The sequence below is a fragment of the Aspergillus undulatus genome (assembly GCF_047715775.1).
Source record: "Aspergillus undulatus strain CBS 261.88 unplaced genomic scaffold BDV17scaffold_65, whole genome shotgun sequence".
NCBI classification, from domain to species: domain Eukaryota; kingdom Fungi; phylum Ascomycota; class Eurotiomycetes; order Eurotiales; family Aspergillaceae; genus Aspergillus; species Aspergillus undulatus.
This window is the reverse complement of record NW_027396669.1, coordinates 1-125,189: the sequence shown is the minus strand read 5'-3', so window position 1 is coordinate 125,189 and position 125,189 is coordinate 1. Positions and strand designations below refer to the sequence as shown.

At 51.9% G+C, this 125,189-nt stretch overlaps 53 protein-coding genes across 53 annotated transcripts; 26 read left to right on the top strand and 27 right to left on the bottom strand.

The window, feature by feature from the left end:
* Positions 1-3,471: 3,471 nt before the first annotated feature.
* BDV17DRAFT_295267 (uncharacterized protein) lies at positions 3,472-3,838 on the top strand (the record flags this gene model as incomplete). Its single annotated transcript, XM_073763030.1, has 2 exons — positions 3,472-3,747; positions 3,797-3,838. The coding sequence occupies 2 exons, from the start codon at positions 3,472-3,474 to the stop codon at positions 3,836-3,838; spliced, it is 318 nt and encodes a 105-aa protein (XP_073611469.1).
* Positions 3,839-4,444: 606 nt separating this feature from the next.
* On the bottom strand, positions 4,445-8,466 carry BDV17DRAFT_208226 (uncharacterized protein). The gene is made up of 3 exons (XM_073755372.1): positions 8,354-8,466; positions 4,806-8,278; positions 4,445-4,735 (listed from the first exon to the last, which is right to left on the bottom strand). The coding sequence occupies exons 1-3, from the start codon at positions 8,431-8,433 to the stop codon at positions 4,476-4,478; spliced, it is 3,813 nt and encodes a 1,270-aa protein (XP_073611468.1). The 5' UTR covers positions 8,434-8,466; the 3' UTR covers positions 4,445-4,475.
* A 59-nt stretch (positions 8,467-8,525) lies between these two features.
* On the bottom strand, positions 8,526-9,110 carry BDV17DRAFT_274151 (uncharacterized protein). The gene has a single exon (XM_073759090.1). It carries the CDS (start codon positions 8,773-8,775, stop codon positions 8,563-8,565), a length of 213 nt encoding a protein of 70 aa, XP_073611467.1. The 5' UTR covers positions 8,776-9,110; the 3' UTR covers positions 8,526-8,562.
* On the bottom strand, positions 8,852-9,486 carry BDV17DRAFT_208220 (uncharacterized protein). Its single transcript, XM_073755371.1, has one exon. It carries the CDS (start codon positions 9,274-9,276, stop codon positions 8,959-8,961), a length of 318 nt encoding a protein of 105 aa, XP_073611466.1. The 5' UTR covers positions 9,277-9,486; the 3' UTR covers positions 8,852-8,958.
* BDV17DRAFT_274150 (uncharacterized protein) lies at positions 9,088-10,275 on the bottom strand. The gene has a single exon (XM_073759089.1). It carries the CDS (start codon positions 10,258-10,260, stop codon positions 9,697-9,699), a length of 564 nt encoding a protein of 187 aa, XP_073611465.1. The 5' UTR covers positions 10,261-10,275; the 3' UTR covers positions 9,088-9,696.
* A 186-nt stretch (positions 10,276-10,461) lies between these two features.
* Positions 10,462-11,697, bottom strand: BDV17DRAFT_300908 (arsenic resistance protein; the record flags this gene model as incomplete). Its single annotated transcript, XM_073764143.1, has 4 exons — positions 10,462-11,112; positions 11,172-11,258; positions 11,321-11,463; positions 11,520-11,697. The coding sequence occupies 4 exons, from the start codon at positions 11,695-11,697 to the stop codon at positions 10,462-10,464; spliced, it is 1,059 nt and encodes a 352-aa protein (XP_073611464.1).
* Positions 11,698-12,059: 362 nt separating this feature from the next.
* BDV17DRAFT_295264 (bZIP transcription factor) lies at positions 12,060-12,710 on the bottom strand (the record flags this gene model as incomplete). Its single annotated transcript, XM_073763029.1, has 1 exon — positions 12,060-12,710. The coding sequence occupies one exon, from the start codon at positions 12,708-12,710 to the stop codon at positions 12,060-12,062; it is 651 nt and encodes a 216-aa protein (XP_073611463.1).
* Positions 12,711-13,276: 566 nt separating this feature from the next.
* BDV17DRAFT_274147 (arsenate reductase ArsC) lies at positions 13,277-13,850 on the top strand. The gene has a single exon (XM_073759088.1). It carries the CDS (start codon positions 13,311-13,313, stop codon positions 13,716-13,718), a length of 408 nt encoding a protein of 135 aa, XP_073611462.1. The 5' UTR covers positions 13,277-13,310; the 3' UTR covers positions 13,719-13,850.
* Positions 13,851-14,959: 1,109 nt separating this feature from the next.
* BDV17DRAFT_295262 (uncharacterized protein) lies at positions 14,960-15,416 on the top strand (the record flags this gene model as incomplete). Its single annotated transcript, XM_073763028.1, has 2 exons — positions 14,960-14,981; positions 15,037-15,416. The coding sequence occupies 2 exons, from the start codon at positions 14,960-14,962 to the stop codon at positions 15,414-15,416; spliced, it is 402 nt and encodes a 133-aa protein (XP_073611461.1).
* Positions 15,417-15,546: 130 nt separating this feature from the next.
* BDV17DRAFT_295261 (Hydantoinase B/oxoprolinase-domain-containing protein) lies at positions 15,547-16,711 on the bottom strand (the record flags this gene model as incomplete). The annotated part of the gene is made up of 3 exons (XM_073763027.1): positions 15,547-15,709; positions 15,765-16,392; positions 16,543-16,711. 3 exons carry the CDS (start codon positions 16,709-16,711, stop codon positions 15,547-15,549), a joined length of 960 nt encoding a protein of 319 aa, XP_073611460.1.
* Positions 16,712-17,306: 595 nt separating this feature from the next.
* Positions 17,307-18,618, bottom strand: BDV17DRAFT_295260 (aquaporin-like protein; the record flags this gene model as incomplete). Its single annotated transcript, XM_073763026.1, has 2 exons — positions 17,307-18,116; positions 18,187-18,618. 2 exons carry the CDS (start codon positions 18,616-18,618, stop codon positions 17,307-17,309), a joined length of 1,242 nt encoding a protein of 413 aa, XP_073611459.1.
* A 1,155-nt stretch (positions 18,619-19,773) lies between these two features.
* BDV17DRAFT_300906 (Zn(II)2Cys6 transcription factor) lies at positions 19,774-21,380 on the bottom strand (the record flags this gene model as incomplete). The annotated part of the gene is made up of 3 exons (XM_073764142.1): positions 19,774-20,676; positions 20,727-20,773; positions 20,831-21,380. 3 exons carry the CDS (start codon positions 21,378-21,380, stop codon positions 19,834-19,836), a joined length of 1,440 nt encoding a protein of 479 aa, XP_073611458.1. The 3' UTR covers positions 19,774-19,833.
* Positions 21,381-21,893: 513 nt separating this feature from the next.
* Positions 21,894-23,573, top strand: BDV17DRAFT_274143 (MFS general substrate transporter). The gene is made up of 5 exons (XM_073759087.1): positions 21,894-22,081; positions 22,137-22,151; positions 22,207-22,608; positions 22,663-23,016; positions 23,079-23,573. Exons 1-5 carry the CDS (start codon positions 21,911-21,913, stop codon positions 23,409-23,411), a joined length of 1,275 nt encoding a protein of 424 aa, XP_073611457.1. The 5' UTR covers positions 21,894-21,910; the 3' UTR covers positions 23,412-23,573.
* Positions 23,574-24,246: 673 nt separating this feature from the next.
* BDV17DRAFT_274142 (uncharacterized protein) lies at positions 24,247-24,931 on the top strand. Its single transcript, XM_073759086.1, has 2 exons — positions 24,247-24,572; positions 24,629-24,931. Exons 1-2 carry the CDS (start codon positions 24,304-24,306, stop codon positions 24,801-24,803), a joined length of 444 nt encoding a protein of 147 aa, XP_073611456.1. The 5' UTR covers positions 24,247-24,303; the 3' UTR covers positions 24,804-24,931.
* A 63-nt stretch (positions 24,932-24,994) lies between these two features.
* BDV17DRAFT_300904 (dual specificity protein phosphatase family protein) lies at positions 24,995-26,069 on the bottom strand (the record flags this gene model as incomplete). The annotated part of the gene is made up of 1 exon (XM_073764141.1): positions 24,995-26,069. One exon carries the CDS (start codon positions 26,067-26,069, stop codon positions 25,416-25,418), a length of 654 nt encoding a protein of 217 aa, XP_073611455.1. The 3' UTR covers positions 24,995-25,415.
* Positions 26,070-26,760: 691 nt separating this feature from the next.
* BDV17DRAFT_295255 (FKBP-type peptidyl-prolyl cis-trans isomerase) lies at positions 26,761-27,475 on the top strand (the record flags this gene model as incomplete). The annotated part of the gene is made up of 6 exons (XM_073763025.1): positions 26,761-26,897; positions 27,002-27,069; positions 27,127-27,187; positions 27,247-27,267; positions 27,327-27,368; positions 27,418-27,475. The coding sequence occupies 6 exons, from the start codon at positions 26,761-26,763 to the stop codon at positions 27,473-27,475; spliced, it is 387 nt and encodes a 128-aa protein (XP_073611454.1).
* Positions 27,476-33,791: 6,316 nt separating this feature from the next.
* BDV17DRAFT_295252 (uncharacterized protein) lies at positions 33,792-34,832 on the top strand (the record flags this gene model as incomplete). The annotated part of the gene is made up of 4 exons (XM_073763024.1): positions 33,792-33,806; positions 33,900-34,013; positions 34,124-34,362; positions 34,424-34,832. The coding sequence occupies 4 exons, from the start codon at positions 33,792-33,794 to the stop codon at positions 34,830-34,832; spliced, it is 777 nt and encodes a 258-aa protein (XP_073611453.1).
* Positions 34,833-34,976: 144 nt separating this feature from the next.
* Positions 34,977-36,016, bottom strand: BDV17DRAFT_274133 (putative nucleoside-diphosphate-sugar epimerase). The gene is made up of 2 exons (XM_073759085.1): positions 35,499-36,016; positions 34,977-35,413 (listed from the first exon to the last, which is right to left on the bottom strand). The coding sequence occupies exons 1-2, from the start codon at positions 35,979-35,981 to the stop codon at positions 35,177-35,179; spliced, it is 720 nt and encodes a 239-aa protein (XP_073611452.1). The 5' UTR covers positions 35,982-36,016; the 3' UTR covers positions 34,977-35,176.
* Positions 36,017-36,471: 455 nt separating this feature from the next.
* BDV17DRAFT_208157 (FAD-binding oxidoreductase) lies at positions 36,472-38,616 on the top strand. The gene is made up of 5 exons (XM_073755370.1): positions 36,472-36,930; positions 37,010-37,217; positions 37,304-38,291; positions 38,348-38,412; positions 38,470-38,616. The coding sequence occupies exons 1-5, from the start codon at positions 36,569-36,571 to the stop codon at positions 38,551-38,553; spliced, it is 1,707 nt and encodes a 568-aa protein (XP_073611451.1). The 5' UTR covers positions 36,472-36,568; the 3' UTR covers positions 38,554-38,616.
* Positions 38,617-42,657: 4,041 nt separating this feature from the next.
* On the top strand, positions 42,658-44,036 carry BDV17DRAFT_284558 (Zn(II)2Cys6 transcription factor; the record flags this gene model as incomplete). Its single annotated transcript, XM_073760553.1, has 2 exons — positions 42,658-43,849; positions 43,948-44,036. 2 exons carry the CDS (start codon positions 42,658-42,660, stop codon positions 44,034-44,036), a joined length of 1,281 nt encoding a protein of 426 aa, XP_073611450.1.
* Positions 44,037-45,682: 1,646 nt separating this feature from the next.
* On the bottom strand, positions 45,683-47,055 carry BDV17DRAFT_274126 (bZIP transcription factor). The gene is made up of 2 exons (XM_073759084.1): positions 46,310-47,055; positions 45,683-46,255 (listed from the first exon to the last, which is right to left on the bottom strand). Exons 1-2 carry the CDS (start codon positions 47,018-47,020, stop codon positions 45,872-45,874), a joined length of 1,095 nt encoding a protein of 364 aa, XP_073611449.1. The 5' UTR covers positions 47,021-47,055; the 3' UTR covers positions 45,683-45,871.
* Positions 47,056-48,575: 1,520 nt separating this feature from the next.
* Positions 48,576-49,481, bottom strand: BDV17DRAFT_208076 (uncharacterized protein). The gene is made up of 2 exons (XM_073755368.1): positions 49,180-49,481; positions 48,576-49,107 (listed from the first exon to the last, which is right to left on the bottom strand). The coding sequence occupies exons 1-2, from the start codon at positions 49,240-49,242 to the stop codon at positions 48,652-48,654; spliced, it is 519 nt and encodes a 172-aa protein (XP_073611448.1). The 5' UTR covers positions 49,243-49,481; the 3' UTR covers positions 48,576-48,651.
* Positions 49,482-50,688: 1,207 nt separating this feature from the next.
* BDV17DRAFT_208073 (bZIP transcription factor) lies at positions 50,689-52,623 on the top strand. The gene has a single exon (XM_073755367.1). It carries the CDS (start codon positions 51,023-51,025, stop codon positions 52,082-52,084), a length of 1,062 nt encoding a protein of 353 aa, XP_073611447.1. The 5' UTR covers positions 50,689-51,022; the 3' UTR covers positions 52,085-52,623.
* Positions 52,221-53,891, bottom strand: BDV17DRAFT_208113 (Gfo/Idh/MocA family protein). Its single transcript, XM_073755369.1, has 4 exons — positions 53,698-53,891; positions 53,277-53,590; positions 53,052-53,199; positions 52,221-52,985 (listed from the first exon to the last, which is right to left on the bottom strand). The coding sequence occupies exons 1-4, from the start codon at positions 53,828-53,830 to the stop codon at positions 52,357-52,359; spliced, it is 1,224 nt and encodes a 407-aa protein (XP_073611446.1). The 5' UTR covers positions 53,831-53,891; the 3' UTR covers positions 52,221-52,356.
* Positions 53,892-54,027: 136 nt separating this feature from the next.
* BDV17DRAFT_274122 (uncharacterized protein) lies at positions 54,028-54,800 on the bottom strand. The gene is made up of 2 exons (XM_073759083.1): positions 54,645-54,800; positions 54,028-54,594 (listed from the first exon to the last, which is right to left on the bottom strand). Exons 1-2 carry the CDS (start codon positions 54,779-54,781, stop codon positions 54,324-54,326), a joined length of 408 nt encoding a protein of 135 aa, XP_073611445.1. The 5' UTR covers positions 54,782-54,800; the 3' UTR covers positions 54,028-54,323.
* On the bottom strand, positions 54,791-55,533 carry BDV17DRAFT_274121 (Con-6 family protein). Its single transcript, XM_073759082.1, has 3 exons — positions 55,377-55,533; positions 55,170-55,325; positions 54,791-55,117 (listed from the first exon to the last, which is right to left on the bottom strand). The coding sequence occupies exons 1-3, from the start codon at positions 55,415-55,417 to the stop codon at positions 55,036-55,038; spliced, it is 279 nt and encodes a 92-aa protein (XP_073611444.1). The 5' UTR covers positions 55,418-55,533; the 3' UTR covers positions 54,791-55,035.
* A 134-nt stretch (positions 55,534-55,667) lies between these two features.
* BDV17DRAFT_208040 (trehalose-6-phosphate synthase) lies at positions 55,668-57,899 on the top strand. Its single transcript, XM_073755366.1, has 4 exons — positions 55,668-56,390; positions 56,474-57,214; positions 57,274-57,616; positions 57,688-57,899. Exons 1-4 carry the CDS (start codon positions 56,105-56,107, stop codon positions 57,734-57,736), a joined length of 1,419 nt encoding a protein of 472 aa, XP_073611443.1. The 5' UTR covers positions 55,668-56,104; the 3' UTR covers positions 57,737-57,899.
* A 314-nt stretch (positions 57,900-58,213) lies between these two features.
* BDV17DRAFT_274119 (hemerythrin domain-containing protein) lies at positions 58,214-59,048 on the bottom strand. Its single transcript, XM_073759081.1, has 2 exons — positions 58,652-59,048; positions 58,214-58,573 (listed from the first exon to the last, which is right to left on the bottom strand). Exons 1-2 carry the CDS (start codon positions 59,003-59,005, stop codon positions 58,229-58,231), a joined length of 699 nt encoding a protein of 232 aa, XP_073611442.1. The 5' UTR covers positions 59,006-59,048; the 3' UTR covers positions 58,214-58,228.
* Positions 59,049-59,597: 549 nt separating this feature from the next.
* On the top strand, positions 59,598-61,882 carry catA (catalase catA; the record flags this gene model as incomplete). The annotated part of the gene is made up of 2 exons (XM_073763023.1): positions 59,598-60,144; positions 60,189-61,882. The coding sequence occupies 2 exons, from the start codon at positions 59,598-59,600 to the stop codon at positions 61,880-61,882; spliced, it is 2,241 nt and encodes a 746-aa protein (XP_073611441.1).
* A 370-nt stretch (positions 61,883-62,252) lies between these two features.
* Positions 62,253-64,921, top strand: BDV17DRAFT_295240 (uncharacterized protein; the record flags this gene model as incomplete). The annotated part of the gene is made up of 3 exons (XM_073763022.1): positions 62,253-62,812; positions 62,861-63,946; positions 64,027-64,921. 3 exons carry the CDS (start codon positions 62,253-62,255, stop codon positions 64,919-64,921), a joined length of 2,541 nt encoding a protein of 846 aa, XP_073611440.1.
* A 410-nt stretch (positions 64,922-65,331) lies between these two features.
* Positions 65,332-66,949, top strand: BDV17DRAFT_295239 (URC4/urg3 family protein; the record flags this gene model as incomplete). The annotated part of the gene is made up of 4 exons (XM_073763021.1): positions 65,332-65,496; positions 65,577-65,916; positions 66,062-66,269; positions 66,328-66,949. 4 exons carry the CDS (start codon positions 65,332-65,334, stop codon positions 66,947-66,949), a joined length of 1,335 nt encoding a protein of 444 aa, XP_073611439.1.
* Positions 66,950-68,588: 1,639 nt separating this feature from the next.
* BDV17DRAFT_207902 (Zn(II)2Cys6 transcription factor) lies at positions 68,589-71,160 on the top strand. The gene is made up of 6 exons (XM_073755365.1): positions 68,589-68,948; positions 68,995-69,600; positions 69,671-69,828; positions 69,876-70,046; positions 70,092-70,433; positions 70,480-71,160. The coding sequence occupies exons 1-6, from the start codon at positions 68,811-68,813 to the stop codon at positions 71,054-71,056; spliced, it is 1,992 nt and encodes a 663-aa protein (XP_073611438.1). The 5' UTR covers positions 68,589-68,810; the 3' UTR covers positions 71,057-71,160.
* A 718-nt stretch (positions 71,161-71,878) lies between these two features.
* On the top strand, positions 71,879-75,111 carry BDV17DRAFT_284548 (porphobilinogen deaminase, dipyromethane cofactor binding domain-containing protein; the record flags this gene model as incomplete). Its single annotated transcript, XM_073760552.1, has 9 exons — positions 71,879-71,939; positions 72,008-72,522; positions 72,586-72,703; positions 72,753-73,020; positions 73,079-73,181; positions 73,237-73,361; positions 73,421-73,634; positions 73,698-74,250; positions 74,780-75,111. 9 exons carry the CDS (start codon positions 71,879-71,881, stop codon positions 75,109-75,111), a joined length of 2,289 nt encoding a protein of 762 aa, XP_073611437.1.
* BDV17DRAFT_207884 (porphobilinogen deaminase, dipyromethane cofactor binding domain-containing protein) lies at positions 74,711-76,079 on the top strand. The gene has a single exon (XM_073755364.1). It carries the CDS (start codon positions 75,150-75,152, stop codon positions 75,888-75,890), a length of 741 nt encoding a protein of 246 aa, XP_073611436.1. The 5' UTR covers positions 74,711-75,149; the 3' UTR covers positions 75,891-76,079.
* Positions 76,080-76,945: 866 nt separating this feature from the next.
* BDV17DRAFT_284546 (pectin lyase fold/virulence factor) lies at positions 76,946-79,094 on the top strand (the record flags this gene model as incomplete). Its single annotated transcript, XM_073760551.1, has 6 exons — positions 76,946-77,030; positions 77,662-77,759; positions 77,971-78,093; positions 78,166-78,346; positions 78,439-78,638; positions 78,705-79,094. The coding sequence occupies 6 exons, from the start codon at positions 76,946-76,948 to the stop codon at positions 79,092-79,094; spliced, it is 1,077 nt and encodes a 358-aa protein (XP_073611435.1).
* A 93-nt stretch (positions 79,095-79,187) lies between these two features.
* BDV17DRAFT_274099 (formate/nitrite transporter family protein) lies at positions 79,188-80,340 on the bottom strand. Its single transcript, XM_073759080.1, has 3 exons — positions 80,032-80,340; positions 79,853-79,973; positions 79,188-79,786 (listed from the first exon to the last, which is right to left on the bottom strand). The coding sequence occupies exons 1-3, from the start codon at positions 80,314-80,316 to the stop codon at positions 79,248-79,250; spliced, it is 945 nt and encodes a 314-aa protein (XP_073611434.1). The 5' UTR covers positions 80,317-80,340; the 3' UTR covers positions 79,188-79,247.
* A 1,305-nt stretch (positions 80,341-81,645) lies between these two features.
* Positions 81,646-83,685, top strand: BDV17DRAFT_274097 (bZIP transcription factor). The gene is made up of 3 exons (XM_073759079.1): positions 81,646-81,826; positions 81,894-82,881; positions 82,934-83,685. The coding sequence occupies exons 1-3, from the start codon at positions 81,662-81,664 to the stop codon at positions 83,032-83,034; spliced, it is 1,254 nt and encodes a 417-aa protein (XP_073611433.1). The 5' UTR covers positions 81,646-81,661; the 3' UTR covers positions 83,035-83,685.
* Positions 83,686-84,174: 489 nt separating this feature from the next.
* On the top strand, positions 84,175-84,986 carry BDV17DRAFT_274096 (uncharacterized protein). Its single transcript, XM_073759078.1, has one exon. It carries the CDS (start codon positions 84,333-84,335, stop codon positions 84,951-84,953), a length of 621 nt encoding a protein of 206 aa, XP_073611432.1. The 5' UTR covers positions 84,175-84,332; the 3' UTR covers positions 84,954-84,986.
* A 1,067-nt stretch (positions 84,987-86,053) lies between these two features.
* On the top strand, positions 86,054-88,038 carry BDV17DRAFT_300894 (putative MFS lactose permease; the record flags this gene model as incomplete). The annotated part of the gene is made up of 6 exons (XM_073764140.1): positions 86,054-86,179; positions 86,242-86,455; positions 86,517-86,866; positions 86,953-87,175; positions 87,248-87,675; positions 87,775-88,038. The coding sequence occupies 6 exons, from the start codon at positions 86,054-86,056 to the stop codon at positions 88,036-88,038; spliced, it is 1,605 nt and encodes a 534-aa protein (XP_073611431.1).
* A 509-nt stretch (positions 88,039-88,547) lies between these two features.
* On the bottom strand, positions 88,548-90,529 carry BDV17DRAFT_284541 (cytochrome P450; the record flags this gene model as incomplete). The annotated part of the gene is made up of 8 exons (XM_073760550.1): positions 88,548-88,713; positions 88,800-89,045; positions 89,114-89,466; positions 89,507-89,591; positions 89,638-89,703; positions 89,757-90,027; positions 90,079-90,207; positions 90,262-90,529. The coding sequence occupies 8 exons, from the start codon at positions 90,527-90,529 to the stop codon at positions 88,548-88,550; spliced, it is 1,584 nt and encodes a 527-aa protein (XP_073611430.1).
* Positions 90,530-92,816: 2,287 nt separating this feature from the next.
* On the top strand, positions 92,817-93,785 carry BDV17DRAFT_295229 (uncharacterized protein; the record flags this gene model as incomplete). Its single annotated transcript, XM_073763020.1, has 1 exon — positions 92,817-93,785. The coding sequence occupies one exon, from the start codon at positions 92,817-92,819 to the stop codon at positions 93,783-93,785; it is 969 nt and encodes a 322-aa protein (XP_073611429.1).
* Positions 93,786-95,765: 1,980 nt separating this feature from the next.
* Positions 95,766-97,048, bottom strand: BDV17DRAFT_274095 (FMN-dependent dehydrogenase). Its single transcript, XM_073759077.1, has 3 exons — positions 96,959-97,048; positions 95,868-96,912; positions 95,766-95,808 (listed from the first exon to the last, which is right to left on the bottom strand). The coding sequence occupies exons 1-3, from the start codon at positions 97,036-97,038 to the stop codon at positions 95,776-95,778; spliced, it is 1,158 nt and encodes a 385-aa protein (XP_073611428.1). The 5' UTR covers positions 97,039-97,048; the 3' UTR covers positions 95,766-95,775.
* Positions 97,049-99,579: 2,531 nt separating this feature from the next.
* BDV17DRAFT_295227 (uncharacterized protein) lies at positions 99,580-100,578 on the top strand (the record flags this gene model as incomplete). The annotated part of the gene is made up of 2 exons (XM_073763019.1): positions 99,580-99,831; positions 99,973-100,578. The coding sequence occupies 2 exons, from the start codon at positions 99,580-99,582 to the stop codon at positions 100,576-100,578; spliced, it is 858 nt and encodes a 285-aa protein (XP_073611427.1).
* Positions 100,579-100,816: 238 nt separating this feature from the next.
* On the bottom strand, positions 100,817-102,324 carry BDV17DRAFT_274094 (uncharacterized protein). The gene has a single exon (XM_073759076.1). It carries the CDS (start codon positions 102,306-102,308, stop codon positions 100,878-100,880), a length of 1,431 nt encoding a protein of 476 aa, XP_073611426.1. The 5' UTR covers positions 102,309-102,324; the 3' UTR covers positions 100,817-100,877.
* Positions 102,325-102,984: 660 nt separating this feature from the next.
* Positions 102,985-103,482, bottom strand: BDV17DRAFT_295225 (uncharacterized protein; the record flags this gene model as incomplete). Its single annotated transcript, XM_073763018.1, has 1 exon — positions 102,985-103,482. One exon carries the CDS (start codon positions 103,480-103,482, stop codon positions 102,985-102,987), a length of 498 nt encoding a protein of 165 aa, XP_073611425.1.
* A 1,403-nt stretch (positions 103,483-104,885) lies between these two features.
* On the bottom strand, positions 104,886-106,276 carry BDV17DRAFT_274093 (pyridoxal phosphate-dependent transferase). Its single transcript, XM_073759075.1, has one exon. It carries the CDS (start codon positions 106,131-106,133, stop codon positions 104,985-104,987), a length of 1,149 nt encoding a protein of 382 aa, XP_073611424.1. The 5' UTR covers positions 106,134-106,276; the 3' UTR covers positions 104,886-104,984.
* A 704-nt stretch (positions 106,277-106,980) lies between these two features.
* BDV17DRAFT_300892 (Zn(II)2Cys6 transcription factor domain-containing protein) lies at positions 106,981-108,020 on the bottom strand (the record flags this gene model as incomplete). Its single annotated transcript, XM_073764139.1, has 2 exons — positions 106,981-107,825; positions 107,867-108,020. The coding sequence occupies 2 exons, from the start codon at positions 108,018-108,020 to the stop codon at positions 106,981-106,983; spliced, it is 999 nt and encodes a 332-aa protein (XP_073611423.1).
* Positions 108,021-108,330: 310 nt separating this feature from the next.
* BDV17DRAFT_300890 (uncharacterized protein) lies at positions 108,331-110,701 on the bottom strand (the record flags this gene model as incomplete). Its single annotated transcript, XM_073764138.1, has 3 exons — positions 108,331-108,969; positions 109,026-109,201; positions 109,690-110,701. The coding sequence occupies 3 exons, from the start codon at positions 110,699-110,701 to the stop codon at positions 108,361-108,363; spliced, it is 1,797 nt and encodes a 598-aa protein (XP_073611422.1). The 3' UTR covers positions 108,331-108,360.
* A 1,494-nt stretch (positions 110,702-112,195) lies between these two features.
* Positions 112,196-114,009, top strand: BDV17DRAFT_274088 (uncharacterized protein). Its single transcript, XM_073759074.1, has 7 exons — positions 112,196-112,502; positions 112,576-112,779; positions 112,838-112,880; positions 112,932-113,050; positions 113,105-113,170; positions 113,229-113,409; positions 113,483-114,009. The coding sequence occupies exons 1-7, from the start codon at positions 112,325-112,327 to the stop codon at positions 113,601-113,603; spliced, it is 912 nt and encodes a 303-aa protein (XP_073611421.1). The 5' UTR covers positions 112,196-112,324; the 3' UTR covers positions 113,604-114,009.
* Positions 114,010-116,404: 2,395 nt separating this feature from the next.
* On the top strand, positions 116,405-118,468 carry BDV17DRAFT_295219 (amidase signature domain-containing protein; the record flags this gene model as incomplete). The annotated part of the gene is made up of 3 exons (XM_073763017.1): positions 116,405-116,699; positions 116,754-118,134; positions 118,195-118,468. 3 exons carry the CDS (start codon positions 116,405-116,407, stop codon positions 118,466-118,468), a joined length of 1,950 nt encoding a protein of 649 aa, XP_073611420.1.
* A 669-nt stretch (positions 118,469-119,137) lies between these two features.
* Positions 119,138-119,557, bottom strand: BDV17DRAFT_295218 (uncharacterized protein; the record flags this gene model as incomplete). The annotated part of the gene is made up of 2 exons (XM_073763016.1): positions 119,138-119,263; positions 119,330-119,557. The coding sequence occupies 2 exons, from the start codon at positions 119,555-119,557 to the stop codon at positions 119,138-119,140; spliced, it is 354 nt and encodes a 117-aa protein (XP_073611419.1).
* A 218-nt stretch (positions 119,558-119,775) lies between these two features.
* Positions 119,776-121,082, bottom strand: BDV17DRAFT_295217 (major facilitator superfamily domain-containing protein; the record flags this gene model as incomplete). Its single annotated transcript, XM_073763015.1, has 4 exons — positions 119,776-120,135; positions 120,212-120,506; positions 120,572-120,802; positions 120,859-121,082. The coding sequence occupies 4 exons, from the start codon at positions 121,080-121,082 to the stop codon at positions 119,776-119,778; spliced, it is 1,110 nt and encodes a 369-aa protein (XP_073611418.1).
* Positions 121,083-122,101: 1,019 nt separating this feature from the next.
* On the top strand, positions 122,102-123,976 carry BDV17DRAFT_284533 (DUF3176 domain-containing protein; the record flags this gene model as incomplete). Its single annotated transcript, XM_073760549.1, has 2 exons — positions 122,102-122,129; positions 122,244-123,976. The coding sequence occupies 2 exons, from the start codon at positions 122,102-122,104 to the stop codon at positions 123,974-123,976; spliced, it is 1,761 nt and encodes a 586-aa protein (XP_073611417.1).
* Between the last annotated feature and the right edge of the window lie 1,213 nt (positions 123,977-125,189).

The window sequence follows — 125,189 nt, the reverse complement described above, 5'->3', positions numbered from 1 at the left end:
TCATTTCCTGCAATATATTCATCATAAGAGGTCTCCCACCAGTTCTTAATAAACTCCTGCTTCTTGGAACGGCGCTTCTTTGCTGCTTTATTGTACAAAACAGCTCGCTCCATTGCTAGTTGTTCATGTTCATGGGGCTGCCCAGCAACCTTTTGATTGAGGTCCTGGACTTTTTGATATATTTCAATCATCTCAGGGTCGTTTTCAACTTCGGCCACGGCAGCAGCATCCAGCTTGCATGGAGAATTGACGTCACGGCGATGGGCCATACTTTCCTCCACTGCCAGGGATTCATAGTCTGCTTCTTCATTCCAGAAGCAGGCACCGATATCAAGTCGTTTAACATTTGACTGGTATTTGAAGAAAGTGTTGGGGTTTTGGTGGTCTAAGGCTTGAGTGCGTGCGGCTTCAGAGGCCTTTGCTGTGTAACTCTTAGTATCTGTCTACCAGATAACATGTATGTAGAAACACTTACAATCAATAGCAGTTGCAGCAGCACCCCTAATCCCGTGGATTCTTAAATTATTTCGGAAATGGGCTCTTGTTGCTAGTGAAGTATAGTGATGCCGTAGGGATGAAAATGTTAAAGCTCGAGATAAATGTGGGCCAGAAACAGTCACCATACGGAGCACTGGCAAGTTTTTCGCATTCTCAGCCCACTTAAGTTCCCATGATTCTCGACCTTTAAGAGGAGTTATTGCCAGCAATTCATCAAGAGATGTAATCCCCTTGAAGGCTTTGTCAGCAATACCACAGACTACAAGCCAAAAGATAAAATTTCTTCCAAGGATTCTTTGCTCGCCAATCCAATTCTTAGGGCTATTTCTGGTTAGTAAACAATTTATAGTAGGGAAAATAATCAAAGAAGTACCATACCTTTCAGCTTCGTCATCATAACGATGACCCTTCAAGAATTCTGGACTAACAGTAGCCCAATATTTGATGTTCTGCCCATCCCACCTCAGATTCAAGGAGAGATGCTTCGAAGATGGTGTTAGTAAATTATATACTTCCTATTATAGGCACCGTAATTACCTTGTAATATAGAGCCTCGTTAGTATTGCGGTAGGCACTAGATTCCACAATAGCGCCTGCTCTGGCTGCAGAAGAGGAAAATAAGGACAGACCAAAGGCCTGTTGAAAGCGACAACGTTCGTGGACATAGTCATGCTGATCATCCTCATAAAGATGCTTGATGAGAATGTTGAGGTCCACTTTTGTTACAGGAAACTTTTCTCTGTGTTTTGTACTGAGCCTGTACTTAGGAGTAAGATCGTTTTTGATATGCTGCTAACCATTAATACGATATCAAATACATGAGGGGAAACAGTAAACAAACATTATAAGCATCATCCTTTAAGGTAGCTGGTAGTTTGGTTGATATTAACCTTTCCCATTCACTTATAAGACAAGAAAGGTTCTGCAAAACACTTTGCTGACTTGGTAAAGGGCCCTCACGAAGCGCAATATAGCTCTCAGCAAAGAGCTTGAGGATTTGAATAGGAGGATAAGGGTCACCCTGCTTGAAGTACAGATCTTTAGGCTCGTTTCTTGATTGCATCCATCTATTTTACCATAGTAATTAGTATCCTTTATCTTCAACTTTAGGGCGGACAAGACTCTTACATTCTCCATTTTTCAACAGCAAGCTCGTACCTCTCGTCCGTAGCCGGGGACCTTTTCTTGCAACTGACAACATTATCTTTGTCTATCTGGTTCTGTTGGTATGCTTCGGTAAATCCACGTGATTCTGCAAGCTTCTGAAGACGTTGAAGCTTCTGTCTTTCATCCTCTTTGAGCCGGGCCATCAGGTCACGTGAGTATTAGGAGATAGGGATAATATAAAGAAGATGAAGGTAAAAGTATCCAATGTACAATTAGAAAGTATCGGATGAAAGTTGAGAAAGCCCTCGCTATTTATCTCAAGCTTGGAGAAATCATAGTAGTGGCCCAAATTTTACTTCTCACCCTTCTCACCCTTCTCACCCCCCACTCACTCAGATGGGTGATATTCTCACCTTGTGCTCACCCATCTCACCTGCACTCACCCTAGACTTAGTGTCTATCACCCCTAAAAGCAGCGACACACTCAGGGCTCGTTTCACTTTTATCCGCGTTGATAAGTGTGGCTTAAGTACGGCTGAGCGGACGGGAAGCCCTGTTCTCCACACCCTGTGGTCGTATGTACCTAAATTGGGTGAAGTCCATCTCATATGGAGCGCAGTAATGCATAGAGGTTGGAATTCGGTGAATCTCATAAGAAAGTAACCTAGTGCACCAGAAACAAGATAAGTCATTTACTGGTGGCCAATGATAAACTCTAGCACCTGCTCCCTTACAGTAAGGAATCGTCACTGGCTAATCCCTGTCGACCGATTTGAAGACCTATACCGGGCAATTATTGTATAATCCTTTCGCGAGCATTTTAGCCATATGAATGAGCCTCATGGCAAAGTACTCCTTCTCTTACAGGTCGTCTAGTACTCCTGCCCTGCTAGGCTTGCACTAGCAATCTGACCACCTGGCAAGTAGGTATCCCATAATTAACGTTGAAAGCCATGCTCTGAAATGGGTACACTGCTTCACGGGCGCGTTAGTGTTTTTGTTCCACTATGCTTCGCTATACACGTCACTTGTACCCCAGCGATGGATTGAACGAAATACTACATACCTAGCCAAGCTCCTCGCATATCCGGTCGCGTGTTGAACCGTCCTCAATCATTGAGTTGCTGGTAGCGATGGTTTCGTAGTGGATGAAGAAGGTAGTGTCCCTAGTCGACCATCGCTTCCCTTTCCATCGACGCTTCTTGCATGACTTGTCATTCTCGTCTTGATAAAGGTAGTCTGCAGAGAAGAGCCTGTCATTCCCAGCGCCTTGAGAAGAGTACGCATCTCCCAATCTCAGCTTTTTTTCCTTGCATATTGGCAATATGTACTCGGGTATCTGACTGCTCTGAAGCTCGTCTGTTGCCCTGATGATGGAAAATGCAGTCTAAAGTGTAGTCGGAGGCTTGTTCAGTGACCCGGTCCGTATAAAAGCCCGGACATGTTGAGGCGGCAGGGGAAGGCTGTAAAAGCGTTGAGCGGGTGACGCGATCCCCGAAGTGGTAAGCGCTATACCGCAAGGGGCAATAGAATGCCCGGCAACGGCAGGCGGTGGCGGACAGCAGAGGCGCGGTTCAATGAGGGCCGTTTCCGGCGCCCCGCTAACTGTCACAACAGATATGTCGACCTTTGGTGACGGCTAAGAATGCGCTTCAACGCCGAACTTACTATTAGTCAGCGTCCGCTCGGTCATATATCGTATCATTCTACTTCCTATTTCTTCTGTATATAGTGTAGCTTCGCTGCTAGATTCAATGGATCAGACCTTCATACTTTGGGTGGTGAGATACCGATGATTACAGACGCCGCGGACTCTGACAAGATACTACGTTTTAACGAGAAAACCATAATTCTAGTCAATTTAGGATGGAAACTGCTAAGGTTCGCAATACGTCCGCATTTCCTCAAAATTCCCCGGCCGCAGACTGGCTTCATCATAGAACGCCGCCAACTACGTTTGCCGGGTCCGTCCAGGGCACCGGCGCCGAGGCGTCGAAGGAGACCAACAAGCAGGTAGCCAAGGATGACGATTCCAAGCTGAGCACCCGGGCCAGCGCTGCTAAGGATGCGGTCATCGATAAGAAGGATGAGGAGTCTCACAATACCAAGGCGGATGTTCACAAGGCTGAGTCAATTGCTCTGGTTGGGAATTCATCCTGTATAAGTTATAAGATGCTCATAATTCTTGTAGAAGCTGCTAGGTATTGATCGTGATACACCAGATCATGTTTGATCATCATAAGAGAATAAATTTGCTGATAGGATGAATAAACACCTAATATGAATGGAACTATCCGGAAAGAATCCCTGTGGCTCGCCAGTTCTATATAATGCTGGCAATAGGTATCCCACTATTAACACCTCATCTTATGTGCATGGTAGTCAGCAGATCGTAGGTTGGGAAAGCGAAGTTATAGGCACATTAGACAAGAATAACGACTACCTAGGGAGTCACGGATCCATTGATTGCCATTGGATATTATGAGTATCCAGGGGCTTTTATTCCCCTCGGTGCCTAGAGTCAGTGTTATTTCGCCGAAAGACTTGTTTTCATTCGATTGTTGCATAATGATCGATGGCCCGATTTGCTGTCATGGAAATATGTCGCTGGCCTCGTTGGCAGCCTGCAATGGGAGAACGAGCAACGTGACCGGAATGTATGGGAAAGGGACTGTAAAATCATTCAAATACCTATTCGTGTACCTAGGTAAGTATTCCATGTTTTGCCAAGGGGGGGTTAAAATCCTTCAGAGCCCCGTTGGCGTGATTTGGGACCGGGGGGGTGGGGGAGAAGGGCATGGTTGGTGAATACATCAAGTGGTCAATATCAATTCGCCAGCTACTCACTGTTTCTTTTTTCAATTTTCATATCAAGGCGCTTTGCTTCTGTCCTTCGGCAACGGCAGATCTATCCCTGCATGATTCGTGATGACATTTGAAAGGGTATTCAGTCGCACAGGTTTGGTCAAGAACAAATCCATGCCCGATCCAATAGCCTCGCGTTGCAGATCCGCTTGTGCGACTCCTGTCAAGGCAATGACTGTTGCGCGTTCGTGCTTCTCCAGGGTATTTTCGAAGGCCCGAATTTGCCGTGTGGATTCAAAGCCATCCATTACCGGCATAGAGATATCTAGGAAAAGACAAAGACGCCGTCAGTATCTTGCTCATGTGCATTTTCACCCTAAACATCCACGACTTACCCATCAGGACAACACGAATCTGTGAAGAATGTTTCTTGAAGGAGTCTAAAGCTTCCTGTCCATTCTGCGCTGCGATGTAGTCAAGGTTCAACTTTCTCATGAAAGCAACCAGGAGCGATATGTTGATGTTATTGTCATCCACAAGCAGGATAGTTGGGGCAGGGGTTGAGGCATCGGGGTTGGTCTCCTCTGCTCCCTTGGCTCCTTGGTTGGTGGCTGAAGTGGGTGTGAAGGCCGAGAAGTAATCCTCAGCAGCTGGAAAAGACTTGGGCTTCCCTTGCGGACTCTCTTGCGACTCCGGATGACCCCGGCTCATTACTGGTTTAGAGTCAACGACGAGCTCTGTGTCTAACTGTCTGTCTCTCTCCTGGCTTGGTGTGCAAAGGAATGGATTCCTCAGCCACCCAAGTGATGGAGGAATCGAAGCGCCTGGGGTGTCCACCCCGGAAATACGCCGTTTCTGACGACTCAAACAAATATCCAGTGATTTCGCCAGCTTTCTAGGCCCGCAGGGCTGAGTGATAAACTCGAGCACATCTGAATCGCCCCGGTGCCGAGCTGCCACAAATAGCGAGTGCGCAATCTTTGGGGACGCGCAAATGACAATAACAGGAGAGGGGAATTTCGCGCTTGAATCTGGGGCGATAGGCCGTATTTTCAGGCCGCCCATGTCTAGGTATTCATGAAGGGAGATGTAGAAATCACAATGGTGGAACTGTGTCTGTGATGGGGCGATCAAGTGTACTTCCATTTCAAGCCACTCCGCGCATATCTTTCGCAGAGATGATGACATGGCTTTTTCAAATTTTGAGGTCCCAAAGCCAAGTATACCGATGGTTCGCTGATGCACTAGCCGTCGAGTTGATGCAACAATGTCGCTGTCTGGGTTACTATCCACGCCGCGCTCAGAAGCAGCACTATCAGACAAATGGTCGAGAGTGAGATCCACCATGACCTGGGTCCCGATTCCTTTCTGGGAACGAACTTGGATATCTCCCGAAAGTGAGGAAACCGTTTTCCGAGTGATGCTTGCCCCTAATCCATTTCCGGGCAACATATCATCTTCCTGCGAGAAAGAAATGAAGTACCCGTCCCGGAGGAACTCTGGATCCATACCACACCCCGTATCTTCAACCAATAGAGTGACTCTAGAACGTAAAGGTTCTCCATTTACTTTGGGAAGGATAGGTTCTGCGTTGATCGAGACGTAGATGTAGCCTTGTTTTGTATATTTTAAGGCATTGCCTACAATATTGGTAAGGATGATGTGCCACGCCCCTGGGCGCATAGAAAACTTCCAATTTGGGGTTCTGCCGATATCAAGGATGATTTTCACTCGCCCTGGCAAGGTAAGAAACTTGTCTTGGTCGGGATCGGTGCCAGTGAACCCTCGGAGGGGAGACTGGGACTGATGGAAGAAGGAAAACCCTGCGAAAATTGATTCGATATTGTCTTCCACGACAGCGTCGAGCTGGACGCAAGGATTGCTACCGACCTTGCTAATTTGAGATATATTTCCGCCTTTGCGTAAGTAACTATAAGATGATGCCAAGTCTGGGTGTTGGGCTTTCTGTATATCATTAATACTGGAGAACTCTAGCAATTGGTCGATCGTGCCAAGTAATGTGCTTGCGCAAGATATGATTGTATGCACAAACCCCCGTTGGAGAGCATCCATCATCGTGTCACCCAAGAGCTCTGCCGTGCCGAAGATCCCATGAAGAGGAGATCTAAGTTCATGGCTAAGGCCAGCAAGTAGGTCGGACTTGGCCCGATCCGCAAACAAGGAGCCAAGCAGGTGGACTTCAGCTATCAGGCTACAGCCGATTGCTGTACAGAATGCCAATTCATCATTGACAGTAAAAACGCGCTGAGGAGACTTTGTCCATGCAAGTGTCCCCGCGAACCATCTTGACTTGTGTGAATCCCAGATCGGGGAGAAAAGGATACTTCGAGAGTTGGGAGCCAGTTTCAGAAGAGTCAAAGCATCCTGATGCAGCACCGACTTCCGCGTTTTCTTATACTTCTTGCCCGCGCGAGCACTGAAACTCTTGACACCATCGCCAGTATCATCAGATGAGATACCCCCTTCTGCGCCGTAATTAAAAATCTTGCCTCTAGGATAGCGGCGCAAGAGACCCGCAAGGAACGATTCCGATATGGCAATTTTCGCATCTCCTGTCAACTCATCGTTGACGCTGGCGGCAGTCGATGTGGCGAACCCTAGGATATTGCAAGGGATTACTGATTCTTTCGCAGAGCTTTCGGCAGCTGATTTGGTGGTTTTTAACTGAGTATTTCCAGCTCTCAACTCGGCCTCACTTGAAGAGCTTTCGAGGCTACTGTCCTGTTCGAATTTCGCGTTAGTCATAAAGGCCTCTTGACTGCCAAAATGAGCGTCGAAGAACACGACACCCTCAACCTCAACACTTTCTCGAATGATATTTGCCGCACGCGCAAATGTTTCTTGGATCTGAACAGTAGAATCCTGCCTGTCCGATGAAGGTCTAGCCTTCTCCCGTTCTCTATCAGCCGTCGCTTTTGATGGGCCAAAGTGCTTCGAAACCTTCCCCTTGATCCGCGGTCTATTTGCCTCTGCTATCGGTAAGGGGCTCCGTTGCCTCCAAGAATTGCCAGCGCTCGGGTCTAATGCGGCCTCGGAGTGCAAGCGGAAGGACAGCTCGCTTTCGCCAATTTTTTGTGCTGTGACCTGAGCCGTAGTATTCGAACGTTGCTTGTCCTGCTGTTTGGTATTCGCGCGACCCTCTATATTATCATCTTGGTTAGGACTTGCGACAGCCTCCGTCGCGTCCAGCCATTCGCTACGCAGACTGCCTTTTCCTTCCAGGAAGCTTCCCAGTCCAACCATCATGCGCTCGCCCCGATGGTGTTGGTCTCGAGATCGGTTGGTGGATAAATAGTCCATGACAGTTGCTGCCATATCTGTCAAGAATCCCAACTGATCCGGACTAAGTGAGCCACGAGCTTTATTGTCAAGGATCGTGTAGGCGCCGATCACAATCCCTTTTGGGCTGACAATCGGAGCGCAAGCTAGAAAGCGGATATTTGGGTAGCCCGTCACATCCGGGTGGTCCTTGAAGGCGTCCCTCTCAGTCAAATCTGGGACTGTGAAAACTGAGCTTGCAAGAGCTTGTGAGGATGTAGCCACAGGGTTGGCCACCGCCGCGCAGAAACTACGGTTGTAGGACATGGTGCAAGTCCCAACCCAGAGCCCATCCCTAGCCTTGTGATTGCTACCATCCCTCAAGCTGAGCGTTTGAGTCGCTTCAGTAAGGATGTGTTGTTCATTTCGACCGAAAAGCGAGATTATGGTTCGTTGCGCATCAAGTCGCAATGCGCCTAATTGGGCGAACGCAGCGAGGGACGAATCTTGGGAAGAATGAGGTGTGAGGTCTTCGCAGCGGGTGTCACGACTGACATGCTGCAAGGTGCGCGTTGATGGCGGCAAATATCTGCGAAGACAGTTCATGTGGTCAGCTGCGTGATGCGGGAAAATTTCCGGGGCAGCGTGGATCAGGTTACGTTACTTGAAGAATTCATGTTCCCTTGTTGTGCCGAAGCCTACAAGGGACTTCTGAGAGTCTTTCCGATATATAGGATGTGACATTGTGTTGGCTGGCTGTCAGCGACATGTCCCTCAGAGGACAGCCCAGATGCGAAGGTGTGAAGTGGGCTGAAAGATTGGAGACTGCGGGACCCCTGATAACTATAACTAGCGATAGTTTAACTAAGGGCACTAGTAGGGGATTAGTAACTTTGAGATTTTTGGGGCGAGGGGAAGGGGAGGATGGCAACAGAAGACCCGTTTTGTGGTCCGCACAAGCCCCGGTAACGAACCCGGGCTGTCCGTTGCTTGGCGGCACAACCACCACAGCAAGCCTGAGGTCCCGCCAATCGGGCCGAATACCAGCAGTCTGACCCGCCGTTTATCCATGGCCCATTGCGTCATACCTGCGAGCTGTCAGGTTTTGCGCACGGCAAACCTTGAGGGGAAACGCGTCAACTAATCAGCCAATCATGATATGGTTTCGAGGACCTCATGCTTGATCTTCCACCCAGGTAATGATGGCCATCAATCAAACGTATATCCTGCCGTCCACATGGGCTCTGATAGCCCGGTCAACCAGTTAGTCTAGAATTCTCGCCTTGTTGGGAGTACCATACAATGACACGACTGTGATGTTATGACACTCTTCGTCTTTTTCTGCGCAATGATCTCTCGTTCCGACAACGCCCAAGCGCGTAGCCCAGAAGGATTCCTCAAGCAGCGCAGCACAGCCTCCCTTGTAGCAAATGTATCCTCAAGCGGATCATGCCCTTTACTCCCAGTCTGAGCAACCCTGCCCGCGAATTGCTCAACGAGTTTCCTAAGCGCCCAAAACCGTCCGCATTTCTCCCCAACTGCATCCCTCGTCAGGAGAGCCGAGTCAGCAACACGCGTATGAATCATCCTCAGAACAGCAAGGTCGCAATTCAGATTATGTCCTATGAGCACAGTGTGCGCATTGATGAAGCCCCCGCGCAGCCTTCCACCCGCGGATCGTCTTGCCGTGCGCTCTCATCTCTGCCAGGGAAGCCTTGTTCACGCCGCTGTATCTGGCTCGTCACGGTATAACGCGCTGGTGAGCCTCAGGCTCCACGAACGTGTCAATGAGGACTTCACAGCTCAAAAAAGTCGACGAGCGCTGAGCCGGATTACTTCGCTTGTGTCTTTCCCGCTGAGACACAAAACCCCGTCCATTTCGCAATCTAGCACCACATCCTCTCGAGCCTCGACCGTGTGGCTCGGAGTGGGCTGTATCCGTGCGAGCTTTCCATCGGCTGACTGGAAATTGTGCGCCGGGAGGGTAAAGCAGGCTGACTTGCCGATTTACTGGCAATACAACATCGCGCTTTTCGAGCTGTTCTTCCGCGGCCTTGCTCGGCTATTGATAGATGACCAGGTGCTTTTGGTATCGGGAAGGCCGTTTATCTCCGAGTCCCTCCGCCTCCTACTTTCCGTATCGTCCTGTTTACAGTGACACTGCAAGGTTGGAGTGTCGGCGGTACTTGACGTGGGTAGGGTGACTTTGCTCTTCATCTTTTTCGCACGTGCCCTGTTTGCTTTAAGTGCTTTTGCGTCCATCCTCTCGGGTCCTTTCACTGGCAGGGGGATAAACCGTACGTAGACACCGTAGCGCGGCAGAACTCGATCAGGGGGGCAATATTCACCATTACGCTCGATTTGTTTAAGTGAATAGTGGGGAGTAGGTTTCCATGGGCGATGAGGCTGAGGACTTTGGAGAGGGAGGATAGTGATTAGGCTGAATGTTCCAGAAAGCGAGTTAGGATCAGGGATGGCTACCCCACGAGGCCAACAACACGGCACTGCCCTATAGAATCCGGCGAACATATCAACGGACCGTGCCGCACAACAGTCCCGCGTCCGACCCATAATGTAAGGGTTGCCACACCCATGTAGGGCTGGCAAACACGTTCAGTATCCAAGCGACCCCTTGTACAACCCGAGCAGCGTTTGCAAAACCATTGGAACGGGACCGCTCGCGGCCTCCTTGGAATTACAGATATTTATGAAATCAAAAAAAATCAAGTACTATTATTCTAATACTCCGAAAGGTAGATCACAGGACAACCACTAATCCTCCATCTTCAATCTATTCGCCACAAACTTGACCGCATATACCAGACCCAGCAGTACCGGCACCTCAATCAAGGGCCCCACAGTGGACGCAAGGGCCTGGTTACTATCAGCTCCAAACGTGGCAACGGCAACGGCAATGGCCAGCTCGAAGTTATTGCTCGCCGCGGTAAAGCTCTGCGTTGCCGCAAGACGATATCCAAAGCCTAGTTTATACGCGATCATGAATGTGACGAAAAAGATTGTTGAGAAGTAGACAATTAGCGGCGCAGCCACTCGAACAACAGACACAATCTGATGGACAACCTGGCGGCCCTGGGACGCGAAGAGGACGAGGATTGTGAAAAGCAGGCCGACGAGAGACCACGGCCCGAGCCATTTCAGGAAGACAGTGTCATACCAGTGCGGGCTTGTTAGGTGGCGAAGGGTAAAGCGGGTGAGGATTGCCGCGCCGAGGGGGATTCCGAGGAAGACTGCGACGCTCTTTGCGGCGGTGGCGTATTCAAAGGAGACGGCGTCGCCGCTGATCACTTGGATGAAGAAAACACCGAGCGGGGCGAAGAGGACCATTTGAAGGAGCGAGTTGACGGCGACGAGGATCGCGCAGTACTCGCCGTCGCCGCCGGCTAGGCCCGTCCATATTAAGACCTGCGAACGGAGTTTGTTGGTTAGAGCAGGCTGTTAAGCTTTTGTCCAGGTCGACGTACCATGGCGATACATCTTGCCAGACCGACGAGGATTAAACCCTGGCGCAATTCCGGCTCGTCTGGGAGAAATGCCCACGCCAATGCTAACTGTATTCAAGCGTGGTTAGTTAGTGGCTCCCCTCTGGCAAGGACGTTTGTGTGCAGCTCACCATGAAAAAGGGAGCAATGATCCAATTTAGGACTACACTGAACGCAATTTGCACCCAGATCTGACGGGTGCGGAAGACTTCATGTAGTGACTCGTATCGCACCTTGCACAGAATGGGGTACATCATGACGAGGAGGCCGACAGCTTCAGGACGTATTAGGCATCGGAAGCGATTATTGATCTCGGAAGAAGGAGCTCACCAATTGGTACAGAGACCCCCACAAATTTACCCCTTTGCAAAGCAGGACCCGTGCTGGGAACAAAGTTGCCCAGGATAATACCAACGGCCATGGCGAGAAAAATCCATATAACCAGAAAGCGGTCAAGGATCCCGAGATTCTTGAATGCGGACTGCTTTTTTTTCAGGCTGGGGTGCATCGCCTTGCTTTTCCACATCTTGAACGAGCGAGTCGGGGGTGGGCGCTGGTTGCGCCTCAGAGTCGGTAAAATCCATTTGGGCGGGATTCGCCCGAAGGTTGAGTCAAGGCAGCGGAATGGGTTAAGGATGATAGTACTATAGTAGTTTGCCCTTCCATGACAGACGACAATCTTATATACAAAAACCGTAAAGACGAAGTTTGAAGAGGCGGCACCGTTGATTGTCACTCTTATAGACTGATTGGCTGCCAGTCACGGTCCCGACCGACTGGGTCGTTCATGCCAAGCCGACCCCACTTGCCTTTGATAATGTTCACGTGCAGCGAATGTCACTCCCTTCGTTTGATTGGTGTGTCGTCAAGTCAAACATCCAGCATCTCAAAGATGGTCAAGTGTCGCACCCGGCAGTCTGTCGAACCGCAGCCAAGTCTTTCTCGTATCACAGATCTATCTGAATAGTTGTGCATGCCCACAATGATATTCTCCGCAGCCTCACAGGACATGGATGTCTCGTCGTGCCGTTCTGGCGTTCTGTATCGGTTAAGCGGAAGACCATCAGCCTGGCCGCTTCCCATCCTCTCTTCCGGCACGGGCTCCTCGTCTGAGAGAGCCGCGGTGTACTGCATGCGGTTTGCGTCTGTCGAATGAGACATCGGCGCATGTTCATGAGCATGCTGTTTTGTGGAGAACATGGTCGTCGAGTTTCCATGACCCTCTTGTCTACCTAACACTGGCGGAAATGGCGCCGCATTCTCGCTTCTTCTCGAAGCCAGGTACTGGTTGACTTGCGATTCCGCAATGCCATGAAGACTCAGCAGTTCGCGCAGCCCTTCGTTCTCCCGTGCCACTTTTCGCCCAGCCGCCTGGACCTCCTGCGTGGCGGTGACTCCGAGTCTTTCGTAACTTTGCACACGTTCTTCAAGCTCGCGGATGTACTCTTTTCGACGCGCGCGGGAGCGCCGCTGGTTGTCGCGGATTCGACTCGGCCGCGTCCCCGGTCTTAAATTATTCATTAATTACAAGGGACGGTTAGGAAATGGAAGAGGGCCAAGTAGCTACGCCTACCCTCGAAACCTTCCGGTCGTCTGCCAACGCCCTTTGCGCCATTATGACTGAGATTGCGTAGAGAAAGCGGGCTGCTTTCGAGAGTGAGAGGGTCGGATGAAGCGGATACGTATGTAGTGTGAGCTGGAGGTGGACTTGCGGAGTAAAAAAAAAAAAAAAAGGAACGTTTCAGTAGGCTGAAAAGGTGCCGTGACACGATATTTTCTCAACTCTTGGACAGGTGGCGGATCCCCGTTCTCTGGGTCGAGCATTCCAGATTACCGCACGTGGGCTCGGCCTGCTTGGAGGGCGGCGGGGGGCCACGCCATTGAGTCTTCCAACCTTGAGGTCGGGCGCGGGTTGAATAGTGTTGCTAGGTAATACTACCTATGTACTAGTATATATACTACGTACCACCCCAGTAAGTCTTTCCGGAGTATGTTTCCTTCCTCCTCCTCCGAGTCCTCCCCATCCACGACGCACAGTGTGATATTGGCATTCTCAATTGTCCAAGTAGCAACCATCTTACTCCTCCCACAACCATACCAACAAATGCCCAAAGAGCCAAAATGACCTCCCGCCCCAGCGTCCTCTTCGTCTGCGTCCACAACGCCGGCCGCTCTCAAATGGCCGCCGGCTACCTTAGTCACCTCGCCGGCGACAAGATCGAAGTTCGCTCGGCCGGATCCGCCCCGAAAGACTCAATCAACCCGCAGGTCGTCGAAGTGATGCGCGAAGAGGGAATTGATCTCGCAGGGCAGCAGCCCAAGATCCTCACCGAAGACGCAGTGCGAGTCAGCGATGTTGTTATTACCATGGGATGCGGTGACGCGTGTCCCCTCTTCCCGGGAAAGCGCTATCTGGATTGGAAGCTTGATGATCCGGCAGGGCAAGGGTTGGAAGCTATACGGCCTATTAGGGATGAGATTAGGCGGAGGATTGAGGGACTTGCTGCCGAGCTTCTACAGTCTGTGTGAGGACGGTGTGAGATATACGATGTGGTATAGCGGACCCATTCTTCCCTTCCCTCGATCGGCACAGGGTCTCTGCTAAGACAAGCGGCGGATTCTTTCTGTGCGGCAAGGACTCCAGGAGGTGCATGGCTAGCGCTAGTTATCTACACTGACCTTCTCCTATTTATATCTACTCCCACGTTGTGTAGGGAACTTTCTTACCTACCCTGAAAATGAGCACAAATGCTCTTCATTCATTCTTCTCCTTCTCTCCGCTGGCGCTGTAGGACAACATCGATGCATATCCCTGCGAGTGGGTCCTTTCTATGGTTAAGTAGGTAGACCCACACGACCACATCTACTCCAGCGGGGACTATCGGAGCCAGCACCTCAAGGATCCAATAAATCACCGTCCATCAATGACATACTCCTTCCAAGCCCGTCCTTTTCTGTTCAGATCGGTTTACCCGGGGCCTGAACCTTCCAATACTCCGAAGCGGGCTTTCGCAGACGTCGACGGGCACGTAAAAATCTCTTGGTATCCTACACCTCGCGCATGGAGGAGTGAGTCACAGACACGTGAGTTTACGCGTTTTGGTATTTATTATCCAGGAACTGTCTCCATAGAGAGCTGATATGTACTAGCGTGGCTTGACGCTTATTGAAACAAGACGAGCAAGTGTGCGCTGTTTGAAGCTGGTCTTGCAAAGTACTGTATATTCACTCGCCTGTTTATTGGCACCTCCACTCAACATTAGGCCCGTCACCGCGGTCACGCGATGTTCTGCGGGCCTCTCGATCCAATCCAATGATACTCGGATTGATGTTCCGTCGCGCAAACCTTCCGACGAGAGCTGGCACCGGATGTTTTTGGTTGACTAGCAGAGCGGGTTGTGGCTTAGGGTTATATGCAGCTCAAGTCGCGACAGAAAGGGCGGTTCCCCTGGTCCCGGCATCCGTCTGCCTTGTTTGAATCCGTAAATCCCGATTTCTCGAGAGGTTTATCTCAAGGTTCAATGAGTATTTGTGGTTGGCACGGACTAAGTAAGAGCCGTCCTCGATAAGTACGTCACGGTTGTCGGGATCTCTCTCCACGGATCTGGATCCCTACAAGCTAAAGAGAGTATGTGGCGATAATTCATCTTGAACGGTTGCACCGTCATCCCCATCCCTACCACAAGAACATCTCAACGCATTGACCACACTTCACATCATCCCCTGAGCTCCCCAAGACAAGAGCACGTTTCCACGAAAGCTGTTGAGCTATGGGTCAACACAACTCCAGCCGTAGGCCAAGCACGTCGCACACCGAAGACTTACCCCCCCACTAACCAAACGGCAGAGGACATGATTCTCCACGAGTACAAGCAAGGTGCCATCCAAGTATTGGTCGGCTACACCAACCCCACTGGATATTTCATTCGCGTGCACGACAAGCGTCTAGCAGATACCGTCTCGGACCGAGAATTCGACGCCCTCTGCCAAACTATTGACTCCAGCGGGGCAGGGTGTTATTTCCAGGCGCATACTGGGACAAATGGACGCGGGAGGCATGTTAGTCTGAAAGTGATGGAGGAGTTGTGGCGGCTTTATGGGGTAGAGCAGAATCATCTGGATTCGTTGCATGCGGCGCAATTGAGCCTTAGGGCTGATGTAGATGCCTTTGTCAGCGCTGTTGACGGTGGGAGGGTTCGTTCGAGGACTCTTCCTCTATTACGGTAGCAGTCCGGGGTTGGGCGGGTTGCCCGCACTCGCGAACGACTACCTACATAGCAGGTCATTTGGCAGCCAGCGAGGTCAGAAGGACTTTGCTAGGTTTATTTCTGTCAACTACATTATAGTCCTAATGGAGCTATTGTGATGCTTCGGCAGTCATACTGAAGGCATGAACGCTGCCCCGCGGCTGAAACATTGTCCTGCCTGCTGATGGACTAGAGTTTCTCCTCATCATGGGGGTTAGGGCCTGCAATTTTGCGTCCTCTCCCTCAGGCGTACTCCATCCACCCCCACCAGGCCTAATAGCTCTTGTCAGCGTTCGCAGTCTGTAAATGTTTATGGGTCATCACTTACGTGTGTATGATAACCCTCTCTCCAGGCTTCACCTGCAACTCCATCTTCCCGCCGATATTACTAACCCGTTCCTCACCACCTGCCTCTTTCTTAACATATAGATTCAATCCCGCCTGTCCGGCCTCTCCCCCTGCAAGCCCATAAGGCCGAGTAGCCCGCCGCTCAGCAAGCACACTCACAGCAAGTGGAATCCTAAATTCCAACTCCCGGATGACCCCGCTCCGACCCTGGTACTTCCCCTTTCCACCTGACCCCTCGCGGATCGGAAACTGTCGCAGGATAACAGGATACCGCAGCTCATACACCTCCGGGTCGGTAATCCGCGTATTCGTCATGTGAACGTGCACACCAGATGTGCCATGCCAGTTTGGCCCCGCGCCCGAACCACCGCAGATCGTCTCGCCGATGCTGAAACCTGGAATTGCAACGCCGTTCGCATCGAGGCCGCCCATGCCGAAGGATATTATGTTGCAGCAGCCCTGGGAGGCTCCGCGGGCGCCAAACGCGCCGAGGACGACGTCGGTGTTCCGTTGGCTGGTTGTGGGGTTTCCAACGCAGACGGCGGCGTGGCCGGATGAATTGAGCAGTGTGCCTTCTGGGATTGCGACGTTGATGGGGGCGAGGCAGCCTTCATTTAGGGAGATATTTTATAATAAAACTAGTTTATAAGGCCAATATAGTATTCTAGCTTTAAATCTGGTTCTTGAACTTGTTAGAATACTAAATTCTGATAATAGGAGTTTTGTTAAAAGGCCGCCTTTTCTATAACATGCGGGACCTGGGTGAGCGCCTGCTGACTCGGGGCCGACGACGAACAAGCCGTGGCGCCAAAAGAGAATGCTACCTCCATCAACGGCGACGTAGTGAAGCTGAGCGGAAGGAGCAGGCGGCCTTCTCTGACCTGACGGATCGAGAGAAAAGGGGCTTTCGGTATACTTATTGATCATTGCGACGGGCAGAGAACGGATTATGGCCGGTCTGTGGAAAGTAACAGCTGCGCCTGACTCGATTTCTCGTCCATCTATCCAACTGAGGTAGAACCAAAGCCAAACTGACCTAACCTACATATATCCTCGCAAACACCTTCCTATCATCATCATACGCATAAAGCAGATCCTTTTGTGGCTGTTGTGTCCTGATATAGAGCACTATGCAGGTACGAGAATTGTTGAAGTGTCCCTAATACAAGTCCACTACTTATGTCCTGAACTACCTAACACTTCCTTCAAGCTAGAGCGTCCAGTACACACTACGACGGGGGGAAATTTCACCTTCCAGGCCTACCGGTCCAATGGCAGTCAGGGTTATTACACTTCCAAAATCCACCCAAATGTGTAAATAGCAGGATGCGAGTTGCAGTAATCATTATTCGTAGGAATCATAAAGTAATCAAGAAACTGATAATGTAATCCATATGAAATCCGTATACATGCGTAGAACCAGCTATATATATCTTCTATACCGCACCCTTCAATCCCTTATACCGTGAACTCCGATCCCATACCATCCATCTACTATAAGCCCTTATCTGACTACCTAAAACTAAACCTGCTCATCCCCAGGCGGCGGCACCGGAAACGGAAACCCTGACCGCGCAACCGTAACCGACCTCCGACTACTCCTCACACTCCCACTCGGCTGCAAATGACTCGGCGCATGGGTCGAGTCCGACCCCTCATGCTGATGCTCATCCGGAGTCTCGCGGAGCGAAAAGTCGCGATTGAGAGTCATATCCGAGTAGCGCTTGTTCATTGTCATGGTCATGCTAGACCTGGACCCCGACATGGCATGCTCATGGCCCTGCAAGGAAGTCCGTCCCTGTTCGGAGTTCATTTCCGAGTTCATCTTCGCCTCCCACTCGTTGAAGTCCTGCCCTGGGTTCACGGACTCATACTGGAAGTGCGTGAGGAAGGAGTAGAACGCACACGCAAGTAAGGAACCAAGCAGCGGCCCAACCCAGTAAATCCAGTGGTAGACTGGAAAATCGCGCTTGAGGACGTCCGGACCTAGAGTTCGTGCCGGGTTAAGAGACCCGCCGGTATAGTAGTTCCCGATAATCTCCATTACAAAGAATGTAAGCCCGATTGCGACGGGGGCGAGGAAGGTGGATTTGTGTTTGACCACGGCGAGCATGATGACCACGAAGACGAGCTGCGCGGTTAGGAACATCTCGATGAACAGGCCTTGGGTTATGGAGGCGCCACCGCCGAGCCGCGTTACGACGTTCAGGTCGCCGGGGAATAGGACGCTGACGATGGCAGCTGCTGCGAGGCCGCCGGCTATCTGGGCGATGAAGAGCATGATGCCCCGTAGAACGGGGATTCCACCGACGAGGCAGAGCGCTAGGGTTACCTGTAGCCATATACATTAGCATCGTTCCACGATGGGGGGCGGGAAGCAAGATGGAACATAAACAACGTACAGCAGGATTGAACAATCCCCCCGTAATCCGAAAAAACGCCCAAATATTCACCATGAGCGAGAACCCAAAGCTCAGACTCGAGTACAGCAGGGCATTGAAATCCGGCGGCTGGATGAGGCCGGCCTCAATGGCAAGGGCCGGGTCAGACTCCGAGTCCGACCCTTGCGCAGGCTTCGGCGTATTGGCAACCTGCGTCCCCGCAAAGGCAAAAAACAAGAAGAGGAATGTGCCCACGAACTCGCCGGCCATGGCGGTGAAATTGTTGCGCGTAGTGTCGGCGACTTGGAGAGAGGGGAGCTGCGTCACGCCCATTGTTGACCGGCGCTTTGGCTTTCCTGGTCGCGTCTCGCTGTCGCCGCCGGCATTTGATTCGGCTTGTTGGGGCTGGATCCAGCTCATCGGCCGGAGGATGTTGAGGGTTCGGGCGGGCATTTTCTAGAGACAATCTTGACGAGGGAAATAGGACTTGCGATGGGAGTTCTGGAGGCTCTTATACCCTATCTTGCTATTCTGCGCTTCGCAGATGAAGTCTCGGAAGGCAGTCTGGATCTATGGTTCGTTTGAAGTGATGGTGGTATCAAAATGCAGGGCTGACTAGATCAGTTTCAGATCTGGTATCAGATTTCCAACTTCGATTTTTCCTCTCGATATGATCTATGATGCTGTTTCAGGAGTCTCTTACTGAGGTGATTGCCATACTGCCAATGAATTCTACTCGACTTGCGCGATCTCCAGAGACTCCACACAATGATTAGGTGGTACTGTGTCTGTAATGTCGGGTCTCTGTTCGACGTCGAGGCATTTGACCCAGCCGAGCTCACTGAAGTTTCAGGGTGGGATTTCAGGGTACAGGTCTCTGATCAGCGGCTGGTTTCATCTGAGACCGAATTGTAGCAGGTTTTTTCTAGAAGGAAGCTCGAACCAACAGTTCCATGGTGCCCCTGTGAGCAATCTACTGAACCTTTGACCAGCCAATAGCATCACGATAGAGGGTGAGGCTACTTGACGCTAACTGCATGTACTAATACCATTCTAATTTATGATGCTGTGAGAATAACCCGGGTGGCTTTCTGAGTCCATGGTCAGATATAATAGATAGTAGAAGACACGAAACAATGAACACACCGCGAAACAATTGCCATATTGCACACAAAACACAGCCCTACGTTGTCAGAGACAGCAGGCCAAGCCATCAAAGTCAGCTCAACCACTGATTGGATGGGTGAAGAGACTGTTACCCTTGGGTCGCTGACACGAAGTCCGCCACCGCCCATGTGCCGATCCTGTCAGTGATAATCACTACACTTAACAATCATGCCAAAGGGGCGTTGAAGATCACGACATCGACTGCCACCCACTACAGCTGGCGAAATTGAGTGGGCGGAAAGAAGTTGGATCGTTGCCACCTGTGAGGTGGCTCTCGGGCTTCGAGATCGCAGTCTCGAGTGCCTGAAATATATATTTCGGGTGGAGCTTTGAACCATAATAAAGCCAGCATGACGAACTTGATCTGGGTTATAAGACGCAGCTAATTAGTTCTAAACGTCGAATCTACATCGATACATGGAGCATTTGTTGGCCCTTTTCCTTGTTTGTCTGGTGATCTCTGCCGTATGGATTCCCTCTTAGTTATCTATTCTTACGTCTCTAGGCCAGCAGAGCAGGATACTCCCTACCCGCCGCAGATGTATATCCATATCGACTCTCCACCCCGCGCTCCTCTTTCCACAACCGCCTCAAAAACGCCAAATTCCGCGAAAATATTTCCGAGCGATACCTTTGATATATCGACTTCAATCGCTCGGCAATAGCAACCTGATGAGACCGATCAACAGCCCGCAGTCCCGCAATTACCAGTGGCCAACAAAGGAACCCGTCGGACGGAGATTCAGGAGGGAGTTGAACTAGGTACGCAATGAAAGAGGCGACCATTTCCTGGACGGGAGGGTCATAGACGGAGGTAGTTGGGTTGATTATGTGCTTAAGGTGGACCAAGTATGCAAGGCGGTACAGCTCAAATGTGACGCCATCTGTTATTGTACCCGGTTCCATGTCGCGAGTGACTTGGAAAGGGGGTCTGCAGGTTTGAAGTTCGTGTGCTGTCTGTAACAAGTCAAGCTGTGCTGTTGGATCTACAATCCTTTTCGGAATCGGGATGCTTGAAGAGCAAGAGGGCGAGTCCAAGCGCGAGAGCGATAGATACCGCGCGAGTCGAAAGATAATCGGAAATGCCTTCTGCGACGTGCCCATGATCGTCCCTGGTTGGAGGTGATCGTGCAGGGCAGGTGAGTCGAAGATATAGCTGCTGTCGCCGAAAGAGAAGGATGAGCCGTCGGTGAATGCGACGACGGAGAAAAAGTAGCAGAACATCTCGAAGAGAAAATTGCGCAGGTTGAGATTCGGCGCGGTGGTGTTCAGGCGGCGTCGTAGCAGAGTAGCTGCCCCGTTGAGATGGGGGAGGAGTCGCGCGGTGTTCGAATAGTTTTGGGACTGCGCATGTTAGCGGACATCTAGAAAGATACAAGATAGGGCTGGCATACTTCGTGCAGACAAAAGAGCGCAATCGCTAATAGAGTTTGGTCTGTTACTGATCAGCGCCGATCGGGGAAGTAGCCCGTAGCCACAAGGGCGCCTATCTACATACCAGAAGCAAGATCGTCCCCTTGCGTTTCAGATCCTAGTGCTTCGCGCAACCCTGCAACAGCCTGGCCATAATACTCGACCGCAGCAGCCTGCAGGTGGGCTGAACAGTCATACTTGAGTAAATCCTCCGCCGCGATCATAAGCACGCAGTGCAATATAAGCGGGCTATCCATGGCCTCAGGAAAGAGGTGGAATAGAATCGCAGTGCGGCTCTTCCCCGTCCTAGAGGTGAGCCACATGGGCCCATAGTCCGTAAAGTGGTGCAGAAGCCGGCGCACGAGATCTGGTGTTGACAGGGGAAACACCGTCACCATGGTCGCTAATTCCGCAGGAACTGCCCTGCCAGCGAGCACCTGCCGACGACGGTGTCGTCGTGTCCGGCTGCTCGGGGCGGTTTCCGGACTCGGCCAGACGCAGTCGAGGGCATTGCGAAGGCACGCAGTGCAGATTGGATGGTGTTCGTCGCACTTCTTCTTCCTCCGGCGACACGTCAGGCATCCACTCCGGGAGTGTGGGGTAGAGCGCTGGTTTCTCGGCGGGGTATCATTCATCTTGTTGGAATATCTGCCCTGTGCGAAGCATGGCCGAACTTATCTCTCTGCCAGTTTGTTGGGAAGTCGGGATATGCCAGATTCAGAGAAAGGAATGACGCACAAAGCCTCGGACACCGCGGCTCTTACGGGGCCAGATTCGGTTAGCCAGGCCACGATTTGCGGGGTGTTCCATTAAGATTCGCGCTTGATACTGAAATGTTACAGGCTGGAGGAATGGGCTAGATGCTCCATCTTTGACTCCGTCGTCTCCACCCCACAGGGACCCCTGTCTGGGCGTTGCTGAGGGAGATGCCAGATTAGGCAAAAACAGCCCTCTTCTTGACATCGCCAAGTGGTTGAAGACAGATCATTTTGGCATTCACCCAGACCAATGATTCCAAGCCCGCAGGTCGCGTGGACCTCGTATGGAAAATCTTCGGCAGTGTCATCGTCATGCCACTCATACATAAACCCCATGTCTCCTCAGGTTTATCCTCCCACGCCTGTCAAAGATCAATCGTCAGATGACAATGGATGCCTCAGCGGAAATGAACTATGACCCGGGGAGTCTGGAAGGGCAAGCCGAAAATGTTCCCCAAGAGCTTCCGGATCAGGCACCAACATCGAACAAATGGAACGAGCCCCGATCGAACATCTTCCGCGTGTTCACCACGTTTTGGGTGTTTCTGATCATGGGAGCGAACGATGCAGCTTATGGCGTAAGGTCTCTTCCCCGAAATATACCAGTGTGTCTAGAACTAACAATATATTCAGGCCCTACTTCCCTATGTACGTCCTCTCCTATCCTCCAGCTTAAAAGACAGGACTAACAAGTAATGCACAGCTCCAAGACTACTACGGCATCTCCCACATGGTGGTGTCCGTAGTTTTCATCTCCCCACTGGTGGGCTACGTGATCGCAGCCCTGGCAAACAACAAACTACACGTCACGCTGGGTCAACGTGGGGTAGCGATCATCTCCCCGGCCTGTCATCTCATTGCGTATATCATCTCCTGCGTCCACCCGCCGTACCCCGTTCTAGTCGTGGCATATATATTCGCAGGCACCGCGAACGGGCTGCATGAGGCAGCGTGGAATACGTACCTAGGCAATATGGAGAATTCTAGCGAGATCCTGGGCTTTCTCCATGGGATCTATGGGCTCGGGGCTGTTGTTAGCCCTCTTGTGGCTACGAACCTTATCACTAGGAATAATGTCGAGTGGTATTATTTCTATTACTTCATGGTATGTCCAAGCCCCTCTGCCACATAATCGCCGAAATACACTAAACTACCGCAGATTGGAATATCCACCATCTCAGCGGTGATCTGCCCACTCGCCTTCTGGCGCTTCACGGGCGCCGCATACCGCAAGTCCCGAGAGCACAGCGGAGAAGCCCAAGGCGGTCTCCGAGAAGCTCTGTTCTCGCGAGAAGCGGCGCGCGCCTCCTGGCTTTGCGCCATCCTCTTACTCCTCTACGTCGGGGTCGAAGTCACAATCGGCGGGTGGATCGTGGAGCTCATGCTCGAGATCCGACACGCAGACGCGTTCCCGGCTGGAATGACAGCGACGGGTTACTGGCTTGGTATCACTGTTGGAAGAATGGTTTTGGGCTTTGTTACTTCGCGGCTTGGGACGAAGTTGGCTACGGCTGTGCGTCCATGCATATCTACCTAACCCCGATTTCTGTCCTGAAGCTGACCAGCAACTACCAGATCTACATCCTCCTCTCCATAGCATTCGCCCTAATCCTCTGGCTAGTCCCACACTTCATCGTCTCCGCAGTCGCCGTCTCAATCCAAGGGTTCTTCTTAGGTCCTCTCTTCCCATGCGTCGTACTCGTCATGACAAACCTATTGCCGAAGTATCTCCATGTCGCGGCTATAGGATTCGTCGCAGCGTTTGGAGGCGGTGGTGCGGCCGTGCTTCCGTTTGTGGCTGGGGGCATTGCGCAGGCCAGTGGTGTCAATAATCTATTTCCGTTCGTGGTCGCGGCCAGTGCGGCGATTTTTGTGCTTTGGTTGGCGTTGCCGAGGTTGAAGAGTTAGGGTTGGTGTTCACGGGTATGTATGTATGTATCGAGGTAGGGTATCTTGAAGGAGCGGACGGTAGTGGGGGCGGGCTGGTGTTCAACCCGCAAACGTTATAGGGTTAAATTGGTGAGAATGCACGTGGAATGAGTTTGCCTGAGTCATGCTGTTGAGGTGTCGCGAAGAAAACCTACCATCTGATCTATTTTTCTGTATTGATTTCTATTAGCCCTGGTCAGAGCCCCAGGCGTATGGGTGTCGTCGCATTTGGTGTATTTGCGGCAGCTTTTAGCTTGGGAGGCCTCGGATTGGGATCTATGGTGACACGTAGACCCCTGCCTAATGCGCTTTGTCCGAACATCACACTCGCAGAACGTGAACCGTCATAACCCAGGCCAATCGGCGAATGACACCTGTTGTCTTGTGGTCAGCATTTAGTTGAGCCTCACCCCGGACGCCCTGACATTGTACGCTTTGGGAAGCGTTGTCCGCATGGGCAGAGCGTAAGCCGGTCCGAAGCGGGAAGTCGGTTACTGAATGGGTAGATATATACACTGCTATTGAAATCGAATGGATGGGTATTCCAAGTTTCCTTGGTGGTTCCCCTCTTCGATAGCTCTGGCATACTTAGTGCATAGTCTGTACTCAGCCTTAGGGCTTCGGGCAAGGCAAAGTTACAAGAACGAGGCCCAGTATGTAATCACTTCTGCTGAAGCTCACCATGTACAAATAACCATTGGTCCTTTCATTTTCTCGTCAGAAATTTCCAAATCAAAGAGCACACATAGTTAGTTTTCAGATCCATGTCGCCATTGTGCAAACATATGTATGCATCATCGCGTCATCGTTCTTCCACTCCGGTCTTTTCTTCTTTCTCCAAATCTTCTTCCCCAAATAACTCTCCACGACTATGCCCCAGCTCCTTAAAAACTTTATTCCTACCCTCACACGATCAAAAATGCCAATCATCACCAACTTCACACTCCCCAGCTCACCAGCTGCCCTGTCCCTCCCCACCGACAACACCCCGTTCTTCCTCTCGTTCCACGCCTCTCCCGACCCAAACACTGGGAAGCCCTGGTGCCCGGATGTCGTCGCCGCACTGCCGCATCTAACCGAGGTTTTCTCAGCGTCTAATGCGCCGCAGGTGACTTTTGTGGAGGTTGGTCAGAAGGATGAGTATGTCCCCGGCACTCCACTCCTCTTCTAAGGGGTTTTCGTGCTGATCAAGGTAGATGGAGGGAGCCGTCTAATGTCTACCGGACTACATGGAAATTAACCAGTATTCCTACGCTCGTGAGATTTGAGCGGGTTGACGGGCAGGTTAAGGAAGTTGGACGGTTGGTCGAGGGGGAGATTCTGGATCGCGCGAGGTTGAATGCGTTTGTTGGCGAGCCTTCGAGGATTTGAGTCTGAGTCGGCGTGGGCATTCCTACGGCTTGTCACGGGGATTTACAAGTTATTATGATGACTTTTACACCATAGCGCACGACTGCCTCAGTTTACAATTATCATTCCAGCGCACAAGCGACGAATTGAACTATATTATCTCGCGACTGACATGGCTTGATACCCTATACATGGTGGCCATCCAGGACTGTGTTCAATCTGCGAACCGAGCGGAGACTTGTCCACCAAGCCACCGAGCATGACCTGAATTAGAGCGCCGTGCCTGGGAGCTTTAATACATTCACCCCCTCCTTCGATGCACCTCGGCTAGGTACGTGTTCGTTACCCGTTGTGCGTGAGCGAGGCCAATTGAAATCCGATTCCTTATGGGCCGGATAGGGTACGGTGACTCCTAAATGGACACTGTGCGCTTTCAAAGGAGCAAATGTCCGAGTATTCAATAACGGTATCACGCTTTGTCTTGTCCTTGCTAGAACCGACAGGGCTCAGGGTAAGCATCCAAATTAAACCAAATAGCCCTGAATATGCGCGAAACGCAGAACGGTCACGGACTGTCAGCGCATCAGTGAGCACCGGAGCGGTACATGGGCAGGCAAAGTCATACAAACGCTGTCATTTGGACGTAGGACGTGAAAGAGGTTCGTGCCAAGTGAGGCGATTCCTTTTCGGCATCACGGCTCGATCATTCAGATACTCTTGATATTGTGGCTTCGGGATTGTCTTTGCTTCGTCCTCCCATATTTGGTACCCTACCTCATGCCAAATGCGCAGTTGTCGGGTGAAGGTGTCGCTTGGCCTAACCCTTGCCCTGGTCCTCACGTATTCAGAAATCTCCTCGAAGTTCATCCGGTACTTGCGCATGAGATATGCAATGATGATCGTCGGTGAGCGCGACATCCCCATGTCGCAGTGGACGAGCACCGCGTCCAAGGTTGCAAACGATGAGTCCCCGCGCCGAGACACTTTGTCGTCAGCCGCGCGGCTCGGTAAACCAGACGAGAACTCCAGAGATGGGGGAGCCATCTCCTTGATGAAGTCGCAGGCATCGCTCATATGGACAAGAATGTCCTGTCTAGACGAGTCCCAGCACTGTATGAATTTGTGACGAGACTCGGGGATGCCTGCTTTGCGAGTAAAGGACCCCCACCACTCTGATCGGCAGTCCCGCAGTGACAGTATTGCTGAGATTTGATTGTCTTTCAGCATTTTCCTGTTCCAGGAGGAAGTGAAGTTGCCGAGGACGAGGCCGGGTACGATTTCCTTCATTCTGGGCCCGGTGCATCTTCTCAATCGGTGCAATTCCACTTGTGGTCCGAGCTTCAACTCCGTTGAGGTTCGTACCCTTGGCTGTGCATGGGAAGAAGAAGTTGTCATGACGGAGGGATTTTCCGTCGCACTGTCTGCCGTAGTCGTCGTCGTCGCTGCTGTTGGGTGCACGGTGTCGGTTGAGAGGGCGAACGTCACCGCCGCAGAGGTTTCAGGGTCTTCCCTCAAATCCAGGACATCATCTTTAGGCGAAGTGGAATCCCCTGCAAGAACGCCTACATTATCTTTAGAGGCTTTGAATTCCACTGAAGTTCTAGTACTGGCTAGGGCATCGGATTTGTCTTCCGCAGTGACGATTATCTGTGCAGGGGCGACATTGTCCTCGACAGGGGAGTCAAAGACATCAGCCAGGGTCTTTTCATGGCAATTCATTCTCAACGTGATTGGACCTCAAGTTCTTCGAGTCCCAAGAGTGCTATCAGATGGTGAAGTATGTACCTACCCTAGGATATGAGCAGAGTAAGAGTAAAAAGTGGGACTGTTGGGTGACGCGCCAACCAGAGCCGGAAACCAATCCCGCATATCTGACGTAATCATAAGCCTGAGGGCAGTGGCCTGAGGCATGAACGGATCACGGATTTCCGCGCCTCACTTCGCCTTCATCTTCCACCAGTACATTCACCTGGCAGCAATGGGGCTCATTGACTGTATCAAGGACATCGTCCGGCCTGGGAATGGCGTCGATTACCCCAAGCCCGGTGACATTGTCACGGTGCACTATCACGGCTATCTGTACGATCCGACGCGCTCGTGGAATAGGGGAAGACGGTGAGTTATCCCGGCGATGGGCACGATAATAGCATAATTTGCCCTTTCCAACGGTGCTTTACGATTTTATATCATTGTCGCTAATAAGCCCCATTGTGGTATAGATTTGACAGCAGCATAAAGCGGGGAATCCCCTTTACCTTCCAGATAGGGATGGGCAAGGTTATCAGAGGTTTGTCCTAGCCACAGTTTCCACCATGTTCGCCGATGCGTTACTAACTCATTGTAGGATGGGAAGTGGGAATACTTGGAATGAGCCTTGGTGAGAAGTCATATCTGACATTTGGCCCGTACGTTCCTCTCGTTCTTCTCCTTATCAAATTCAGGCTGACAAGTTCTCCGTATCTAGGCATTATGGGTACGGCGCGAGGTAAGAGCTTCTGTAATACGCGATCCTGCTTGTAGAGAGACTATACTGATTATTTTCAGAGGCGCGCCGCCGTTCATTCCTGGAAACTCCACCCTTGTCTTGTAAGTTGTATTTGAGAATGGGCCGTCCGACGTGCTTACCAGGTCACAGTAATGTTGAGCTACTTGCAATCAACGGCCGGACCCTCGAATCTGACGATTCCGAGTAATGGGACTGAGCACCTTTCAGTCGCATTTGGATTCGCGCTCATTGGCCTAGATTCATGAATGACCAAGTTACCCTCAGCTAGATTCATGAGTAATCGAGTGAAGTTCGGGAATGCGAGACAAGATATTCGCTGCGCATCGAGTGCACATCGTTACGGTGAATTATATCATCCTAATTATGCGCGTCGCCTCCGTGGAGCCAGGCCTCTACCTAGTAACTGTAGACCAGCGGATATCGAGGAAAAGACTAGTTGACCCCCTCGCCTCTTGGACTAGACCAAGCCACATCTGTGAAATACCCACATACTACTCACTCCGAATCAACCCTATTCACTGGACCTGGAGTGGCATCACCTTGGACTTCGTTGATAGGCTAGACTGATCTACCAGGGACGTTCAGACTTGGAGATCTTTTTTGACCGTGCTTTCTTTCATCACATACGATGATTCTTTGTCAGATTGGAGTCTCTGACAGGTTTCGATTTCCTTTGTCTGGTCTTTCATCGTAAACATTGTTAGCCCTAGAGCCGTACTCTGGGTGTCGCACGTGTTGAAAACAAAGGACAAGGGACAAGGCAGCGTTTATGTCAACGATCGCACATACGTTTCAGCGAAAATCAACTTCACTTCAATGCAATCTTGCAGTCCAATTCATCCAAGTATGGTGTCGAGAATTGTGAATTTCTTGACGTCAAGGTAATCGTTGGGGAAGGGACGAATGTGCCTCGCGCTTGCCATCCAGTGCCACCTTCTGCCAGCAAAATCTGGACCCCCGGGACGAATTTTCTCACTCAAGATCCAGAATTCACAGTTGCGATTCACAGTTTTACATCAATGAAGCCCTTTGACAAGCTGAATGGGACACAAATCACAATGCCGCCATTGAGGTGTGGTCTTCGAGCCATGGGCGCTCCACCCCGGCCAATCCCCAGCTATTGTTGCATCAAACAGTTCTGCCATGACTAAATTTAGTGATGAAGAAGCTTTCTGTTATTATACAAAACTGTGAAAGACTCGTTTGGTGCGATGTCTTATGTTTGCGACTGCTTATAAATTTCTTGCCCTCGCGGCGCGCAACGCATGTTGCGACTTTTTGATATTCGATTCATTACACATCACTTTACAACCCTTCCTTTTATTACTATTGTTAGCTTGAAAAGAGCTCGCTTTTACTCTGCATTTGGTCGTCAGGATGGTCTTTCTCAGATCAGGAACAGCTACCGGGGAGGATGCTCTGTTTGACCCGGAGTACGAGGCCTTGCTGAACGACGGACCGGGAGAGGAAGCCAGTACTTTCAATCACCAACAGCAACAGCCCGAGGACGAGAATGATGATAAAGACCCCGACTACGCCCCCCCAGAGGAAGAACAAACAGATCCTGAACCCGAAGCGCAAAGCCTGAGATCACTCCAGCCGACTCCACAGAATCCCAACAACGCGAACCAAGCGCAGGGAAACACCCGCACTGTGGGGAACCATCGTCCAAGGCGCAGTAAAAACGCCCCATATGTATTCGTTTTGCCGATTCCTAATCCAGGGGAGCTTAAAACACTTTATGAAACCTTTGAAAGACCGGACGCGAAAAGATCAGGTTGGGGGATTGGCAGGAATACGACGGCTGCCATTGAGCAGCACTGGACACTGGCCTACAACTGGGACCCGAGTATCATCCGCTTTGAGATGGACTATGGCCTACAACTGCGTAATTTTTCTCAATTCAGGTCTCACCAGGTCGTCAAGGGCCAACAATGCGATCGTTGCTTTGTGAGTATCCCATATTCCATTGCTGCTGCGTGAACCTGCAAAGCAACATACTAACCGAAATTCTTTTCAGGCCCTTGGAATAGCCGCTTGCCAGAACAATTTTGTCGACAGATGTCGTCACTGTGTAAAGTACGGGGTACGGTGCACCTACACGGATCGACGGACGGTCAGAACAAGAGAATTAACAGGGGAACGGCACGCAGCGGCGGCTGGTTCTTCACGGGGAGCCCAATGGATACACTGGCAACGGTCAGATCAACCATTTGTCAGGCCACGCATGTATGTTCCACCAGGTCGTGTCTCTGGCACCAGCAACAATACGCCGCCCTTGCCTCAAACCTGGCGTGACCAGGATGCCCAGCTAGATGCTATTATGGACCAGACCGGGCATGATCCTCACCAAAACCCAATGCTCTACCCTCAAAATCAGAATGATCATGGCCGAGGGGTTAACCAATATGTATGGGATCCAGCATTTCAATGGTATGATCCAAAGAAAACTACTGGCACAGGGCAGCAGCTTCCATATCAGCAGCCCGTACCACGCCGCCTCCAACCGCCTCAGCCACTCAATCTCACTCTGCAATTCAATCAGGGGTTCAACTCTAGTACACAGACTCCATACCAAGGTCATCAATTCCCCCAGATGCCACAGCTCACCGCGTCTGGTCAACAGATCGGTCAAGCTTTTTCAGCAAATCCTCAGGGAGTAGCGTATGGGACTGTTTGGAATCAGAATGGCCCTGGCTCAGCAACAATTGGCGGAGCGCTGCAATCCCCCAACAACCACGGTCCTGGTGAACGCCAACATAACGATGGACTCACACGGGAGCAGTGGTATATCAACAAGCTGTACAAAGAAAATCACGCCATGAACCAGATGATTCTTGCTTTGATGTTTCAAAATAAATGGAGTCAGAGGATGATCCTAAAGCTGCTGGGGGCTGTACCGGAATGCCAGCCGCATGAGCCTTATCCAGCAGATTTCTGCCTCCAAGAACGCGAAATTCCGTTTCCACTTAGGGTCTCAGGGCAACCTCCAATGAATCCATGCGGCTCCCAGGGTGCTGCCGAGGGCACATACCAGCAACCTCAGGCTGGAGATTCCAATCCACCTCCTCACAGTCAGGACCAGTCTGTTAATCAGTCCTACGCTGCCATGGGCTCTGGAGCAGCTTCCTATAGTTCTAACACTCCAGCCTTTGATGGCGCTTATCCGGGCTCAGATCTCACTCCGCAGGGCGCGTCATTCCCAACATCTGTTCAACCACCTCAATATCCTCCACCTCCGGCTATGAACGATCCCTCCGACCAGGGTCAAACAGGTGCACCGAGAGCAATCCAAGCTCGGACCCTGGCCGTAACCCGGCCGACATCATCAGCTCAACATGCGACTGGCTTACTGCCTTATACTAGATATTCCGACGAAGGGCAGTCTGACGGACTCGTAGACCCATGCACTAGTAGAGGGCCATCTGACTTCTATAACTCACTAAGTGCACAGGGAATCGACGTACCCGCTTCTCTAAACCGCCCTGCTGAGCTGCAGCAGCAGCAGCAGAGTTTCCAGGGACCCGGACAAGCGCAACAGCCACCAATGTCTCAAGAACAAATGGTCCAATATCAGATGAATACGGCATCATTACAGCAGCAATACCAGCAACAAATGAGTCAAGGGCGGCCTTGGGTACCATCTTCCGGACCAGCGAGCGACCCTGTGCTGGAGCCCGCGACCCAACCAGCCCGCCCACCTGAAGCCGCGATGCAGCAACTTAACCAGCTCGACGTTCGATACCAAGGTCCAATGGGACTTTTGCCGCCTCCCGATCAACAACAGATTACCAGCGCTACGGCCCCAACTAAGCGGCCTTGTGATCCCACAACAGGAGACAACCAACTAACAGCCAAGAGAGCCAGGCTGGAAGATGTCCCACCGGCGCAAAGCACACGGCGGAGCACAGCCAGATGGTTAGGAACCTCGCAGATGGGCCTCACGGGGCTGCAGGAAATTCAGGCGAGGCCGACAACTTACGCAGCAGCCGGGTACGATGTGGAGATGGGCGCAAGACTGAATGCGGCTGCTCAACGCAACATGGCAACTGAAAACACAGATGTCAATGCCGATGTGGTCCCCGATATGGACGGCGACGTGGATGCACACGGTGAGGCGCAGTCTGAGTATGTTCGTGTACCCCTGCCACAGGGGGATACGCACCAGACAATGCAAGATTCTAGCAGCGGAGAGGAGATTGAGTACGGTGATCAGGCGTCTTCCACTGATGGAGCCTCCCGCCAGAATAGTGGAGCGCTGGATGATGACGCCCAGAATCAAGAGGAGTCTCAGGGCGAGAAGGAGTCGCAGGACGGCGAACATGATCCAGACGACGCGCAAGACGAGGATGGTGAACCAGGCACAGAGTACTAGAGCACTCGGGAGCAGCTTCAACGCGAATTTTGAGATTCTGAAGCTGATGAGGATGATGACTGTGAGGAGCCTGGCCCCAGATCTTTGCCGGCCACAACAGTGGGCGAGCTCTTCCCGGTCTCTTCTCCCTCATCAGCCCTAAGCCTCTTCATTCCCGGTTTTCATTGCCATTTCGTGTACATTTCTTGATTATCGGTTTTTTGTTGCCTGTGATATGAAGCGGTGGTGTTCTGAGTTTACATTTGGATTTCCTTTTCATTGGCGTACGCTTTGGCATATGTGGGCTTTTAGGCACTTGGTGCCTTTCTGTCTTTATGGGCTCTTTCAAAAAAAATAATCTCGCATGACACTACTGCTTGGCCTTTGATAGAACATGTCGCTTTTTCTTCCAGTGCGCTTTCATCGCTTCTTCATCGATTTGTCGCTCAGTCTCTGGAATCCAAGCTAGAATATCAACTAATCATTCTCTGTATACACAAGGATGCAAATTATGACTCGTACATGAATTTGCTTCACCTATTTCCATCCTATTCAGCTCCCATCCGACCTTAACGCCGACAGGGGAATGAGGTCGCACTCAGTTTTAGCATGCAATTAGGCCCCCACGCTGATCCGCGACCAGCAGATAACGAAGGTGGGAACAGCCTCGTTGGAGCCACGCATTCTGCCCTAAATCTCAAAACGGCATGCCCTTCGCAAGCTAGAGCCGTCAGCCACCCATTGCGGGTCGTAAACAAGCCTTCAGATCGACGTCTTGGCAGCTTGTTTTGCCGATTAGGGGAAAGTGTACACATGGACACAGCCCCCAGTGCTGGTGCTGCTGACGTCTGCTGACGGCTGAACACGCCCCTGTGTCTGGGTCTTTAAAACGCTACCCTGAGTCCTCACTTGGCAGCAACTGTCCCCCTCCATCTGTATCCTCCCTCCCTCCTGGCACTTGACTCAAGAACAATATTGTCGCTTGCAACATCCTCCACCGTCCTTGCTTTTGTCCGCTTGTCTTTTCCATCTAGGATCTTCGGAGTGCACTGAACAAACCCATCGCCCTTGGCCAACTAGAGCTTTAACTTCTGTTAAAATGTGCCTCATTCTCGGATTCACGAATAGCTACGCGAAGAAACACCACGAGGAGAAATCCGCTGCGCAAAGTGACCGGCCTCCCAGGCCCATCAAGACCACGGCACCTTCGTCTCAACAGCAGAACCAGCAGACTATCGTGCCTGTTCAGGGAAAGCCAACGCCGTATGTTAGGAATGAAACAGTATGAGGTGGCATGTGGTAAGTTCTTTGGGTTGTTGTAGAGAGCCTCGCTGACGGTCGCTTTTAGATGGGTTATTGCGCCGTTGAATGGGAGTTCTGGGGTTAGATTGGAGACGAGATGAGATGTGCTTAGCTATTAAGTCGGGCATTGGAGTGGATCGATTTCGTTTCTTTACCTTTGTTTTCTTTTCGAAGTTATTCTATGTCTTTTCATTGCTTCTGCATAGTTCGGACTGAAAGAATTGTTCTTTGATTACCCCCAATGTCAAGGCCAGCGCCCAAATATATATATCAAGATTTATTGTAACAGGCTGGATTGATCTTTCACAGTCAGTTATCTTTTGACGAACCAGTCGAGGTCTGGAAAATTACCTTCATATTCTCCAAAGGTCATCAGAGATGTCGCAACTTTGTCAAACTTTCGAGCTTTCGTCTCCTGCGTCATGATCCTCGGATTTAGGGCAAGGCCATAGACACGAAGACGCGTTTGAGGCAACGAACGGCCTGTGAACCTCAGATAGAGCCCGCATGATTCATGTCATCCCTACTAAAGATGTATGGCTTAGCGTGTCATGCTCATGACGTGCCATAGATGGCTTTCGTTTCGCCCCCATTGGCGCTGCGCTGGGGGGCTGAAGAGCTGACGAGGCCAAGCTCAGCATCTGCGTCCTTGGTACCTCTTCTTTCTGGAGTGGGTATGGTGCACGTTTTAGAGAGAAGAAAGACAGCTGAAGAGAGGGGAGGGTTGACGGGTAAAAGGGGACGAAATGGACTCCTCTTTGTACCTGGCCTTCATTCCTCTATCGCACCTAAGCTATTTCATACGATCTACTTGTTGGCAGCATAAAATTCCATTGCGACATTCATCATGAGCGGCGGGCAGGTTGGTAAGGCTTTCGCAACCGTATCTAGTCACGGCGACTAGTATGACAGAGTACTGACTACCGTACTCCTGTCCACAATCAGTTCCGCATAGTCTGTGCTCGGGCTGCACCCACTCTGTGCAATACGGTTCACAACCGGCTATGCGCTCCGCGAGTATGGCGCTTATAGCTCTGTCTATACCAACACGCCGAAGCAGAGTCTGATGGTTTATATCATGAGTCAAGTGTTCATCACGATTTGCCGGTAAGTTTCGCTGGGGGGTAAAAATTCGGCCTCACACTTACTTACCTCTCGTCAGACCGCTGTTAGAACTAGGTCCTCGGCCGAATATTCACCTACATCCCACGCAAGGCACCCATACCGCCCAACCGGGTCCTCGAATTCGGCGCCATCATGGCGCTGGTCGAAGCCCTGAATGCTCTTGGGGTCGCATTTACCTCGAACCCCACGAGCGACAAGCAGTCCCTCGGGAAGACTGATCCTCGTCGCGCTCTCAATCCAACTCTGCGTAATCGCCACGCTCGTCTGCGTCGCGGGGTTATTCCACTACCAGTGTGCAAAGACATCTATAACGGCCAGAAAGGTCCCCATGCTCATGGTAACGCTGTACATCAGCATGCTCCTCATTCTCATCAGATGCATATATCGGCTTGTCGAGCACGCCGGGAACACGGATCTGGATATTGACAATATCGAGAAACTGCAAGGGCTTGATCCGCTGCTACTGTTTGAGTGGTTCTACTACGGCTTCGACGTAGCACTCATGCTCCTCAACTCGTGGCTCTGGAATGTTTCCAACGCCAGGAGGTATCTGCTGCGCGATAAGGGGTGGCACTTGGCCCAGGATGGGATTACGGAGATGCTGCCAGCTGATCGGGATGCGGTGCGCTCTGGGGTCGCGGAGCTTGCGCGGGCGACTATGCAGCTTCTAACGTTTGGGGTTTGGCGAATGGTCTTCCCGCGCGGGGGAAACGCAGAAAAGCCATCTTTGGAATCGGAAGATGAAGCTGGGAGTCGGGTCTGATTTTATGATGTAGCGTTCCGCTGCGCCCACCACCGAGCCGGGGCTTGTAGGTTTGACGGAACCTTGCATTCTGTCGATACCAAAGTCTTTGAAGTCATTGGTGAGTATCCTATCTAAGACTACTATCAAATCCCATCTAACCCATCAGACTTGTTTTGAATCTACGACCTTGTATTCCAAGAGCCTATCCTAAACAAACCCCGAATATCCGTCCTTTAACGGCGCAAGTAGCCGCAAAAACAGAAACCCTTCGCCAACGGCCCGATGTCCCCATCAAACTGCCCGACGCAACCACTCATATTAATCATCAACATCCCATCCCACTTAATACCTTACCGCCACCTCTACTTCCCCGCCCACCCCCTTATCGCCTGAACAGACAGCGTCGTCTCGGGTTGCCCATTCAGCGCCACATCAATCGTCTTGACCAACAAGTCCAGCCTCACAGACGAAACCATCTCCCACAGATAATTCTTCAGAGCGCCCTGATCAGTTGGGACAGGCCCCGGGCGCATGATATACGTCTCGAAAAGGTCCTTGTTTGCTTCTGAATGCCTGAGGAGGACGTTCTCGGATTCACCCTGTCCACGATATTAGCACACAAAACGGATAGTCCCTAGCACCAGGTTATTTGAGTAGGGGAGAGATAAGATAGGGTATACGAACTCTTAGCCGCCGATAATCACGCCAATACCAAAGGCTCCTATTCTGGTCCCGCTCTGCCGCCGCACCACTAATGTATACGAACCGGAATTTCCGCTTGTCCTTACGCTGCCCATCTCCATCTCCCTCTCGCTCTCCATCACCATCACCAGCCAAGAAAGCTCTCTGAAAAGCCCCCACCGCCGCGGCTGGATACTCCACGGAGACTCGCTTCGCGGTCACCTCATCAACCTTCCCCGCCTTTGAGGGCGTGAGCCCGATTGTCCACAGACAGGCTTGAGATCCAGCGAGTTCGGCCTTAAGATCTGGGTCAGAATAGGAGAGCCAGTCTTTGTCTTCCATGATGTAGGTGCGGAGTTTGGGGTTCGTCAGAGGGAGGCCGCGTCTAGTCAGCGCGACGACGGCGGTTATAGAGTTTTGCGCGAGACATTGCGAGAGGAGTTCCTGGCCTATGTAGCCTGTTGCACCGGCGATGATAATCTTCATTTCATTTGTCTGGATGAGAGGTGAAAGGCAGATGGGATGAGGTGAGATGGAAGGGATGAGGCTGTGCTTGTCGTTTTATTAACTGGGGGGTCCTAAAGTCCGCTTAAGTCCGTGTCGATCATGGCGGGTGAGAGTATACGAGGGCTAATTATAGATAAGCCATCAGAACTTTGATATCCAACTCTGTTGCTATAGTCCCGCCGCCCTCAGGCGGAGAGGCTACACTTTGTCCAGCGGGCTGTAGTCGTGATCGATGTATAGGGCGTGTGCAGATCAGCTCCGGAGGCCAGACTCTAGCTCCACGAACCGTCTTGGCTGCAGATGAGCCGAGCTATACCCACGAAACTAAGCGCAATACAATAACATGAAGGCTTGGAGCCATACCTGGTACGTCATAGCATTGCTAGGGCATAATGAAGCGCTACCCCGCGCCAAAAGTCCACCCGCTCAAGGACAGGAGCGCCCGTACCTCTCTGTCCATCAAGGTTCACCTGAGCCACCACGTTATCCATTCTTAGTCCTGGTTATAGAGCGCCCTGGCTACTATAGAGGATCCGAACCCCTGCTTTGATCCCATCTACGCCATAATGACAACCACCCTCCCTTCCTCAACCTATCCAAGCGTCGAGTATGAATCCGCCCACCGCGCAACATTCGCCCCGCCAAAGAAGGACCTGCCCGCCCTCCTCCCGCCAGGCGTATCCCAGCTCGACTTCGAGCAGGCTCTCGGCGAATTAATTACAATTGTCGGCGTGGAATCTGTTTTCGTCGGCAAGGCGTTGATCGACTACGTCGATCCGTACGACGTCTACGAGGACGATGAAAGTAAGCGGAAAGTCCCCAGTGCAGCTGTGACACCGGGATCTGTGGAGGGATTGCGTGGGGTACTGAAGGTTGCGAATCGGTTTCGGCTTCCGCTTTGGGTGTTTTCGAGGGGGAAAAATCTTGGGTAAGCATTTTACCTTTCCCAGGTATCAGTTTACCCTTTCATACTCTGAGAATAACGTGTTCGACCTGGATAAATGCAGCTATGGCGGCCCAGCGCCCGTCCTCACCGGCTCGGTAGCCCTAGATCTTCACCGCATGAACCGCATCATCGAAGTAAACGACGAGTTCCACTACGCTGTCGTCGAGCCTGGTGTTACCTGGGAAGACCTGTATAGCTACTGCGTGGAGCATAAGAAGAAGGTGTGGCCGAGTACACCGAGTCTGGGATGGGGGAGTGTTATTGGCAATGTGAGGCCCCTCCTTTGACTAAAGCCCAGCACACGTATTATGATAAGAGCCAAGAAGCTAAGCCAGACGATCATGAATCAATATAGACCCTCGACCGCGGCACAGGCTTCGGCTCAAACGCGACACACCACCAGTGCATCGCCGGATGCGAAGTAATGCTCCCCGACGGTGATTTCATCCGAACCGGACAATGGGGTATTAGTAACTCGCCCTCGGCCTTTTTGTCCAAGTTCACATTTGGACCCTCAATTGAAGGCCTCTTCCTACAGAGTAACCTCGGCATCGTAACGAAGATGAGTATATGGTTAACGCCCCAGCCAGAGGCATACATGTCCTGCTCCGTTAGCGTCCCGGAGTTCGAGGACGTTAAAAACCTTGTTGATGCCCTGGGTATTTTGCGAAGAAACGGTACCATAGCGAATGTTATATGGGTTGGGAATGTGCTTGAAGCATTGAGTATCCACGGGCGCAGGAATAAGTTTTGGGATGGTGAGAGGCCGATTCCGGATTGGAGGGTTAGAGAGATTCAGAGGGAGCTTGGGCTGGGGTATTGGGTTGCAAGGTTCGGGCTGTATGGGTCGAAGCGGATTGTCCAGGCGCACTTTGATGATGTTAAAGAGGTGCTTGCGCTCAAGGCACCGAGGGGCACATTAGATGGGCGTCTCTTCGTTGCGGAGGAAGGACACCTCCTCGATGCATCTTCCATTCCCTTCGAGCACGGGAACGTCTTCGTCGGTTTACCAAGCCTCATGGCCCTCCCGTTGGTAAACTGGCCGTTGAAAGAAGCCGGTGTGGGAAAACCCGCGCACGGCGATTACGCGCCCATTATCCCGTCTTCTGGGGAGATGGTCCTAGAGTGGATGCAAACAGTGAAACCCATCTTTGACGCCGCGGGCGCCGAGCTCATGGTTGATTTCTTCATGCACGAGAGGCATGTTATTGTTACGAATATGTGGAGCTATGATCAACATGATGGAGCCCAGAGACGGGCTGTTGATGGGTTGTTCATGAGGCTTCATGAGGTTGCGAAGGAGAAAGGGTATGGGATGTATCGGGGGCATGTTCAGCATATGGGTGGGCTGACTGTGGGTTCATACGAAAGAGCATAGTGTGGGCTAACGGTGCCTTAGATCGGATAGCCCGTCTCAATGACTTCAACGACCATGCGTACAGGAGATTTGTTGAGAAACTGAAGGTGGGTGTCACCCACCGGAATCCATTTTCTAAGAAAAACTGTTGATATTTCGCCTAGGACGCTGTCGATCCGAACGGGCTTCTGGCGCCTGGAAAGCAAGGAATCTGGCCAACGAAATATCGTACCCACCGTGCGGCTTGAGATGATTGGTATAATCACTACCTAGGCAATCAATATAAATGGCAGTCGGTGCCCGGGGCACAAAGTCTGAGTTTGCATAGGCTATCGTCCGTTTGTACGATGAAAGTAGAGACGCGGGTCGCAGAAAGAATGGATTGGTATAGAGTGGAAATTTCCCATAAGAGGAACAATGTCCCCGCGTTCTCGAGCGGGTGATTTTCATCTCACGGGCCTCGGCCTTCACTAAGTAACAAAAACCGCCTGGTCTGCTGAACAATAACACGGTGATAAGTTCGCCCTGACAATAACTAATCACCTCCCCTTCCGAATCTGAGCAAGAGGTGCGCTTGCTGCGCGCCTTCGAGACGCGCCGCGAGCACGTCGTTGTAATGTCCTTTTGACCCGGCCGCCTGATTGGACCGTTTAGGTGGGCCACGTAGACGCCAAGCGACGGGCCAACCCGCACGCCAGTGCTGAGTTCCATGGTTCCATTTAGTTGACATTCGCCCCGCTATCCAAGTATCCACGTATCCACGTACCGAAAGCCATGTTCCGCTCAGCGTGATTGCCTATCTCAAGGCTCAAGCAATTGAATACGGTTCGATATTCGTATTCAACCCGTCCAACCCCACTCCCCACCCTCTATCGCACGGCCGAAGATGGCTCACGTGAGTAGCCCCTATCTCAACAGACCCTTCAATCCAGAGTCACCTCGACTAACATGTCAACACAGAGATACCAGTACCCACTGACCAGTTAGACGAGTTATAATAGTACAATCGACACGGATGGCTGTATGTTCTCCCACTTCTCTAGGAGACCCGGGGTGAAATTGTGTGTGGATTCTGACTTTGACACGCGCAGGCGCGAAAAGAGAGACACGAGAATCCGCGCGGGGCGGTATCGCGACTTCAATTTGCATAGACTGATTGACGTCGTCTCCGGTATTGCAGGGGGTCGTTGTATGTGGAAATAGATTTTTACCACGTCGCCTATGCAACTTTGCTCCGGACGTGATTACTCATTTAGGAGATAACATGGCCAGGTACGATGGCGCGCAAATGCGTCAAGGGAAGGTTCAACAAGGCATTTATTCTTACGATGAGCGACGGCGCCGAACTTGTTGCGCGTATCTCAAACCCGGATGCCGGCCCGCGTTCTATACGCTTGCGTCGGTAGTTGCGACGAGACGTTTTGTAAGTGGTCCAGTCCGCTATATACCTGCATTCACCGACGACATGCCGATGTAGCTAGGTGCGTGACTTTTAGACGTTCCTGTGCCAGAAGCCTATGCGTGGTCAACAGACGTAGATACAACTAAACCTGTCGGTGCGGAATATATTATTTTGAGAATGCTACGGGCGAGCTTCTTGCTCATGGCATAGGTGACGGAGCTGGCATGACGACAAGCCAATTCCTCGATAATGGAGATCGTCGGGCCTCCTCGAAAAATGGGAAGCTCGCGGTTTCATGGGCTAGGATCTCAATCTTGCTGCAAGGTCACCTCCACTGGACGGTTCAAGGTCGCCGTAGTTCAGTTAGAATACTTGGACGGGCGGACTTACATCAAGGGCTCTGTGGTTTCTGTATCGATAGCGTAGGGTCCCTGGTCGAACCTGCTGTCAGGGATATGTCCCTGCTCACTTGTCACATTGCACGCCGACCTACGCAGTGATCAATACCAAAACGAGGAGGTGGACCAATGATGACCTGTACCCAGCCTTACATGCAGTACATATCGGCCAGGATCGAAATTATACCCACCAAGCGGATACAGTTCGTGTGGCAGGCAGATAGGACGAGCTCAGCGTCACATAGGCGTCACAACAGGTTTCTTTATTCGGGAAAGGGGGGCGCTGGGGCAACCGTGCGTGTACTCGCTAAAGCAGGTTAGGCAGGCTAGGCTCTTTTTTTTTTTTTTTTTTTTTCTCATGGCTGCCCCTCGAAGATCGGAGGTGGGGATGACGCCTCAGGGATCGCTGCCTTCATCCTATGTTTCCCTGACGGCACGCTAAATTTTGGTTGGCTAAGAAGACCGCCTAGACAGGCACCTCATCGAGGTATGAAATGCGGTGATCTCTCACGGTCTCGAGGATGTTCTCATGGCCATGTTTGCCCAACAGCCCTGCGCCCCGCCACTGACTTAATTCGAACTTAGGAGCGCACCATGGATAGCCAGCCTCGCGTTAGCAGACACAAACTAAGCGATGAGCACTTACCAGATCGACGCTTGAAATGAGATCGTCCTATTCGTCACAACAACGTATCGAGGGACCGCCGCCGGCAGAGCAACTGATCGACAGTCCGCGCTGAATGGATCGGGAAAGAACCGCTCTCTGGCGGCTCGTCTGGTACGTGGACATTGTAGGAGACGTTATTGGGATTAAGCAAATGTTGGCATTAGACTCCATTTGTATCTGACTGCGGCATGCCTGGCTCGCCACCAGAGCCGCTAGCAACGCACACGCCAGGGCTGGGCCGTGACGTGACCTCTTGCTTGAAATATCGCCTCGGAATTGCGTTAGGCATTGGTGGCATAATGTAGCCCTCTTCAAAGTGAGAGCCAACAGCTTTCCCTTCCTCTCGACAAGCAGTACACCGGGAACCTGAGAACAGGTGCTCAGCAGGGTACCTAGGCACGATACACGTTACCTCATGCGGTTGCAGGCTCTTTGCTAAATTCAACCGAGCCCGCTGGTACGGCGACTGTTCTCTTGAATGGCCGTCATTGTGTGAGTGTTGCAACAAAGGACTTTGTTCGTATCAGGCAAGATCGCCGTACAAAAGAAAAGGTAAGGACAGGTAAAGAATGCGTGAAGACTGGCAAGCCCGCAGTCTAAATGGGAGCTCTCGAACTAAAGGGGAGCATAATTTGCGCGCTGCTCAAGGTCACGGGAAATCCGAGTGGTTGTTGGCGATCTCCAGGCCAAGGAACGGGCTCCTATGTGCTTGACAAATCTTGGGGCAACAGAGTGAGGTATGTAAACAACAAGCAGCCCCCGTGTTGGGTTCACTTCCCGCAATTATGGGAAATACAGGGTTATGCCCTGCGCTTGATATCGCGGTCAATGGAGAACGGGGTTTTTTTGGGACAAATACCAGTCAAAGCAGACTGACCTCTGGTCTGTCATCCCAGCGAACCATCCTAGATGGCGGTAATATGCAAGCAGTGGACTGCCACGTCCTGGTTTTATGTTGATGAGCAGTTAGCCGAGACGCGGAGGCAACAACGCGATCAACACGACCCGACCCGCGAACTTTCCAGATGCTCGGTTCAAGCAAGCACTCGGCCGAGCAGCTGTTGAATACCACCGCCAAACCACGCGTGACGATGGGTCGTTGCGTGAAGTAAGGTGCGAAGGTCAATTTATAAACGCTTTGGTATGAATGTAGGCGTTTCCCGAGAAGGATAACAAAGCGAGGTATCTTGTCCTGGCGGAGGGTCAACAGTCTCGACATGGCGATTAGAATTATGATCACCGAAACATGTAGACCCGCGGCTCGATTGAGATGGAGGTGCATACAGCCGGGCCGGGGCATCAGCTGGATATCTGAAAGAAAGGCAGGCTGAAACCCAGCAGCGCCGCTGCGGGCACGAGTGGATGATTTGAGAAGACGGAGGGCACAAACTGCCCGCAAAGTGGCGGGATACGAGTGTTTCTCTGGCCAGGAGCGTCATCGCCAGGTCAGCGCTAGTGCATTAGAAACCTGGCCACCGGAGATGGCTCTATTTGTATTCTTTGGAGAGTGTTACTGGTGATTCGCATCAGTCGATGCAGCCGCGGCGACCCCATGTCCGATCCACTTACTTGAGCTCCAATGACCGGCTTCCATTTGCCGGGTTGAGTAACTCGTCAATGGGCGTAAGTTCCCCTCACAGAGGAAAAAGCAAAGTCTGTCGTCTCGAGAAACCAAGATAAGTCCAGCAAGTCCCCGAAGCAAAGGCGGTTTCCGACAATGTCGAAGTCGGACACGATAACACAAAATTCGGCCGGCATAACATGAGTTTCCTAGCAGTCATTCGAACATCTTCAGCGTAAATATCTTCACTCCTGTTTTCTCTGCAATAAGTTAGCATCTGCCAGGGCCGTCCCAGTAGGCCCTACTCAAATTTCGCTGTCCACGATGGCGGCCACCGTTTCCTCCAAATACGGTCCCTCGCAGCGGAACTCGCATTGTCCGTCCAGCGGTCCGCAACTTCGAAAGCTCCGCGACAGCTGTATACATTGCGCAGCCTCGAAGGTCAAGTGCAATAAAGAGAAGCCCGTCTGTAGCCGCTGCGTTCGGAGACGTCTAGAGTGCGAGTACAAGGTATCCCGCCGGGCTGGCCGCACCTCACAAGGACTGAATCAGACGTCGGGGCTAGAGGCCGTGCAAGAACCATTGACCATCTTCGACACGTCGCCAGCATTTCAGCCATCAGATTTTTCCCTCGGCCAAACACCAAACATCCTATCGGCAAGGCAAGACCCATTTGGCTCGGCGCAAACTTCAGTGTTGACACCAATGACGGCCAAAGGATTTCACGACTCATCAACAGAGCCCAGTATAACCCAGACTTCGGATCCCTGGCGCTCTTTTCTGTCGCCTAATTCATTCATCGGAGATGTCAGCGATCTCACATCATTTTCTCCCATTGCGGCAGATGTCGATGACATATTTGCATCTGTTATGCCATCTACCCATTTTCGTACTTGCAATATTGACACCATGGCCCGTAGGACTGAGAGCAATTTCTCGGCCCCCGACAATTCGTTGATTGCTACACCGGCATGCTCAGACGCAAAATCGATGCAGCCCGACACAAAAACAACTGACCATCCGACAAGCTGTCTGCTGACCGTGTTGGAGATACTCAAAAATTTTCCGAGTGCATCGACCGCATGCAACAGCCCAGGTGGTCAGCCCAAGAGGAGTGCCGGAACCTTGGAGACTGTGGTCTCGGAGAATAAAAGAATCATCAACACCATCAACTCCGTGTTAGACTGCCCTTGCTCGTATGACGGTTATGTCATATCCATCGCCTCACTGGCAGTTTTCAAGATAATGGGTCGGTATGCCGCTGCAGTCAGAACGCGAATAGCCGCTATGGAAGATAGCATGGTGTGGGAACGTGACGCCCAGTGCCATACAGATAGGGCAGGCCATGCTCCGTTCGAAGGCCATGTGATGCGGCCACCAGCTCTGGTTGGTGAGTACTTCATCGATAGCGGGAACCAAAATCGTATGGCCGCGCAGTTAGTACTCAGCGAGTTACACCAGGTGCAGCGACTGGTGAACGTTCTAGCGTCACGGTTGGAGCGCATTCGGCTGAGCAGTTACCTTTCCTCGGCTTCCACCTTCGGCACCAGCAGCAGCAGCTATAGCACCCTTGATCAGTCACAGTGGGCAGTCGTTCGAACAAGTCCATTTCAGGATCGGCGTTCTTGCAGCTGGACGACGACCTTCGAAAACGTCTCCGTTCTGTGTCTTCAGAAATGATCGAGTTGCTTCGCCGAGCATAATCATGTAGATAAATCGAAGATATGATGTATTTATGTCGTGGTTTCAGTTGAAGGCGTGTTGCACGAAGGGGCGAGACAGCTAGGATCAGAACCACCTAATGTGAAAGGCGTATAATCTTTATCGTGGCCTTGGTGGCGGGATCGTCTCTGAGACGGAGTAATCAGTGCTTTTAGGGTTCTGGACAATGTTTATCAATGGCGAGGCACTAGCGGTGGATTTAAACTGCCATCATGCAGAATCCGACTTTAGCCATGATGCACATCTGGTTCAGTATCTTGTGTTCTGCCTAGGAGCAACCTTGCCTACCTGGTATAGACGGTTCATGGCCGGCCGTGTAATTCGGTTCCCGATAAAGTCTCTTGATCAGGGTACAACTCATTTCTTTTTTGAGCTCCCATCAGATGACCCTATCTTCGAAGTCTTGACGGCTCGCCAGTGAAACTCAGAAAGCTCGACATCCCGTTTAGAATGCATCACAGTCGTGCATACCCGAATTTGTGCACATTGGATGAACCCGCCCATGCTGGTCGTCGCCCGCTCTCGGGATGGTGATTTTGTTGACACAATGCTCGGGCAAGGATGGTGTGAGGATTGTGTTCCAGATGCAAAAGCCCGAGCTCGGCGTCGCACAGGTGCGCGTCGCATGTCAAGATGGTTCATTTGGCGAAGCGATATTGAGTTGTTGCGACAGAGCCCTCAGGACAGGGACCGAAGTAAGTTCCTGCTTGCCAATCTGGAACCCTCACGCAGCGAGAGACGCTATCTGACACGGCCAGATGCTCGGTAGACGGCGTTCCTGTGATTTTACATCGAAAGTGCTTCGCTCGGGGTCGGGCCTTGTCAGTCGTTGCTCTCAACGGTGCAACGGGGCATTTGGTAGATGAATTTTTGATAGCAGTCAAAAAGGCAATCTCTGGCATTGGGGATGCAGTTCTCCCATAGAGGAAAGGGGCAATTGGCGACCGCGGACCACACTAGAGGTGTCGAGCCAAGGAAGGCTTGATGGGCCTTGGCCACTTGCGGAGGCTGCTTGGGACCCTATTTGGCACATTATTTAGCATCTGGCCCGATTTCAGGAGAGGGTAAGGTACAAACACCCCTACTCGAACCCGGCAACCTATCTCTGGTCAACCTCCACCGCCCATCTACAGTGCATCGTAATCATTAACCGAGAGGACCCAATTTCATACCATTGTTGAGCCCTGTATCTCCGAGTCTGACAGACAGTTCGGTCCATTTGAAACGGAATTCCGCTCCTCTAGCCATTCTCGGCGGAGACTGCAGCAATATTGTGCGATCATGTCACTTCAAAATGAGCTGATGTCTTTTCTCCAACATCATCGAGCAAGCCCACCTCTGCTAAAAAGAAGGTTGCCCTGTATGAATGTCTCGGGACCAGAATTGTGGCCGGAGAGAGAAGATTGGGAAGAAAAGGAAACACGTGGATATTCGTCCACTACCCGAATCATCACTTGCCAAGGATCGCTGCGAGCACTCCACGTACGGCAACAATAGCTATGCGCTCGTGCGGTGGAATTCTGGTGACGATCATATGCTCGTTCTCCAATGCCTTCCAGTCAATCTTGACAGGAGACTGATTTAGATCGAGACCTCGAGGGACCCCGAAACACTTATTCTGCTCGTATTTGAACTCAATATATTCACTGTAATAGATTCTGCTGGGATATATGCCTACATTGGAAATGCACACTGCGCTTAATAGCTCACAAATCGCAAGCCTCAGCATGTATATGATGCTGAAAACAGTATATTACTGGTTGGTTCTGTGACCCCATGCCAGAGAACGTGAAGTTGACTCGCCATGCCCAATTCATCAAACGGCAACGCTACCATCATCTCCCACATTGACATACTTTCTCAATTTCGGGAACATAGCTGCCCACTCGCGGCTAACCTGCCAATTCTCATAGTTATACAGCCCGGTCTCAAAGTTTTGAGTCGGCATTAGCTCCCCGTTGTCGCTAGTATATATGAATTCCTGGTCTTCTGGCCACCGAAAGTGGATCGAGCGCATGTACATGATCACCGAGTGGCGCGGATCTTGGTATGGTTGGGCACTGTGTATTAGCCGGTCGCGGAGTCCCGGCCAGGGGAGGAAGTCTATGCAAACGGGGTGCGGGATGGTCTTTTGGATTTCGGTCGGATAGAGCCAGGTTGGGACGTCGCGTTGGGTTTCTTCGTCGGGGCAGAGACGCCACTAAGTGAAAAGATCAGTTTGACGCATTGACGAGCCAGAAAGAAAGGAACCTACCCGGAGGAAGCGATACATCACGACATAACAAGCAAAAAGAGTGCGAACATTGGCTGGGCGGACCTGGCTGAAGACCAGGCCTAGGATCTGGATGACGGGATTATCTGTCGAGGTCGGACGGAAGACATGTACCAATGAGGGGGTGCGAGGAAGCCGCGTGCTATTCGAGATGCTCTTGTTGAGGCCCTGGTGAGCGCTCAGGAGGATGGAAAAGGTCGAGTACTCGAGACATTCATAGTAAGAGCGGTGGTCGACTCCGCACCGGCAGTCAACAGGGACATTATTATCTGGTTCACCAAGTGCCGGCGCAGGAACGAGCATCGGGAGTTTGTCTGCCGAGAGAAGGAGCATGTCCTGTGCATTGGGGAGAGGCCGCGGCTGGGCGAGTGAAGAAGCTGGCGATGTTCCGTTACCCGCGGCGCCGGCAGCGACGGGACTCGGTGTCTCCGCGAAGTCGAAGCAAGAGAAATACCGCGACTGATTCTGAAGTCGTTGGTTGAGAACACGAACTTGGTCGGTTAGGCTCTGGACAGCCTGCTGGAGATTTGTGACCTGGGCTTCGAGGCTCTCCATCTGCCGTTTCTGCTGTTCGCGTTTTGCCTTGTGGTTGATGCGATCGGCCTGGCGTTTGCGGGCGAGCTGAGCTTCGGTGCGGCGACGCTTCTTCTGGGCACCCTCGGTGGGCGTCGTGGGCGATTGGGCTATCTCCATTGTCTGGACTGGTGGTCTGACAGAGGGGGCTGGAGAGAGAATGGAGAGTGGAAGCAGTGAGATTGAAGACGAGCAGGGCAGGTGACGGGACTCGGTCAATCGGACTCTGCTTACCCCGCATTCTGGCTGCCCACGGCGGTTGGCTTGGCTCCTCGTCTTCCTTCTTAATCTCCCTGCTCTCACGATTTCACGAGGCTACTCAACGCTCAAAGCCTCGGGCTCTGGCTACAGTCATTCCATTCAGTCTCTCCGTGAGTATTCGTTGCAATACTACGTCTAAACATTTGAGCGACCGTGGTTGGGCTGACTCTGTTGTTGCTCCTTGGATCCCTCCGCGTCGTCATACGAACCGTGTTACCAAGTTACTACTGTGCTCAACCACGAGCCACGACGCCGCCCAAACTCTACAATCCGAGTGTCCCTCTCAACTGTAAGGTTCTCCAATCGAACCGCAACGATTTCCCGATCATCTCCACACAAGGTACCCCGGGATCGTATGCTCCGGGGATACCCTCCCCGCGCTTACCCGCCGGTTACCACCACCGAGCCTTACCTGAACGGAGTCGGTGTGGATTTAGCAGACGTCACCGGCTGCCACCATCAACTGCGGATGTTTTGGCTAGCTCCAGCCTGGACCGACGGAGTATTCTCGCCGCTACCAAAATCCCATCGCGAGAGCTCGCCATGCAAATAATATACCTCGCTACGCGGCGAAGCAGATCGAGTCTAATCTTGAGGATTGCTGCATCAGGTCCGCCACCAACTTTCCAGCTGCGACCTTGACACCTTCCGATCGATGATATGAACTCGGCTCGTTCCAAAATCGAGTGACTTCCTGGCGCCGGGGTATTGTGACTAGCTGCTTGGTAGCGTCCCGTTGGAGCCCACGACAATGGAGAGAGACCGTTCTGGGTGTCCCGTAGACAATAATCGCATTCACGATCACTTCCGAGGAAAATATGCTACGCCTCGATGACTTTGACCGTGAAATGTCTTCATACAGAGTATATAATATCGACCGCACGATGAGGACCGTGTGGACGGTGCTTTGGGGCATGAGCCTCGGAAGCTGTCTCGTAGCTTAGAGTGGTCGACGTCGACCACTCAACACGCAGGTCTCAACCTGCAGTGCAATACAAAAATGACCAATTATGTGCCCTTTGACCAGCCATCTACAGACGTCAATCTATCTTAAGGTACCAGCAATAACGAACTTGACGTCTGACTGAGCCGTTCCTGCCCTGGGCATCCCTGTGCAGGCAACGGTGTCGCACGAGAGGCTGAAGCGCAAGCAACGCCGTTCCTGAATACTATGTCCCTTGCAGATACGAGAGGGTGTGACCGTGCCAGTGGTCTAAAGTGCGCCTTTGCATTTACCTTTTGCACGAAATGGCCTGGACCTGATAATCCGGGGATGACGCGGACAACATCATTAACCCTTGCTTGGTTATATTCCATGGCTTCTTATGGCCTCCCATAAAGAAACGCCGTTACCTATTGCTAACCCGTATGCCGAACGTCTCCATTCTAGAAATGGTCACTCTAACAACAAGCTTCGTTTTGGAACACTGGCGGACGTCTGTCCACATAGGGGCCCTCAACCTATTCCATTCGAACACCACTCGGAAGTGTCAATACTGCTTCACAGAATAATCACGACGTCCCCCTGCGAACAATAGAGCGCTAGACGGCAGAAAGGCAAATGTCCCTCTCGAAGCGATCTTCTGCGGCACATCCCTAGAAACAACGGGGAGACTCGGGATTTGTATTTTCGTCCGCATTTTCTCGAAGAACCTGCGGTGTCGCGAGTTTGAACTTTCCGGGTCCGAACGACAGTACGATCGTGTCGCCTCCAGGACCGACACTCGCCGAGACACGTGACACCCGGGCTGTCGATAGTAGTTGTTCTCTGGATTGCGATGGGGGCTCGTCATTAGAGGCTGTATGCTCTGTCTCAATATCCTCGGAGACTGTGATATGCGTGGCGATTTAATGTAGGTGCTTTCTCGGTCCGCTTTGTCCACAATTTCCAGCGCCGCGGTCCTTTCCGAGTCAAGGGCTGGCGACTTAAATCCAATGAGGTCGTCCTAGGACATCAAAAAATTGTGAGGTTAACTTTGTTGAACAGCCCCAAAAAGCAACGCAGGGGGTGCGCGTACCGGCTTGGCGGCATGGGATGCGCCCGAGAGACGTGCATCATTATTCTCCGACACCTTATCCATCTCGACAAGACAGCGTGATATCCCGGACCAGCTCTGGAGATATCACGTACCAAATCATCCCATTCATCATGACAACTGTGAGGAGACGAAAAAGGATATGCACCCGTTGAAATACGTCCGGCGAGCTCTCTGTCGCGGAATGTTTACCTACTCCCTGCCCCCGCATTCCAACCATGATAATTAAAAAATCGCGAATTCAAATTGCCCGCCCCTCGAGACCCTTCAACCGCCCTCTATTAGAGTTATTCCATGTCACAAGAAGGTTCAGCGAAATTTCTATTCTTTGATGATGCAGACAATGACGTCACACCTGGATTTTGATAGCTAGAAGGGAGGGATGGTAGCTCAGAAGCTTGCAAAGAAGCCAGTCTGCTCTGTGAAAATGACACATCGGGCCCTGAAATGGCAAGAGCAGCCCGGTGATTTCTTCCCTACCATCTGGGATGGCATGCAGCTGAAGCGATGGAGCATTCCGTGTTATGGAGTTTGATATGCGTGCCAGGAAAGAGGTTCGAAAATTCGGCGTAGGCCCACGACTGGTGATGTCACTATACGATAACCTGCTGTCAATTCGCTTGGGGATTATTATCCTGGGGTCCTCTCTGATCTTTAAAGCCCTGGGAATGTCGATCCACCGGATCCAGAGATCCGTGTGGATTGCCCAGGTGAAGCTTGGGCACTGAGCTTGATGATTGGCGGGATGGTGAGCCAGCTTATTGACCCTGAGCGTAAGGTAGCGGTTTTTCCTGCATGGTGACACTGCAGTCTGTTGCACCTTTCCTCATCGTCTGTCGCTCAAGGTTCTTGGTGGCTTGTTTTAAACACGGTCTGGACTCTGGACCGCACCCTGACAAGTGGATGGCTAAATCGCCCGCTTACGTCGATCGACTGCACAATGAGATTGATGATTGATCACAAACATTCATCATGGATTGGGCTGCTTTACCTACTGCTCGATGCTGTTCTGCTAGAGCGTGGCTTTTTGGCCGTCCAGACTACTATATTTTTGCTGATTCGATAGCCTGCATCCGCAACGTTGTCGAATACGCTCGTACTGCGTATGCGGAGAAAATTATGTACTTCTGCTTCTGCTCCAAGCAGATATTTCGCTGAATTAACGTGCCTTTCGCCACTGTCATGATTCTAGAGCTCCAAGTAGCTTAGAGTAGTCTTGCCCCGCCCGGACGTCTATTCCCATCGCTCTGATTTATCAACGGGACGGGATTTGCACGAATCTGGCCGTGAAAGCGTCATACAGAGCATTTTGTACCCACTCCCTGGGTTCCCAGCGCGGGGGCTCATTCTCTATTATACCCGCTCTGCGACCGACCTGTCTCCAGAAGCAGCTGGTTCGTTGGAAGCCCTTCCATAGAAAACGTCAAGACCTTGAATGAACATGGTTTCGTCCTGCCCGATTTCTCCGCGGGTTCAATATATAACAAGATCTCGTTCTTGTCCCCATTGCGTCGCTTCTGCTCCTTGAATATTCCAGCTACTATATACCGCAACCGAGATCATACGACCTTGAAGTATCAATCTCACCTATTTAGGTTCTTCGCTACTGGTGATCATCAATTACCGACCCCGATCGATCTTGTCTTATACTGCTCGCAGAGATAGCTTACTTGATAACTGCTCTTCCTCAACCACTGCCAGATTGGACCGTCTGCAAGGCAATTTGATCAAACGCTATATAAGAGCAGGCTCTCGGTAATCTGCACCCATTACCATCCACGTCAACGTCCAGCACCAGTGCCCCAATCTCCTGGAGAACGACATTATGCCTACCCAAGTATTCTATCCGACGGATCTGGATGCATCTATCGCCCCAGACTCTCTCTTTATGGGAAACGATTTCCCGGGCGAGTTTCTCTCGCTCGCTGCACTCGACAAAGATTATCACCAAGAGATTTCAATGACACCGATGCCATTCCTACCTCACAATTCTGGCATAGACACCGTGCAAACCATGGCCCCAAGCTTTGAGGCCGGAGACGAGCCCGAAGAAACGCAAGACCGTCCTCGCCTCCGTAACCGCACACTCCGGCCAGCACCGCGCGGCATGCGGAAAGATTCAATGGGCATGAAAGCTGGAATGAACCAGCAACAGCCATTTTTCGACTCATACCAGCCCAGACCTAGCTTTCCAGCCTTCTCTTTCAACTCCAACTCCACACCCGACGCGGACTTCACCTTCGATCCCGATCGCGACCGTGCCAGTCCACACTCGGATCCGAGCAGCAACCCATCCACGTCTCCGATCCAATGGCATAGAAGCACGAATGAAACGGAGAAGCGAGCAAAACACCTGGAGCGGAACCGCGCGGCTGCAAGCAAGTCACGTCAGAAGAAGAAGCGTGAGACCGATCAGCTGCGCAGTCGGTTCCAGGAGGCTAGCCGCAGGAAGTCTGGATTGGAGGTTGAGATTAAGGAGCTACACAGCCAGTTGCTTTCCCTCAAGGATCAGATCCTCATGCACTCGCGTTGCGATGATGAAGCGATCCGGATGCATCTAGGGCGGATGGTCAAGCAAGCGGCGAGGCACGATTCTGCTTCTTCGGCTTCTATTCTATTGGCCTCGAATAGTGAAATCAATGAGATCAGCGCCAGGAGGCACAGCCGGGACCAGGTACAAGCAGGCTCCACGTCGCCAGCCCAAGAGGACGCAGCCGACCTACGTCCTCGCGGACAGAACTCTGAACCGGATATGACAAACTCCCAACAGTTTCCGGTGAGCATGGACAATGCGTCCTTGCCATGTGGAGTCGAGAAGCCAATGCTCGATCCGATGTTTTCCCAGCCGCAGGGCAACATCTTTGATCTGCAAATGAGTGTCAATTGATTTACGTCGTCTGTCCAACCTTTGCCTTGTTTTTGGAAGCGTTCCTTTCAACGATTTATGCTACTTTTATCTTGACGACCCCTGGCGCACACGGATGGTGGGTGGATCTATGATTTGAAAAGCGTTTACGATCTCTCTTTATATCGGTTTCGGTCTTCTATCCTTTCACGCCGAACGACACCTTGTACATTCAGGTACACACATATCAGGCCAAATAAACAATACACTCGTTGGCACCTATCCTACATAAATAACGCCCTAATAAAACGAATCTAACCCTGCTTTTCCCCCGTCCCAACCCCTTCTCCCCCCTTCTCCCCCCTGACCGGCAACCCAGCAGCCCGATACAGAGCATCAATAACCTCCATCTGCGTCACACTCTCCTCGTTCGACACCCAAGCCGCCGGCTCTCCCCCACGAACACGCTCCACAAACGCCTCAAGTTGCCACCGATACGTACTCCACCCCTTGCGTCCCCCCTTCCCTCCCGTCGTCTCAACACCCCCCCAAACGGGCCCACCGGCATACTGCCTCACGACCCCCGTCGTTCCCGCCTTCTTATCAAAAATCTCAATATAGTGATACAAATGCGGCATCATCGCATTATAGAAGTATAGTATAGCAGTCTCAGTCTCAACTTCTATACTCGGTAACTCCCAGAACCGTGGAATTACACCGCCGACCCAGGATCGGGACATGTCTGTGTAGATGCTGCTCTGCACGGCTCCGTCCCCGACGCTGGATCCGGCGGTGAATGTAAGGTATGCGTGCATTGCCTCGTCGACGCCGGGATCGGGGGCATGGGGGCGCATCGTCACGCTGTGGATGACGTCTGGGTGCGTCGTGCGCAGGAAGTACCGCGTGAATGAGAGGGCGTAGGTCATGTCCATTAAGGAACCGCCTGATGGGTAAGGTTTCTGTTAGCATTCAACATATGGCGATGATTTGAAGGGAGAGAGATGCGGACCAGCTAAATCATACTGCCACCGGATATCACCCTCCGGAACGCCAGGGGACGCAGTCATAAGCGCATTCGTGCGCAGAATCTTCCCGTATTTTCCTGCCTCGAGCAAAGAAAGGAATTTGTGTGCTGCGGGATGGAATTGCCAGTGGAACTAAATAGACACACAATCCATCATCAGTCTCGAACGATTAGGGACCTGGGAAAGAGCGGGAGCGGAGGGAACCATACAGCCTCCTCAAGAACCAACCCTTTCTCCTCGGCAATCTGCACAACCCTCCTCGCCTCCTTAGCATTGCTCATGAACGGTTTCTCGACGAGGACATGTTTCCCCCTCTTCAGTGCCTTGACCGTCCACTCGAAGTGCTCGCCGTTCGGGGTAGATATGTAAACGACGTCGACTGCGGGATCGTCGAGAAGAGCCTGGTATGATCCGTACGCTTGCTTGAAGTTGTACTTTTTCGCCTGCAATTGTGCGGTTTTCTGCGAGCGTGATGCGATTCCGTAGAGGGTTATATGGGGGTGGGTTTCCGTTGGGTGGATTACTGGTTTCCTATTAGATACTTTCAGAGCGTCCGGCGGGAGAGGGTGGGGTGGTTGTGTTGGTCTGTGGATTTGTATAGGTATGGAATAGGTTCGGACATGTACGTACTGGCAGCGGCGTTGATCTGCGCCGAGGACAAGACGCCTAGTTTCAGTGCGTCGGAGGATTTGCTGGGGGTCTTGTAGACGAAGGAGCCGAAGTACTGGTGTGCGAATGTTGCGGCTTGTAGGACGAGGGCCATGATGCTGAGGTTTTGATTTAGGGCTTACTAGCAGTCAGGTATGAAGATCCGAGACTGGAAGCTATGACAATGTCTGGTTTAAAATGTTGGCTTACGCTTACGATCAAAGAGGCGTACATGGCTTACTCTTAACGTCTATAGCTCTCTGTGTGATAAGAGATGAAGCGATTGACGTCAGGTGTACCTATTTAGCTCTACCGCTATCTTCCCTACTGTCAGCCATCTTTAGCATGCAGATTTAGGTACACTAGGCAGTCGTGACGATGTGCTAACCGTGGGTACATAGTGGTCCTGCTGTCCCGAGCGATCCGGAGCCCTTACCAGGCCATCTGGTTCCAAGGTCTGGAACCCCGTCTCGCGCCGAATCGGAAAGACCAAATACAGAATACTCCCAAGTCGATCAGTTACAGCTCATTTCACATTCGCTGTTTCTTGCATAGTATAGTTATAGTACATTTCGTAGTGGCGCTCCTAGTCTATCGCTCAACCAAAGCTACTTCTGCGGCCTCTTCGGATCAACCGTCCCCTTGAACTTGGCCGTCTCGGTCTCGCCCTCCCCCTTGATACTCTTCCCGGGCTCGTTGATGTACGGATTGCTGCTATCCGCATTATCCAGACCCTCCTGTTTCGAGCTCATGCTGCCTTCGCCTGCTGGTGCCTTGCGCGTTGCGGGCTGGTCCTTTGATGAGGGTGGTGTGCCGGCGCCGCTGCCAGACATGAGGTAGTAGGCGGCTGGAATGCCGAGGACGGCTGCGATGGCGATCCTGTTACAGTTAGTTATCAATTGGAAGGGTTGGTATGGAGATGGGAATACCATGTGCTGTTGCTGCCGCCTTTTGAGGGGTCGGGTGGTGATGCGTAGGTGCGACGCTGGGGGCGGGAGTGGATTCGGCGGGGTAGAAGTGCACGGGAGCGAGGGATCCGGAGAAGAGGGCGCGTTGGGAAAGACATTTTGATGGATGTGGTGAAAGTGATTATTGCAATTTGCTGTGATAGCTACATTCCCGGCGATGGGCAGAGAGAAGGTATATACAGCCCACCGTATGGCATGATCGCGGATGATGTAATAACAGGCCGCGATGAAGCTGTCATGATGTATGACCATGGTTGCTCTGGAGTACTCCACACAAGCTACTTGAGCTCTATTCCAAGCCCTGCCATTACTGCTGTGGGATCTAGACTACACGGAGACTTAAAAAGTACACTTATTCCTGGGGAGCATCCCTTCCCAGCTTCTCCTTGGCCTTCTGTTTCCCGCTCTCAGAGACGCCCGGGTTGTGCATTGCGCTGCCAATCATTAGCCCCAACTACCTACTGTAGAACAAAGCAGGGAACTCACGCCTTAAGCCCACCCGCCATTCTGTTGGGTGATTTGTTGCGATCACCCCGGATTTTGTACAGTTCTTCCTGAGGTTGGTTCCCGCCAATCTCATTGTCGAGGACAGACTGGGCGTGGTCCTTTGCTTCTTGCGAGACGTTGGGGTTGTTGAGGGTGCTAAAACAGTCAGCCTAGTCAGCTCGTCGGTGTAGATCAGGGAAAACTCACGCCTTATAGCCCCGCATCTGGTTGATCCTCTCGTCGGCCATAATGTTGATTGCTTTTATTCAACGTTGGAATGTAGAATTCGTTTCTCCGATCTAGCTGTGGTAGTTTAGTTCTGTTTTTTCGGCAGGTTAATCGTTAGCCCGCATTATATAAAGTCCTGCCCCGGTTACTGCACGCTTAGCCTGACGTCGCCCTGAGCTCATATAGATGTCAGTTCCATACTTTGTCCGATCAACCGATCTGATAACTCTCAACAACTTCTCTAGAGTATCTCTGGGTAGGACATGAACCGGTGGCTGCAGCTGTACGTATGACGTCATCGGCCCGTCACCAGCCAAGTGATCTCCCTCTCCAGCTCTCGTCTTGACATCTCATGCAATTTCCCAGTTAGACAGTGATAGTCATTCCCTTGTACGGCAGGGGTCCTTCAGCCTTGGATTTTGACATCAGCCCTCCACGTATCACACGCGTCTGTCGCCGCACTGGCGCCATGTGGCCTGCTTGATGGTGCACAATGGCGTACTTTGTATGATGCAGAAACTTGAACAAGAACATACATAAGCAGCTGTTTGTCCAAATAGCTTCATCCGTCTATTTATATTTTCGGTTTCCGTTTGCAAAATATACGCCGTCATAGCCAACAGCAACTCGCAACCGCAACCACCAACCAAAATAACAGCCACCACCCTACCCTGGAAAACCACCACACAAACCAAAAACTAACCACCATGGCCGACGAAAAGAAGCGCCAGCTAATAATCGTCTCGAACCGTCTTCCCCTGTCCCTCAAAAAGATCGACGGGAGATATGAATCTTCCCTGTCCAGCGGTGGTCTCGTAACGGCCCTGTCGGGGATAAGCTCCTCGACGGACGTGCGCTGGTTCGGGTGGCCGGGCTCGAACATCGAGGATATGGAGGAGCGCAAAGTCGCTGCTGCCTCGCTCGCTGAGAATAATGCCATTGGGATATTCCTTGATGAGGAGCTCGCGCATGCGCATTATAATGTTTTTTCGAGTGGGTCATCCTTAATCCTTATCCACTGTTGTATAATGAATTCAATGACAAGATGCATGGTTGTTAATGGGTACATAACGCAGACGGCATCACCTGGCCAATCCTACACTACCAATCCGGCGTCGACTTCAACGAAGACGGCTGGAAAGCATACCAGCGCGTGAACGAAGTCTTCGCAGATACAGTCGCCGACTCTGCGTCCTCCGGCGACCTAATCTGGGTGCACGACTACCACCTCCTCATGTTCCCTGCTTACCTACGCGACCGGCTGGAGAAGCAGGGCAAGAAATGCCCTATTGGCTTTTCCCTGCACACGCCCTTTCCCGCGCAGGACTTCTGGCGCGCTCTCCCCGTGCAGAAGGAGTTGCTCCAGGGTGTCCTGGCGTGCGATGTGATTGGGTTCCATACGGATGAGTATAAGCGCAATTTCGTGGAGTGTTGCGAGCGCGGTCTGGATGTTAAGGTTGACGGCGATGATATTGAGTACCAGGGGCATAAGGCGCATACGGGGACGTTCGTGGTGGGAATTGACCCGCAGAAGTTCACGGATGGGCTTGCCGGTGGGGAAGTGAAAGCGCGCGTCGATGAGTTGGAAGAGGAGTATAAGCGCAAGATTGTGATTCTGGGTGTTGACCGGCTGGACTATACGAAGGGTCTTATCCAGAAGTTGCAGGGGTACGCACACTTCCTGCACGAGCATCCGGAGCTCAAGGGCAAGGTCACGCTTATCCAGGTTGCTATTCCGTCGCGCGAGGACGTCAAGGAGTATCAGGAGCTTGAGAGGGAATTGAGTATGCTTGTGGGGCAGATTAATGGGGAGCATTGTACGTCCCTACTATTCATTGAAATACCCGGAGGAGATCCATACTGATAGGTCTGCTAGCAACCCCGGACGGCTCTCCGATAGTCTACCTCCACCACTCCGTCCCCTTCACAGACCTAACAGCCCTCTACCGCATCGCCGACATCTGCCTAATCACTTCCCGCCGCGACGGGATGAACCTCGTCGCAGCCGAGTACGTCGCCTGCCAGAAAGACCGATACGGGGTGCTCGTGCTCTCGGAGCTTGCAGGCGCAGCGGCATTCATGGGCGAGGGAAGCATCACGTTTAACCCATCTAGTGCGCATCAGCTGTCGGACTCGATTTACAGGGCGGCGACGATGAGTAGGGAGGAGAAGAAGAGGGGGTATGCGCAGTTGGAGAGGTTTGTTAAGACGAATACGAGGTATGTTTTCATTCCTCCTCTCCCCTGCACTTGTGGGTTTGGATTGTTGGGCTGATGATTGGTGCGTTTAGTGAGAGATGGGGCGAGGCGTTTACGAATGCTCTTGCTCAGTTTGCGTAGGATGGGTTTGTTTTGTTGTATTTGAGTTGGGCTTAGGTACCGCGAGATTTCTTTAAGACTGGCATTCTTCTTACACAGCGACGGCGTTCGACAGATTGTATCTACGTGTTTTAGCTGAGCAAGTACCTACCGTAAGCAATCTTGTTGGTTCCAAACCATCCTGATATTTTCAAAGATCTTCTTCCGTCAGAGTCATCCCACAATCTACTACCTCTCCGCAGACCCCCGGGGCGCCGCCCTCGGCTGGACCTACTCATGTCGTCCGTAGACATTATTTACCCTGTCTACTGTCGCCATGCACGACAGACAGACTAACATCTCGTTGCTACAACACACCTCGTGGGCACTATCTTCCGAGCCTCAACTGAATCTCATTCTGAACTCAACTCAGACAATCGCAGACAATCACAGACAATCAAAACAAGTACACTAGATACAATTCACCCCATCCCTCCCATCCCCTTCTCCCCTCCCCTACTCTATTCTACCAACCTACTTAGTACTAGGATTCGGCATCCCCTTCGTATGTGGCCAAGACCGAAACAAGTCCGCGAGATGATCAATCGGCGCCGCCATAAGCCCCACGGCCGTCTCAAAAGGCGGTTTATCAGGCGCACTGGGGTGCGAGCGACTAGGCACAAACATCTTCGTGCGCCCGAAAGACTTGGATAGTTTCTCGCTGTCTGATGTGGAAAGCGCCTCTTCGAGTTTGGGGAGGTCGTCTTTTTCTTCTTCGGCTATGTGTTGACCTAGCGGATCCCAGATGGACTTTAGGGTTATCTCGAAGTCTGGGTCTGTGGGGGTGAGGTTTTGGAATTTTTTGAGTTTTTCTTTCACCTGTTGCGTACCTTGTCAACAAGTGCTTTTAAAGAGATGGCGGTGAATTTTGTTGGGGGGTTCTGGTCCGGGGCGTACCTGGTTATGCTCACTCCGATCCTTATCCGCCATAGCGCGGCCATCAGGCAGTTGTTTCTCGAACTGCGGGTAGACAACAAGTTCCTCGCCGATGGAATGGCGGGCAAGTTCCCAGACGAACTGGTTCTGCCACTGGGTCTTTTCCTTGTCGGTGGTTGCGGAGAGGATCTTGTTGTGGTAGTCCTCTATCTCGCGGTGGTCTTCCTTAATGGCGTCGGAAATGCGGGGAGCCATGCTTATTGGGGATTGGGAGATGAGTCTTTTGTGAATGGGGCTGGAGACCTTGAGGAAGGGCTGAAGCTGAAGTTGAAGAGGTCGAGGGGTTATAGTTTGAATGCAGGTGCGGATGGACATTTTAGAGAGAGATTCTGAAAGTGAGGTTGTGGGTAGATGTAGATATATATTTATGCTGTGGTTGCTGCTTCTACACGATCATTGTACGACGGCTTTATGGCTGGCGACTTGGTGTCGTCATTGTGAGATTTATGCTATGCTATCAGGTATCCAGGGGCCTAAAATGGCCTGGATGAACCTATTTCTGGGCTCATGAATGTGTAGTTGTGAGGTGGAGGACATTGTATGGTTGTTGTAGTGGTGGTGGTGCGCTGCGATCGGCTTGACTCCGACCAGTGAGGATTGCGGTTTATTCAGCGTCATGACCACGAACAGTATGGATGCGAAGACCAATGATTAATGATTACGAGCTTCGAGCTCTGAGGTCTGCAGGTCTGGATTGACAGCTTTGCAATACGCTTGTTAATCCAGCTTGGAAATCCCGGCTGCAGAACGGTTGTCATCATCCTCACATCATCGTATACTCCCATGATGTCACGACTTCCGGCCCTCCGATCGTCCACGAGCAAAGCTATAATTACAGCTCGAAGAAATGATAACCTTATCTTCGCTCAACCAAGCTTCTGCACTCTCCACACATAATCACCCGCTCATGGCTACCACTGTCGCCGCCGGCCTGCAAAAGGCCCAGCAAGCAGTGCAGGACACTGCCACCAAGAACAAGAAGCTTGTCGACCTTGAACCCGAGACCACAAATTTCCACACGGGTCAACCGCAAGCGACAGACCATGGAGTCGGCATCACCGACCCCGACCACTGGCTGCACGCCGGGAATGACCAGCATGCTGGCCCTTCGCTGCTCGAAGACCAGATCGCCCGCGAGAAGATCCACCGCTTTGACCACGAGCGCATTCCCGAGCGCGTTGTCCACGCGCGAGGAACCGGTGCTTTCGGTAACTTTAAGCTTCATGAGAGCATCGAGGATCTGTCATATGCGGGCATCTTGACGGACACATCGCGCAACACACCGGTGTTCCTGCGTTTCTCCACTGTCCAGGGAAGCAAGGGAAGTGCCGACACTGTGCGCGACGTCCGCGGTTTCGCTATCAAGTTCTATACAGACGAGGGTAACTGGGATATTGTCGGCAACAACATTCCTGTCTTCTTCATCCAAGATGCGATCAAGTTCCCCGATTTCGGTGAGTATTCCCATCATTGCCACCAAGCTTCGCTAACCATGCAGTCCACTCTGTCAAACCCGAGCCACACAACGAAGTTCCCCAGGCGCAATCAGCCCACAACAACTTCTGGGACTTTGTCTATCTTCACCCGGAAGCGACGCACATGTTCATGTGGCACATGTCCGACCGCGCCATTCCCAGGTCATACCGTATGATGCAGGGCTTCGGAGTCAACACTTACTCCCTCGTTAACAAGGAGGGCAAGCGCCACTTTGTCAAGTTCCACTTTATCCCCCATCTTGGAGTGCATTCGCTCGTTTGGGATGAAGCTCTCAAGCTGGCCGGTCAAGACCCAGACTTCCACCGCAAGGACCTCATGGAGGCCATCGACAACAAGGCCTACCCCAAGTGGGACTTTGGCATTCAGGTTATTGCCGAGGAAGATCAGGACAAGTTCGAGTTCGACATCCTTGACGCAACAAAGGTCTGGCCCGAGGACCTTGTGCCAGTCCGTGTTATTGGTGAGCTCGAGCTCAACCGCAACGTCGACGAGTTCTTCACCCAGACGGAACAGGTCGCCTTCTGCACCAGCCACGTCGTCCCTGGTGTTGACTTCTCCGACGATCCTCTCCTTCAGGGCCGTAACTTCTCCTACTTCGACACCCAGATTTCCCGCCTGGGCATCAACTGGGAGGAACTCCCAATCAACCGTCCCGTATGCCCATTCCTCAACGTTAACCGCGACGGTGCCATGCGCCACCGCATCACCAAGGGCTCCGTCAACTATTGGCCTAATCGCTTCGAGGCCAACCCTCCGGCGCAGGCCGGTCCCAAGGGCTTCCAGTCGCACCCGCAGCCCGTAACAGGGTGCAAGCGACGCGACCTTTCCCCGAAATTCAAGGAGTACCACAACCAGGCCCAGCTCTTCTACAACTCCATGTCCGATGTTGAGAAGAGCCACATCACCAAGGCATTCTCCTTCGAGCTGGACCACTGCGACGATCCGATCGTCTATGAGCGTCTGGCCGGAACCCGTTTGGCAGAACTCGATCTTCCCCTCGCTCAGGCTGTCGCTGAAATGGTCGGCGCGCCAATTCCCCAGAAGGCGCTCCGCCCCAATCACGGAAAGAAATCCATCCGTCTCTCCCAGTTCGACTTCCCACCCAAGGTTCCCGGCATACCCAGTCGCCGAGTTGCCATCATCATCGGTGATGGTTTTGATAGGATCGCATATGAGGGAGTCAAGGCCAGCATCGTCGCTGCTGGCGCCCTCCCTTTCATCATCGGCACAAAGCGTTCACCTATTTTTGCCCAAGGCGAGTCCAAGGACTCCGGTAAGGGTGTCGTACCAGACCACCAATATGACGGCCAGCGCTCAACCATGTTCGACGCAACCTTTATCCCCGGCGGATCTCACATCAAGGCCCTTCAGTCGAACGGCCAGATCCGATATTGGATCGCCGAGACCTTCGGTCATCTGAAGGCCCTTGGTGCGACGGGAGAGGCTGCCCAGCTCGTAAAGGAGGTCCTTGGCAACGTTATCGGGGTAGAGGTTGCCGGTGCCGACGCGAAGGAGCCCGTCGAATGGTACGGTGTTGTCACTGCCCGCGGTCCTGAGAGCGCGGAAAGCCTTAGCGAAGGCTGGAAGATCCTGAAGGACGCACCTGATTTTGTCGGCAAGTTCTTCTATCAAATCAGCCAGCACCGGAATTGGCAGCGTGAGTTAGATGGCTTGGCTTCAAGTATTGCGTTCTAGGCGCTGTGCATGTACTTATAAATTATCATGTTGTTATGAGACGGCGTTATTTGTATCTAAAACTCCCCCATAGCTCTGGAATCAGCTCGTAGATAACAAGGCCTTCTTCCGTCCCCAACTTTTGATGTCATTTAACAGACACAACAATCTCTTGGCGGCTGCAGAGTCGAACAATGAATGGCTCCATTATGCGATGATCCTAGAGCACTTGTTCAACTTCGCATGGGGAAGATGATTGTTATTGCCAAGATGTCGCTTCGTCAAGTCTTTAAGTTAAACGAACGCTCTTCCCACCGTGCATCCTCACAGAATGTCATTCATTTCTGTCGCCAACAACTGGTGGATGGGCTGAGCTTCGTCCAACGCAGCGATGATCAATTTCAGGTGGCGAAGCAATGATGAACCGAACTCAGACGAGAAGCCAGGGCTCCTTTCGCAGCTCAGTCTCGCATCACGGTGGTCGGATCTGTCACAGTCGCAAACCTCGATAGCAGAAAATGACGAGCCGCGATCACTACATGGGCGCGACTGGATCAAAGGCGTCGTGGTCTGCTCATGGATCATGGGGACCGTTCTCTCACTCAATATCATCCTCACTGTTATCGCCGCCGGAATTGCCTACTCCAAGAACAATGAGACCGATTTCCCCTTTGCCTCGCTGCATACGGGAAGTTGTTCAGTTACCAAAAAGTGGACAACGGGATTGCACCTTGTCATCAATGTTCTAAGCACTGCCATGTTAGGCACCAGTAACTATTGCATGCAGTGTCTCGCGTCACCGTCCCGAGCGGAGGTTGATGATGCGCATAGCAAGCGGCTCTGGTTGCGCATTGGAATTCCCAACATCTGGCATCTGTTAAGGAGGCAGCGCGGCAGAAGGCAGTCATTGGGTTGGCTGCTGATGGTCACGTCGTTCCCAATTCATCTTATGTAGGTTTTCGTTTGCCTCTGTTTACATTCAGTTAGCTCATGTACCAGTTACAACTCGGCCTTATTTTTCGCTCTTGGACCTACAAAGTACACAGACATTGTGGCGCCGGCTGGCCCAATGAGAGGGAATACGTCCGCCGATTTTGAAGAATGTTTTGAGGACAATATCGGGCTTGATCTCGCAGCTATCAACGCCTCGATGAGCCGCTCTGACCTCCAGACTTTATCTAAACAAGATTGCATTAACACCTTTGCCCAGGACTACGTATCCGCGCAGAGATTGGTTGTCCTGGTCACCAACGATCCAATGCCAGATGGCGAGCCACTAGCATTCATGGGCCCAGGGAATGACCCCATCGGATCCGGATCCGGATCCGGAAGTCCTTTTGATTGGCTCTGCGATGGCGACCACGATTGCACAAAAGACATGGTGAATGCAACGTCCCTTTCCTGGGAGGTGCGGCCATACAAGTTCTCGACACCTTCGATACGTCTCTCGATTCAAACTCAAAGCAGGACCAGTAATCAGTCCGGTCATATCTATTTCAATCCAGGCTCGGAGCTGGACAGACCAGATGTTCGGCGGCTGAATGAGATCCTCTCAGCTCATCCACGTCCCTATGAGGACAAAGTTCAGGATGAGTTAGATGACCCCTCCAACTGGGTCGACCCGTCATCTTCACAAAACGTGACAATCCGGGGGCATAACCCAATGTGCCGTCCTCAGCTGAATAGTCAGTCCGAGAGACAAGAACAGACATATTCAGTTGATCACTGCTTGACTGTCCCGATTGACGAGACATGTCAGTTGTTCTTTAGTCCTCCAATCTGTCTCGTTGTGATTGCCTGCAATCTGGTGAAGCTGATATGCAGCCTGCTTACGGCGAAGGATTACCGGGAAGATATATTTCTGACCATTGGAGATGCAATCGCGTCATTCCTTGGTCGTCCAGATCCTACAACGGAGAGTAGCTGTCTTTTGCCCAAGGCGCTGGTCGAAAGAGGCAGTCAAGGTTGGCGCAAGAAGCAAAAGAAGAAACGGGGAAAGACCAGGATTATGATATTCCTGCATCAAGGGATTCACAAAAGCTCCCCCTGCCACTCGGACGACGGCCAAAGCGATGGTTCCAGGCCGTGAGTACCGGCCGCTGGATCTTCACAATCCTAGTGTGAGTTCTCTTTTATCCGTGCAGCAACGCCGGCTGACCTACCAGATTCGTTTGCATGCTCATTCCGGCTATCTACCTTCTTCGCCTTGGCATCCTGGATTATAATCAAGGCTATGGAGTGAAAACCATTTGGGACAGCGGGCTTGGCGAAGTGACCGGCTCAACTCTCCTTGATGGCATACCCGTCCCACGTGGCGACCAGTCAATACTACCGATGATCCTCTTAGCAAACACGCCTCAAGTCTTTGTCTCCTTCGCTTACTTTGTCCTCAACACTTTGCTTACAATAATGCTCGGTGCCGTCGAATACGACAATTATGCACGAGTTAAGAAACCGCTCCGGGTCTCGTGGCCCCGGAGAGCCCAGAGATCAACTTATTACCTATCTTTGCCATATCGGTATAGCTTCCCACTGCTTAGTGTTTCCGCAATCCTACATTGGCTTGTTTCGCAGAGTCTGTTCTTCGTTCAAATAATTCCCTTCGACATGAATGGTAAGGAGGATCCTGGCGAGGAAATCACAACCGTTGGCCATTCTCCCGTTGCAATCATTTTCGCCATTATCGTTGGTGGACTCCTTCCAGTCGTCTCTATGCTTCTTGGTCTCCGGCGTTTCAAGTCGTCGATGCCGCTGGTGGCGCAGTGTAGTGCTGCGATCAGTGCAGCCTGTCATCCAGCCACATCAAACTCGAGCGATGATGCGGACCACGCTTTAATGCCCGTTCAATGGGGTGAAATCCCCGGCGTCTATGAGTCTCCAGATCCGTGGACGTTTCCAAACCGGCTTGGCGGAAATACGGCGAGTGCCCACGAGAGCGACCAGCGCCCAGCGTCGTTGTCTAGCTTATCTGATCTTGATGCTGTGGAGTCAGGCTTCTATCATAGTTCTTTTACGTCTGGGGAGGTGTATGAGCCGACTAAGGGGCGGCTATATATATAATGTCTTATTGCAGCACGAAAGTCGCGCAAATGTAACGATCAAAGCATTTTACATTCTCCACACCACTTAGCTCTCAATAATGAGTCTCAAACATAATTGGCAATATTCGAGCTCATTCAGAAGTAGCTAAAGGAGCGGAGGTCTCCGTAGCAGTGACGCCAAGCTCCTTAGAACACTGCAACAGCTCCAACTGCTTATCAGCCTTATCAGCAACTCCGATAAGCCATTCAAGCTCCAGCTACCCCGCACGTGGTACAGGCCACCCTTACCTAGCTATCAGGTAACCAAGCTGTCCTTCCCTCCCATCGTCCAACCTCGAGGCCGACTAGTACCCCGTATCTACTCACTTTGGTCTTAATTCCTATACCGTCACCACCCCTGATACTCACGACTACAACTTAACCACAAAGATGCCCGCCCAAGACCTCAATCTCAACCCCCTTCTAACGCTCCAATCCGTCCGCTCAAAAGCCCACCGCGTGCTGGATCTCGCGAACAACAACGCCCTAAACCACTTCGAATACCGCCCTGACCGTCTCGACGCGACGGTTGAATATGTTATCGATGTTATCCAGGTATTCACCTTACCTCTCGCCTCTACCCACCCTGCAATATAGAAGATGTCAAGAGACCTAACAAGCCCCATCCCCCACAGCGCGACTTCGGGCCCAACAATTACGACACCATCCCGCCGCACGGCCGATGGCAGCACTTCGAGGTCGGCGGTGTCCCGCGGATAGATCAGTTACTGGAATCGTGGGATGAGAAGGGTTACCAGGCGCTGGAGAAGACGCGCGGGTTGATCGATTTGTTCTTCGTGTCGGTGCTTCTTGACGCGGGGGCTGGTGATGCTTGGAAGTTTACCGAGCCTGGGTCGGGGAATGTTTATACCCGCAGCGAGGGGATTGCGGTGGCGAGTTATTATATGTTCCGTGATGGGTGTTTTGCGGGGGCAGGGACGGGAGGGGAGGGTGAAAGGAAGGATGTTGTTACTGGTGAGTTTGTCTTATTTACACCCACCTACTTCTAGGAATAAGGTCCGATGTCGGCGTGGGATACAGTGGGAAATCGTAGGGGATCTACTTACGTACTCATCAGTGGAAGCCTGAAGGAGTGGATGCTGATATATGTGGGATGCAGGTCCCGGTCTGCAGAATTTCTCGGTCGAGGCACTTTACCGCGGATTCCAGATCGACGATGAGAAGAATCCGCTTGTCGGTGCGTCTGCAAGAGTTGAGATACTCCAGAAGCTGGGTGGGTCGCTACTTCAGAATAAGGAGTTCTTCGGGGCTACGGGGAGGCCCGGTAGGCCCGGGTCGCTTGTCGGTATGCTGCCTTTCCTCACTGGGTATTGGGAAAGAGTAAGAAAGTGCTGATAGTAGTGGAGATTACCTCACCCGAAACAGGCGTGAGAAGCTCGATTATGCTGAACTCTGGGGCGTCCTCCAAACCCTCCTGATACCAATCTGGCCCTCTGACCGGACGAAGGTCGCCGGGGAACCGGTGGGCGATGCATGGCCGCTCTTAGCGCTGAGCAAGCACGAAGCCACGGCATCCGAGTCCTCGGACACGGCGATAATCCAGCCCTTCCATAAACTGACCCAATGGCTCGGATACTCCCTCAAGGTCCCCTTCGAGAGGTTACTAGGCAAAGAGTGGGACAACGCACACCTCGGAACCGGGCTTCCTGAGTATAGAAATGGCGGGCTATTTGTTGACATGGGCGTTCTGACGCTCAAGCCTGAGGCGTTGGAGCGGGGATTGAAGAATCTAGGGTCGAAGAATGGGCTACCGTGTTTTGGAGCAGGCGATGATGAGATCGTTGAATGGCGGGCGATGACGGTCGCATTGCTAGATGTTCTGCATGAGCGGATATTGGGCGGTGGGAAGTTCGGTGACGTGAGCCTTTCACTGCCGCAGGTCCTGGAGGCTGGATCGTGGAAGGCGGGGAGAGAGATCGCGGCGGAGAAGAGGCCGGAGACAAGGTCGAGTCCGATTCTGAATTCGGGAGATGGGACTTTATTTTAGTGTGGGGTGGGTAGCTGCGAAGGCCTTTCATATAGTACCCAGAGTGGGAGGATATCTTGCTCGGAAATAAGACTCGGGAATGAGGCCTGGAATGATTTGCAGTTGTCGTTTTGTTATGACGGCAATGGACATTCTTAGCCGCGTCTTAGCTCCACTCCGCATCATCTTCCTTCTTCGCAGCAACTGCAGCAGCGGCGGCGACGTCGAAAGCAGTAAGGTAGCCAGTATCAATGTCCCCTCTGTTGGCCGGTTTCGTTGAATTGGCGGCATTGTCAGAACCCGAGACCACATTCCGACACTCAAACAATAGAAGTAACGCGAAAGGCTCAAGTGGCCAACGGGTTTTATAAGCAAACTTCAAGGCATGACCACGAGACCACGTAGGATATCTCAACATATCCCATCCCATGAGGAACGGCGGGCGAAGCAATCCAAGACATCGCAGTCTTCGAGTAAGCAGTTGCGTCTTAGAACCCGATTCTGCATGCTTTAGTCAGTGACCTCAACAACAGCGTCAGAATTCGCAATCTATATGGCGATCTGACTTGCTATGGCATCAAACAAACCGAATTAAATGAATCGCGCGACAAGCTGCGAAAAAAGCATTTTGGATGGCGGAGCCGGCCCGGTCAGTGGACAGAAGAGCGGTGTACCCGGGTGTGCCGATGGTGAATTATAATCCAGTTGGAGATACTGATCGGAAGGCCCTTGGGCATCGGTCGAGTCGTCGCCAATATTGTATTCGGCATAGTTTGCATGTATAGGCTATTAGGCATTTAGCCACTGATTTGGCGAAATCTCGATTATCGAATAACAAGCGTGCGATCTAGATGGGCCCGGTGCCTAAGGCCATGGTGACAGACGTCGAATGACCACGGTAGCGCGTGGAACCTCGGTATGAGCTACGGATTCGTTACGCAGAGAGCGCCCAAGGGGGGTTAAATTGGAGTCTGAAAGGAGCAGGGGAAGAGAGGAGCGAGCAGTTCGAGAGCGGCGCAGGCGTTGTCCTAGTGGTTGAGGTAGCGAATCTGGAGCGGGTCGACGACATGGACATGCAGCAGGTTCAGGATTTGTGCAGGGGTCATGCGCGGAACACAAATCCAGACGCAGGACACAGAGCCCAAGCCAAGATGGGCCTGGAGACGGGATAGTATACTCGTGATTGACTGATACTTTGGAACAGATACTGAAATAGTCTGATGATCTCTGGTCTCAATTGATGGACAGAGATCGCCGATAACGTGGGCGAGTGTTAACTGACAGGTCTCGCACCATGATCGCCGTGGGTTGAAAGATGTGAAGAAATTGATCCACTCAGAAATCCATACGTGATGTGATATGATAATCAAGGTGGATTGTCGTCCGGCCTGCCTGAAACGGGAATATCAAAGGTAGTGGTGATAGGCGAGAACTACCCCGCCATGGTGTCGCACAAGAAGATAATGAGAGAAGAGGCCCAACGGGCAGCTTCGATGCCGTCAGAATTGAGCAGTCTGCAAGAGAGTTGGGGAGGAGATCACGGGTGTTTTCTCCACGGACTGGGAGGTCACGGGATCCAATTGGCGGGAGCAGCGATCGGCCAGAAATTGGAACGCAGAATTGGATTATTCTTCCTCGTCCCTCAGTTATTCGCTCTGAGTCGGCTTGCTTATTATTGGCTTCTCGCCTTCAGTTTCTGCTCTGGATTGCTCTTTCCAGCTCCAAGGGGGCCAAGCACCATGATAGATATATTCTGCTGGCGGGACAATTTTCCGGGCTAAGCTCTCTGCGATATCTTCAAGCGAACTTTCTTCCTGATCTTAGCCTCTTCTAAGTTCTCCCCGCCACCCTGAACCTGCTCTCCGACACTCTCTTGTCTTCTATGTCCGACCCCCAGTCCTCACACCCACCTGCTCCTCTCCCGGGCTCCGACGCTCAGAATGTCGCGACCAACGAAGGGAACCCCGGGCGCAAACACAAGACAACCGCCTGCGAGGAGTGCAAGAGGAAGAAGCTCAAGGTACCTCCCCTCACTGTCTCCAACTTCTCGTGTTGACCTCGGCTAGTGTCGGGGCGATCCGCCTTGCCAGAACTGCGTAGCGAACAACATTGAGTGCCGCGTCAACGAACTAGCCGATCAGCGACGCAAGCTGCCCCAGAAACGGAAGCTAGAGGGTCTAGAACAATCGAATGATATCTTGGAGCGATTGTTTGACGCCATGCGCCAAAGCGAAGACAAACAGCTGGCCAACCTCATGAACCTCATCCGGAGTAATCCTGGAATGCCCGAATTGCAGGATTATTTGAAGATAAATTTCACTCATTCGGAAATTGAGCAATCGCGCGAGGTGAGCGACATCCAACAACATCTTATCGACCGGACAGATGACGCGGATAAGGAGGAAGAAGTCGCCCCTCGGGTATCCCGGCGAATGCTGGATGTCCGTCGCCTCGCTGATACTCCAGTCTATCGAGTTCCCGCCAAACCATGGACCACGGTGACCGACGATGATGACCTTGTATCGCACATCATATCGTTGTACTTTATGTGGAGCAACCCATTTTTCTCCTCGATCGACAGGGAACTTTTTATCAGTGAGATGCAAAAGGGAGACTTGAAAAGTCGATATTGCACGCCGTTTTTGGTAAACGCGATTCTCGCTGAGTCCAGTGTATGTTTATGGCCGGTCGCAGTCATTATTCATGACAGAATGAGAAGTTTCTAATAGTCTCTCTCACCAGTATCACTCCGACTACGCGGAGGTCTTCAGCGTCCCCGACGACCCGTTGACGCGAGGCGAGCAGTTCTACGCCGAAGCACGTCGGCTGCTTGAGGAAGAGGAAAGAGAAGCTCCAGCGAGTATTCCGACAATCCAGGGACTTATGATCTTATGGGTCAGGTTAGTCGCAAGGTTCGATGTGCTTGATGAGGTGTTAACACTCTCAGGCTCGTCTTGATGGGCAAAGATCGCGTGGGCTGGATGTACCTGGACCTTGCATGCCAAGCGGCAGAGGAGTATACTGCGGCAAATCCACCAAGAGCGCTGGACAATCAAAGTATTCGTACCGAGGAGCTGGCCACGAATCGGATGCTTTGGGGCAACTTTAGTATGGCAGCGTATGTTACGCACAATATCTTGTGGATGAAAGCTAACATGCCAAGGACCGCCGCCGCGTCTCTCATGAAACACATCCAGATTCAACCTCCGCGTCGGTCGCGTATTCCCATTAACCATGACAATCCTAGCGAAGTTTGGTATCCATATCCCCGTGGGGCCGACCCGGTTCCAGGCCACTACGCCTGTGTTTTCGATCGTTGGTGTGACCTCAATTGCATCGCGTTTAGCATCAGCAGGGCATTTTATTCAGTTGAAGATCGACTACCTGCCTCAGAAACCGCCGTAATGGTCGACGATGTACATCATCAACTCCTTGGATGGCATGCAAATCTGCCACCATGCCTTCTAGCGGAGACCGCAATTGTTCCCCATATTATTGGACTCCAGTATGTGACCAAAGTTCCCGGTTATAAACTCTGACTGACCATCCAGCCTCTTCTACCACACCACGATGATCCAAATATTCTGGTTTCTGCAGTCCTATCATACATCCAAGGGGGAGACCAAACAAGCAGATAGCGCTCGTGAAACCACCCATCAAAACGCTCGACGCATCGCCCAGCTTATCGTCCTCCATCGTGAGCGTTGGGGAATCGACCGCATGGATCCTTGCACCATCCAGTGGGTCACGACCGCTCTGTATGCGCTGCTCGGCTCTCTCGGCTCGGTTGAAAACCGCAACGCTTTCACAGAACTTTCGGTTCTTGCCCGTGCATTATCCAGGAGATTTCCACTGGCTAAAGGTATCATGCGGATGCTTCAGCTTACTGCAAACCAGATGCAAGTCTCTCTCCCCGAGGAGACCGATGCGCTTTTCAGCGCATTTGCCGCCGAGAGCTGGAGCCAAAAGGATCGTGAGGCATTTAGTAGCTTCTACCCGCACTATGAGACCGTGATTCGTAACGGCCCAACCCGACCGGATGATGTCGCAATGGACCATTTCCTACAAAAGTGGGACAAACTGACAATTTCTGATCCTGCAGTACCGGGTGATGCGAGAAAGCCGTAGTGAGGTGATTTTGCACCAAGGTACAGAAGTCAGCCTCGAGCAATGCCTAGAGTGTACTATTGGCAGCACGAGTGCACTAGCTGGGCAGCTCAGTCCATGCCTTGACGACTCGTTGTAGTGAAAAGACCCCACGGAGATCAATCCGAGAGGCTTGAGGCAGCGTTTCTCGCTGTTTTGTTCGAGTGATACGTTGCCGACGTTCTACGAATGGGCTCGTCCTTTCTCGCCCGAGCGGCCTGCCTTTCCTACTCAATCCTAGTGCCCAGACTTAACCTTTTAGCGACAAGTCATTTCAGCGACTCAGATCAGTCATCACACTATATAGGTGCCATTATATCTAGATTACCCCGGCCATGGCAATCCGCTCTCGCTCCTGCGACCGACCCTTGCGCCAAGGAGCACGAGCTTGGCATCAAGAGCCATTATTGTGTCAGTCCTCGTTGTTCTTGGCCTATCTGGGTCGGTCGCTTGCTATGGAAATTCAAGTCAACACCATCAGACTACAATAAAAAAAAAATACAGAGCAATTAATTTTGACCTACATTGGGCATGAGGCTCCCTTCCACCACCGATCACCGCCAAATACTGCAACTAGCAGAGAGGGCGAGGACAGACCATCGTGGCTTGAGGCAATCGCAATACGAGGTAACCCAGCCTTGCGGCATGGCGGTGCCAGCCCTTGAGCCCCCTCCTTTTTAAATCGCAGAACCCCGATTTTGAAGACTTGTTTGTCAACGCCTCCAATATGCGCGCCTTCCGGAGCCGCTCGGAATCGCCTACCTTGTCTAATAAGTAGTATTGAGGCCGCCCGCATAGATCAAGATGGCGGCCCCATGGTCCCCGGATATCGTCGTCGGCGTGGACTTTGGCATGACCTGCACAGGTGCGCATAACATCCCAACCCCCTATCCTTCCTCGCTGTACTCGACAACTAACCAAACCCACGTCAAGGTGTCGCCTACTCATGCGGCCCAAACTGGCCATCACCAAAACCGATCCAACACTGGCCGGGCCTAATCGGCTCACAAATAGCCACCAAAGTCCCATCGCACATTCTCTACCTCCCAGAGTCGACGAAATGGGGATTTCAATGCGAAGAGCCACTTGCTGACAGCGCCAATGCAGCCGACTCAAAAGACATCAAGCAATTTTTCAAACTCAACCTCGACCCTGATTTTGTCGATACTCGACCTAATGCACCCTCGCGCGAGGCCGCGATGCGGTACTTTACGGATTATATCCAGTGCGTATATCGCTATGTCGTCGATTATTTTGCGAAGACCATGCCGCGGTTCGAGGGGATGAAAGTCGAGTTTGTGTTTAGTGTCCCGACTACGTGGAAAGACCCGAGAATGGTGGAGGAGTTGAAAGGTTCAATACAGTTCAGAAAGACGGAGCATAGGGCTGCTATTGGGTTGACCGAGGCCGAGGCTGCCGCGGTATATGTATCGGAGCTGCATTATCAGGTACGAATTTTCATTGGGACGCGGATGAAGCACCTCGACGGAGGAACAAGCTGATGGGTCCAGAAAAATGATGTGGTCCTGGTATGCGACGCCGGCGGAGGCACGACGGACGTGAATGTCCTCAAATTAGTTAGCGCATCTTGTGAACCGACAGTCTACCATCCCCTAGGTTTTGTCGAAGGCATCGCTCTTGGTTTCCTAAATTCGCATATACCAGCTGACCGCCATAGGAAAACCCGTCGGCTCTGTTTTTATTGATCTTGGTGTGCACCAACTGATATGTGCGAAACTCGAGCCCCTCCGCATGTCTCTCCCCGGTACACCGGATGAAATTGCCTGGCAGATGATGACCGGGCGTTTCGAGCGCTTCAAATGCTCGTTCGGCGTGCATTCGGAAGAGCATGCCTCGCTACCACTCGATCTGCCTTCATCGGTCCCAGTTGCGGAGGCGCATTTTCCTGAGCATGGGATTTACGAGGGACAGCTCTTCATCTCAAGGTACTGAACACATCAAATGAGGACAGGGATGAGTATGAGGCTAATTGCTGTCCCGCAGTGACGAGGTTTGCGCCATTTTCGACGCCAAAATCGCGGAGCTTTTTGGTCTCTTAGATGAGCAGATCCGCCGGCTACAGCTCAGTCATCCGAGCGAGAGAATCGTATGTGACTACCCCATGGAGAGCAATTGACAGATTCAATGTCTAATCTGGGCAGTCTTTCCTTGTTCTCTCCGGCGGCTTCGGCAGCTGTCCCTACGTCCGCTCGCGCCTCACAGCCCGCTACGAAAAGCCTAACCACCTTGTGCCAGAAGGAATTAAGGTGTTGACAGTTGATGAGCCGTACGTCCCTTATCAACGCTTGTTTCATTTCACCAGGTTGGCTAATAAAGCCTTGAAAGCCAACTAGCCGTCGTCCAAGGCCAGGTCATGAACCGCATCCAGCAACTGAAATCTCACACGCCCGTTTTCAATCACCTTTACAGCCCCGTAAGCTACGGCGTTATCTGCGACTGGCTATATGACCCGAAGAAACATCTCGGTGAGATAACTAGGTACGATGAGCGAAACGGAAAGACCTATGCGATTAATCAGATAGATTGGATTGTGCTGAAGGTGTGTCACGTACCGCATCGATTCCCCTAGGTTCACGGCAGCGGCTCTGACAAAACCCAACAGGGCGACCTCATCCCCCGAACGGGCCTCTCAAAGTCCTTCCCTCGAAAGATCTCCCCGCGAGACCTATCGCGGCCCTTCCACGCGCAAATTGTCATGTCCCACTCGGCCCCCACCAACCTCCCCCAAAGCATGATCTCGCACGACGCAAAGCTCATCTGCGAACTGGAGGTCGACACAAGCGGCGTCGAGAAGAAACCTAAGAACCACCACTGGTATAATCGCGGCCCCGTGTACTTTCTCGTTACGGTCGTCGTGAGGCTGGTAATCGAGCCGGCTGGATTGGGCTTTGAGTTGTGGACGACGGGCGGCGAGAGGATTGGGGTGAGGTCTACGACTATGCCTAGTCCTGCTATTGGTCCGACAGGTCCTATTCTGCCGGGGGGGTATATCCCGCCGGACCCGGTTACTATTCATTGGGAGAATATCTCTGAGAAGATGCAGGATAAGGGAGAGCAGGAAGGGGAAGGGACCCGGTCGCGGCGACCGGTGGCATTAACGGTGCAGCCCCAGGCTCAGAGGAATACCGTTGTTCCGGAGATGGGTGCTGACGCGCGTGAGAGGTTCGAGTTGCTGGGTGATACGGGGCATGTGCAGCGTCAGGCGGAGAGGAAGATAAGGTCTTATTATGGCTAGTCTTGCGTCGTATATTATGGATACCACCTGCTTATAAATCCTGCTTATACATATTCTTGAGCAATTGATGCGATGTTCTTCTAACTCTGCGCCGATTGGGCAAGTGTGGATGGCTTACAAAGTTGTAAATGTCTATGGCCAGCATCAAAATTGCCTGTCCCTCAACTCAGGATATATCTTGGTGGATTAAGTTCACGTGCATAGGAACAGGACTTTTGACGCTCACTTTCCACAAGTCATAGATAGTGGTCCGGAGCTCCGCGCGACTGAGACCATCTCGATGTCTACTCTAACATCCACGAAGCCCAAAGCCTAGAGAGGCCGGGGAGTGCTCGGTGGGGACAAGGGCAGACTATTTCTCCGATCCCGACGACAGCCGCCGCCAACCCACATGGCCATCCCACCCTGTCATGTCATCTCTGTTGAGAACTTGACAGTTTCACGTCCAGTTACCATGGCCGCCGCTGCACCAAAACCGTTCCGGATTGGCACCCGCCGATCAAACCTAGCCGTCGTTCAAGCCGAGACAATCCGCGATTCCCTACGAAAACTCGACCCCAACCGAACCTACGAGATCGAAACCCTCCACACCCTCGGCGACAGAGACAAGTCAACGGCGCTGTACAGCTTCGGGGCTAAGAGTCTATGGACGGCGGAGCTGGAGGAGAAACTTACGTCTGGGGAGATTGATGTTGTTGTCCATTGTTTGAAGGGTGCGTATTTATGCCATCTACCTTCCTCTCCCCTCAATGCCCGATTTCCCGGACCCCGCATGACCTGACCTGACCTGACCTGACCTGACCTGAATGTTAACCAGACATGCCAACCAGGCTTCCCCCAACATGCACCCTAACCTCCATCCCGTTACGCGACGACCCGCGCGACGCACTAATCGTAAAGAAGGACCTCCCCTACACAACACTCCAATCCCTCCCCTCAGGCGCCGTAGTCGGAACATCCTCCGTGCGCCGAATCGCGCAACTGCGTCGTCTCTACCCGTACTTAAATTTCGCGAACCTCCGCGGCAACGTCGAGACGCGACTCGCCAAGGTCGATGATCCACAGAGCGAGTACACGTGTATGGTTATGTCCGCTGCAGGCTTGGAACGCCTTGGTTTGCAAGACAGGATAAGTCAGTATATGGGGTCTAGGGATGGTGGGATACTACATGCTGTTGGGCAGGGGGCGTTAGGGCTTGAGATTAGAGTGGGTGATGAGGAGACGAGAAGGTTTTTGGAGAGGCTTGGGGATGGGAAGAGTACGCTGGCTTGTCTTGCGGAGAGAGCGCTGCTTAGGACGTTGGAGGGGGGTTGTACAGTGCCTATTGGGGCGGAGACGGAGTGGATTGATGGTGGTGAGGGTGAAAGTGGGGTTTTGAGGATTACGGGGATTGTTGTTAGTCTTGATGGGACTGAGAGTGTTTTGGATAGTGCGGAGGCAGTGGTTCGGAGTGAAGACGAGGCCGATGCGCTCGGGGAAGAATTGGCTGCGAAGCTGGTGAAGCAGGGGGCTGATGCGATTCTGAAATCTGTCACTGCTGATCGGCCCCCGAAGGAGTAAGCTCGGTACTGGTAGGCCTTGATGTTAGGTATGGTAATAAATGGACTGGGCTACGGTGCCATTCATCGAACCGCCTGCCGAGCTCGAGTAGGGAAGACGCCCAAAGGAATGAGCACCTCGGCTTACAGACGAAGCCTAGAGCGACTGCAACTAAGCAATATAACATCCCAACTCTACACCTATATTGTATTTCCTATTGAACTTAAACAGCTATCCTAGATTGTCATAAAGCAGCCCAAACGATCATTCACCCGTACAGCATGGCAGGCGGTCCGCTCCGCAACTGCCACGTTCTCATGCGCGGAACCATGGTATCCCAAAAGACTCGATATAGTCCGCAACCCAGAAAACAATAGCTAAAGAATCTAAAGAAGTCACCCGCAAATTTAACCAAACAATATTTAACACCCTACAACAGACTACCCGCGTCGCACCGTCCTACTTCAAACCCCAGAACCTCAAAACCCTCCTATCACGCACAACAAAAAACCCGACCATCGGTAGCGCAAACGGGCGCCCCAAACGAGCGAGCCTGGCTCGGAAACCTCGTCATACTAAGCTTCTCAAGGTCATAAACATCTATTGTGCCGGAATCAGTCGTGAACATAATCTTTGTTCCCCTCGTCAACGAATTGCACGCTGCTGGCGGTTACAAGACCGACAGTATCCTTAGCGTTGACAACGGCATTGTCATAGCCTTTCGAAGCTGGACCTAAGGGCAATTCCATCATTGCACCGCCTGATACGGTGTCAAGAAGACTCATTGTACTGATCATCCCCCGTTCCGTGGATATAGCAAGGAGACTTCGGTCCGGGTGCCATGCGAACGGCCGGGGGGGGACAGACATTTGCGGACGAGGTAACGAGGTCTGCATTTTAGGGTTAAATGAGTAATTCGCTGGCGAACAAGCTGCGGGCGAAGAAACGATAAAATTTTGGTCAACAGGACTGTTCACAGTTGTCTCCCTCTGTCACATGAGACAGCATAAACCGTATTGTAAGTCTATTGATGCTTATGGTTAGCAAAGCAAATATTGTTGATATATAAGTCCAGGATGGTGATGCCACATGACGATGATGTGCCAGGAACCAGGAACGGGCGTTTCCTGGCTTCTGGGTCACGTGAGATCTCCGGGCGTTGTGGGTGGGTTTTCATGATCTTCCATGAGATCTGTCGTTGTGCACGGATAAACGGCTTTATGCATGCTTATATACTCTGCAAAACCGACCTCACTGCGTTTTTAATTGGTCAGAAGCGAGGCATTCCCCCCCCCTACTCCATGTAATACCAGGTTTAGCTACTGCCAAGTATAGCAGGATAGATATAGTTCTTATATCTATTAATCTACCGCCTCCCAATATAGATTATCACACGAGCTGTTGAAGCAAGGTATTCAGTATTTTATAATAAAGTATATTACTTATACTTGGATTGATAAAATACAGTATATGTTTTATGTTTTATGTTAAAAAGAATAATACGGCCGCCCTCATTTTAACGCGGTTCGCTCAATAAATTAATCACACTAAGTTCTTGGTGGTGGGGCCAACAAACAAATTGACGTGTGTTTGGAGGTCAGACCGATTTCGATGTAGAGTCTGGCTTCCGACCATCAAGAGGAACCCACGAGTCGCACCGCAAATCGGAGCTTCGACAGGATCTATCGCACCCGGGAGCCTATGCGTAAAGGCTGATTTCTATCGGGCGATAACTTAGCCATCACCCTCTCAGCCCCTTCCGACCCCAGTCCGTATCTCGAAGAATGCACAGTCCTCCCCCTTGGCAACAACCAAAACGACGTCCCGAACATCCTCTCAGCATTCAAGCAATACAACCTCGGAGGAAAGGTCGTATTTCCGGAGGGCGAAGTATACTAGATTGCTGAACAACTTAATCCACGAGTGCACGATATTACTATTGAGTAGAGGGGGACTTGGCTTGTATATTCTCCTTATCCTTCTTCGGCTCGGATAGTAAATTTCGGGTGGTGAGTGGTTAGGGCTAACGCCGTGTAGTTCTCCGATGACTTGAGCTACTGGCGAAACAGCTCTTACCCGATTGCCTTCCAAAACCACGCAGCGGGATTTATCCATCTCCAGTAGCGGGATCAAAATCGATGGATATGGGACAGGTGCTATAAATGGGGATGGAGATGTATGGTATACGGAAGAGGCTGGGACGACGCAGCCCGGGCGGCCTATGGTACTTCCCCTTCCCTCGCCTCATCTCCCGCCAACATGAACCTCGAGTGTCCTAGTATTCATCTGAGCTTAGCCCTTCGTTCTCTGGAACATATCCGACGTCCAAGTATCCAACTTCGCCGTCGACCAGCCGCAGCTCTGGTCGATCAACATATTGAACGGAACGAACATGGCGTTCGAGAATATCACGGTCACTGTGAACGCGACCGCCGCTCCGGAAGGGGAGAATTGGGCTCAGAATACGGACGGCTTCGGTATATCCCGCTCTTTACTTGCCGAATCCCCCATCCGTTCTACCTTACGTACATAAAGCACAGCCATATTTAAGTACTAAGCATAACCACAGACACGATGGAAGCAAACAACATAACCCTCAAGAACTTCATATTCACCGGTGGCGACGACTGCATCGCCATAAAGCCGCGCTCGTACAATATCCACGCGATCGACATAACCTGTAATGGCGGGAACGGGATCGCGATTGGGAGTCTGGGACAGTGCCTTGAGGACTCGAGTGTTGAGAATGTGGTTATTGAGAATGCGAAGGTCAACTCCTTTCCCCAATACACCTTAGGTATGTTTTGAAGCGCGGAGCTAATAATGTTTGCATAGCTCCCCTCAACAAGATTCGGCACCTATATAAAAACCTGGATGGGCCACCTCGTCCCTCAAGACCGCGGCGTTCCGCGAGGCGGCGGCTGGGGCGTAGTGCGCAACATAACATTCTCCAACTTCGACGTGAGCGAGTCGAGCCGCGCCGTCGTAATCACGCACGATAATGGAAATAACGGCAGTTTCGAGGGGACGAGTAAAATGGAAATTTCGGAGATCTTGTTTGAGAATTTCACGGGCGTGCTGGGGTCGAATAATGACGTTACGGTTGATTGTAGTGAGGTGAATCCGTGCTTTGATGTTGTTTTTGAGGGGTTGGAGGTGAGAGGTGAGGATGGGGAGGGGATTGGAGGGGCATGTAAGTGGGTTGCTGATGGGAGGGGGGGGTGATTGGGTTGGAGGGATGTTAGGGTCCGTACTATGACTAGGCAGGGTGGGTGGGTAGGTAGGTAGACATTAAATTAAATTATGTATATCGGTATAGCTTGTTGTGCGGCTCTTCGCCAGTCATCTAGTATAGTCATCCTCGAGGCCTAAAGTGCATTAACCCCCAATCTTAGCAGTCTCACCCCCGGGCAAAATCCGCGCCGCAGCCTCAACATCATCCTTCCTCGGCGTAACAGTCCCCTCACTCCCCTCATCCCGCGTAACACCAACCCCCCTCCTCAACCCGGTCAAGGTAACCGGATTCTGCTGCAGCAGATACATATACCAGTAATACGTCCCGACAAAAAGCCCCCCACCAACAATATTCCCCAAGAGCGTCGGAATAACCCCCTTCCAGATATACAACCCGACCGAGATCCCCGGCGCCTCTAGCCAAATCGCCATAGGGACGAAAGTCATATTTGCAACGACGTGGTCGAAGCCCAGCGAGACGAAGGCGTAGATGGGGAGCCAGATGCCGATGATCTTGGACGCCATGTCGCGGCCTTGTAGGGCGAGGAAGCATGCGAGACAGACGAGCCAGTTGCAGCCGATGCCGCGGAGGAATATGCTGTGGAATTCGGGCGTGACTTGTTTCTTGGTTGCGAAGGAAATTACGGCGGAGCGGAAGGGGTCTGCGCTGAAGACTTCGCCGTCTGGTTGGTGTTAGTTGGCTATTCCGTGCTGCTTCGGGGGCAGGGTATATGGAAATGGAACCGTACAGCCGAATATGAGGGCGACGACGAGTAAGGAGCCGGCGAGGTTTCCCCAGAAGGTAATGAACCAGTGCAGGAGCATCTTGTACCAGGAGAGTTGGCGCTGAAGAGCCGCGACGGTAGTGAACTAAAAAACTCTTTAACAACCTGTCCAGCTGCCCAGATCATCGTCATTGATAGCATACCATAAAGGACCCAGTACACAAATCAGCGCCAGTAAGAATAATCAAAGCCAACCCGTAAGGGAAGACCAAGGCACCGATAGTCCGAATCAAACCGGGTGCATTATCCTGAAACCACGGACTAGCATTCGTGCTCAAGACTGTCCCACAAGCGAGAGCCAAGATTGCGCCTGCAGACACGGAACTGAAGAAGATCTTATCGAGGCGCATATGGCCCTTGACTGTGCCGGCGCGCGAGACGAACTCGGTCACCTCGACCGGGGTGTATGCGTCAATGCCGGGAGCCATTGTGTCTATTTTTCTCGACTCTCGTTTGTGTTGCGAGGTCGAATCGAACAAGCGACCTGGGGTGCATAGCAGCCTTATAAGAACCCCAGCGTCCTGCATAGCTTCCCCACTGACCAATTACAGCACAAGAACGCTTATCTAGATCGTCATATATAAATCTAGGCAAAAAACATCAGCCATTGCACCATATCGAAGCCAAAGCCCCATCCGGGACGAATAACAGGGTCCGAACCCTCGGAATCCATCTCCAGCTTTGTTGGGATTCGCTCAAAGCAATGAAGGAATGGTGCTTATCGCGCGCCCGCGGAGAAAGCAATGTCACGACTAATGGGGCTGATAAGGGAGATAAAGCCCTAACTGTCCACTCGACCACCCGATCGGAGGAACCATTGGAGAAAGGGCGGGAGAGATCATCGCTGAAGCTCATGGATGATGCTTGATGATGGTGATCTCTGCTTGTTTGAGCTGATTGTGAGCTGCGTTGCTCCGTTTTTCGCGCTGTAGCCACTACTCACGATTCCACTTCTGCGTTGCGACGAAGCTTGTTCATGAGATGCTTTGCGTTGTCATTGATAGACAGGCCAAGAGATGCATGGAGCGATTGGTGTACTATTACAAGGTGCGTGGCGTCCCAAAAGGAGGGACAAGCTTCGCAGCCGTAACCCTGTAGCTGGTTGCAGTCGTACTATCTAGTATGCAAAAGATCCAGGGAAGCTCTATCCGTGCCGCAAGTGTACCAATTGATCTGGGATAACTCCAACATATGTTGAATCAATCTCGAGTTCTCGATCTTATCCATATTATTTCTCCATCGTCCCAGCTGTACGGGCAATCTCCTGGGGGCGGAGACAGTGCTCCGTAGTGGACACAGAGCGCAAAGCGCAACCATCCACTTCGATCGGGAATTGTCATCAGTGCATTTGGAAATCGGATACGTTCTGTTATTGGGTGACTCAGCTTATCGATGATTGCAAGGCTCGAGATAGCAGATCAAGGCTCGTTATCTCAACAAGGGTGCAGCTTACTCCGATCGAGGATCCACCCAACTCACTTGGTAGCGGAGGCCCTCTTAGTCAATATCAAAAATCTCTTCAGCGTAGCCTCAGCTTGGGGCTGTTTAACACCAATATGGCCTTCTGTGATTCATGGATGGCATTATTTCAGCACCACAAATGGCTGTTTTTGATTGGTGGAATGCCCATAGGTAAGGGCACCTCGGGACGATGAGAAAATCAAGAAGAAGCCGAGGATCGCCGGCCCTACTACACTCCGCCAGCCTACTATAAGACCTAACCATCCCCCACTCCGACCTTATCAGACTTTCTCCTAGCTTCTCCACTCGAAAATGGACGATAACTTGTCCCAAACTTTATCTGCCCGATGCTTTCTTCCTCATGATTATGCCCATGTGTCGCAGCGATCGCGACTACCCAACCCCTCCACTAGCACCAATGGCGCAAAGAAACGCGGTCGGCCGAGAATGGCCTCAAGAAATGACAGCCCGCGGAAGGTTCGTACATACATTTCATTCTACCTCACTTTCCGAGAATCTGAAATCGAATACTTAATATTCATAGGATCGACGCGAGCAGATCCGATATGCGCAGCGAACATATCGGCACAAGAAGGACCTCATGTACCGGAATATGGAGAACCGGCTTGCCAAGCTTGAGGGAACAATGACCCGACTCTCTGACTCCTTATCGGATTTCCACGATATGGCCGTCGCGTCCGACTTGCACATCACTCATCCGCATCTATTTGAGAGTGTCAAGGCTACCTTGGCGCAAGCAAAAACGCTGACTGGTGGAAAGGGAAAGGGTGGTTTTCACGTCGACGATCCAACTGGGTTACCTACGGTCGCACACCCCGAAAACACGTTGCCTCTGGGATATGTCGTCGATCGTGAATACGATAACGATAATTACGGCGTGGAGATGACTTCGCTAACGACGCCCGTACCTGACCGGAAGAGTCAAGTCGAGATCGAACGTCCCCTACCCGGTGCGACTACACACACCTACAGCTTCCAAGAAACGGATCCCACGCGCATCTTCCAGCGCTTGTGCCTAGAGCACACCTACCGCATCTTCAGCGACCCGCGATCCGACCCGCAAGAATTCTACAGAGTCTTCCGACTCGTTCCATGCGTCAAGTGGGCTGAAAAGTTCGGCAAGTATCTCCTTTGCCTTGTCCGTTCTGGCAGCAAGGAGAAGCTTGATATCCCCGCCCTGCCATTCTATTGCATCGGTGGTGCGGGCACTCACTATACCGAGCTGAGAGATGGAGAGCCTGTTTACCCTGAGAAAATGCGCCTTCCTAGACGAGTTTTGGGAAACATTGTCGGTGTGGCCGCCGAGGACGTAGTTTCAGTTGACAGGCAGAAATTGCTGGCGCTCGCCGGGCTAGACGGGACATGGTTGGATTGTCGCGATGTGATAGGGTTCTTGCACGAGAAGGGCGTCCTTTGGGCATCCGAATCTACTAAGGTCCAACATGAAGGAAGCGGAGAGGTTGGGGACAGACAGGAATCGTCCGTCGTGGACATACAAGCATTCTTCCAAGGTGAGTTCCATGAACCAGTCACCTAAGAACGACACCTACTTAAACCTGACAGCTCTGCTGAAAAACATGGTTATTCTCGGCCGATCACCGGGATTTCGACTTTGCGATGTTGAGGCTGCTTTAGCTGCAAATCTGCGGGTGAATTCCAAGTGACAAAAGTTGTCTGGAACGTATGTCATCTTCTGGAGAAGACCGGCGCTCAGTGGGAAGCGACTTTCAAGTAGATCTTCTCGTCTGGGGCGCACTGGTGATGGAGAAGCGAGGGGTCAGAACAGTAATGGACTTGCTCGACACGAATTCTCCATTACATGCTCCGATGTTCTGATGGCTTAGTGGCGCCGTTGTACGGAGCTTGTCACCGTGCATATAGAAGACATGACGTTCCCCGACAAAGGCGGAGGCTGGCAGGCACTGCAGCTCGAACGGCCCTAAATGGTCCAGCTGCGAAGCGTCTGAGACGAAAATGATACTCGGTGTTAGAGGTCAACAAGGTTCATATGTGTATCTGAGAGCCAGTGACTTCACTATTGGCGTCTGGAGAGATCACGTCAGCTGTGTCCTGCCTCATCGAATCCAGCCCGGCTTGCTAGTGACCTACTTATAGCATGCCCAGTGGGGGAGGGTATCTTTGGCCTCCAGAACGTCCAGGTCGTGGTCACAAATGCTAGCATAGGAAAACAATAGCGGATTATTCCGCAGAATCCCGTTTCCCGCGTCTTTTCCTGAGGCACGGACTGGGGCGCGGAGGTGACCTAGCTTCTGGCGTCACGTTAGCCCTGTTGTCTTGGTCTTAGCTATGCTGCCAAAGTAACGTAATATCATCAGTAAAACAAGGTTGAAAGTCTTTAACTTGAAGTTTCAATATGTGTACATTGGCAATCCTAGAGAGGTTTCAAACTGGCACACCTTGAATTACTGCCCGAAATATATATATTGGCTGCAAACCACGCACCAGCTGAGTTCCAAGAGCAATCTGCGCCAACCACGGACAAAGAACAAGCGTAAGCTGGCCGGACACTCCTTGAAAAAGCTTTTAACAGCATTCTTTGACGCAGGAACCATTCAAGGTGCTCTCTTGGTCTCTCCTCAATGCCCCATCCTGAATGACTGCCTTGCAGCCTTGATGCCTTGCAGTCTCAAACAGCCGCGCGGGAAGCCACGTGACGTGACGCGTCACGTTTCGCGTTTCCCCAAAGAGAGGCGGTGAAGCTGGAATTGTTCCGCCCAATATTCTGCCGAGGATCCGCCTGTCGCAGGCTCGAGGTGAGACAGACAGTCCCTCCAAGTCAATTCCTTCAATTGCCCAATTGCTATGCAACTTCTCCTCTAGAAACCTCTAGAAACCGTCGCAAGCCACTCGCCATCGGAAAAAATCACCGACAATCCAGGTAGCTCCGGCACCCCTACATTCTGCACGGAGAAACGCCCGCCGGAGCCCCGACCCGATCACGATGCGCACCCACGATGACTTCATGCGCGATTTCGCAAACAGTAGCACAACTACCGAATGCCCTCAAGACCCGTCCCTTGACGAAGAAGAAGATTCACGCTGCAAAAAAATCCGCACAATTCATCCCTCCCTCTTAATATGCCGCGACTGGATGATCGTCTCCGGAAACGTCCACTACGCGCGCGACAAAGCCTCCTTCACAACCTACACCCCCGTCAACGTCCTATTAAAGAACAACATCTTCAGCCCGCACGATGAGATGCAAGTTGCGGGCGTAGGCGACGTGCATCTTCATGTGCAGCGGGGCCGCAACGACCCCAGTACGCACCTCCTTGTCCTAGAGGGTGTCTTGCATATCCCCGAGGCGATCTGCAATGGCTTCAACCCGTTATTGGTGGGGAGTAGTATGTCCTGTCATCCGGAGTTCTGGGAGGGTGCGGATAGACGGGGCGCGCCGATGTGGTTTGGATTGCCGTTTGCTGGGATGGGGAGGTTGGTTCTTGCGGATATGGGTGGGGGGGAGTCGGACTTGATTGAGGGAAGGCAGTATACGTTGAGTTTGTATATTAGTCCGGAGGAAAGGAGTATGATTATGGGGATGGCGCAGGGGATGCAGTTATGAGGGGTTATTTGACTTGTATTATATGGTTCATGGATGTACGATAGATCTGGTACGGGATGGAGTTAGGGCTGGTTTGGCCTAGAGATCAAAAGTCAAAAGTTTTGGATTTCCGCATTTCCAAATTGCATAACAATGGCGTTCAGCATTCAGGCCTGGCTTGCATGACTGTGTTTCAACTCGCGGCTCTTCCCCAATACTGAACTCAACTATGGCTCGGAGAATCTGCACAGCAAACCTCAGTGCCGCCGTCCCACCTCCACAACGGCGACGGTCACGAGAATTCGGCACCCTTCAAGCTAACAACCCTGTTTCCTTTCGCCCTCCCAGACTAATATAGGCAATTGACCGACGCACTGACACATCCTCCTGTCAAAACGTTGTGATGAAACCAAGCGCTCATGCATAAGCCAATCCCCGCATCGGCCAAGCCTCCATAGTGTCTAAGATTATTAGTGCCCTGGAAGACTCATCCAGTGGACGGACTTCGCTTTGCCACAGAAGGCATTAATCGACATCTTCCTCATCCACTCTGCAGGGCCAACTCCTGTTCCGGTGTCATCTCGTGTGGCGCCGGAATCTGATACTGGCAATTCATGGCACAGGGCTCCAAATTCTCCTTGTGACCACCCTGGCACCTACACTATGAATCGTGCCGATTCTGAATATTTGGCTTGAGCTCCGCGGGTGGCTTCGGATACTCCCAGTGGACGTTCTTCGGCTATTCTATTTTGGTAACGGGGTTACTTGACCTCGAGTGCTGAAGCCTCACCCTACCCCACATCTAGTGCCGCTACTAGCACGAGGCCCATGCAGCCCTAAGCCGCGGAGCTAGGCCCTGACGCCAAATGCAGCAGAATGACCAGGCCAGGACGGATGCACCTCAGATCCTGGCCCTTTCAAACACCCTTGCATCTCCTGGCGACTAAGATTTCGGACTGCTCGATTCCCTCCCGGCTGTCGCTGAATCGTGACCAGCGCATTCCCCACACCCTATATATCCGCTCTGCTTCCCCTTCCCCAGGACCCTTCCCTGCCTTTCAGCCCTGTTGATATCACTGCCCAGATCTAGGGTTTTTAGGTCGTACCGAGTGCCATGCAACATGCGTTCATTCGAGACCATAATCTCCACCGATAACGACAAGCGCGTGTTTGGCGTCAGCAATGCCGCCCTGCATATCGCCACCGTCCGGTCGAGGCCTCGGCTGCTGACGAAGAGGATGATGAAGGTATAACCTTGAACTTATTCTATTGCCTTGTCCCACTTATACTGACTGCTTGTTCTTGGCAGTTGTATTGGTGCATCGCCGTCGCGACCCTCAACTCATGCATAAATGGCTACGACGGCTCCCTCATGGGCTCGATCAACAGCTACCGCCAATACCGCGAGTACTTTGGTTTCGATCTCGATGACGGCACGCCGACGACGGGGATTGTATACGCTATATATACCATTGGGAATATCGTGGGCTCGTTCTTCGCTGGGCCGTTTACTGATTTTAGAGGTACGGCCTCCCTTAACTACTTTTCAATAAATGGTCGATGTTGAGAAGCGTCTACCCCTAGGCCGCCGCGTCGGCATGGCCATCGGCGCCCTCTGGATAATAATCGGCACAGTGGTGCAAGCAACATGTACCAACCTAGGTGGGTTCATGGCGGGTCGGTTTATTCTAGGCTTTGGGGTTGCGACGTGCGCGACTGCGGGGCCCGCGTATGTTTCTGAAATGGCGCACCCTGCGTACCGCGGCGCAATGACGGGTCTGTACAACGTCCTCTGGTTTGGAGGAGGTATACCCGGGACGTTCATTCCGTGGCGGACGAGCTTCATTGAGGGGACGCAGTCCTGGCGGATTCCGGTTTGGCTTCAGATGTTTTTCTCCGGGTTGGTTATTTGTCTTTGTTTTACTATTCCCGAGGTATTTACCTGCACATCCCCCTATATGCGTCATAAGTAACGGCTACTTCACGTGAAGACGATGCTAATGGATATGTTGATGAGTAGAGCCCCCGCTGGCTCGTCTCCACCAACCGCCACGAAGCCGCGATCCGCGTGCTAGCCGAGTACCACGGTGAAGGAGACCGGGACTCGCCGCTCGTGCAACTCGAGTACCGCGAGATGGTTGAGGATATATCTAACGTCGGGTCTGATAAGCGGTGGTGGGACTACCGCGAGCTGTTCAATAGTCGCGAAGTGCGGTACCGGTCTATGCTTGTTGTTTTCATGGGTAGGGCACCATACCACATCCTCTCATCCAATCCCACAATCAGCCTGAACTGACATTAGGATGCAAATGCAGCCTTCTTCGGCCAATGGTCTGGCAACGGCCCCGTGTCATACTACTACCCCCAAATGCTTCAGGGTGCAGGGATAACCTCCAACAACACGCGCCTCCTCCTCCAAGGCCTGCAAAACGTGGTACAATTCACAGGTGCCGTATTCGGCGCCCTAATAACAGACCGGGTTGGACGCCGCCCGCAACTGCTCGTCTCAACAACAATCATGGTCTTCCTCTTTACAATCATTACGGGTCTCAACGCGACGAACGTCACGGACGGACCCGATGGCAATGTCGTTGCGAAGAGCGGGATCACGGCGCGAGCGCAAATCGCTATGATATTTATCTTTGGATTCGTGTATAGTGCTGGTTGGACGCCGAATCAGGCTATGTACCCTGTTGAATGTCTCCGGTATGAGAGTCGCGCGAAGGGGATGGGGATGAGTAATGTATTTCCCCTCCAATCTCTTCTATCACCTACCTACCTCCTCTGACAAAGCCATCTTTAACCCCCCCTGCTAATCCACGAACTAATATGGACTGGGTAGTTCTTCATAAACATCGCCTCCTTCTACAACACCTTCGTAACGGGCATCGCATTCACGCGGGCCGGCTGGAAGTACTACTTCCTCTTTATATTCTGGGACACGCTCGAAGTTTTGGTCATTTATTTCCTCTTCGTGGAGACGAGCAAGCGCACACTCGAGGAACTGACCGTTATCTTTCAGCAAAGGAATCCTGTAAAGGCGAGTTTGGACAAGGAGGAGATTTTTGTTAGTGGGGATGAGATTGTTGAGGTTAGGCGGTGGTGATGATGGTGAGGAGCTGTGAATTGGTTGAATGGGACCCGGCCTGTGAGAATGATGCGTTATTGTATGGAGATGCTAGTAGTGTAAGGGTGAGGATAGGATTGATTCCATGTCTCGATCCCGGGGGATTCTTAGGTAGGTATAAGGGGTGCTCGCAAGGGGATTGGGGTCTTCTGGTTGGTCTCTTTAGGGCTTGGCATGCCTGCTGCAGTCTCGCTCGCCCCGAGACGTATATACATTGAACGCGATACGCCTTCCCGCTATCATGACCCGTGATTTCACCGGGGCGAATCGATGGAGCCCGCATGGGAATATGTGCAGGAAGGTCAGGACATGAAATCAGATGGGCAATCCTCAGAGAACAATACCAAAGAGAATAAAAGGAGTACTTATATCTCCCAATAGGATGCGTGTCTGGGAATCATCATCATGAATTCCCCTCTGAGGTTCTTGTTAACTATCCAATGACACAAACAAACAAAAGTCTCAGGTCTCATCACATGGCTATTATTCTATGATACCGTAACTCTCAATCCCTGGCTACCAAGTTTCGGAGCAGGTAACAGGAAATCCCGTACAGGGAGAACGTCAGACTCGTCGGTCTTGAACAACTCAAGGTGCGGTGCATCTGGTCTAAATAGGACAGCCAGCGCCCAGTAAATTTCGGCATATGCAAGACTAGTGGTAGTGGGATCACCCTGGGTTAGCAGGGGTTGTCTCCTTGGTAATTTGGACCTATAGGAATGAATGAACGAGTGACTTACTTCATGCCTAGGCAATTTCTGGATCCACGGCTGAATGGTACCCAGTTTCGATTCATGTCCGGATTGTAATCACCGAGCCATCGATCTGGCCAGAACTTGCGGGGATCTGGGTAGGTCGATGGGTCCAGGTGGAGGCTGTATGTTGACATGCCAACGGGTGTGCCAGGGGGGATGGTCCACTGCTTATATTGAAGCGCAGAGTCGGGCGAGACGCGTGGGAGGTGGTGCAGGGTTCCATAGCTCAGTCTGATATAGTCTTGTATAAGAGAAAAACAGTGATATAAAATATTATGGATGGCAGGCAGGGTAAATACCGGAGGCCCTCTTTAACTGTAGCATTCAGGTAAGGCAGCCTCTCCAGATCCTGCCAGCTAGGTAGCCTGGACGGATAATCTACCATGGTGCTCTCAAGCTCTTTAGAAATGCGGTATCTGATATGCCGGCTGCTAAGAATATAGTAGAGAGTCACAGTAAAAAAACCAGTCAGAGTAATACTACCTGCACCAAAAAGCTCCATAGCCTGTCTTGCAAGCCGCTCAGTTTTTCGTTCCGAGTCGGGCATCTGGCTAGCCAGAAAACGCCGGAACAAGGAGCTGTTTTTATTTCGCTCGACCTGTTCCGCGCTCAGCATCTCTCGCTTTGCATCATTGATGTGGTTGATCGCGCGCTGCGGAGACGTTAGCAAGCCTGGCAGAATTGCAGGTAACATTACGTGCCTGGTGCAAGGTCTCGAAGGCCGCAGCTCCTGGGAGTAAACGTTTTTGGATTGCCGTTGGGATCATTCGAACAATTCTGACAATTATCTTAGCAGCGGCATGACGCGGAGACTTTCACTCACGGTACGACTTGAGGAAACTGCACGGTAATATGTACGTGTCTTGCAATGACATTGAAGGCGTTATGCCTGTGACGTGAGTTAAGAAGCCGCTACTTTTGAAGCAGGCAACGACAACCCACCAATCCTTGCCGAACTCTGGGTGTCTGATCATCTCGGGCGATTTCTCTGAGCAGAGCTTGATAACAACGTCACCAACAAACGCAGACATAACATGATCCAGGCGAATAACATGACAAGACTTTCTTAAGGATTCGAGTTGATCGGTGAGTAACCTGGCTTCCTCAATAATCAGAGGCTCAATCCGGCTGATACTAAGACGAGAGAAAAAGGGTTCCAGGCTCTTGCGACGGCGACGATGTAGTTCATGCTCTTGTGTAGTAATCAATGCGCCTGTGTCTCTATTAGCCATAGTAACGTCATAGGAGGGCGAATATGACTTGCCCTCCATCCCGCGGCCTTCCATATCAAGCCACTTATCCGTGCGGCGTGTGCTAGCGGTGACATAAACGGTATTGTAGAAGCTCGGGTCATTAACTACAATTTCATACGGGTTGATTCGGACGATGGGACCTGGGACATGGAGGTTAACTACGATTAGAGGGGCATATGGTTTGAACATGTTACCATATTTTCTATGCATTCTCTCAATTTCATAAATGTACATTCCTCCCCGAAAGACGTTGTAGTAGAATTCGTACCACCCAGTAGCAGCAGCAAGCTTAGGTCCAGGAAATCGAGCGAGCGGGTGGAAGTAGAGCCGATAAGTAGCAATTAACACGCTATAGATAGCAATGGCGGCAGCTAGAAGCCCGTAAATTCCGTACATGCGATAGTACGCGAGGAAGACAAGGAGATAATTTGCTTGGCTAGTATCGTTGACTGGATCCTCCATGTTTGCAAAAGGCGTATCCTAGAATGCAGTTATCAATGCTGGGGGAGGATGAAGAATATCGAAAAAGGAGCGTTGGACGTGCTTTTGGGCGCCCTCGTGGGGAAATGGCAGCTTCCCCTGATTATCTACGAGACTGGCATTTTCGTCTCTGCGAGGCAAGGTCGAATTATTCAGACTTGGCCGGTCTGATTGGCAACAGTGACGCGCCTGGCGGCCATTAGGCGAGGGCAGACGACCGGGAATCTCGGGGACTTCGTGTCATGCATAGGTTGTCCTCTACCAAAGCGATAGCTTGGGTAACATTCGGAGGAATTGCCACCAAAGAGAGGATGCCAGAGTGCTGACACTCTGAGAAACCGTCCAAGCATCAGTGTAGACAACAATACCAATGACGTCAGGGCCATTTGATCGCTGCCTCTGGAGGCGGCAAGTGCAATATTCTTATTTACTAGAAACGAAACCACTGTTCCTGTACCTATAGTGATTGCTCGCCGAAAACCCGCCAATAATAGTATGTCTGGGTGTGCATGCATAGACCGAACCTCGTCGCGCTCGAGCCATGAGGGAGGAATGCGGGCAATGCGGGGGTGTCAGCTGGGTTGCAAACCGGACAACTCTTTGGAGTGCTGCAATGAGACGCACTTGATTCATTTTGAAGAGATATTGAACGTTACTGCGCAGATGCTCGGAGACTGGCTCTTAGAGAAATGGATCTGGGGCCTCGCTCAATATGCAATGTATTTAATCCTCAATCAGGATGGATCTCCCGTATAGCCCGTGGGCTTCGAATAGGCCCCCTGGCCTCTTTTCCTCTTTCTAGATAAAATCTCACTTTTTGCACTTTGTATGTCCAATCCCCTCCCCCAACAAGAGAACCCACCAACAAGTGCACTAATTTTCGCTGTCCGCACGGCAAATGAGCGAGACTAAGGAGATGTTAAATCGTCCCAAGGGACCTACATGTCTTCCGGGGTCAATCTCGCTCTTGATGCCATTCAATGATGATATCTATAGTGATTACCGACAGCCTAGACAGCAAACACAACTGGCCTTTTGGGAAAAGACTGGGTATGTGCTTTGCGTTCTCCGGAGACCTCGAAACGATCCAGTGCCACTGACAAAACCTACGAGGATCAAATCAGGCGTGTAAGCATCAAGTAAGCTAGTGGTCTTGGTTGACGCTTGTCTCCGCAGTTCTTGATGCTCTATCAGCCATGTCAGCTGAACGCGGCCACATAGTAGCTCTGCTAACGTCAGGGATCTTTCGTTGGCCAGGTAGGTAACTAGGGCAAGACCAGGACCGGAACCAGGTTGTGGGCAAATACGTAGTGTGGTGCGGGCGCGATCTGATCTTCGCTTGAAGTTGCCAAGGTCGCTAGAATGGATGACCCTCGAACAGCTCCATAGAGAGACCACCAAGTCGCTAAACATAGGAGTAGGCATATCGGTTGATAGGAAACCTACTATATATCACCGATATAAGACTACCTCATCCATAGCTTCGACTACGGAGGCACTACGGCCACACGGAATCCCCAATCCCCCATCCCCGACGCAATGATACAGTATTCATGAAGATTGCATCGATTACACACCAAGGCCGTTAAGACGATAACGGTGCAGCCCTCGTCGGCTGGGCTGGAGTAACGGACTTTGAATTAGGGTTTGCCTTCGGCGCGGCACTCCGGCATGCAGCTCTGGTGCTGGAGATGATGTCCGGCTACGGACCTGGTCGCAGTTTCCCATCCCAATCGCTAATGAGTCGCCCTAATCTCGTTGAAGACGGGGCGCTCCTCAGAGCTTCTTTGTATCCCCGCCAGCGACTATTTTCCTTACCGTCAGGCCTACCTACCGACATACAGCGATCGCCAATCGCCGTGGTGTGCAAGGAACGGCTGTCTAAGTTGCTTCGACGGAACAAGAAAGGCAACCCTCAAGCAAAGCTAAAGGACAGCCCCCCACTAAAGAATGGTTTTCAGTTGACTGACAGCGCTCGATCAAATGCCTGTACTTGGAAGGAGGGTAATCTTCAGCCCCAGTCAGACCACGGCTCTCAACCGCAAGAAAGCTCTAAGCCAGAAGACAGCTCTGTGACGGACCACAACCCCAAGCCAGGAAACTCCCCAGAGCCACCAAAAAGGACATTCTACACCCAGACCAAAGGTCAAAATTAGAGCGTCTTCCCCGTGACGTGTTCCTATGCATTACCGATCTGCTCGAAATACCAGATATTGTGAGCTTGAGGCTTTGTAATCACCGCATGCGCGAAAGCATCAGGAAACCAAACATGTCAGGGGCAGACAAGCAACTAGCAGTGTCGACCCTATATCAGATCACCAGGAGTCTCCCGCACCTGTACAGCTGCCACGACTGCGGTACGTTGCACCGAACAGAGCACGTCAGCCATCCGGGGGCTCATACTAGAAAGTACGATCATATCTGCCCGGATATTGCGCCGCTGCACAAATATCGCAAGCATGACCCGCTCTTCTACTTCTTTGACATTCACTCCACCATGTATTGTCGATTTGTGTTTCGGCGACACCATCTGGTTGCGATGAAGAACTACTACACTGGGCATCGTCGGGGCCTAACCGTCAACTCCCTCGAATGGAGGGAAAGCGTCAACTGGCCACAGGACTCGCCCATAACAACCTTATTATCAGTTCACGCCCGTGTTGATACCGTAGCAGACCGCCCGGTATTAATACTCCAAGTCCAGAACTGGTTACTCTTCCATGACAAGGATCCTAGCACCGACGAAATACTTTGCGGACTCAAGCCGATCCGTATCTGCGGTCACATCAAATTAAACCGAGACCGGTGGACGCTTATCATGGGAACTGCACCCGAGAACTGGATATTTACTGGCGACAGTGCCAATCATTCAAACACCTTCTGCTGCTCAGTATGTGGTGTCGTCTTCAGGGGCTCCCTGCTTGACTGCAATCGAGATGGAAAGGCCGTGATAATCACCAAATGGATGAGCCTTGGATCTGGCCTGGAGATGGATGACCCGCAATGGGTGCGCATCACGAGTAGTAGACACACTCGGAGAACACCGACTCCAGTGGAGGAGCCACTGGACCAAGTCCCGCTCACGAAAGCGTTCGATGATGCTTGGGATTCGACTGAGCGGAATGAATGGTGTTTAACCCAGAAGCGGTATCGCGAGACGCTGGAATCGAGAATACATGGTATCTATTGGGTGTATAGTGACCGGGCAGTTGTTGATTGTGATTATTATCCTGATTAATGCATATATGAGAGGCCTGTTGCGCATTCGGATGCCTGGATCCAGTGAGTGTAATTTAGGGGCCTAGTTTAGTATATCTAACAACAGATGTACTTTTCTATCCGACGATATGAAGGAATGTTCCCACGTAAACACCCTCAAGCACACCCTCACAACCTCCCCTGGTGATCCAACTCGTTCTCCAAGGCGAATGCAAAATATTCTCTCCACCCGAAGAAACCCTATCCACGCACAACGATAGACACATCTAGGCTCGGAACCGATACCCGACATATCAACTTAGCCGGTCGACATAAGCATCACAATTGGACTGTAGCAGAGAATTGGAGCGCAGGAACAGACTGTTACCAGTTCTGTCATCAATTGACCACCGTTAGCTCCCGCATACATGATCCATTTCTGTATGGGTGAGTTATTATTGTGTCAAATCCCATAAATAATTAGACTATACTGGAAACCGTTTTCCGAGGGCCTGGTTAGTGTTATCATTCAAAGATCGCATGAACCATGGAGTGGTGGAGCTTGAGAATCCTCAGCTTTACCCAGATGATTCCGGGGAGAACCCCTCATTATTGAAAAAGTTGTGCAAATACCCACACCATAACGTCAGGCGATTAGTCCTGTTTAAATCCAAAACCGTAGAATCAAACGCTAGCAGGACCGTCAACCTTGGCCCTATAAGGCAATCTTTGGCGCTCATGTGCGCCAAGGCCAGCCCTAGATCCTGGACTGTGTTTGGAATTGCCCGATGTAACTGCCCCTCGTAGTCCATTTATGATTCATGTGTTTCTGCATCCAAATATTTCAAGTCGGTCCTATTCGCCTGGGGGGTGGGGGGGGTTGGTTTCCGCGTGTCTTTGTTACTTTGGTCCGGCTATTGTTTTGGGCTGTCGTGGCGTATGATCTTCAAGTTCAGCCATGAAGGCCCCCAGTTGTTACCTTGCTCTTGTATTGGGGATCGCTTAGGGTATGTTGATTATCTCTTTTCAAAGTATTGGCCTTTGCTCACCTTGCCAGGTGCCTGGTGCCTGGTGCCAAGAATGCGAAACAACCGACACCATCGACCCAACGACAAGCGAGAGAGTCTTACTCGTCAATAGTCCCATCAACTGCCCGCATTCGAAGGCTGCACTACCGTCACAGGTGATATTGTCATCGGATATGACTAGTCAGGCGACTTTATCCTGAATGGCGTAAATGATTTCGTGGGTAACATCTCCACTGAAAACCCACCGGACGAGGATCCTGAACCGCAGAGTATAGGGCTTTTTGAGATGCGGGGTCTTGTCAACATTGGAAATGTTGCCCTATGGGGACTTACAAATGATGTAAATCTGCCGAGTCTTGAGCGCGCTGAGGATATGGTTCTGTTCCAGTCGCCTTGCGACAAAGAGGCTGATGTCGGTTCGTTGGTCGAGGCAGACAATGTCAGGATCAGCCGGGGCAGGACTAGGCAGATGGCCTCGGGATACTGCATATCCCTAATTTGAACACGGCCTAACAATCCGCAGCATTCGTGTCCAGTCGTTGGAAACAGTCCAGTACGACGCAGAATTCTCCAGCTTAAGGGACTGGGAAATTGAGTCCGACGAGCAAGTTACTTATCTTCACCTTGGCCTTCCTTCACTCAAGTCTGCGAATTACGTCGACGTTGGAGGGACGCTGGAGCGGTCTGTCTTTGACTTTGATCTTTCCTTCGAACTGCGAAGCTTTTCTTGCTGATTGTTCTTAGTGTGTCGCGAATGGAGCCGAAACAGCTTTTCATGTCCGTACCGTGTGCTGCCACCCGGCTGCCTGGTCTGTCGGATCTATTTACCGTACTGCATTGGGCAAATTTGTATGTTGTAGACTCGACACCGCGAGGTTTCAAATTTACTTGCATCTTTTATGTATAAATAATGAAGTCCAGATTGTATGATTTATAATGTGAAGATAAAGGTAAGACTCAAGCGAAATTCAAAGACAGTCTCATCACGAGTCCAGCCCTGGCCTAGGTGAACCAACCGTTGTTGGCCCATTTGACCTGCAAAGCCAGTTAGTCAGGGGCGTGCCTTTGGAATTAGGGAATTTCGGGGTACCCACGTATGAAGCGTCAATCTTCTTCAAATCAGGAACACCAAGGTTCGCGGCATCAATCGCAATCTCATGCTTCAGCAGCTGAATGGCCTTGGTGACGCCCTCAACACCGTATGTGTTGGCATACATAAACGGCCGACCCAACCCAACAGCCTTGACACCAAGCGCAAGCAACTTCAAAACATCAGCTCCATAGCGCACACCACCATCCGCGTAAATCTCAATCTGGTTGAAGAGGTCCGGATCCTCCTGGTAAATCTCCAGAGCGACTTCAAGCGAGGATGGCGAACTATCAAGCTGCCGCCCACCATGGTTAGAAAGAATAACAGCGGGAACCTTGTGCTGAATGGCAAGCTTCACATCATCAACCGTCTGCAACCCCTTAATAATGACGGGCAGATCCGTAAAGCTCTGCAGTTTCTCCCAGTACTCCCAAGTCGACAGCGTATACGCTGTATCCGCAGAACCCACACCATACCGGTTAGCCCGGAGCCTGTTTCCATCGGCCGCAGAGTCCGCCGTGAACACGATAGCCTTAGACCCTAGCTCTTCCGTCTGCGCGAAGAGCTCTTTCGTCGCGGTATCGTTACTGTCAAGGTAGACCTGCTGAAACAGCACCTGAGAGCCATTCTCCGGCTTAGCAGCCGCAATCTCATCCATCGACCGAGTCGCATAGAACGCCGGGATGTAAAGGATATTCTCGTCGTGCGCGGCCTTGACGAAATTCGTCTCACCGTCCTCGTGCGCCAGACCAGCCCGCGAGCATGGGGAGATGAAGAAGGGGGCGGAGAAATTGTGGCCTAATATCGTGGTTGGGAGTGTCGACTCGATGTTAATGATGTCGACCATCATCCTAGGTCGGAATCGGAAGTGCCCGAATATCTCGAGGTTGTTCCGGTAGGACCATTCGCCTGCTGCGCCGTTGCGGTAGTAGGTGTAGCTTGAGGCGTTCATGTACCGCCTTGCAGCCCACTCGAAGTCTGGCAGGCCGAGAATGTCGTCTAGGGAAGGGAGGGTGCCGGTGGGGGTGTCGCCGAGGACATCTTCGATGCTGAGTGCTGTTAGTCTTGTTGCTTTGCAGGGCTTCATGTACCCACGCAGTATCAGGCTCATTAAGAAATGGGCGTGTCGCAAGCGCGGCGGAAATTAGAGAGAGGAAAGCGAGCGAGGTGCGCATGGTTGGTTACACGCAGAAATGAGTGACTTGAGTAAGTAAGAGTGATCATCGGCCAACGGACGAAGAGGCCCAAGCCTTATATACTCTTCCATTGAGGCACCATTCCCTGTTAGTCCCAGGGCCAATTATAGTATTAGTACCGCAAGCACTCTCGTTTTGTAATTCACATGCTTGCTAATGATGACCAAGCTCGCCGGCCCCATCCCGTAACATGACCTCAGATCTTCGGAAATAAGCCGTTGTTGAGATAAGCCGTGTCGAAACCTTCTAAACCCACTTTGTATCCAATCTAGGTCTTTCTGTGGTCCCGGACTAAGCCTTCCTCTTCTTTAGTGGATTAAGGATGTCCTTTTCTGGTAAGCGACATGCAGGGCGCCAAGACGTCCAGAGTCGGAGAGCTGCCGCGCATTGATTATTAGGGCTTGGCAGAGAATCTTATTAATTTCTGGTGTGGTGCTTGGAGCGGGTTAGATGTTGTTAGGGTTACAGTGAACATGTGCATGTCGCGCTTGGTGCTCCATTTATATACATTACCTCATGAGAGTTATATACTCACTCTATGCAGGTGTAGCTAAGATAGGAGATGACCGGTGGAATGCAATGACACCTTGGGCGGGGACGAATCCTCAGCAGCAAAGCCTCCGTGTGGTGGCGCATCGGGGCGTATTTGAGGCGGAGTTGTCAGGACTTAACGGACGAGCTTGGTACAACGTTCGCGCATGACTCGGGGAGAAAGGAGGTCGAGATGGCAAGGGTGAGATACTAAGATAAAGAAAAGGAAAACGTCCAACAACACGAATTTAAGCCATCCCCAACGCAGAGACTCGGATCTTTCCTCTGGCTGATTGGCTATGCTTCAGGAGTGTTTGATCAGCACCGGTGCCGTGGCCCTTGCAGATAGCTACATGTCTCATCGGCTCAGCAACATAACAATAATTCTCGCAACCTCCTGCCGTCACTTGTTCGGCGGTTGATTTCAGCACCGAGCTGCAACACCGCATGGGACGGCGCCTTCTCACTCAACCATCTTAGTCATTGTTGGGCCCTCGAGAAACGCTCTTCTCCTCCCGGTGGGGAACAAATATAGGACCTCCTACCTGCGAAATCGGAGTTAAGATCCGCAGAAGTAAATTAGATGTGGACCCCTGCACCCTGTCAAACCCTGCAACACCAACCGGCCCACCCGCGTTATCAGATAACGCCAAAAAACGGTCCGATGAGTTGCTCGTTCAGTCCATCTTGACTCTTGACAGTTACCACGAAGATGGCATGAACCCCGTTCCCTGCAGGTACGTCCGTCGCTAACATTGCGCAAGCAAGCGGCGTCACAATCACATACAAAATTCATGCGCCCTCCCTTCTAACTTACTAAGGCTCTGTCATGGTCCAGCCAGTCGAATGCTCCGGACATCGCCGTGCCTCGGCACATTTTGGTACTCTTTGATCTTTACGGGACGAGACCTCGACTGGGACGCATCCACGCAATAAATTGAAAACTCCAGAACAATCGCCACATGGTCCTGGTTTCAGCCCTAATATACAGATGTTTGGATACCACTATGAGTATCAAAAATATGAGATCGTTGAGCAAGATCACTTGGCTCCCTCCGGGCTCAAGTCAGCAAGAAACCCAGAGTGCAAGCCGATAAGAAGTCTGCCTAGATCACACTGTGATTCGCTCCCCTAGCAAGCATATTATTTCGCGTCCCGCGCACTGGCTCTAAAACCTCACAGTGCTTTTACTTGCCTCAAGAAGCTGAGACGGGTCCCGATCTATAACATCAACATCGTCTCTATGAAATCCACTCTGTTGTGACAAGGATGGTTATGCTCCGATCACAACTCCGCTACATATGTTTGGTGCGTCGATAAAGAGTGCCTCGATTTTTTATGAATCCCGTCTGCTGTCGAGAAGAATCAACGACAACGAAGGTTGGCGTATGGGAAAGAAAAATGATACACGAGCTACACGTTATCAAAACGGTTTTATTAAGGGCTCGCATATTACCGGTGGAGGTACTTGTTGCCAAACAAGAGCACATAGCCTTGCTGATGGAATAGGTCATATGACCTCCCTTTACCCTAATTTCCCTGACGACTCAATTCGAGACTGAAACCCCAAGGTTCCAAGGAAAATGTCAAGCAGGACCAACGGTGCCGCAAGGAGGACTCGGATCTGGGGAATACGTGTTGAACTCGTCAATGTGAGTGACTTTAAACCTCAATCTACGAGACAGGAAATACGGTGCGCCCGCCGAGAAGTATGAACCTATTATGCGGTCTTTGTCTGTCATGAGCAGCGATCGACATGCTTTTGGCGGGGTACGAGGGTCTCTTTGTTCTTGGCTTGCCGTTATCAGGTCGTTATGTAGCCTTATAGGTGATCATCATTCGTGATGTTCGATCGGCTTTCCTGGCCTTCAGCCTCGCTGACCTCAAAGCCAAGATCATGGTGCGAATTGAGTTTATATTTGCTTGAGCCCAGCCCGAGAATGTTCCCAACCCTTCCGAAAATTGTCTACCTGGAGTCCTCACCTAAACATGTCGTGGACGCGACAATCTGGCAACTGGAGCCGTCCTCTCGGCTGCCATGATAGACTCTTCCAGTTTATCGGCGACAGCGGAAAGCCGCTGGGTCGCGAACACTGGGTGATGATAGGCGCCGTCCACCTCGTCCTCCCCGCTGGCATGGATATAGTCGCCCAGTTGCGCACCGCTTGGAAAACCCTTCGTCTGCGACACCCTGATATCGCCCACGAGCTGCACCAGGACGAAAAGCATACTACCCGCTCTGTGACGCGGTAGCGCTAGACCGCTGGTGCGACCTAACCTTCAACGTTGAGACCACCATCTACTCGAGTGACGAGCTGCTCCAGACACTCCGCGTAGCTCCTCCGCTGACTACCTGCTACTGGATCCCTGCCAGACAACCAGGTCGCTCTTGTTGGGTCTCACTGGCGCTGGGACGGCCTTGGGCTGATAATGGTGCTGCACGGACTTCTCGCCAAACTAGAAAATCCTACCCCGTTGCCTACAGTCTTCGACGGCTCTGAGGCGCAGCATTTGATACCTTCTCTGGACATCGCCATCGGGATGCCCAGCATCCGCGACCCAAACTGGGACAGGCGCGCCGACGAACTAATAAGCACCTACTTGAACGGCCAATTCTCTATCGGCCTCCTCCCCGACTCTAAACTGTCCACTCCTGTACTGCCCGGCAACACGCATCGCGTGAACCTCCGCGTCCCCGCAAAGGACACCCTCGCCCTCTGTGAAGCCTGCCGCGCACAAGGCATTACCCTAACAACCGCCATTCACGACTCCGCCGTTTGCTCAAACGCGAGCTCCCCAGCTACGCGCTACATCTCCTGGCAGGCGTTCGACCTACGGAAGTACTGCCCGCCCCCATTCAACGGTCCCATTCACGGCCCGTCACTACGCATGGTCGGGCTCCCAGCCAATGTCGAGGCAAGGGCGCCGTGGGACAAGCTGGTGCGGGCTATCCACCTAGTGTATGCGCAGAGTTGGGGTTTATCCTAGAACGACATGATGTCTGTGCGGGTGCCGTATGTTGAAAAGGCGACGGCCATGATGAAGACTCCCCCGCCACCCGGGCAGCAGTTACCTCAGCCATCCGAGCCAGTCCTTAGTAACCTTGGTGTGATGGACGGGCAGATTAGGGAGCGGTATGGTGCTGTTCAAGTGAGGGGTGTGGCGGTCCTCGCGTCCATGCTGGCGCCCCGGGTTACTCTACACTGCTGGACGTGGCAGGGGGTCTTTTCATTCATGCGTTATGATTATTTGTATCTAGGAAAGCCAGAAATATCTATATATACATATCATAAAATGTCCATCGCATCAAAATCATCAGCCTTCCGATACCTCTCTTTAACAATCCAAACATCTACTTCCACACCTCCCTCGCTGGCCAAATCCCTCACAGTCTCCGGCAGCATGCAGAGGTGCGTCTCCTTCCGCCGCCTCTGCCCCCGCCGAAGCACCGGTTCCCACTCGGGTGTGTACACCCTAATTGTCTTCAAGTCCGGAAATTTGCCCTCTTTTCGTTGCTCGAGTAACGCGCGCAACCACTGGCCACCTGGCCACTGATCATCAATCTCGACTTCCCGCTCTGCGTCAGAGTCGGATTCTTCCTCATCTCCGCTCGAGAAACCGAGTTCGGGCATAGCATACTCGTAGAAAAACCTCGCATGTCGGGAGCCTATATCGTCATAGAAGACCTCCAAGGTCTCCAAGTTCGGCGGTAGCCCTCTCCACGCATCAGAAGGGTCTTCAACGCCCTGGAGAAAGAGCTCGAAAATCCTTAATGCCGTCAAAGCCTTAAAGTCGGAGAGATCAATTCTCGGACCCACAAAGAGACCCTCATGGGCCGGGTCTTCGCGAGTAAGGATGAGTTCTGTTAAGCTGTGTTTTTGTGGTTGAAGGGCGTGCACGAAGGCTGCGCAGGTCCACTCGGCGTCTTCTACTCCTCCTCCTCCTCCTTCTTCGTCGTCGTCGGAGGTCTCCGCTGTTTGGTTTTGGTCTTGGTCCTGGTCGTACTCATATCCGTAATGCATTCCCCAGGCTCCTTGGTTCGCGTCGTAGTGTAGGGACTTTAGGGCCTTGGGCCAGGAGAGGAGTGAAGCAAGTGCAGACTCTTTTGCGCCACAGCGCGTTAGCGTTAAATGTGTGATGGGAGACGTCCCAGACCCGATGGACGACAGATCGTTGTTGTTTTCCGTGGAGTCGAGTTCCAGAGCCTCCCAGGCGTTGAATTCGAACAGGGTTAGGGATTGCATGTTACGACACCGGAAGAAGAGAGTGACGAGCAGTTTGGATAGTTCTGCAGGTGTGGTGCCATTGGGATCAGGCAGCTCGTAGTGTGCGACTTCCCACTGGCCAGCAAATACCGGGATGCCAGGGTCGTATCCCTCAAAGTTACGGCAGCTAATGATCGCAGAATGGATGTACTGTGCCAGTTCTGGATCGCGGTTTAAGGTCTGGTAGAAAGTCCATGTTATGTGCTGTTGCTTTTCGACACTCCATTCACGAACTAGAACATTCCGGTAGAAGAACGGTCTCACGAGCGAGTATAGATGGCCGGACGTGAGCATAAGGGATCTGAGGGTCTTGGTGCGGTCTGAGAATTCCTGCGGCCATGTTGCGTCTTCGGTCCAGTACGCAATGTCCCAGAAACGCAGTGAGGCTTTCGGACGGTCATTGTGCAGGTGTTGAATTATCAAGAAGAGGATATCGTCTGGAGGGTATGCCATTGCCGCGGTTATTTCCTACACGGGCTTTAAATGAGTTGTTCTTGAACATTAGAGGTCCACGATATTTATTATTGAGCCAAAACCTTGTTGAGTCATGTCTCGTTCGAGGCCACACGCGGGCTCCAAAAAGCGTTAGAGCGTGTTTCACAGTGGGGATCATGAGTATGGCTAGACCTTGATCAGCTAGCTTCAAGTATTTTCAAGATCTCGAAAATTTGTTGTTCATCACTTCAAGTGCACGAATTCCAAAGGTGGCGAGACGTGGGTGAAAAGCTCCTGCAAGGACAGGAGACCTGGTATTATACCCTGGAGTTGAACCTTACCCTGAAGCTGGAACATCCTTGGGCATTTTGTCCGGCAGACGGTAGGTGCATACCTTGAGTAGATTTGACACATCGTGGTAGCCCAGCACGAGAAAGGATTCATGTACAAGACAAAAGGCACATCGGCCCTGGAACCAAGAATTTAGGTCCAAAGGTAGGAAAGGTAGAGGGTTTTATCATTTTAATGGAGTAGTATGTACATTGCATGCCTGGGACTTTGCGTCCATGACAGCTATGTTCCAGCATCACAAAGGCCAACTTGCTGCCAAACGTGCCTCAGGTAGGTTTGCTATGCACAAGAGCAATTCCCATGATCTTAAACAAGTATTTTCCTAGAAACTCTGGTTCACACTTTAACCAGAAGTAACGTGAAGAGGACCATTCCCATCATCAACGGGACACCCAGTCGAATCCGAGTCAAACTCAACAACACAGCTGGCGTCGATTCCAATTGCTATCCCAATAAAAGTCGTGTCGGACTGTCCCTCACCAGTACCCAGAACATTTCCATCACCATCCCGAACCTCGCAAGATTCGGGGCTGCCGCCGAAGTCCGCCAAGCAGTGGAAGGTGCGCGGTGTATCCCAGCAGTCACCCTCGATGGTGAAGGTGCGGCCGCCGTCGGTGTTATAGCAGGGCGAGTGGTCGGCGGGGGTACCGTCATTGTAGATAGCTTCGCCGGCGTCGTTGATGATGGCGAAGCCGCCGTAGTGGCCGTTTGTGTTGCCGCCTGCGGGGCCGGAGATGGTTGAGAAGGAGCCGGAAGAGAAGACGACCTTTAGGTGTTCGGCTGAGACGGTGGCGGAGGTTGCTGCCATGAGGGCGAGGATTGTGCTGCGGATGGAGACCATTTTTGCGGATTTGGGGGTTGTTTAGAAGAGGAGGAGAGGATTGTTGTTGATGTTGCTGCTTGTTAAATGTTTTCAAGCGGTCTTTATAGTTGTTCGAGGTCAGTTTATGCCCCCTCGTACTTGACGCGCCCCCTCGCATTTGGCGTCAGGGAACATAGAAAACGTGGTGGAGTTGAGTCTCTGTAAAACGCTAAGGAAGTTGGGGGCCGGGGCTGTATCAGGGTCTATTTACTACCTTCCTACTTGGGAGTGGACGTAGACCATCTTTGAAACCTACACGGGACACCTTGAAGGATATGCAAGTGCAAGAAGCACTCCTGCCACCTAAGAGCCTTTTGTTCTGTCCTGGTTTTTTGGGTACACTTTCAGGTACGATCGTGCAGTCTACCCAAGGTTTCTCCCTCAAGGTGACCAAGCATCTGAAGGATTACTACCCTTGAAGCATGGCAGGCGCTGCCACGCAGATCACAACTCGGGGAAGGTGTGACGGGCTCTGCATGTGCAAAGCAACAATGAGCGGCTTTGTTGTACTGTGGCTTCCACCTACGTAGTCTTCGGGGCCAAAAGGTGGAGTTAGGGCCGATTAAACGTGATCAAAATGTGGCGGATTAGGCCGTCTGACTCGTTGTCTGAATCGAAGCGGACAAAAGGAACGCAAATCCTCAAGACAGCTCAGGAACGCCAAGCTGATTCTCTGCGTCCCTGGCTCTGAAGAAAGAGCTTATTGTGAGAGTGAGGCCTTGCTTTGCTGCTCTCGGGCATCAGGAGAATTAGCGGTGTCGCCCCAACTGGAAGTGTTCCGTAGTCTTTTGCCCGGATGCCCCGAATTGATTCTCCAAGCGGCTTGGAGACTCCTGCAAGCCGGTGTATCCGCGGACGGTTTATTACTCCTGTTGAAATAAAGTCATGCCGAGGCGTGTGGCTGAAGCTTGTAACCATCAAGGGTTCAAAGCCGAAATATATACTGCATTCATAAGATTAGGTCCCGATATTTCGACCGCGGCAAAGAATCAGCTGATCAAAAGCCAAAACCATGAAAGATATCTGGCCCTGGGAGCTCGGTAAGAGGCCACGGCTGGTCCTTGGGGCATCCGGGGGTCGAGGCGGGCCAGGGCGGGCAGGCCGTGATCGACAGGAAACATGAACATTATTGACCAAGACCAAGCATATCCATATGCTTTCTGGCCCGACCCCATATATTTTCAGCCCCCATCGGTCTAGTCGGCCTCGATTCCCCGACTTCCTCCAACCATTGATGATCATGTCAGAGTCACTTGATGAGAAGGCGTCTCAGCTCCACCGGCCATCGGCAACAACAGGGCTAACCCAAGATGCTGCTCAGAGGCGAGAGCGAATGTACGAGGATTACGTTGTTAGAAACCAGTTCCTGGCAAATATCTGATTATATCGCAGATAGGATATCACTGGATTGAGTTTACCGACATCTCCGTACTACTCTACTTCCCTAGCTGCCATCCTGAATGAGGCGAAAGTCTTGCTAACTATGCATTGAACCTCCTCCATAACCCCGGAAAGACCTCCATTATTCGTTCAACATCTCTCAAGCAATTATACCCGTGGAAGCTGAACCGCACCCTGCCATTCCCATTCCAGGCATAGACACCGGCCTTACGCAGTTCATCTGTTATCTCCGACGCCTCGTCACAATGGACCGTCACACTTCCCGCCTGTTGATTCTTATTCCTTGGTGTTGACGGAGATATTCCTTCCTGTTCCAGCCTCTCGAACAGTGTTGCCGTTAACGCCAGAACATGTCGCTCAACCTTAGCCGTCTCCCATTGCCTCAAGAAATCGAGGCTCCCCCGAAGAATATAAATAGGCAAGTGAGCCGGGTTACCACGCGTAAAACACAGCGCATCGTCGCGGAATTTCAATGTCTCTATTCCCCACTGCGGAAGAGGATGACCAAGTGACAGTGAGTGCCATCCCGCCGTAGAAGGCCTCCAACCCGGCTGCCTGTTTCGATTCCAGTACGCGATAGTCACCCCCGTAACGCCGAGCAGCCACTTATGCGAGCATGTGAAGGCGAAGTCAGCAACTGACGCGTCGATGCGCATGTACCCAGCTGCCTGGCTGTAATCAACGACGAGGATAGCACCGACAGAGTCAGCGAGTCGGCGATAATGACGCAGGTCGACTCTGGCGCCATTCAGATATGAAATGTAGCTGACAGCGATCAAACGCGTCTTATTGTTCACTGCGCCCGCGAGACTGTCTGCATTTGCGTACCGGACTTGTGGTATCTCCGCGCCGTATCGCTCTCGGTTCAACTGGCTCTTTACAGCAAAGGGGGCGATTAGACTTGGAAATTCGTCGGGGTCGATCACGACATTGTCGCCTTCTTCCCAGTGTAGCGACTCGAGGACCATGGAGACGCCGTCGGCAACGCTCGAGGCGAACCCGACTTCTGGAACAGTAACTTTCCATTCTCTGGCGATTACGGATCGTACGTGGTCCATTTGGATATTCTTCTCTGCTGGACCGATATGGCCGGCCGATTTATCGGCCATGTAGCGGGCAAAAGCCGCACTGTGGGCCTGAAGCGCAAGGGATTCCCCAGCAGCGCAGACATGAGTGATCTCATCAGTTGGATAGAACGCATCCAGCGGGAAGAGCGGCTTCGCTGCCATTTTGTATACAGAGCGTGCAGGTTTGGAGGGCGCTTGGCGAGGGGTAAGTTGATGCTGACTCCAACTCGGGCCTCCATCAGCCACGTTCGGGTTGGAATTATCCTCGGTGAGCGGGGCGATTGGTTCACCAATGCGCGAGCGGCGGTGTCACCCTAACGAATGGCGAACATATTTCAGGGTGCGTAGTTGGATATCCCAACCTTCAGACTGGAGAACTTGGACGATTTCTGGTTCCTTAAGGCCATCTTGGCACATTAAGACTTGTATTCGGGCGTGGAGGAGTTTATCATTTGCTGCTGTACGATTCTGCTTGTGTATACCCCATTTTCTTAGGCGGAGTTTAATTGTACGAGTACTGGCGTTAATGCCATGCTTGAGAGCTAAGAGTTCGGATATTGATTCTAGAGGGGTATCATTCCGATAGAGAGTGGTGATATACTCCTGGTGAGGCTCGAGGTCAATAGATGGGCGAGGCATGATGGATAGCGTACTGAAATCATCACGTGTTATGCATAGGGCTATGACCCCGGTGGTAAACTGTACCATGTGGGTTGTGCACCTGACGGCTCTGATGTTCTTGGCAGAGCCCTCGAAGCGCATTCGTTCTGTCAACAAGTGAGTATCTAGTAGGAAGAGTCTCTCAAGGTCGACAATTCTTCGCTTTCTGTGCCGAGTGTGATCGCGTAAGCCGCACACGATGGTTGCTTCCGATTCACGGTAACTGAATCGATCGATGATGACCAGGTACCGACCTGTGAGCGCCAGGGTTCCCGTATCCAGCATAAAATGCAGCAGTGACATTGATAGACATCGTCTTCGGTGACCGGAAAGCGATCTCTTGCGTAGTCTATCCCGCCATAGCTGGATAGGGCACCTGATTAAATGCCTTCCCTCGACAAGCCGCCAGGATCAACTCACCAAATGGCGAAATCCCATGCACGCGGCCACTCTCCAACATACCCGAGTACTGGTGCAGCGAGACAATCGAGTCAGTCTGGTCACACTGCTCACCAGCGGCATCAAACCAAGCATCACCCCTTGCACTTGCATCCCACAGGCCCGTACGAATATCGAACGGCAACGAATCCACGAATGGCGTACGAACAGAATAATTCCTCGTCTTGAGCGAGTATATGCTCCGCAGCATAAACCCCACTATAATCGTGCGCCGGACGTTCTCTGCGAACAGCCAGGCTCGGCGCGGGCTAAGTGTATGCGGTAGTTGGATGGGAGCTTGCTGGTAGAGTTTTTCGCCTAGGGCGAGTAAGGCTGCGCTGGTGGATTCGGAGTAGGGTGTTGATGGGTCTTCTGTCGCGACTAGCATGCAGTGGGCGAGGAGGAGGGCTTGGGCGGAGGCGAGGAGGTCTTCGAAGTTGACGGATTTGTGTATTAGCTTATGGTGGTGAACTATTTGCTGTCGTAGAAGTGGGACAAGAAACGAAGAATTGGCAGAGTCGGTATATAGTTGGCAGACGGGAAGGATATCGCAAATCGGCTGCGGGACCGAAGTATGAGACCAAAGCTCCGGATGGATAAAGTGGGTTTTCATGCTCTCTGAAAATGACAAAGGCAAGCTGGAGATTCCCATCACGAGAACGAGATGATGCTCTGCTCGTAGCCCTTGATGATCTCGAGATGGAGGGGTTGCTCTATGGCGGGAACAAAAGCACCCGGCGTCCTGGAACGACCAGGCTTAACCAGTCTTCCGGAAACAAGTGGGTTTGACGCCGTACCCGCAGTAAGGGGCTGGTTGGCATATTCACAATCTAGTCTCAACTTCCGACACCTGCTACAGCGCGGCCAGCGCTGGTCGCAGCGGCGCTTGCCTCGGTGGCAGGCTTGGCAGGCCCTGCGCAGGGTGATTGGTCCAGACTCGGAGGGAGACATCAACCAGCGCAAAGATGTAGAGCTCAGGATACGTCGACGATATGACAGGGGACGTAGACTGGTATCTACAAACTGGGATTTCCGCGCCTCCTGGGGGTTGATTAGTCATTAAGCTTGGCCTCCACTCTGGGGGTCCGCCGTCGTGCGGAGACTAAACCCAATTCAAGCATTGTGGATACGGGAGCTCCTCTCAAGGTTTGAGCCTTTGGGGATTGACCTTCAAGATTGGCTGTATCCAGATATTAAGCAAAAGGCTTCGGTGCTGGCAGAACAGAAGTTTCTTCCTTCTGCCGCGTTCATTGGCTAGTGGCTTCATTCCCCGCGTGGTAGATCTAACCAACTACCGTAAAAATTGCTTAATCAACCCTGCCAACGTCCTCGTCATCTCCTCATAAATCCCCTGCCTCTTCGGCTCAAACGCATCAAAGATCTCCTTTGCAGAGCCAACAGCAATCTGGCCCTCTCCGCGACCTAGCGCGCCCCAAACCTCATCAGTGAACTCATCCAGCGGCATGCCGATCAAATGCCCGTCCTTCAAATCAGGCTGGTGTTTCGCGTCATGCAGCTCGGTCTGCACAGCAGGCGGGTAAATCTCACCCACGCGAACATCGCCAGGGCCATCCTTTACCTGGGTGCGTAGAGCCAGGATGAAGTGGTGCAGGGCGGCCTTGGAGGCACCGTAGTTCGGGCAGCGCATCATGGGCACGAGAGCCATTTGCGAGGTTGTGAAGATAAGGGCGGCTCCCTTCTTCTGGGCCTGGAGGTGTGGGAGGAAGGCTTTGGTCAGGTAGACGGCAGAGGTGTAGTTTGTGAGTAGCTCTGCGTCGAAAATGGATAGATCGACGGTGTTGGGTTTGGAGAAGTCGAAGGGCCGCTGGATGCCGGAGTTGATGAAGATGCAGTCGATGTCCGGGTTTTCGGTTAGGACCTCAGAGGCGAATTGGGGAATCTGGGTTGGAGAGTTAGTCTACCTTCCTGAACGCCTCTGGAGATATTGTTTCCTACCTGGTCCAGATTGGTCACGTCAAAGACCTTGCTCTTCACCTTGTCGCTGCCATACCCCCGAACAAACTCTTGGAGATTTTCTTCTCGGCGACCGGAGATCACAAGCGGGATGTTGGCTGCGACGACTCGGCACGCAATAGCCTTCCCGATACCAGAGGTAGCCCCGATGATGAGTACTTTGTTGTAGTTGAAGGGCATGGTTCGTTGTGTAAATCTCAGATATTGTTGAACACAGGACAGTTGTCGGATGCTGCCGGGGACTATCAATTCTTATATACCCTACTCGCAGGGGTTCCATACACCACTTGCTTAGAAACCCTGCGTTATACTCCAGGAAGATTCATTCGATGCGGAGTCTAATCCTAAACGGGGCGGGGGCGTCCGCAACCTTATTGATCCATGGGTAGACGTTACTCTGCAGTAAGGCCAGTCATGGAAGGTTCTAGCCGCTGGGTTAGAGGGGCTATCTTCGCTTAATCATACGTGGGATTTGACGGTTTCTACTACGGGGTTCGATCGGAAAACGTATGCTATACTTGTTGTTGCTGATCTCACGGCTTGTTAGTATATTCAATACATCCTGCCTCTAGTCTCTTTCGCTTAATCCAGTATCTAGAAGAGATCTAAGGAGTCTCTGCAACCTTATAAACCAGCTTCTCCCCACTAACCTTATCCTCCTTCAACAGCTGCAACCCCTCCAGAACGCCCTTCAATCCGTCCTTTCCAACGTTCGGCTTATGAACCTTAACCTTGCCCTCCGCCAGAAGCTTCTCAGCAATAACAGCAAATTTCTCCGCAAATTCCTTATCCTCGGGCTTCGCAGGCCAATGCGTCTCGCCAAAGTCGAAAGCCTCGCCCACGCACGTGTAACCCAAAGTCCAGCGGTCGTTGACATTCTCACGCTCGATGCCAATATTGAGGAGGGCAGAGTACTCCCCGCCCTTGGTAGAGATGGTGTCATCACAAAATTTAGCGCTAGCCTCAAGGGAGATAGTGTCGAGGACTAGCTTGAGGTTGTCATTTGTATATTCGCGAATCTTAGCAGCAGATTCGGGATCCTTGTAATCAAAGACCACATCGGCACCAAGACTCTTCACGAGCTCAAAGTTATGCGGCGAACAAGTCGTAATCACCTTATACCCCGACAGCTTCGCAAACTGAATGGCAAGCACGCCCGTAGCAGTCGAGCCCCCGTAAATGAGAATCGTCTCGGGAGCCTCCGTCTTCGCAGGCTCCGTAGGGAGCGCCAGTTTCAAACTCTGATAAAGCGACTGTCCAACAGTCATAATCCCCACACCCAGCGTCGCCGCTTCCTCGAAGCTCAGGTTGTCGGGGATCTTCATCTGGATGTCGCCCTTGGCAACAATGTACTCTGCAAACGCGCCATCCTCAGGCTGGATGGCGTTGGAGCCGTGCACGAAGCCACAGACGCGGTCGCCCTTTTTGAAGGGCTTCTTGACGTCCTTGCCCACTTCCTCGACGATGCCGGCGTAGTCGCAGCCGACGAGGACGCCGACGGGGGCAAGGTAGGCGATGTGTTTCCAGTCGGTGGGGTTGAGAGCAACGCTGACGGTCTTGATTAAGAGGTAATCGTCGCGGAGAGCGGGGATGGGTCGGTCGGTGACTAGGTTTCCCTGCTTGGGTTCGGTGATCACGATGGCTTTTTGGGTAGTCATTTTGACTTTGACGGACGATGTAAAACACGCTCGAATGTGACGAGCCGGTCAGTGAAGAGGGGTTACTACAATGAGGACAAGGAGATATAAAGGTGTACAAGCGTAGATGACAAATTCCCAGCCCAACCCACGTCACCCAAACCTCAGTCTGAAGATCCTCGGCAAACCGAATGGATTACAAATTCCGGTGGGACTCTTTGCTTCTCTTCCGCCGCTTGCCGGGGCGGAGCCTAAACCAGCAAGGGAAGTTCGCAGACTTGAATTTGACCTCAAGATTTTGATGAACCGAGGTAATTGAAGGTTCTGCGCACCAATGATTAAGGACGTTTGCCCGTACTTTAAGGGCGTACAGAGTAGGTCCTTGAAGAACGACATACTAGCCTTCAATCCGTCTCTTACGTCATCGCAGGCTTCGATTTAGAAATCGACTCCTACTCTCAGTTCGTGCTATTGCTCCCCTGGTCTGATGCTCCAGAATTTGGTTGAAATAATGGCTGATTTGCAGCTTCTGTCATACCCGGAAACATGCGGCGTAGCTTTCCTCCGCACCCCATCACCCCATACTCTTAGGGCTCAACGAGCCACGTGTCCAGGCGTGGTTACAAAGGCCTCATCCAATCACGCCGTGTCAGCATTGCGATTTGCTCTAGTTTTCAAGAATGATCTTCGATCTCGATCATTGGGGTTGTTTGGTGCTCCAGCTAGTCCGTAGAGCTGTGTTTGGGGGATCAGACGGTTACATTGAGAAGCCGTGCTCGCTCGTGAACTCATTTGCTTTTGTATAGCGGCAGTATGAAAATAGAGGGAGTATGAAAATAGAGGGTCAAAAATGGGATGTAACCAGTCGCATTGTTGATTGTCGCTCGCCATGTGGCAGCCTCGTGAAATACTTTGTACGCTTTTGTTGTTGCGCTACGACCTATGTCCCTCGTCGGACGTCAATTATATGTATTTGCCATCGCTGGGCTTGGCCGTTTCATAACCTTGCGCAAACGCAACAAACAATAGCAAGCATTACAAGCAGAAGCACGCTTCATACGATCACAAACCGCCTTTTCAGACCATCTCCTTGACTACGGCGTGCAATTTGGGGTCCGGATCCAAGCCCTGCCCATTGTGGGCCCGAGGCTGCTGCGGCCGAAACCAGCCGGGGCTTACCAGGAACCGACAGTTGTCGTACAGCATTACTTGTTGCACAGGCTGCTGTACGACGTTTAGTGGCGCCAGATCACAATGGAATTGTACTAACTGACCGTGGACCTGCAGCTGAACAAAAAAGCATGCCATTCATGCGGCCATGCCTGACGTCCATGACATAGCGTCGCCGGTCGGGGCTGTACCTGCATGCCAAGCGCAGCTAAATTGGAGGCTGTGTTTAGGGCTGTCTTCTGCAAGCCCGAGCAGCTAGCGATTGGGCGCATGTCAAATTTAAGAATCCTTCAGGTTCCAGGTAGCGCCGCCCCGGGGCTGGTCCGTCCCGCTGCAGTAAGACAGGGAAATTCGACGGCGGAGGGAATATTAGGGTAGCGTGATAGCCATCATGGATCTCACTTTTTGGGTCTGTCTAGTTATTCTTCTTTTTGCTCCTTCTTTTTGACCTTCACGACCCCTTGGGACACCAACATGCCTGCTTCTTTCTCCCTTCGGTCATTGGCGCTCCTCGCTACCTGCCTCACCGGGGCTCTCGCGCAGCTCCACAAACCCATTATGTCGCCCGCCGTTCCATTCGACCAAATGGACCCCTTCCTCTATGGCAATCTCCCGGCCACGGCGGCAACCCACGAAGCCTGGGAATACGGATGTACATATCTGCCCTTCTCCTCAGCCCAGTTTCGGAACCGATCTCAGATCACAACTGAGACAATCTTGAACAGGGCTCCCCGCACGCTGCCACGACGTCGCTGAGTCCGAAAACGTCAGCCCTTACGACATGGAAGTCTACAATGTAACCTACACCGACTGCGACAAGCCATGGATCATGTGTCGACACAAAGACGCGCCGCTGACACTGGACCAAATGATTGATAACTTTGGGAGATTGCCTGTGCGGATGCGGAATCTTGTTAGGACGCAGCTGGGTTCGCTCATCCTATCACTTACCTACCCTGTTCGCTAGGGGGCTAATGCAGGATATAGCGTTCCCCGGCCGTGGCGATGGGTCGCTTTTGGCGTATACTTAGTAAGTGATTTCCTCCATTCTGAAGCTGTGGTAGAATTCTAATTATTACAGCACTGACCTCGGCGATATCGTGTACACGGGCGATATGTACGCCTACATCCGGTTCTGGATCCATGAGGTTGGGCATATTCGTGATGCGCAGGTTAAAGCCTCGGCTGGGGATTACTCCGGTACGCTGGACAACTTACTTTGGTTTACCACGACTGCATACTAAACAGACCCAGCATCAGAGGCATGGTTAACTGAGTACGACAAGGATGATTATATCTGCGATGCTTATGCGCAGACAAGTACGTCACCCAATGCAACCAGTCAGCCAGTCAGGAGAACATATTCTAACAACCCCAGACGCCGCCGAAAACTTCGCGCAGGAAGTGGTCATCGCGGAATACGACAAGGTCGTCCCCGGTGGAATTGCGTCGCTTGTGGATAACTACGAGGATATCTACCACCAGTTTACTGCTATTCAGGCTGTGATGGGCGATGAGCTCTTGCCCGGGGGTACTTGCGATCGGCTTTTCGAGGATGAGTAGGTGGCATTCTTACCTGATTCCTTGGTTCGGTGTTGTTTTGTCGTGGTCTTTGGCTAATACTTTTGGTAGTCGCCTGGTTTGTATGGGCCCTGAGGCAGGTTGCGTTACGGCGAGAGATCATATTTCCGCGAGGAGTGTTCGGCTTGCGAGGAGGGAGAGCGCGCCGCGGGTTTGTTCGCTTGATGCGTAGTCGTCATCGCTTGGGTATGTGCTCAAAGGACAGGTGCAGCTCAATGGCGCGAGATGTCGGAGTCGGAGTCGGAGGTGGAATTGCTTTGCTGTCTGCATGAGAGATGTGTCGCTTCGGGGTTGCTATCGGAGTCTCTTGTGATGGTATAATCGTAACTATTCTTTGTCGGCCTCTTGACGCAGGGAGGTTTGAGGTGGGTTTCCGGGGTGATAAAAGCAGGGAGGCCTGTGCAGGTAGAGGCTTCTGGCACATAATCAGTCAGCGAATGCTAGTCCACGGTGCCTTAAAAGGCTCCAATTTTCCTGAGAAATATATAAAATGCGTTGGGAACCGGGCCATTCAGTCTTCCTGCCGCCCAGGACGAGGCCTGTGAAATGGTGGGATAAGTATGGGCATGAGGTTTGCGAGGTAGATGCAAATATTACTTGTCTGAGGAATGTTGCTGGGAGTGCGTAGATCTAGGATCATGTTCGGCCGAGGGCTATGCTGTGATCATCACCTTCTGGCAAGAGGAAAGAAACATGCTGGAAACCCCAGATAAGCATCGGTTCAATAGTTGGTATTGTCAACGAGGTGCTCGGATGAAGCCACTTGATGCGCGTGAACGCGCGAGTAGGGGAATCGTCGGAGGTTCGGCCGGCGTGATCGAATGGTCCATCGGGTCAAGGTGAAGATGTCAGACTGCATCCTCAACCTCGGGTATAGCACCTATCTAATCTGAAAGGCCTTTCCACCTCGTCTAGCATATTGATTGAATGACGGATACTCACGTGCTATGAGCAAACGGCCGAGGGAGTCATGACTGGGCAACGCACTAGAGGAGGAAAGGCGAGGGATGAGTTGGGAGCTGCGACGGGGAACAGTGCAGGACGATGTCCCGCTGAGACTTGAGGTTGATCGGAATGTCGTCTGACTGAGAGAGTGCCATGGTGACTGGGAATCCGTTGCGAAATGGAGCTTCTACAACACCACGACGTGCTCGCGCCCAACAACTGCAGATGTGATGTACTCACACTGGAAACGAGCAGCCCCTCGCGTGCCCAGTGATATGAGTCATATCCAGACTGCGAAGTCGGGCAGCTTGGAAAGCTTCGACTCTTCCCAAATCTACTAAGATCATCAACAGCATCTTGTTGACCGGCTCACCCAAGAACCTCTCCTCGCAGCAGCTACATCGGAGACCCTGGCAACTCCTGAGAACAGGGTCAGGGTCGCCCATGAGAGCTTCGTTGACAAACTCAGAACCGCGGAAACCGCTTCTCGAGGTCTGGAGCAGGATAGAAAATGGGATAGAAAATGGAGGTGCTCTGCTGGCACCTATGTTGGCACCGATTGAGCGTCTCTGCCCGAAAAATAGATGGGAGATGACGCTGGGCGCTGAGGGCCCCTGTTCCAATTGCATCCTCCGAAAAAGTGCATCTGGCGAGCGACGACTGCGGCCTCGTTGGGTAATAGCAGGTACCAAGGACGGCTCTCCGAGCTTGGACAGGCCAGAGGGGTGGGTTTAGGTCGACTGAAGAGCGAATGAACCACGACAGGCCTGCTTCTCGAGCACCCCTCATATGCAGCCTCAAAACTGCGCCAACACGAGCCAGGTTTCAGCCATGACATCCTCGTGCAATGTTACAATCCGCTTTCTTCTCAAACCTGCGATGTTTGCTGGCTACGCGCCTACGGGGGGACAGTCCGAGGTCTCCAGCATGTTCGTGCGAGTAGACCAGTCTGCGATAGGTATTACGGCCTGCAGTCGAACCAATCCCCTGCGCCCGACAGTACTTCAATCAATTTGTCGGCTTCGCATGAGCCGCGGCCTGCTGTATGGCTCATAAGCAAGGTTGGTACTTTCCAATGTCTTCATCGTTGCTGCTTGGACCAAGACTAATGCGACCTCAGAATGTCGAATTTAGAGACAAAATCCCAAAGGCTGTAGAAATCCTGTTGATTCACGAGGGGACACCGCTTATAAAGACCATCCACGATGTCTAGTACATGGGCCCGGGCGATGCCCGCCGAGTCATCAACAACCGTAAGTTCCTCCTTTTACCACCACTGTCTCCTTGTAATCCTTCCATTCGCTCTCGCTGCTCAGTTACCAGCTGACACCCGATCAGTCGTCAGATCTGTGGGTGTCATCAGTTGCTCTCTCGTGAACATACCACACGGTAATGTGATTAGTCGCCAGGTCAACGGTAAAACGTGATGGTATCTGACGGTGAACGTCCGTTGGAGCGTTGCGACTCCTCTTGATGGCAAGAAGACGCTCAGACTTGAGGTTTTCTCGGGATTCAATTGTTCTGACTGCATGCACTGGAGGCGCGTAGGTTGAGAGACTGTGGTTTCTGTTACCCTAATCATGTTCCTAATCTCCTACATCCGCAATCGATTTACATCTGGAGTTTCCCTTCCATCGTTCTGCCTTATCCGCGCCATTGTAGGAGACCTTTCAAGGGCCGCGGCCCAATGGTCCTTTTGCAGGTTAGCAATGCCAACAACCCCCCAAGCTACATAACTGAAGCAGATTTCAAAGGTTTCCAAAAGCTGTGAACCGGCATTCTGTCGCTTACCGATCGCGTTCACCATTTCCGTGACTCAGGCTATCATGCTTATCGCAAATCAGATCCATACGACCCATCAGCACGGGTCAGTACTCCAACAACTAGACTGCATGAGGAATGTGCCGAGCGGCCAGTGGAGACTTGGGTTTCTCCTTATCTGTGATTCTTTGGAGTCGTCGGTCACGGATCCTTAAATAATTCCTTCAGCTACCACAATGGATTCGCGTTTCGGTGAACAGGGCAATCATGATTTCTGTATCGCGGCGCAGCCTGGTCGCGGCCTTGTCGCTGCTCGCAACTGCAGTCACTGCCGCCACCCCCAGAGGCCAGACAATTGTCGTCGGTGGAAATACGTACTATGCGCCTCCGACGGTCGTTACGACACTGTCAATGCGACATGGCCAGCTCGGCCGCGACACCGGTCTGGTGCCACTGACTGTCTTCAAGACAGACTCGGCGCACTTGTCTACTGCGGCGATTGAGGAGCTGGTAGATGGGTACCAGACGGCCGACGATGTTTTCAACCCGGGTTTTCTGGAATGTACGCTCTGCCCTACCACAGCTAGCGTCTTCAGTCCATCGCTAACCTTGGCAGACATCTATGTTACATACAATGGAACGCAGAAAAGCCCGACTCTAGACTTATCTCCCCCAACCCGGTGGAAGAATAGGTTTCTAGGCCATGCCGGCACTTACGGAACACGCAATGCGACCACCTTCACCAAGCCCATTCCACCAGGCCCATATTTCATCGACGCGGCCACGGGCGATGTCTTCGAAGCGTACCTGCTCTACTCAGACGTAATGGGCTCGTTCACCCAAGGCCTCGTCGCAACCGGCAACAGCAGCTACGGTGTCCTCCCCGCAAGCCTGCAGGGCTATGCGTCCGTCACCATCGGCGTGCCGTCCCGGCTCTACTTTACCAAGTCAGCTGAAAAGCCTCTCGCTGGCGTCCGCATCGGGGTGAAGGACCTCTTCGACATCAAGGGTGTCAAGACCGGCTGCGGAAACCGGGCCTACTACGACCTCTACCCACCTGCCAACGCCACCGGCCCAGCCATCCAGTCTCTTATTGACGCCGGCGCCGTGATTGTGGGCAAGATGAAGACGAGCCAGTTCGCGAACGGCGAGACCGCGACGGCCGACTGGGTCGACTACCATTCCCCGTTCAACGCGCGCGGCGACGGATACCAGGATCCCAGTTCCTCCTCGTCCGGTCCAGGGTCGGGAATTGGCGCGTACCCCTGGCTGGACATTGCGGTTGGCAGCGACACCGGCGGTTCCATTCGCAATCCGGCCCAGGTAAACGGGTGCTTTGGGAACAGACCCTCGTGGGACCTTGTCTCGCTTGACGGCGCAATGCCCATGTCCCCTCTCCTAGACACAGGAGGCTTTCTAACCCGCGACGCGAAGCTCTGGCAAACAGCCTCGGAAGTGCTCTACGCTGGCGCAAAGCTGAAGCCCTACACCGAGTACCCCAAGACCATCAAGACAATCGACTTTCCGACGGAGGCGTCGACAGAGGCCAACGCGGTCGTACTTTCCTTCCTCTCGAAACTTGAGAAGTTCCTCAATGCTTCCACTTCACCACTAGACACCGATGCCCTCTGGGAATCTACAAAACCGACATCCCTCCTCTCAAGCCCCGAAACATCTCTCACCTCTCTCCTAAACCTTACCTACGGAATCCTCATTACAAAGCAGCAGTTTCCCCTCGTTGGAGAGCCACTCTATGCCGACTACGCGGCTGCAAACAACGGCCGCCGTCCATTCATAGACCCGGTTCCTCTCTCCCGATGGGACTGGGGTCTATCCTACCCAGATGAGCAACTCGACACCGAAATCCAGAACAAAGATATCTTTGCTTCATGGTGGAACTCCACAGTGCAGGTGTTCGACGAGAAGACGTGCGCCGATAGTCTAGTCCTCTACGTCGGTACATCCGGCACACCAACATACCGCAATGAGTACCGAGAGTGAGTAACCCCTCTCTACCAAATGGAAGACCGAGAATGAAACACCTAACTCATCCACAGAATGCCCGGAATCCCCCTCGGCTACTCCTCCGCCCGAATCTCCAACATGGCCGGGGTGCCCGACATGGTTGTCCCCATCGGCCAGGCGCGGTACAACTCGACCATCACGATGAGGGAGGAGTACCTCCCCGTTGCGGTGGATTTTATTGCGCCGCGCGGGTGCGACCTTATGGTATTTAATTTGGTCAACGAGCTTGTTGGTGCTGGGATTGTGAGGGAGCCTGCGACTGGGTCGGTTATGTATGGGGATGAGAGTGGGGTGAGTTATTATTAGGGGTTAATGGATGGTTTCATGCTATTGCTTTATACATATAACTGAGGAGGGGTCTATCTACTGTATGTCGATATTTGTCGCGGTTCAGAACCGTTCTTCTTCTTGGATAGATGGATAAAGTGCAGGATAACACTAGAGACATACGTGTAGATGAGTTCCAGTCGTTGCGCTCGCCATGTCTACGCCGTACAAACTCTGTATATATGTAGATGCTAGGCCCGGCAGTACTTAAATCCCCTTCCATTAACTGAAAAAGACTCCGTCCTGGATGCTGAAACCTGTATTCGTAAACAGTTCATCCTACGTGTCTTGGCTTTCATATGAAAACTCAGGTCCCCGCTTGACAGGGCATCGATGCACAGATTCGAGGACATATCAATATGGTCTTGGTTTTGATCTAGTTCGGCTAGACCTCGGAGGTTCTGGTTCTGAGGCGCCCGAGGAAGTGAGGACGTGCTAGAGGACATTTTACTTCGCTGTGGGTGTAGGTTGGTGTTATCGTAGCCGTCAATGCGACCCAATGGAGGCGCTAAAGTCTCATGCTCGTTCGCATGCGCAGTACTGGAGTTCCGATCTCGAAGTCCCAAATGCGATGTCGGGGATAGACCAGATAATGAGACTGGTCGCTTCCCATGCACCCCTAACCGGCCGTTTCGAACGCGTGCATATTCAAGTAGCGCAGCTCGAGCTGGAGGGGGCGGATAGACCCGCGAACGTATTGGCGGCGTCACTGATGGCTTTTGCAGCTTCGAGTTCTATCTCTTGGGTTATCGCTGGAGGCGATGATAGGAGAAACTATGGATCATGAGCAAACGAGTCTCACTAATTTGGGACAGTAAGAAAGGATAGTTGGATGCAAACCTTGACTAGGAAAATGGCTGCGTACGCCGTCATAACGTGGATTGAGTTCTGAGCCAGATATAGCATGGAGGATGACTTGTTTATGAGCTCTAGAATGGCCAGGGCACTATTGTAGCTCAACCAGAATGGCTTCATTGCATGAATACCCTCAACCTCGCGGATGCGGATCCCTTGTAGTGGGATCGAGGAGAATTGCAAGCGGACATGCGCACCGTAGAATCTGACCATGAAGGCGTGGCATTCTGAATGCGGATTGTGTCGAGAGACTATATCGAGCCATTTGTCTCCCACTCTTCAACGCGACGGTAAAGCGAATCCATATACCGCTCCAGACGAGGGGGCGTACGCATCCTTGACGGTACCAGAAGATCAAATGCATCAGCCGTAAGCAATCTCAAAGCCACGAAGGCGCAAAGCAAGCGGTCATTAGTATTTGACAGTCCATCTCACCACCAATCCTCAGCAGATCCGATCAGCTCGTTGCGCTCAATCATCCACGGCTTTCCGGTCTGCAAACTTAAGCTCCGGCCGTAAACAAGCAGGACTAAGAGCGTCTGTTCAATATGCCGGAACTCTCTGCGCTGGAGGTCGGTCAAGTTCTCTTTGTGGCCGGCCTGTGGCGAAGGCTTGTGCCAGCCTAGATCGAAGGTCATGCGGCTTGCGAGGCCGACGGAGGTCCATGCCCTCGCGTCGTTTGGCTCTTTCCAATATGTGAGAAGGATAATCTTTAAGCCTGCTTGCCAGGGCGTGAGAAAGGGAAAGGCGTCTAGGAAGAGCGGGGTTGTTGAGGTCATGGTGCTCCCAAGCTATGTAGGCAATTGCGCCCCAGGCGTGTAAGGCGGCGATATCTCTCTCGAGTAAGTATGTGAGTGGGCGGCAGACTGATCCCAGGGAGATTTTGCTAGGTGGACTCGGTGTAGGTGAGGCGTTCTTCTCAGTGCTTTCGGTTTTGGACCAGGCATGTGGAGGTTTGATGCTGTAGACCAGCGGTTTGTGGATGCCTGAGAGAGGGATGCTGCCATTGCCAGCTATACCGCGGTGCGCTTCTGGTAGGAATATCAGAAGCACGGTGAGGACAATAATGGCTAGAACGAATAGCAGCCAGAAGATGCTCCTGTAGCCCCAGCGACTGTTGAGGGGCCCGCCGATGACAGGTCCCACTGCCTGGCCCATCATTCTATACCAAAATTGATCAGATACTGCTCGCTCGGGAGTGGAGTTAAAGATTAAATTTGTACATACCGCACACCCGCATTCGTCCCCATAAACCCACCACGTTCCTGCGGATTCGCGATATCCCCAATCACGCCGGCACCAATACTAATCGTCACCGCAGACCCGGCCGCCTGTAATCCTCTCAGAACCATCAGCATCGGGAAACCCGACGTATATGCCAGCGCCAGATTAGCCGCCGTGCAGATTGTCAAGCAAATGGCGACCGTAAGCCGGCGACCCCATGCGTCCAGACATGCACTGAACAGGGAATGAAGGCGCGATGCCCTGCACGACCATATAGACCGTAAATCGACAAGGAAACGAGAGTTGTGCCGACGCTAAGATCAGTGGCTATCGTGCCCAGCGCTAGGAAATAGATGATCGATGTCAAAGGCGAGAAGCACCCAGCTAGGGAGATGAAGACGACGAGATTCCATTTTTGGTTCTTCGTGAGGATATGGTATTGTGCTGGGAGATCCGGGTCAGAAGTACAGAGCTTAGGAAGCGACTCGGTTGAACTCGAACTCGTCTCGGACATGGTGGGCTCATCTCGTCTAAGATGAGGAATCAGGGACGGAGTCTGCCTTATATTGTACGTAGATCCTACATACATATATAGATTTCGAGTCCATCCCGAGTGGGACTCTGGTCATGCAGGGACTACAACTACCTACGCGTTCATCGCAGGATCATTATAAGAATGGCTTTTTTTCAGGTAGTTATCAGGTAGCTGACGTATACCTTCCTACCAGGCAGGGTCCTAAGCACGGTCTTCTGGAATGCTCGGGGCAGATCGTTTCGTCATGGGTATGCAGGGTTCACAAACACGCGGCAGGGTCCCAAACCTAAGGGCCAGTGCCAAAATGAAAAGTACAGTCTGTATTTAGAGATGATGCCATGCGTTTCATAGAGGGAGAGTTGGTTCAAGTGAGATTCTGAGACTACTGGTTGCACTGTCCTCTACCAGGACATTTTATATGTATTTGGCTTACAACACCTGCCATCACAACCACAGCCTGGAATGAACATTGAAATGAAGAATAATCATAGTCATAATCAATCCTCGACAGGGTTCTTCGTGGATCCTGAATATTATTCGTGAAATCGAAGTTAAGTGGGTCTAAGATAGGTATACCAATCAGCAACTTAGAATGGCCTGGGTCGCCCATGGGGTGGGCTGGACAAGCCCTATCACTACCTAAATAGGACATTAAAGCTGACTACGGTGTCCTGGATTTTTGGCGTGGTGGAGATTATAGGTATGGATTGGGGTCAAGAGGCAGGGTATATAAAAAGAAGCAAGAATAACTCCAATCAATATTCTGAGATACTAAGTTAGGTTCTGACCAGCGTCACAGACTCAAGGTGATCGCCCACTCAGCCTCGATACCCCGCGCGCCCAGGACCTAGGGCTGCAAGTGTGCGTTAGCGTTCTCACCCTCGTCTCAGCATGATTTATGAATTTCAACTAAGGGGCACACCATCCATCGTACCTGAAGCTACATCCTTTACGCCTACAAATACGCCAACAGTGCGTTTGGCTTCTCATGAAGAATAATGAAAGACGCTCGTCCACTATCGTATAGTAACAGAATCCACGACCAGACGACCGACTACGAGCTCCTTTCTCGGACGACGGCACCAGATCCGCCCAAGCGGTCTGAGAGCCTCTCCCAAACTTGGTCGACACTGGTTGGAGAAAAATGGCTGTGGGAGATCGCGGGGATTTTCTTCAGCCTCCTTTGCTTTGTCGCCATAGTCTCCATCCTCGCGGTCTTTGATGGAAAGACCGCACCGAATTTCGCGTACGGGTTCACCCTTAACGCTATCGTTTCCATCCTCGGAACCGCGTCCAAGACGTCCCTAATCTATGTGATTGGGGAGTGTATAGGGCAGTTGAAATGGATCTGGTTTTATAAAGCGGAAAAGCGGCAACTGGATGAGATGCAATTGTTTGACAATGCGAGTCGGGGGCCTCTTGGATCTCTATTCGTGTTACTGCAACATAAGGGCCGATCCCTAGTATCGCTGGGTGCAATCGTGACAATTCTCGCTCTAATGTTCGATCCGTTCATGCAGCAGCTTGTGACTTATCCGACAAGGCAAGCCGTTGCGAAGGCCGATTCCAGCGATGCAACTGCCAAACAGGCCTTCTTTTTCTATCTAAATACCGAGACCAGCGATTTCCAGGCTATGGTCAGTACTGGTATATGGGCTGAATCCCCTGATCAGCTGAAGCCGAATGTGACATGCTCTTCGGGGAATTGTGAATGGGAAGCCTTTGAGTCGGTTGGGATATGCAGCCAATGTGAAGATATCACCTCTCTCACGAAGCTGGAATGTCGACCATTGAGGGCCACTGACACCACGCTGGAACAAAATTCTACGGACTGTGAGATCATACCCCCACAGGGAGAGTCAGCCAATCTTACCGTGGATGCAATGATTGAAGCTTTGTACTTCATGGGGGAGGGTAGTTACTATCCATCATTGACCCTGGAAGTTCCAGATCAGCAAGTGTGGTCTCCTTTCCACCTCAACCTAACCGAACGTCAAGATGGAGTCAACGAAACTTATGCTGGCATCAGGGCTCCTTTATCTGTCATTGCCCATGCCAGATTAACCCTGGCCAACAACACGATTACGGGACTCTCTCCGCTGTCGGATTTGGCAAATGCGTTTCGTGTGGACAAGGCCACGCAGTGTGCCCTCGGACTTTGTCTCAGGAGATATCAAGTCTCTGTGACTAATGGAACGGCATCGTTTGAAGCCTCTGAGCCTGACTTTGGTCAGAGAGTCCCAAGGCCTAATCACGCGTTTCCTGAATGCTGGGAGCCCACGCGTGGCCTCCCCCCCGAAACCGTGAACTTGACTGACGTTCCAAACGAGTCCGAGTTTTCGTTCTGTGGGGTGGACACGTACAACCTGAAAGAGTACGTTGAAGGGTACTCGTGGAGGCCCTACCAAGCAGCTAACCTCTCGGAGTGGGAGCTTGCGGGACTTGGACTGCCATCGAACAATCCAGCCGCGGAGAAGATCATCAATAATGGGCTGGAAGCAATTGTGGGCAACCTTGCTGCATCTCTTACAAAGGGCGCGTTTTCAATGAGTGATTCCACTGTCAACGGCAGGGTATACGTCTCTGAAGTATACATCTCCGTCGATTGGCTGTGGCTTCTCTTCCCAGGCGCACTGGTTACGCTTGGTTTGCTTTTCTTGCTCCTGACTATCCTTACCAATAATCAACAGAGCCTTCACCCGTGGAAAACGTCTATGCTTGCGGTATTGTTCCATGGTCTCAATGGCTTGGATACCGAGACTACCGATCACAAAGTCATGACGACGGATCAGATGGAGAAGACGGCGCAGGGTATCCAGGTTAGGTTGAGAGAGGTGGATCAACGGAAGTGTCTTATGTTAGATCGATCTTGATCACTGAGCTTTTCTTTGATGTCTTGGTATCTTTTATTGTGAAGTAATCGTATAGTCACTTGGTTCATCTATAGTGCTTGGTACCCTTGAAAATCTTTGACTTAATCAGTTACATCTCTACGTGGACTTTTCCCTTCCCTTGAGATGTGAACCCAAAAGACTCGTAGGATGTGACTTGGCTATTTTGAAAGCCAGGAATCAGTCCATCATACAAGCATTCTTGCCCATACCACTCGCCTTGGCAGTTCAGGCTGCCAAACCCGACTATGCATATATCACTTCACTATAACTGCCCACACCCCTTTTCCAGATCTTCTTCATTTCCCCTGCCGCACTTGCAAGTGGCAGCTATTTACTAAAACTCCACCACTTCAGCCTTGCCTACTTTTGATCCTCCGTCCCATTGCATTCTGTATTTCACCCCAAGGGTGGGGGAGGGCACGAAGAACAAAACCATTCTCAAGTCCACACTCTCTTCACATACACTACATAGCACAATTCTCTTTTACACAATCTCGTCGTTCCTGAGCACGTTAGACTAGCTTTGCAACTTCTGATATTGCCTGCTGAATTTGTATATATATAGCTTATCGATACTACGTGGTATTCCACTGTCACCCGTCGTTGTCTACCTGGATAAAAGAGAAACCTAAAGGCGACACGGATTAGACAAGAAAGCCATCACCAAGGAACAGACTAGTACAAGTGTCTGGCGGAAGCCCAATTCAATCTCACACCTAATCCAGCCCGAAATGTGAACTAGCTATGCAGAGCTCTGAGAAGCAAGAGCATGAATCTATCAGTGCTATTAATCCCAAATTCAACAAATAAAGCAGTACGTAAGAAAGGTGGAAAATAGAAATTCCGCCACAGACAACTAACCTTCCATCCAAAGAAGAATCGTATTGATTTATTCTCCAGCTCCGATCTGCTTGGTACCTTCGAACAAGTGTCTTCCAAATTAAGCCCCCGCGGCCGTTTGTCCATGGTAGTAATGTGATATATACTAAGCTTTGGGGGAAGTATCCCCGCAGTTCACAGTTTCTTAATCCGAGGTTACTTGTAAGCTAGCTAGGGCTCGTATATATATGGACTGCTCTGCCGACCCCCGGCGCGTAGTTTATGTGCTTCTGTACCAACGAGCCCGCGCTCGAGCTCGCGTCCACCCAGGCATATATATGGACATTAAGGACACATTATTATGGGTAAAAAA

What these genes read in the sequence shown, in the direction of transcription:
- BDV17DRAFT_208226 (XM_073755372.1), bottom strand. Translation starts at nt 8,433, where the DNA reads ATGTCACATCCTATATATCGGAAAGACTCTCAGAAGTCCCTTGTAGGC. An exon ending in AGGGAACATGAATTCTTCAA is followed by an intron (nt 8,279 to 8,353) that starts GTAACGTAACCT and finishes CTGTCTTCGCAG; the next exon opens with ATATTTGCCGCCATCAACGC. An exon ending in GATTCGTGTTGTCCTGATGG is followed by an intron (nt 4,736 to 4,805) that starts GTAAGTCGTGGA and finishes GTCTTTTCCTAG; the next exon opens with ATATCTCTATGCCGGTAATG.
- BDV17DRAFT_274151 (XM_073759090.1), bottom strand. Translation starts at nt 8,775, where the DNA reads ATGACGCAATGGGCCATGGATAAACGGCGGGTCAGACTGCTGGTATTC.
- BDV17DRAFT_208220 (XM_073755371.1), bottom strand. Translation starts at nt 9,276, where the DNA reads ATGATTCATACGCGTGTTGCTGACTCGGCTCTCCTGACGAGGGATGCA.
- BDV17DRAFT_274150 (XM_073759089.1), bottom strand. Translation starts at nt 10,260, where the DNA reads ATGGGTCGGACGCGGGACTGTTGTGCGGCACGGTCCGTTGATATGTTC.
- BDV17DRAFT_274147 (XM_073759088.1), top strand. Translation starts at nt 13,311, where the DNA reads ATGACCTCCCGCCCCAGCGTCCTCTTCGTCTGCGTCCACAACGCCGGC.
- BDV17DRAFT_274143 (XM_073759087.1), top strand. Translation starts at nt 21,911, where the DNA reads ATGAACTATGACCCGGGGAGTCTGGAAGGGCAAGCCGAAAATGTTCCC. An exon ending in ATTATTTCTATTACTTCATG is followed by an intron (nt 22,609 to 22,662) that starts GTATGTCCAAGC and finishes AAACTACCGCAG; the next exon opens with ATTGGAATATCCACCATCTC. An exon ending in GGACGAAGTTGGCTACGGCT is followed by an intron (nt 23,017 to 23,078) that starts GTGCGTCCATGC and finishes AGCAACTACCAG; the next exon opens with ATCTACATCCTCCTCTCCAT.
- BDV17DRAFT_274142 (XM_073759086.1), top strand. Translation starts at nt 24,304, where the DNA reads ATGCCCCAGCTCCTTAAAAACTTTATTCCTACCCTCACACGATCAAAA. An exon ending in GAGGTTGGTCAGAAGGATGA is followed by an intron (nt 24,573 to 24,628) that starts GTATGTCCCCGG and finishes TGATCAAGGTAG; the next exon opens with ATGGAGGGAGCCGTCTAATG.
- BDV17DRAFT_274133 (XM_073759085.1), bottom strand. Translation starts at nt 35,981, where the DNA reads ATGAAGATTATCATCGCCGGTGCAACAGGCTACATAGGCCAGGAACTC. An exon ending in GTGATTATCGGCGGCTAAGA is followed by an intron (nt 35,414 to 35,498) that starts GTTCGTATACCC and finishes TATCGTGGACAG; the next exon opens with GGTGAATCCGAGAACGTCCT.
- BDV17DRAFT_208157 (XM_073755370.1), top strand. Translation starts at nt 36,569, where the DNA reads ATGACAACCACCCTCCCTTCCTCAACCTATCCAAGCGTCGAGTATGAA. An exon ending in GGGGGAGTGTTATTGGCAAT is followed by an intron (nt 37,218 to 37,303) that starts GTGAGGCCCCTC and finishes GAATCAATATAG; the next exon opens with ACCCTCGACCGCGGCACAGG. An exon ending in GATTTGTTGAGAAACTGAAG is followed by an intron (nt 38,413 to 38,469) that starts GTGGGTGTCACC and finishes TATTTCGCCTAG; the next exon opens with GACGCTGTCGATCCGAACGG.
- BDV17DRAFT_274126 (XM_073759084.1), bottom strand. Translation starts at nt 47,020, where the DNA reads ATGGAGATAGCCCAATCGCCCACGACGCCCACCGAGGGTGCCCAGAAG. An exon ending in TGATGTATCGCTTCCTCCGG is followed by an intron (nt 46,256 to 46,309) that starts GTAGGTTCCTTT and finishes CTTTTCACTTAG; the next exon opens with TGGCGTCTCTGCCCCGACGA.
- BDV17DRAFT_208076 (XM_073755368.1), bottom strand. Translation starts at nt 49,242, where the DNA reads ATGGATAAGGTGTCGGAGAATAATGATGCACGTCTCTCGGGCGCATCC. An exon ending in CATCCCATGCCGCCAAGCCG is followed by an intron (nt 49,108 to 49,179) that starts GTACGCGCACCC and finishes TTGATGTCCTAG; the next exon opens with GACGACCTCATTGGATTTAA.
- BDV17DRAFT_208073 (XM_073755367.1), top strand. Translation starts at nt 51,023, where the DNA reads ATGCCTACCCAAGTATTCTATCCGACGGATCTGGATGCATCTATCGCC.
- BDV17DRAFT_208113 (XM_073755369.1), bottom strand. Translation starts at nt 53,830, where the DNA reads ATGGCCCTCGTCCTACAAGCCGCAACATTCGCACACCAGTACTTCGGC. An exon ending in GCAGATCAACGCCGCTGCCA is followed by an intron (nt 53,591 to 53,697) that starts GTACGTACATGT and finishes ATAGGAAACCAG; the next exon opens with TAATCCACCCAACGGAAACC. An exon ending in GGTTGGTTCTTGAGGAGGCT is followed by an intron (nt 53,200 to 53,276) that starts GTATGGTTCCCT and finishes GTGTCTATTTAG; the next exon opens with TTCCACTGGCAATTCCATCC.
- BDV17DRAFT_274122 (XM_073759083.1), bottom strand. Translation starts at nt 54,781, where the DNA reads ATGTCTTTCCCAACGCGCCCTCTTCTCCGGATCCCTCGCTCCCGTGCA. An exon ending in GGCGGCAGCAACAGCACATG is followed by an intron (nt 54,595 to 54,644) that starts GTATTCCCATCT and finishes TAACTGTAACAG; the next exon opens with GATCGCCATCGCAGCCGTCC.
- BDV17DRAFT_274121 (XM_073759082.1), bottom strand. Translation starts at nt 55,417, where the DNA reads ATGGCCGACGAGAGGATCAACCAGATGCGGGGCTATAAGGC. An exon ending in CAGATGCGGGGCTATAAGGC is followed by an intron (nt 55,326 to 55,376) that starts GTGAGTTTTCCC and finishes TGACTGTTTTAG; the next exon opens with CACCCTCAACAACCCCAACG. An exon ending in ATGGCGGGTGGGCTTAAGGC is followed by an intron (nt 55,118 to 55,169) that starts GTGAGTTCCCTG and finishes AATGATTGGCAG; the next exon opens with CGCAATGCACAACCCGGGCG.
- BDV17DRAFT_208040 (XM_073755366.1), top strand. Translation starts at nt 56,105, where the DNA reads ATGGCCGACGAAAAGAAGCGCCAGCTAATAATCGTCTCGAACCGTCTT. An exon ending in GCATTATAATGTTTTTTCGA is followed by an intron (nt 56,391 to 56,473) that starts GTGGGTCATCCT and finishes TACATAACGCAG; the next exon opens with ACGGCATCACCTGGCCAATC. An exon ending in TTTGTTAAGACGAATACGAG is followed by an intron (nt 57,617 to 57,687) that starts GTATGTTTTCAT and finishes TGGTGCGTTTAG; the next exon opens with TGAGAGATGGGGCGAGGCGT.
- BDV17DRAFT_274119 (XM_073759081.1), bottom strand. Translation starts at nt 59,005, where the DNA reads ATGTCCATCCGCACCTGCATTCAAACTATAACCCCTCGACCTCTTCAA. An exon ending in ATCGGAGTGAGCATAACCAG is followed by an intron (nt 58,574 to 58,651) that starts GTACGCCCCGGA and finishes GGTACGCAACAG; the next exon opens with GTGAAAGAAAAACTCAAAAA.
- BDV17DRAFT_207902 (XM_073755365.1), top strand. Translation starts at nt 68,811, where the DNA reads ATGTCCGACCCCCAGTCCTCACACCCACCTGCTCCTCTCCCGGGCTCC. An exon ending in CTTATGATCTTATGGGTCAG is followed by an intron (nt 69,829 to 69,875) that starts GTTAGTCGCAAG and finishes TAACACTCTCAG; the next exon opens with GCTCGTCTTGATGGGCAAAG. An exon ending in GGCAACTTTAGTATGGCAGC is followed by an intron (nt 70,047 to 70,091) that starts GTATGTTACGCA and finishes TAACATGCCAAG; the next exon opens with GACCGCCGCCGCGTCTCTCA.
- BDV17DRAFT_207884 (XM_073755364.1), top strand. Translation starts at nt 75,150, where the DNA reads ATGCCAACCAGGCTTCCCCCAACATGCACCCTAACCTCCATCCCGTTA.
- BDV17DRAFT_274099 (XM_073759080.1), bottom strand. Translation starts at nt 80,316, where the DNA reads ATGGCTCCCGGCATTGACGCATACACCCCGGTCGAGGTGACCGAGTTC. An exon ending in TGTGTACTGGGTCCTTTATG is followed by an intron (nt 79,974 to 80,031) that starts GTATGCTATCAA and finishes AGAGTTTTTTAG; the next exon opens with TTCACTACCGTCGCGGCTCT. An exon ending in CGTCGCCCTCATATTCGGCT is followed by an intron (nt 79,787 to 79,852) that starts GTACGGTTCCAT and finishes AACACCAACCAG; the next exon opens with ACGGCGAAGTCTTCAGCGCA.
- BDV17DRAFT_274097 (XM_073759079.1), top strand. Translation starts at nt 81,662, where the DNA reads ATGGACGATAACTTGTCCCAAACTTTATCTGCCCGATGCTTTCTTCCT. An exon ending in GAAATGACAGCCCGCGGAAG is followed by an intron (nt 81,827 to 81,893) that starts GTTCGTACATAC and finishes TAATATTCATAG; the next exon opens with GATCGACGCGAGCAGATCCG. An exon ending in CATACAAGCATTCTTCCAAG is followed by an intron (nt 82,882 to 82,933) that starts GTGAGTTCCATG and finishes TAAACCTGACAG; the next exon opens with CTCTGCTGAAAAACATGGTT.
- BDV17DRAFT_274096 (XM_073759078.1), top strand. Translation starts at nt 84,333, where the DNA reads ATGCGCACCCACGATGACTTCATGCGCGATTTCGCAAACAGTAGCACA.
- BDV17DRAFT_274095 (XM_073759077.1), bottom strand. Translation starts at nt 97,038, where the DNA reads ATGCGCACCTCGCTCGCTTTCCTCTCTCTAATTTCCGCCGCGCTTGCG. An exon ending in CTTAATGAGCCTGATACTGC is followed by an intron (nt 96,913 to 96,958) that starts GTGGGTACATGA and finishes AACAGCACTCAG; the next exon opens with CATCGAAGATGTCCTCGGCG. An exon ending in AGAAGATTGACGCTTCATAC is followed by an intron (nt 95,809 to 95,867) that starts GTGGGTACCCCG and finishes CTGGCTTTGCAG; the next exon opens with GTCAAATGGGCCAACAACGG.
- BDV17DRAFT_274094 (XM_073759076.1), bottom strand. Translation starts at nt 102,308, where the DNA reads ATGGCATACCCTCCAGACGATATCCTCTTCTTGATAATTCAACACCTG.
- BDV17DRAFT_274093 (XM_073759075.1), bottom strand. Translation starts at nt 106,133, where the DNA reads ATGGCAGCGAAGCCGCTCTTCCCGCTGGATGCGTTCTATCCAACTGAT.
- BDV17DRAFT_274088 (XM_073759074.1), top strand. Translation starts at nt 112,325, where the DNA reads ATGCCTGCTTCTTTCTCCCTTCGGTCATTGGCGCTCCTCGCTACCTGC. An exon ending in TCGCTTTTGGCGTATACTTA is followed by an intron (nt 112,881 to 112,931) that starts GTAAGTGATTTC and finishes TAATTATTACAG; the next exon opens with CACTGACCTCGGCGATATCG. An exon ending in GATCGGCTTTTCGAGGATGA is followed by an intron (nt 113,410 to 113,482) that starts GTAGGTGGCATT and finishes TACTTTTGGTAG; the next exon opens with TCGCCTGGTTTGTATGGGCC.